This window comes from Lygodium microphyllum, unplaced genomic scaffold (genome assembly GCF_053477565.2).
Source record: "Lygodium microphyllum isolate KBCC unplaced genomic scaffold, Lygodium_microphyllum_v1.1.10 scaffold_43, whole genome shotgun sequence".
Taxonomy (NCBI): Eukaryota; Viridiplantae; Streptophyta; class Polypodiopsida; order Schizaeales; family Lygodiaceae; genus Lygodium; species Lygodium microphyllum.
In genome coordinates, this window is record NW_028229526.1 from 528,547 (window position 1) to 672,725 (window position 144,179).

Below are 144,179 nucleotides of genomic sequence, written 5' to 3' on the forward strand. Positions count from 1 at the left end.
GGGCAAGCTCAAAGAAGTGGATCCTAAAATGATGAATCATTGGCATCCACAAATGTTTCAATGCCAATCAGGATATTTCTCAAATAAAATATGCTATTACAAAGAGCCTTTAAGACCTAGATACAAGGATCCCAAGAGATTGTAGTAGTTTTAATATAACATTACAAGATCTCAACTCAAATACATAATTTATTGGTTTGGCACCTAGCAAGATTGTAGGAGCCTTAAGGGTGAATACTTTCTAGGAGTTGAGAAGCATGTTCTCCTCCAATTGTTTGCCTTAGGCAACATCACTAAAAGATGAATTAGAGCCATAGGTCTTGGGATAACGCATTATCAACTTTTTAGTACTCCAAGCATGGGTTAACCAACCAATAGAGAATGCATACTTTATCTGAAAGTGGCTCAATGGTTCAAAGTTAAAGCCCATTGAAATCCTTAAGGACTAGTTGATTAAGATTAAAGTGAAATTCTCAATCAACTTTGTGGTTATAAAAGCCATAGACTATGATCTCCTCTTATGAAAACTCTAGATGAGAAACCCAAGACTAATAGAGGGTTGGGGTAATGTGATGTTCTTTGAAACTTGCATGAATGCATTCCACATAGAGATGGAAACCTAGAAGACCTCCAAGGTTGATCTAGATGCCATCTTTGTGATTCTCAATGCTTTGTCAGTCATACACTACAAAATAAATACATCTTTTGCATGTCAAATGAAAGAGGTTGGATGTATGTACTTGCAACCATTGATGTATCAGTTTTCAAAATTTGACGAGTATGGGTAGGCAAGTGAGAGAATGATCTTCAAGTAGAGATTAACACTACATCCTTTATCCATGTAGAGAATGTGACTACAAATCAAGAATCAAATGGATTTTGCTACTAAAGCCTTAAAATTGGATGTCTTGTACACCACAACCATTTCTAACTAATACCTTGCAAATACAATCACTACAAGTGGTCAAGAAGAACAACCAAAGGTACAAAAAGCACCATAAGTTAAGCCAAAAATGGTAACCATGACTCACAAGACAAAAAAAATTATGGCTATTTAAAAGAATAAAATCATGGTTTCACTAGAAAAAAAAATTGGAGCTTCCTCCACTATTGTCATTCATACTACGAAAGCCATGTTTCTAAATACCAAACACCATACAATCAAACAAAATAGTAGCATATCTTGGCCATTGCTCAATCAATACCCTTGAATCTGAAAGCAAAAACAATCCAAGTGGAAGAAACTAAATAATAACATCCCTTGACCACTATAAACTCTACCACCAAGACTTAACAATCATCTAATTGTTCCAATCTAACTAAGAATCAAATGCTATAATCTTCCTCAAGTGCTACTATGACAATCTACCAACAACAATTGGGCTAATCCTTCTAATGACACTATAGAATCTGAGAAGTCACAACCCTCAACTACTACTTTCCCTCAACCAAAGGAAAAGCTAACAACACGAAGAACGTTGACAATACCAAAGATTTAGAGCACAACCTAGATGTAATCTATGCCTATCTATATCTGGTATGTGCTATTAAATGCAAATCTCTTGCTAGTCTAAAATTAGACTTAAAGAATAGATAAGTTACATAAGTGACAAGTAGCTAGCAAAGCACGTTGATCAATCAATGGCCATCTATTTGAACAAATAAATATATGATCAATTTACTAGCACATGTTTGTGACCTAATTGATATAGGAGCTCCACCTAAAGATCAAGTTGAAGCAATATATGCATTGCCAATGACATGGGAGAAACGTAACACATATTTAGTCATCACTATGAAGTGATCAATGAGATTAAACTAAAATCATTCAAACTATTAGATTCATATCATTGTCCCACACTAATCTCTATTAATCGATTTGTTGACAAAATCCAAGATTTATAGCAAAACGTCAAGGATACGATCTTCTTTTTAAGAAAGTGATATGCTATCAAATCCTCCATTGAGGACATCAAAAGTCAAATATTGACCAATGGCAAATAGCATAGGTGTTGGATTTATGTTTGCAAGAATAGACATGCACAAAGCTTGGAGAAGAAGAAGCTTGAGAACATACAAGCAAAGTTTGTTGAGAACTACCAAAGTGGAAGGTGTACAAGACTAAGGATGCCCTAGAGTAAATAGATATATACACAAGGCCAAGGGAAAAAGAATCTCCTAGTAAGGATCAGAAAAAGTGCCCACAATGGTCCTAAGTATGCTCACATGCATCACTACCTAAATATGGTAACAAATCCCCTATGATTGATGCAATGAACAAATGTTGGCACTCGCATACAGGAGTGCTAAGCTCAGACCCACAAAGGGGAGTAAGCCCAAAGCTTTGCAAAAACATTCAAGTGTTAAATGAGAATAAAATGGCCCTATAATCCATTTTCTTATCTTACTCTTATGTTAAAAAATGTACAAGATTATCCTGTATTGGCACATAGGCTAAATTAATATGGCATATAGAGAGTCTCTCCCTAATTTGATAATAAACTACCTCAATGTGCGTAGTATAAGGATGGAACAATAAGTTTCAAAGACAACTACCAATGCGTTCTGATTGTTGCTAAATATGATGTTGGTAGATGACTATCTAACGCCCAAATTAGCCAAGAGTTGTTTGAGCCAAACACAATCAATCGTAGTCATGAAACCTACTTGTACTCAACTTCACAAATAGAATTTGTTGGACACATTGGGTTGCTTCTTTCTCAACCACAATATGCATGAGTTTCCAAGCATAAAGTATAAATCACTTGTGGATACATGAGTGCCATAACAACTAGCCTAGTCAAAATTTAAAAAAACATGTACATCAAGTGTATTCATTGGGTCTATGAGACCAATTATTCAACATATGGATCCTTGGACAAGCACAAAGCTAGGTTTGTTACCAAGGGTTTCACCAAAAGTGGGCTTGTACTACTAATGTTTGGATGGTCCTACCCCTTGTGGTACATCATCATTAGGTAGTTTATCATATGGATGCCAAAAGAAACTTCCTCAACGATGTCTTAAAGGAGATCTTTGTGGGTCAACCATCAATTTCAATATGAAAGGCAAGGAGGATCATGTTTACCATTTGTGAAAGGCCCTAGAATGGCCTTAAGGAGGCCCCTAGGGCCTGGTATCGAAAGATAGATTGCTCCTTTCTTCAACACGACTTCAAGAGATTAGATCATGATCCCAATATCTACTTTTAGTTGGAGATTAGAAAATGTCTTCTCACCATTGTAGATATTGATTATTCGATTTTGGCAGGCAACTATGTAGCAAAGGTTGAGCAAATACAAGAGATACTCAACATAGAGTTTGATATGGTACATCTCAACCTTCTCTATTTCTTTCTTAAACTTGAGGTACATCGACTATCTGAGAGCATCTTTTATGTCATAGTAATGCTATATCTCCGAGATGCTTACTGCAATTAAGATGGCTATCTGTAAGTCCATCTCATGTCCCATGTATCCCAAGTCCAAACTCTCCTTGGGGGCAATAGAGAGTTGGCAGTGGCATGTCACTACTATAGTCATTGATGTGGCCCGTTCATACCCAACCAGACATCTCTCATGTTACTTCTTTCTTCATTCATGAAGAAGCCCCTTCTTTCCTATTGGCAAGCTGTCCTTTGGATCTTTCGGTACTTTAAGGTACCCATTCACATGAGATTGTGTATGGAGAGGGCTCACCCTTTCAAGTTCGTCTGATTCAAACTGAACAAGTGATACTGACTGACACTCACGAATCAACCACAAGAGATGCTCTCCAATGGATCTAGTGCTACTTTTCTGGGGCAGCAAGAAGCGGCCTACCATTGCTATTCTTCGACGAAGGCAGAGTACCATGCGATGTGCTCTTCTGATTGGGAGGCATTCTGACTTTGATGGATGCTTACCAACATTGATTTTGCACAGGCGGACCTACTCTTCTCAGAAGCGAGAACCAAAGTGCTCTTGCTATTGCAAAGAACCCATGATTCATGCTCACATGAAGGACATGAGATCCATTACCACTATGTTCAAGGGTGCGTTTTGGATGGAGAGTTGGGGCTGATCTTCCCAAAAATCCTTCGCATGTGTCTTCCTGGCCTTCAGCCACTCTTAGAAGAGGTGTTAGAAGTCAATGTGTATATGCTATCATCTCTTGGTTGTGAGCTCCATCAAAGTATTATGGAGACATAGGAGCTCTGACACTATGTCAGTTATTGCATTTGATAGGTCTCTCATTCACTACATTTTCAGCCCATTTCTCTCGTGATTTCTAGAATGGCTTAGGTGCATTTGGGGGGTATTTCTCTCCTCATCATCGCCTGGATTCTTCAGCATCAGCCTCTCATTTCAGCACCCTCACCGATGTGCAAAGCATCCATGTAGGGACTGCTTGTACTCAGCCATTGCTGCATTTTCTTCTCTCACACTCTTTCTGTTTGTGCTTATTTTCTTCCATATTGTGCACTCACAGACCTGTGACCACTCATCAATGTATGTGGGAATAACCTTGAAATGCTGTAAGTTCCAAACACAAGTGCTCAATCAGGTCACATAGGTGGAAGTGCGCACTTTGCTGTGTGACCACATATTGGCATTGTTGTATCTCAGCATGTTTTGATTCTAATAAAAGCAATTTCAATCAATTGATAAGTATGACTTTTCCAGAAAGGAAACAAGTTATTTTAGCTGACTTGGGACAATAAGACAAGTGTGCATCAGTGAGCAGTTTGCTTAATTATCTTGAAAAACCATCGTATGGAGCAAACACGACCATTGTTATTGAGCCATCCTAGAAAATGTTCTCTTTTGACATTTTCTGGAGCACCCAAATCGATCCAGCATTATTTAGCATGCCCAAAAAGGCAAACAAGAAAATTCAATAATTTAACTGCAGAAAGAAGCCCAGTAAAATTTGGTATAAAGGTAGGATCTTGGTATGAGCATAGAACTGGTCTTATCATATTAAAAATGTGGTTAAATTTCGATTGGTGGGACTTGTGGGCATTTTATTGATTTCCATCATATCTGATAATATACTACAAGGTTGTGGCCCTCCCATTGACAAGTAACTAGCAGCTGATATCATAAACTCAGCACAGGAGTAAGCAAGTTTATTCTTGCTCTTCAGGCATCGAATGTGAAACACTCTGCACACGGTATATGTTTTGAAACCTTGCCTTTTTTGGGGACCATCAGGATTAAGCGAGTTTATTACTGCTCGTCTGGTGTGGCAAATGAAACAATCTGTACACTATATAGTTGGGCATCATCTCTAGTTTAAAAATTCTGGTGGTAATCTCTTCGAATTCCACTCCACTTCGCACTTCATATTTGCAAAACCATGGCTCCTTACCATCCTTCTCAATCAAATTAACTTTTGCTTAGGAAAAGCAGCTGCAACCAAAGATAAACAGCTTAAATATCATGGCTTCCACCACTGACAGCAGTTTAAGGTCCCTAAAGCCTCAAGTGCTCTGTCATTTAAGCATAGGCATCATACTACCACTTCAAGTATACCCCACAAACGTAAGGAGCATGATAGGCCAGAAAGTCATAATGGGCGTGAGAAGAAACCAGGGCCAGAGAGTCTGTGCAAGAAAATATAGAAGCCGGGTAGTCTGAATGGGCATAAACATGCCCTTCCACAGTCATATTGCACACAAAAGCAGCTGTCTAAATGTGAGGAAGGCTCATATCATCAATCAGCTTGAAGGTAATTTTGTTGGGTAGTATACCTTTTGATTGCATCTCATCAAAAAGTTGCAAAGCTTGCTGATCATGTCCGTTTAGAACACAAGCTAGGATCTTTGTATTCCAAGAGCGAATCTCATGCTCAAACTTCCTGTCAAACACAGCCCTTGCATCATCTAACCTTCCACATCTGCCATACATGTTGATGAGTGCAACTTCAAGTATGAAGTCCAGCTCAGTGCCAGTGCTAACAATGTCAGCATGGAACTGTCGGCCAGTTACAAGGTCAGTCTGACGTGCACAGACATCAAGAAGTGTGGAAAACGTGAATTTGTTTGGACTGATAGACTCTGACTGCATCTGCTGAAACAAGTCCAGGGCCTCCATATTTCGACCAACAGCTTTGTATCCTGCAATAATGGTACTCCAAGTTACCTCATCCCGATTTTGCATCTTGCAGAAAATGGTCATGGCCTCCTCTATACTGTTGCACTTGCTGTACATATTAATCAGTGCATTGTCTACCATAATGTCCGAATCCAATCCGACGGAAACAATGGAGGCATGGAACTCCCGACCCTTGAAAAGCTGTGCAAGGTTGGCACACACATCGAGCATGCCCAAAAATGTTGGCCTTGTGGGCTGTATGCCTGTCTGCTTTATCCAGCCAAACACACTAAAAGCTTTTAAACTGCAGTTATTCTCAATGCATGCCTCAATCATGGCATTACAACAGACAATATCCAATTCCATTATCTGCTGGAAAATGATTGTTACTGTCTCAAGATCACCACACCTGCTGTACATGTACATGAGGCTAGTGCCAACAATGACATTTGTCGAATATCCACTGCCGATCACAGAGCAATGTATAAGTATACCTTCAATCAGAGCAGCAAGGTCAGCACAGGCATCAATAGCTGAAACAAAAGTTATTTTGTCAGGGCTCAAATTCTCATCCAGCATGTCGTTATAGTGCTCTAGAGCTTCATTGCCATGTCCATGTTGCGAGAATGCTGCAATGATAGCATTCCAAGATGCCACATTCCTCTTCGGCATCTTCTCAAACACAACCTTGGCCACATCCACCCTCCCATTCTTGGCACACGCATTGATAAATATATTCCACGAGTACACATTCTGTGTAGGAATTTTATGGAAGACAGCTTGTGCAGCCTCAAACCTCCAACAGCTTCCATACAAGAGGGTAAGGAAGTTGCCCAAGTATGTATCCGACCCGTAACCACGACTGATGATGTGGGCATGCACCTGTTCACCAGCAACCCGATCGGTTGCATCCCCACAGTCCCGCAAGCAGCAAGCCAGACTTGCCACATCCATATCTGCGTCTAGTCTTCGACACACCGAAAGTTTGTCATCCGAGTCCGCAACAGGGGCTTCTGTGGTGGGTGTTTCCTGAAGAACCCATGATCTCATGTCTTTCATTTTGATTGAGGGCATCAAAGGGCTGTATGGGACAGCTTCGTCACCTGTGGGGAGGTTAAAAGACCCAATTTTGGTGGCAAGATGAAGGTGCGGGACAAGGAAAGTTCGCCCTTCTGGCTGACTCTTGGTTGAAGCACCATAACAGAACTGGGGTACGAAGTGAAGGGCATCCATGGCTGTACACAGGAATGCGTCTCTTTGACCGCTCAATCGGGATGACACAGGTGAATTATTCAGCTGATGTGATGCATCCTCACTGTCTGCGGCAAGAATTGGACCTCTTTTGCACACCTGCTCCCTGATTTTGGAGCTGTACCCAACAGTGTAATTTCAATCCTGTATGCACAGAGAGTTTCAAACGGAGTAGCCATAGCCATTCTTCTGGCGGGGTATTCTAATAGCAGTTGAGGGCAAAACTCCATACTTGTGAGAAGTTGTGACTCCTTACCAGGCCACGGATCACAAAAGAATCCGCGGCTGGTGTCTTAGATTTTAAGTTACACAAATTTAAAGCATTTTAGCTTTTCAAAATAGCTAAACTTTCTTTTTCAAATTTTCTTTTTCCTTTATAATGCTCTCGTTCAAATAATGAAAAAAAGGCTGGTTCACACGACGGGGGCAAAAGACGATGGTCGGGTTGTGCATTTCCAAGTGGATGTGACGCAAAATCCCCACTACATGTCTCATGTTCACACACGATAGGCAGAAGAGGCCTTTCTCTATGTTCCCCCACCCTCATTTTCACACAATGGTGACAAAAGATTCAATATGTGAGATTTTCATTTGACGAAAGTGTGCTATTAGTGAAGAATTGGATAGCAAGCTTAAGTCACATGAGAACTTTCAAACCACAAAGATATGTAATGGATTGTACTCCTATCATTCATGAGTAAGGAAGAGAGGATACATCAACTAACAAGAATCATAGTAGAAAAACATATGGCATAATATACTTTCTTATAGGCAGAAGATGATGGTGCCTATATATTCGAAATGTTTTTACCAACTTGCACATTCTCTATACATTGATCGTCGATGAGTTTTGAAACCAATGTCATTTGGCATAACTCCTCCATCACCATCTTTGTCACCTCTTTGTGCTCACTCAATTGCATCTTCTACATGGATAGGTTGAACTTTTGGTTCTCTTCCATAGAGCTCCCAAGTTGAAGACTTACCTCAATCTCACAAACCCATTCCATGTCAACAAGTCCCATATCCAAAGATATTCAAAACTTGCATAGTGACTCTTTAATTCATTGCATTCTTTAAAAATAATTTTCATCCAATGTAGTAAATGTAACATTACAAGAGGCAATGATGCCATAGCGACAAATAATAGCAAGGCTTTTTTTTGGCATCGCTAGGGCCATCGATATTAGCATTTGTATTGCCATCACTATAACAACAGTAATACCAACACTATTTTTTATGTGCATTTCAATGCACATTCTAATGTGCATAACAAGGGAAATAGCAACGCCTCACTATGGAGGAAAAGAAGCACCAAGCATAGAGCATGACATTTTTATCATTGTAAACAAGCATGAAGAAAGAAAGAAAGAGGGATTGAGCATGAATGTAAGCAAGAAGGTTGAGAGAGAGAGAGAGAGAGAGAGAGAGAGAGAGATCTGTAAAGAAGGAGGAGAGGTCCACGAAGGAGAAGCAGAAGAAAAGGAAGAGGAAGGCCGCAAAGGAGAAGAAGAAGAAGAAGAAGACAATGAATGAGTGCTTCTTCGAGCTCTCTCTCTCTCTTCTTTCTTTGTTTTTCTTTATGCATTGAACTTAAGAGAGAGAGAGAGAATGAGAAAGAGAGAGAGGAAGGAGATGGACATGAAGAGAGAGAGGATTATGAATTTATTTTCTTCTTTCTTTGTTTTATTTGTGCATTGTGCTTGTGAGAGAGAGGGAGGGAAAGAGAAGAGGGAAAGAAGATGGAGATGGAGAGAGAAATAGAGAGAGAGGGGGAGATAGAGAGAGAAAGGGGGGAGAAATAGAGAGAGAGAGATAGAATTATTAAATTATTGAACATTAAAATGTGGACAAGGGAGAGAGAATAGAAGGTGAAGGAGAGAGAAAGAGAGATGGAAGAAACCAAGAGAGGGGAAATGAGTTAGAGATGGAGTGAGAAAATTATTAAATTTTTCTTAATCAGAAATAAATTTTCTTAATTAGAAAAGGAGAGAGAGAAGGGAAAGGAGATTGATATGAGGGGACAAATTCAAAGAGAGAGAAATAGAGGGAGAGAAAGAAACTAAAGGACGAAGGGAGAAAAAAACTAAAATAAGTTTTGGAAAAAAGAGAGGGAGAGTAGAGATGGAGAGAGAGAGAGTTGCTTGCTTTCAACTTTTGAGAATGCAAGAGGAGGAGTTGACTACTCATGCACAAGCTTCCGAGGGTGGAAGTGTGAAGCTAGGGAGTTGTCGACCAACAAGATTCATAATAGGCTGAAATTGGACTTAGATTAGAGATTTTGGTTTTCTTATAGTCCAAAAAATAAAAATACCAAGAATGGAAACATTTGCTTACCTATGAGTAAAAACACCCACTTGGCTATCATTAAATTCTACCGTTTTTGCTAAAAATCTATTGGATTTGCTAAATTCTATTTGGTTAAGGATAGGTTATATGGTCATTTAAATAATATATTACTTGTAGTATGGCAAAAATGACCAACAATGATGCCCATGAGAGGCATATCTCAATTAGTGTATCCCATGTCCTTGCACTTAGTGCAAGCTTGCAATTCGTCGAAAATAACATTTGTTTATAGACCATGTGTGTTATGAGCATGCAAGTGCTCTTCAAAAGCGAGGAGATTGCTCTCACGACTTACAAGAGAAGAACTTAAAAGAGAAATTGAGCTAGAACTTGATTGCGAGGTAACTTGATTACAAAAGAGCTTGATTACAGGAGAATGCTTACAAGAGTGTGGCTTGATTACAAGACCAAACTAGAACAAGACAAGAACTCGAAGAGGATTTACCTCGTAGAAGCCTCACAACTGGTGTTGGCAAGATTGAAGGGGCTTGTAACCCATTATCCCTATTTATACTATAGCCTAAGGTGGTCAAGGGGAACACATGTCATTACAAGAGGATGCCATATAGCATGACATACACGTCAACACATGGCATGACATGCATGTTGACACATGGCATGTTGATATCAACTATGATGCTAGTGTCAAGAAAGTGGGAGAGAAGGAATGAGTCTCACTTGTAGCTTTCTTGCTTGCACAATGGGGGAATACACACACAGGTGGAGGCTGAAAACAGTTTTCCTCTTCTTAGTTGTGTAAGCCAAAAAGAACTCTAGTACAAAGAAATAGAAGAACCCTATATATGGGTCTCAAAACCAAACTCAACTAACTAAGGTGGCATACTAACTGAGCCACGAACTAGAGTAGATAAGGATAGCTGTCATCTAGCTATTATTCATGGGCGATGTACCAACTGCATCTCCAACTGACAAGTCGGTGACATAAATGCACCGACTCGGCAGACAAAGGGGCGTCCCAAACGAAGTTGACCAATCAAATTTCAGCATCGACAAGTGAACGTTCACACACATGGTGGAAGCCCAAAAAAAGTAGGGGCTCTTTTTGACACGTCACGGTCAAGTGTTCGCTCTTCTCTTCCGGCCTGGCCAGCATGGATATATCTCCTTCGCGCCATGTCTTGTCTTTGGCGCCTTCCATCTTGCCTATGAAGCAAAAGCTTCAAGACTTCCATTGCAGTTCTTGAGCTCTCTCTCTCTCCGCTATATATATGTGCTTCTTCGATCACATCATCAAACTCTCGAGCTTCAATCTACAGGTACTCTCTCTCTCTTTTTTTTTTTTTTTCCGTAAACGTCCTCTCTCTCTCTCTCTCTGTGGCATAGAGATGTCTGGTGAATCTCTCCCTCTCTCCCCAGTGGCATGTAATCTTCATTGAAAATCGTGTTTGTCTCTTTTCTTTTCGTAATAGTTGGGTGCATCTCTGACTCTCTCTCTCTCTCCCCGCTATATATACGTGCTGCTTCGATCGCAAAACTCTCGAGCTTCAATCTACAGGTACTCTCTCTCTCTGTGGCACAATGATGTCGGGTGCATCTCTCCCTCTCTCCCCATGTGTCGGGTGCATCTCTCCCTCTCTCCCCAATGGAAATCGTATTCGTCTCTTTTTTTTTCCCTAATAGTTGGGTGCATATCTCTCTCTCTCTCTCTCTCTCTCTCTCTCTCAATGTGTGCACAATTTGACCAGAATTTGCTTGATTTCTCTCTCTCTCAATTAGGTGCATTATCTATCTGAATCGGTGCACCTCTCTCTCTCCACTCCCAAAGAGGCATGCAGTCTGCATTGAACTAAAAAATTGGGTGTATCTGTGTCTCTCTATGCATTGGATCAATAAATCAAGTCTAGACATTGGATTTGTGTTGAAATTGGCCTAATTTTCGTTTTTTGCTATCATGCGAGCTTTTATCAGGTCTCTATTACGTCGAATCACCTGCTCATCTCGCGTCACTTGGCATCATCCCTTAGCCAAAGGGATCACTCGGGTACGTTCAAAAGAAAAGAAATTTGTAAAAGTACTGCTTTTAGTACCGAGCCTTGGTTTGTAGACGGATATTAGAACTCAATTTTGTAGCAAAACATTATTTAATTTGCAGCATTCATTGGTGTACATCAGAACTCAATTTTCGTTTGTTGTAGCCTTCACACATGTGGTAGAAAGTGTGTGGAGCAGGATAAAATAAAAAAACAAAGTTAGGTACAATTTTGCTATTCTTTTCTCTATATATTTGTGAATGTCTGTCTGTAATCAAATGATTGTCTTATTTTGTAGGCTTGCAGCAATGGCTTTCCGCCAATATACGCAAGACTCTCAAGATGACATTGTCATGGAATCACAGCCACAAATCTCTTTGGATAGCCAAATCTCAAGTCCTTCAGGTTTGCTCCCAAACACATCGTATTATTTGCAGCATCTTCCACAAATGGGTATGCAATTCGGAATGCCTCCACATGGGTTTAGTGCTATGCTTAATGACAGCTCCTATTCTGAACACTTGCATTACACAACACCTCAAGCTACCAATATGCAAGGGGTTCAACCCTTCTCTACCCAAGGTCAGAATCTGGACCATCACGAGGCAAGTGTGCAATTACCTCAACGACCTCCAAACTCTCGAGGAACAAAGAAGCGTGTAGTGGCACCCAATAATGTGTCACTTACCCTTCCTCTCCCTAAGAAGAGCAAGACTAAGGGAAAGAAAGCCATGACCAATGACATAGACAATGAGGAGAATGGAGAAGAAAAAAAGAACAACTTTTGGAAGGATTTTTGGGTTGAGCAGCTAGTTCATGCTCGTGGTAGTATGAATGACCAGTTCAACAAGCCTCAAAAACAAGGTGTTGATCTTTGGGGAAAAATTGCCACACAGTTGGCTTCCATGTATTCTGATTTCGATAAGGACAGTGAGTCTTGCAGGAAGAAGTGGACCCGTGTGTATCAACAATACAAGCAAGATAAAGCACATAACACAATCTCGGGCAATGATAGGAAGATAACATGTAAGTGGTATGATGTAGTGGATGAGTACATGCATGGCCGAGCTCATGTCACATGCATCAGCCATGCTTCTTCCACCCAAGAAAACTTGAATGTAGAGGGAGAAGCATCCCCAGGGAATGTTGAAGGTAGTACATCTATAGAAAATGCACAAAAGATATTGGGATCTAATCGCACACGTCGCAAGCCTGCCGTTGATGACTATCTATCTGGAATGGTTAACACTGGACGAGAGCTGATCTCACAACTAACAGATTCATCTGAGCGACGAGATGCAATAGAATCCCGCAAACTTGATATATTTCAAGCCATGCATGGTAGCATGGTGGCATTTCTAGAGCTAGCTAAGAAGCCTACTTAGTGTAGTAATGTTGAGTTGTAATGGGAGTTTGAAGATTAATTTTAATCTCATGTTGGTGTTCCAATCTCAACACTGTAAAATGTCTCTATATGTGTCTTCAAAAATGCATATGTTGGTTTCAAAAGTATACTAACTTAAAATGTGTTTCAAATTTGTCTTTTAGGATTAGCATATGTGTATCTTCAAATTTGTCTTTTAGGATTAGCAAGTTTTGATTAGATTTTGTATATGCAGAGTCTATGGCATGTAGTAGAGAGATGGCTTTGTATTGTGCTTGGGTGATATCTGTTATGATGCTAGCCATGCTAGATTGTATATCGGAGGAAGTTGATGATATTGCAAAGGCATGGCTTTATGAGGCAAAAGTTGTTGCCAAGATGATGAAGGCAAAGACCCTAAATCATTGTCGAGGTCACCTTACTCGACGATGTTGGGCTTATCCACGCGCCCAAAATTTTTATCAAGCCACTTTAATGGGATCATACACAGCCCAAATGTTCAAGAAACGCCTTCGTGTTAGCAGGGATACATTCCACTATCTTTGTAACAAGTTGTCTGCTGTGTTTGGGAGGCAAAACACTCGCATGAGACAAGCCATACCACTTCAAACCCGTATTTGCATAGCTTTGCATAGGTTGGCAAGTGGAACTCCGCTCGAAGTTCTTGCAGATCTCTATGGATGTGGGAAAGGTACAGCATGTCACATAGTGCTACAATTTTGTGCAGCATTGGTAGCATCAGGATTGAAGGATACATATATACGTTGGCCAACACCGTTTCGAATGCAAAAGCTTTCCGAACAATTTGAAGCTATCAGAGGCATTCCCTTTGTGATTGGTGCCATTGATGGAACACATATCCCCATCATAGCACCTAAGGACAATGCAGCAGACTACTATAACAGAAAAGGTTTTCACTCTATTTTGTTACAATTGACAGTTGCACCTGATTGCACTGCTTGGGACTATGATGTAGGTTGGTGCGGGTCCATACATGACTCTGTGAACTTTGGCAACAGTGCACTTGGGATCCGATGCAACAAAGGTGACCTTGGCAAGTATTGCTTAGTAGGTGATTGTGCATACACAGCAAAACCATACATGCTAGTTCCTTTTAAAGGAAGCAAGGAAGGCTTGTCTAAGATGAAGTATTATTGGAATTTCATCCAGTCCAGTACACGGATGGCCGTTGAGAGGGCTTTTGGAATGCTGAAGGCAAGGTTTCGGATTCTCCTAAAACGCATAGACATGGATCTGCTTAATGTTCCTGACATTGTCACTGCATGTCTTGTGTTGCATAATATTTGCATACTACATGGTGACACCTTTGACATGGATTGGGTAAGGGATGCTGAAACAACCCTCAGGCAATCAGTAAACCTTGAGGTAGGGACCACAAGGACATCAACATCCACCTTATTTGAAGTTCGTGCAGTTCTACCAATGTCAGAAGCGGAGGTGGTCAATCGAGCACAAATTGAAGCGGATGATGTAGAGACCAACAATATGGGTAGAGGTACTGAACGCAGGGACAATTTGGCTCGAGTAATGTATAAGGAGCATTGTCGTAGAAACATCCAAATGGTTTTTGGTGATAGTGAAGATGAGCATCTAGGTGAAGACGAGTAATCTACAATATAAATCTACAGATTCAGATTCAACTTTGTACAAATCTGCTTAGCAATTTTTAAAAATATTCTCTGAAATTTATAATACTCTGTTACATGTTCATTTCTGTTCTTTTCTGTGTACTCTGTTATTCTGATCAAAATTAATGGTATATCAGTAGCAAATTTTGCAGTGTAGTAATGTCTTCCTTCTATTTTGAAGGGTATATAGTCCATAACACAATAACACTTTTGTTATATGGGACTCCTGCATTTGCTTGTGCTGCTATCAGCTTTGATGCTGTTTTAATTTGATAGCCAGAATATATGGTGATGTAGAATATATGGTGCTGTTTTAATTTGATAGCCACAATGATGCAGGAAATGCTTCTGCTATAGTTTTGAAGTCAAATATTTATGATGATGCTGGCATGTCTTGGTTTTAGATGACTTTAGTTTAGACGACTTTTAGTTTAGGGTGGTAGCTTTCTCTTAGCATTTTCATGGTTTTAGATGACTTTAAGTTTAGGGTGCTGCCATTCACTACAGGAATCCATGACAATTGGTAACAAGTCTACAATGTTAAATTCGTGGTGTGGCTGCCATGCCTCTCCTACCAAACTGATAAGGACACAAATTGGGGTTTGAATTTTCATTCTATTTATGGCATTCCTCATCTAGGCACAAAGGTCACCTCCAGTTTGAGGATAAGGACACTGGAGAATCTCTTTGGAACTGGTGTATAGCGTACAAGAGGAGAAAGTTCTACAAGAACTGGTATATAGTCTAGCTGCCTGTTCGTGCCCTCTTTGGTACTGCATCAGGTACTGCTGCATCACCTGTTCTTGGATCCGACAATGCGACTTTCACATCAGAGTTTGCCTCAGTGCAACTTCTGAAGCCAACTTTATGTGGTAAATCAAAGCTTAAGCATAGCATTCTCTGTTCATGTGCATACGAGTCATTAAAAATTGCCATCTGAAAGTATGAAATTATTTATCAGAATAATGGATACTAACTTGCCTTGTTGGGAGCAACATCCCTAACTTCCCAAACATCAGGATGCTCAATATGTCCATTTAACGCCTTTTCTGCACGCTGTAAAACATGAAATGTTGACATTCACGCCTATATGCTGCCACTTAATTAGACTTTCCTTTACAACCTGTTAACTGCTTCCTGACTGCAGTTGCATTATGCAAAATTTTGTATGCTGATTCTGCTACTCAGAATGTTTTGTTGATTTGTTTCTAACAGGATTTCTCAATTCAAGTGTTTCTAACAGGATCTCTCCATGCACTTTAGAAGTCCTTAGTGGTATGACTCCGTTCCTGAACAATATTTGCTGTAATTTGCAGCTTTAATAGTTGAGGTACTTGGGCACTTGCTTTTGTCTGCAAATGCCTGCAAGTAGCCATTTTGGAAAGGCAATACCTTTCAGAAACATGGCTAAGAGCATGATGTTTGTCAGCAGGATATCATCTCAGAATTGCTTAATGAACTCTTCAAGAGAGTAAGAATTTATGCCACTCCAGCCGGGCCTTTGTTGAGACTCAATAGAGAAGTTTATTGAGGTATAACTCTGAGATAATGGGTAAAAAGCAAACATTTCTGTTAAATGTAAGAAACGAACCTTGATAACGTCCTTCACAGTTTCATGAACTCGCATGAAGCAGTAACAGTGAATTCAAGGTAACGTTCCCTTCCATGTTCTTATGGAGAAAAGACCTTGAAATACATTTGGAGCAAGGCATTTCAACTTATAAACCATCAATCATCCAATTATTTTACACAAAAAACGACAAACTATATGTGGAGAAATATAAGGAAGAATGCCCACAACCTATGTCTCACAAAAAGACAAATCTGGTCTATACATGATCTACACTACAATCAATATGAAAAACCAAAATTTGAGACCTGAACAATGCATGAGTTTAAGAAGCCTGTAAAACATACAAATACTCTGCATTCTTCACTTTCTGTCCTCTCTAGCTGCCATTGAGGGGCCCTCTATCTGAATCTCTTTTTTTAAGAAAAGAAATTCGATCAATAGCACCTCGGAGGAAACCCCCTTCAGGCAAAGTACAAAGCACAAGGAACTCTGCAAAGAGTGGCTAAGTACATCACAAAAAGAATGGTTGTGTGAACAACCAATCTGGTGGGCTTTAATGCCAAACCATCTGAGGTGCAATATGGAAAAACATGCCCAAGTCCCAAGTCTGCAAGAGGGCCTTGCTCCTCATCCTCTCACAGTCACCTTGTTTCCTCTCCCATCTCCAGCCATAGTAGCCAGAAGTTTTGGAAACAGCAAGATCGGAAACGAGTTTCCTACAGTATTAATTTTAAGGAAACATCTAAAAATTTGTACAATATGAACATATAAACAATGCCAAATCTTCCAGAATATAGGTCATTTTAAAATCACATTACAATTCATTACTATTAACATCATCAAAACAATGGCAGTTGATACAATGTTTAAAAGGAACCTCATATCAAATATCAATCTAGAGCAAGGACATGTCACACATTCTAAAAGTGGCAAATATGAATAAAAGTGGCAGAAGTGTCAAATGAGTCTGAAGCTTGCCTCGTGAACCTTGCCAAATGTTCAATACATAAATGGAAACTATTAAAAGTAAATCATCAATCTCAATGAAGGCATGTCCTGGCTTCCTCCAGGCTTGTGTCTGTTTACGAAGCTGTTTTAATTTGTCCACTTCTTTCCACATGCCAGCATCAGCATAAATATTTGACATCAAAACTATAGCAGAAGCATTTCCTGCATCTCGTAAGCTGATAGCATCAAAGCAGCGTCTTCCTACTTCTACATTACCATATATTTTGCAGCTACCTAGCAAAGATCTCCAGCCTACCATATTCTCCTGGAATCTCATGCTTTGAAGCAGTTTTTCAGCTTCATGCAAGCGACCTGAACAACCAAGAAGGTCAATCATGCAATTATAATGCTCAAGGTTTGGCCTGAACCCAAACTCATTTTCCATTGAACAGAAGCACTGATAAGCTTCCTCAATCAAACCCAAATGGCTACACACAGAAAGTAGGGAGACAAGGACAACACTGTCTGGGTTCAAGCCTTCTTGTCTCATCTGCTTAAAGTACCGCAGCGCTAAAATGTAATTCTTATGAAACGAATATCCTGCAATCATTGCACTGCATGTGACAACATCATGCTTGAACAATGTTTCAAACACTCCATGAGCATCCTCCAAGCTTCCACATTCAGCATAAAGATTTATAAGGGCACTTCCAATCACTTGGTCAGTATGCAAGCCACTCTCAACAACACATGTGTGAATAAGCTTGCCCTGATGCAGAGCACCTGAGAGACAGCAAGCCTTTAAGATGCTAGCACACGTAACAGCATTAGGTGTCACTCTAGACTGCTGCATCTGCTCAAAAAGTGTCAAAGCCTCCTGGCCATTGAATCCATATTGCACATATCCATATTGATCAAATGCTCTTCTTGCTTCAATGAGACTCTCACACTTAGCAAGCATGTCAATAAGGGCATTCCCAATAAGAAGATCAAACCTGCAGTGGCTGCAAAGGATGCCAACATGCATCATTCTGCCCTGATATAGACAACATGCCTTGAGTACACCAGCAACAGTAATGTTGTCTAAACCCATTCCCTCCTGTTTCATGTCTTGGAAAAGCTGAAGTGCCTCTTGGCTATACCCATGTTGAGCATATGCAGCAATCATTACAGTCCATGTCACTGCATCCCGCCTCAGCAACCGGCCAAATAAACTGCCCGCATCTTTGAGAGACTTAGACTTTGTGTACATGTCTAATAGAGAGTTTGCAATTACAACATCAGACTCAAGAATAGTTTCAATAATGTAGGCATGAATCAGCCTACCAACATCTAGAGCTGCTAAACTGGCAACATCTTTCAAAGTGCAAATGCATGTCACTTTGTCTGGTGTTCTTCCTTCTTGGTGCATCCGTTGAAAAAGTTGAATGCACTCTACAGAAAGCCCTTGCTGAACATAACCTGCGATAACTGCATTCCATGTTACAACACTTCTCACTGGCAACTTTCCAAACAAATATTCAGTGTCCTTGAGTTCTCCACATTTTGTATACATATCAATGAGACTGTTGTTCAGGGAAAGATCTGACTCTAATGCAGCTTCAAGAATGTAAGCATTTAGTTGTCTTCCCGTATCTGAGGCTGATGTCCTAGAACATGCCTTGAGAATGCTAAAGAGGGTGACATTATCAGCCTTCAAATCCTCCTTTTGCATTGTGCCCAAAAGAACTAGAACCTCATGGAGATACCCCACATTTGCATATCCAGCAATCATGGCATTCCATGTCACTATGTCGCGAATCTGATGGTTATTGAACAAGGTGTGGGCATCCTCAAGATTCCCACACTTAGCGTACATGTCAATAAGGGTACTCCTGACATAGATGTCAGACTCGAGACAGTTATTAACAATGTCAGTGTGGATGAGTTTACCAGAAGTAAGGAGCCTTGCCTTGGCACATGCTTTGAGGGCAGCGACAAAGAGATAGTCGTCCGGCACGACATTGAACTGCTGCATTTGAGAATAGAGCTTGACGGCCTCGTGGTTGTGGTCCGAGTTAGTGTGGGCAGAGATAACAGCATGCCAGACAAATGTGTTCGCTTTGGGGGCTTTGGTGAAGACCTCACTAGCCTCAGGTAATCTTCCGCATGCGGCAAACATTCGGATGAGGCGGCTTGCCAGAGAATCAGAGAGCGCGACATCGTTTGTACAGATCGACCAATAGATTCGCCTACCTTTGTAGAGGTCTTTTGATTTGGCACAGGCCTGCAGAAGGCGGCAGCACGCATCGACTGAAGTGTAGGAACCATTCTTATTCATAAGCCGGGACGATTCATTGCCATGGCACAGGAAACCTGTCGAAGCTCAAGCCAGCTAACATGTGAGAAGGATTCATAGTCGTAGGCTGCACATGTGCCGAATTGTGATGCGAGAGTACTCAGAGATCAGAGATCACGAAGCCGATTACAGGTTTATGCAGATTTTGCTCCACTGAACGGAGCGAAACGCTCCACTGAACGGAGTGGTGGACAAGGAAACGAGCGTTTCGCTCCGTTCAGTGGAGCAAAATGCTCGTTTCGCTCCTTTCCTTGTCCACCACTCATGTGAATGAGAGGGCGGACAACTCTTTGGAAATCCTTGTGGCTGGGTGGAAAAGGGGATTTTTCACCCTTTTGTCCACCGGGCAAGTGTGAACCGGGCCTTAGATTTTAAGTTACACAAATTTAAAGCATTTTAGCTTTTCAAAATAGCTAAACTTTCTTTTTCAAATTTTCTTTTTCCTTTATAATGCTCTCGTTCAAATAATGAAAAAAAGGCTGGTTCACACGACGGGGGCAAAAGACGATGGTCGGGTTGTGCATTTCCAAGTGGATGTGACGCAAAATCCCCACTACATGTCTCATGTTCACACACGATAGGCAGAAGAGGCCTTTCTCTATGTTCCCCCACCCTCATTTTCACACAATGGTGACAAAAGATTCAATATGTGAGATTTTCATTTGACGAAAGTGTGCTATTAGTGAAGAATTGGATAGCAAGCTTAAGTCACATGAGAACTTTCAAACCACAAAGATATGTAATGGATTGTACTCCTATCATTCATGAGTAAGGAAGAGAGGATACATCAACTAACAAGAATCATAGTAGAAAAACATATGGCATAATATACTTTCTTATAGGCAGAAGATGATGGTGCCTATATATTCGAAATGTTTTTACCAACTTGCACATTCTCTATACATTGATCGTCGATGAGTTTTGAAACCAATGTCATTTGGCATAACTCCTCCATCACCATCTTTGTCACCTCTTTGTGCTCACTCAATTGCATCTTCTACATGGATAGGTTGAACTTTTGGTTCTCTTCCATAGAGCTCCCAAGTTGAAGACTTACCTCAATCTCACAAACCCATTCCATGTCAACAAGTCCCATATCCAAAGATATTCAAAACTTGCATAGTGACTCTTTAATTCATTGCATTCTTTAAAAATAATTTTCATCCAATGTAGTAAATGTAACATTACAAGAGGCAATGATGCCATAGCGACAAATAATAGCAAGGCTTTTTTTTGGCATCGCTAGGGCCATCGATATTAGCATTTGTATTGCCATCACTATAACAACAGTAATACCAACACTATTTTTTATGTGCATTTCAATGCACATTCTAATGTGCATAACAAGGGAAATAGCAACGCCTCACTATGGAGGAAAAGAAGCACCAAGCATAGAGCATGACATTTTTATCATTGTAAACAAGCATGAAGAAAGAAAGAAAGAGGGATTGAGCATGAATGTAAGCAAGAAGGTTGAGAGAGAGAGAGAGAGAGAGAGAGAGAGAGATCTGTAAAGAAGGAGGAGAGGTCCACGAAGGAGAAGCAGAAGAAAAGGAAGAGGAAGGCCGCAAAGGAGAAGAAGAAGAAGAAGAAGACAATGAATGAGTGCTTCTTCGAGCTCTCTCTCTCTCTTCTTTCTTTGTTTTTCTTTATGCATTGAACTTAAGAGAGAGAGAGAGAATGAGAAAGAGAGAGAGGAAGGAGATGGACATGAAGAGAGAGAGGATTATGAATTTATTTTCTTCTTTCTTTGTTTTATTTGTGCATTGTGCTTGTGAGAGAGAGGGAGGGAAAGAGAAGAGGGAAAGAAGATGGAGATGGAGAGAGAAATAGAGAGAGAGGGGGAGATAGAGAGAGAAAGGGGGGAGAAATAGAGAGAGAGAGATAGAATTATTAAATTATTGAACATTAAAATGTGGACAAGGGAGAGAGAATAGAAGGTGAAGGAGAGAGAAAGAGAGATGGAAGAAACCAAGAGAGGGGAAATGAGTTAGAGATGGAGTGAGAAAATTATTAAATTTTTCTTAATCAGAAATAAATTTTCTTAATTAGAAAAGGAGAGAGAGAAGGGAAAGGAGATTGATATGAGGGGACAAATTCAAAGAGAGAGAAATAGAGGGAGAGAAAGAAACTAAAGGACGAAGGGAGAAAAAAACTAAAATAAGTTTTGGAAAAAAAAAAGAGAGGGAGAGTAGAGATGGAGAGAGAGAGAGTTGCTTGCTTTCAACTTTTGAGAATGCAAGAGGAGGAGTTGACTACTCATGCACAAGCTTCCGAGGGTGGAAGTGTGAAGCTAGGGAGTTGTCGACCAACAAGATTCATAATAGGCTGAAATTGGACTTAGATTAGAGATTTTGGTTTTCTTATAGTCCAAAAAATAAAAATACCAAGAATGGAAACATTTGCTTACCTATGAGTAAAAACACCCACTTGGCTATCATTAAATTCTACCGTTTTTGCTAAAAATCTATTGGATTTGCTAAATTCTATTTGGTTAAGGATAGGTTATATGGTCATTTAAATAATATATTACTTGTAGTATGGCAAAAATGACCAACAATGATGCCCATGAGAGGCATATCTCAATTAGTGTATCCCATGTCCTTGCACTTAGTGCAAGCTTGCAATTCGTCGAAAATAACATTTGTTTATAGACCATGTGTGTTATGAGCATGCAAGTGCTCTTCAAAAGCGAGGAGATTGCTCTCACGACTTACAAGAGAAGAACTTAAAAGAGAAATTGAGCTAGAACTTGATTGCGAGGTAACTTGATTACAAAAGAGCTTGATTACAGGAGAATGCTTACAAGAGTGTGGCTTGATTACAAGACCAAACTAGAACAAGACAAGAACTCGAAGAGGATTTACCTCGTAGAAGCCTCACAACTGGTGTTGGCAAGATTGAAGGGGCTTGTAACCCATTATCCCTATTTATACTATAGCCTAAGGTGGTCAAGGGGAACACATGTCATTACAAGAGGATGCCATATAGCATGACATACACGTCAACACATGGCATGACATGCATGTTGACACATGGCATGTTGATATCAACTATGATGCTAGTGTCAAGAAAGTGGGAGAGAAGGAATGAGTCTCACTTGTAGCTTTCTTGCTTGCACAATGGGGGAATACACACACAGGTGGAGGCTGAAAACAGTTTTCCTCTTCTTAGTTGTGTAAGCCAAAAAGAACTCTAGTACAAAGAAATAGAAGAACCCTATATATGGGTCTCAAAACCAAACTCAACTAACTAAGGTGGCATACTAACTGAGCCACGAACTAGAGTAGATAAGGATAGCTGTCATCTAGCTATTATTCATGGGCGATGTACCAACTGCATCTCCAACTGACAAGTCGGTGACATAAATGCACAACGGTCACCCTGGCATATCACGAGTTGAGCTCGATATCTCAACACTCCCCCTCGAGCTCAATCCCAATTCCTGCACACCAAGCAGGTCTCTGAACTTGCGCAGCTTCTCTGTGCCCAATGCCTTCGTAAATATGTCAGCTACCTGATCCTCTGTGCTAACATAAACTAGATCAATAAGACCTAGTAAAACCCTCTCCCGCACATAGTGATAATGCACCTCAATGTGCTTTGTTCTAGCATGATAGACTGGGTTATTTGCCAAGTGTATACTACTCATATTGTCACAATAAATGACAACTGACCCATCTGTAGGCTGATGCATATCATAAAGTAGCTTATGCAACCAAGCTACCTTACATGCAGCCATTGCTGCACCCCTGCACTTAGCCTATGTGCTCGACAAGGCAACTGTAGGCTATTTCTTGCTGCTCCAAGTGACTGCAGCACTCCCAAAAGAGAACACATATCCACTGGTAGATCATCTATCAGAAATACTACCAGCCCAATCAGCATCAGTGTATCCATGCAACTGTATGTGAACCCCAGTCTCATAAAGTAGTCCATACTGCAATGTGGACTTCACATACCTGAGTATGCGTCTAGCCGCATCCAAATGCGGTTTCCTTGGAGCCTACATAAACTAACTTACCAATCCAACAACATAGCTCAAATCTGGCCTGGTAATAGTCATATAAACCAAACTTCCTACTATGCGTCTGTACATAGTAGGGTCTTTCAGAAGCTCACCTACATCTGCGCTCAGCTTCACATTCTGCTCCAAAGGAACTGAAATAGGCTTACAGCCTGTCATCCCATATTTGGACAACATGTCCAAACCATACTGCCTCTGCAAGAGCCGTATCCCACTTGGTGAACTAATAACCTCAATGTCCAAGAAATAACGCAGCTCTCCCAAATCCTTCATCTCAAACTTCTGCTTCAATAGCATTTTCACATGAAGGATATCTTCATCACTGTCACCCGTCCTAATCAAATCATCAACATAAATGACAAGTAGCATAATACCTTTCTCTGTTTTTCTCACATAAAGTGAGAAATCTGCCTTGGAAATCTAAAAGCCAATAGTGACAAGATACTGTCCTATCTTGTCAGACCATGCTCTAGGTGCTTGCTTCAAGCCATACAAGGCTTTCTTCAACCTGCAAACAAACTCAGGATAAACAGCATGCACATAACCTGGTGGCTGCTCCATATAGACCTCTTCTTGCAAATCACCATGCAAGAAGGCATTCTTTACATCCATCTTATGTAAAGACCATCCCTTTGATGCAGCCATAGCAATGACTGCTCTTACGGTTGCCATCCTTGCAACCGGACTGAATGTTTCTTCATAATCAATGCCATATGTTTGTGCATACCCCTTGACTACTAATCTTGCCTTGTATCTATTCACAGAACCATCTGCATTGTGTTTCACCTTATAAACCCACTTACAACCAATTGCATTCTTATCTTTAGGCAAAGATACCAATTCCCATGTAGCATTTGCTTCCAAGGTATCCATTTCTTCATCCATGGCTTTCTCCCATTTTTCTTTTCCCATGGCTTGCTCAAAAGAAGTGGGTTCTGGTTCCTGTATCACTTTGATCATATAGGCATAGTGAGTGGCTGTAAATCCATCATATTTCAGCCTATCCACAGGATACCTAGCTCTGGTAGACCTACGCAAAGTAGGTTCACTCCCAGGTGCTCTCAAAACATCCTTGGTCTTCTTTATTCCAAGTGTAACAATAGAAGGAATACCCAACTCATCATCAATGCTCTGTTCTGAGCCACTAGATTCACCATCCACATAAGAGTGACCTGCATTCACATCAAACATGGGCTGATCTACCTTCTCTTTTCCTTTTCGTGAAACCTGCATACCACTATTTGCATTGCTTTGAGGAGATTCTCCTGATCTCAATCTACCTGTCCATGGCGAAGAATATGAACCACTGCTAGAGGACACTCCAGGTCCACTAATATTTTGTGACTGCTGCTATGAATTCTGTGCAGCATTACCATTTTGTGCATCTACATCATCAATCACATTTACTGGTTTATACCAACTACTCATCTCATCAAAAACAACATCTCTGCTCACTGTAAACTTACGAGTAAAAGGGTTATAGCATCTATACCCTTTCTGCTATAGAGAGTAACCAATAAAGATGCACTTCTCAGCTTTTGGATCCAACTTGGATCTCAACTCATCTGGCACATGAACATAGGCAATGCAACCAAAAATTTTCAAATGAGAAATATCTGGTTTCCTACCAGTATACCTCTTCTCTAGAGTCATCCCATGTATTGTTGCAGTGGGAGTCCTGTTCATTATGTAAACTGCTGTAGCAACTGCCTCAACCCAGTAAAAATCTGGCACGTCTTTTTCATTGAGCATGGCACGAGATACCTCTCCAATATGCCTGTTTTATCTTTCTGCAATTCCATTTTGTTGTGGGGTATGACTACATGAATATTGCTGCTTTATGCCATGCTCCTGCAGGAACCTTGTAAACTCATTTGAGAGGTACTCTCCCCCTCCATCTGACCTTAGGCATTTTATTTGCAGGCCTGTTTCTTTTTCAACCATAGCTTTAAGAGTTTTAAAATGCCCTGACACTTCACTTTTTTTTTTCATAAAATACACCCAAACTTTTATGCTATAGTCATCAATAAAAGTTACAAAATAATGACAGCCTCCAATAGATGCAGCTTTAGTAGTCCAAACATCAGAGTGGATTGATTTCAATGGCTTCTTACTGTCTTGAACATGTCTAGGAAATGGTTTCCTTGCCTGTTTTCCAAATTGACAGGCTTCACATACCTTATGCATTTCTGCAACCTTGAATTTAGGCAATCCTGCAACAATATTTTGGGCTTGCATTGATGTACATTAACATGACCAATGTGTTTATGCCAGATATCAATATCTGCAACTACACCGATTCCATGTGCAAACATTGATGCACTCAATTCAGGCATGTCTGCTTCCAATGTAAACATTCTGTCCTTCTTCTTTCCTTTTGCTATCATGTGACCTTTATTTTTCATATCCTCAACAAAGCATCCATGAAAATTAAATCTGACCTGCAAGCCCTGCTCAACCATTTGACCAATAGAAACCAGGTTCTTGGTGATATTCGGGATATGAAATATATCCGACATGTATTTTTTTTTCCCATCCTGCATAGACAAATGAATTTTTTCAATCTGCACAATAGGATGTGCAGCATCATCACCAGTCTCCACAAATCCTAGTTTTTCCATTTTCCTTGCATCCTGCATCCATTCTGCATGACCTGTCATGTGGTTTGATGCACCTGAGTCAACATACTACACATCATTGCTTTCTTCTGCACTTGTCACAGAATTTTTCATGTGCTGCACCATAAACAAATGCTCATTTCTGTCATCACCCTGTCTACTAGAAGATGCATAATTCCCTTGTTGCAATTTTCCATTCATGATGTCATTCTACTTTTTATAGCAGTCTTTAGCCATATGACCCATTTTACCACAGTAGTAGCATTCAACATTGTTGTTTGCATTTTGGCCTCTTTGCCATCCACCACGACCTCTTTGGCTCCCCCTGCCTCTAGAGTTACCACGTCCTCCTCCATAGGATTGGTTTTCTTAAGTTTGGTGCATCTTCTGATTTCTACCATAGCCTCCAGATCGGCCTCCTCTACCTCTGCCTCTACCTCTTCCAACATTTGAGTAGAAGACAGTTTCTTTTGAAGTTCCTCTTGAAAAAGATGCACCACCATTTCTCTGCTCCTCAGAAATTAGAAGAGCAATCAACTCCTCAAAATCAGGAAATCTTTTACGGATGGAAATGGATGTTCGGAACTGTGCATAATCCTTTCCTAGACCATTCAAGGTCACAGAAACTAAATCATCATCTTCCATTGGCGACCCAATGGAAGCAAGTGCATCTGCAATCTTCTTCACCTTCATGTGGTAGTCATTGATGCTCATACTTTCTCTTTGCACATTGTGCAACTCTTGCTTGAGCTGCATTTTCCTCGCTTGCGTATTTGTGCTATACATTTTTGACAAAGTATCCCATGCCTCCTTTGGCGTACTTTCATCTTGAATATGCACAATCATAGAGTCTGAAATACTGATAGATAGCCAGTACATAACTTTTCTGGCTCTCTCATGCCATCCTTTAAATGCCTGCATTTGCTGTTGATTGGGAACATCAGGAAGAACTGGTTCTTCTTCATTTTCTGCAACGAATTCCCAATATCATTTTCCCATAACAAAATTCGTCATTCTAAACTTCCATGCTTGGAAGTTGTTCTTGTCAAGATTTTCAGTGACAATCTGTGAAAGAGAATCAGACGCCATTACAGAACACTGCAAAAAATTCTGTCACTGCAAAAAGCACAGCTTCGGCCTCACAAGGGCAAATTTGCAAAACTGACGAAAGTGGTATTTGACCACACAGTCACTTCCTAGTGATGATTTTGCATCAACAGGCAACAAGGATGATTCTGTAACTCCCAATGTCTGCGCACAGGCATACGATGCAACTTCTACAGTAACTTTTCACCGACCTGTAGAACAGTGGTCGCACGGGGCCTTTTCCTGAGTGCGTGCGGAAAACTTCCGCCTTCAAAACAGGCCCCGAAATGGCCTCAAATCAAAAAAACAAAGCAACCAAGGGCTAAAGCCTGGTCCCGCAGCATATACTGCCCTCTTGCTACACCGCGAAGGGTCTCTCAATCTGAGACAATGCACTCTTGCACTTTCCGGCTGTGCTACCTGTAGCAGAGACTTGCTCCCAAAACAGAAAAATGAAAGCAACACTGGTCCTCTTACTAGAACAGCGCGAACTTGGTTTGCTTTCTTGAGCTCCTTACCACGAACAAGGCTCTGATACCATGTCAAGATTGTGGGAGAGAAGGAAGGAGTCTCACTTGTAGCTTTCTTACTTGCACAATGGGGGAATACACACATAGGTGGAGACTGAAAACAGTTTTCCTCTTCTTAGTTGTGTAAGCCAAAAAGAACTCTAGTACAAAGAAATAGAAGAACCCTATATATGGGTCTCAAAACCAAACACAACTAACTAAGGTGGCATACTAACTGAACCACGAACTAGAGTAGATAAGGATAGCTATCATCTAGCTATTATTCATGGGTGGTGTACCAACCACATCTGCAGCTAACAAGTCGGTGACATAAATGCACAACGGTCACCCTGGCATATCATGAGTGGAGCTCGATATCTCAACAGCTAGAATGTTCTAAAATGTTATAGAATCTTCTAGAAACTTCATGGAACCAGCAACTATATCAGCTTGTATACAAACCAAGGGATGCCCTAGCTTGAGCATCCATTACATTAATCAACCCTCTAGCACTGAGTTCCATGAGGGGTAGTGGTGTGCTTTTGAATAGGCCTTGGCTTGGTTGGGTGTTAAAGATGAAATTTGTGAACCTTAATAGGAGCTCTTTAAAGATGTGAAGATAGTTCCCATGTTCATTCACTTGTGTCATAGCCCTTTCAATGGACAAGATACTGTAATCTACCTCTTGAAATTCTTGAATCTAGGATTTTGTCTACATCATATTCTTGGCAATCTTCAATTATGATTGGATGAATGGCTTTGGTATTCTTCTAGGGATATTGGATACATGATATGGTCCTAAGACTAAAACATGAAATACAAAATGGATTTTTGTGGGAGCTTTCGCTCAACCACCAAGACCCATGGACCGCTTATTGCTTCAAGCGTTCCAAGTGAGCTCTAATGGCTACCTCTCACATAATCGATGTGCCTTCAAACCTACGAATGTAGTGAGCTTACCTCAATGCCGAAATGAGTTGCCTCCTCCTTCACGCACACCGGTAGCTCCACGATCCTTGATGCTAGCTCAAGCTCCCTCGAGCCTCCTCCATCAAGCTCTATCCACCATGGCCGTGCTTGCACAAGCAAGGAGAAGAGAGGAGAAGAAGAGAAGTGGAGATGGTGAAGAGCTTCACCCTCTTGATCCCTCACTCCCACACACTCACTCCCTCACACTCTCACACTCCCTCCCTCAAGAGCACACACACAAGCCAAGAGAAAGGAAGAAAGGAAGAAAGGAAGAAGAAAGGTCTCCTGTTAGCCACACATCAAAGAATGAGCTTCCATTCACTTTTTGACCTTTATATATACAAGCCCTAAAATTCCATGGGCACCCATCCTTTTTACATGGCCGGCCGTAGCCTAGACCCTTTTTCCCATTGTCCTCCTATCTTCCTAGCTTCCCTCCTACCGCCCATCTACCTTTACAAATTGCACGGGTGAGAGCCCGACACTCTTAAAATAAAGCTTGGTGCTCTTTTACAAGAGTTTTTAGAGTTTTTTGAGGCGCCTTCTCTTTAAAATTGTGCTTTCGCCTCCGCTTAGTCTTTTAAGGGCCGCCTTTGTACCCTTGCTCTTTTTTTGTTCTTTTTCTGCTTTTTGCTTCATTTTTCTGTCATCTTGAGCTGAGGTTAACATTACCCCCTTCCGAGACAGGTGCCAATCCCATGGCATTGCTAGGTCTTTTTTGTGGAAGGGTGGATTCTGAGCTAGGGTTGGGGGGGCTCATGCGATTGGGAAGGTCCGAGATTGATTGGGGTGGAGAATTAAGGGGCATAGAGTGGATGATGGGGGCCCCCGAAGTTGATGGGTCACAACATCCTGTTGTACCTAGAAAGAGAAGGTGCTCGATCTAATGGGGGTGGCTACCTCACCATGCAGTGTTTGGTGCTCATGCTGGTGGAATAGGAAGTTGGGTCTAACCCTAGGTAATCTTGGGTGGTGTCCCACACTCGAGAACCCTGTTCGTGTAAGGGGAGGCGCGGTGTGTGTAGCTTAGGGTGACATGTCTAACTCGAGGCTGGTGTCAGCTCCTTAGGTATGTCCTACCCTTGGGGTGCCCTGAGCATGAAGTGGGGGGAAAAAAGGGCTAGGGGGTTAGGAACGGGGCTGGCCAACCGAGGTCACCAAATGCACCTAACTTAAGGACCCCTAGGTATAGGGACTATGAGCCATGTGCCACGACTTGCATGCAGATACGTTTTTCTTTCTTTCCTTTATTTCTTTTTCTTTTTTTTTTTTTTGGTGGGGTTCAGAAGTAGGGAATTGTTAGTCCTTGTCCTCAGAAGGGGGTGGTGAAGGAGATTTAATGGAATGGCTCAAAAATCTCCAGCTCTGCATGAAATTCTTAAGGTTCAAGCGGACCTGGGGGGAGTGGTGGAGAGGAATGGATGGCTGCAGCGAGTGAACTAGCTGTCGCTCATATCTTCAAGAATAGCGAGTGAACTAGCTGTCGCTCATATCTTCAAGAACAGCGAAGCAAAAAGAAGGGAGGAGGCTGGCTCGCATCATCAGGTGGGTCATCGAGCAGCTATTGATTATGTTAGGATCAAAAAAGAGTGGGGAAAGGCTGTGTTCGACCAGGGTGGGGTCCTGCCTAAGTAAGATTTTTAGGAGCCTAAGATAGTTGCAAGTGGTGATGAAAGCGGGATTCGAGCAGCAGGAGAAATCAGCGATAAAGCGCGTGATGGTGGCATCTAAGCTGTCGAAGGTGAAGGTGAGAGCCTGGGCTAAGGTGGTGATATAAGGTTTATATATGATAGGGAAGTCATAACGGCCATGGGTGTTTGCATTGAAGTCTACTCCTATTCTACGAGGGTACGCCATGTAGATAGGGTTGTTCCTCTCTGAAGGGAGAGTGTTACAGAAGGCCATCCATGCGAATACATTGTCGTCGCAAATGCGCCTCCGCCACAATGGTTGGCACTCGTATCCGAGCATGGACCGAGGCACTTCAAAAACTTTATTCTGCCACCAGTATTCCGCATCCTCAATGCCCTAGAGGGTGGGATTCTTCTCTCTTTCCTTTAGCCACTGTTGGCTTAGTCGACTTCTGATGTTGATCACCTTGTCCACTATTTTAGGGGGAAGGACACGACGCAGGGCATTGGGGATGAGGAAGCTGAAGTTGAAGGGCTATTTCTCCTTTTCTTGTCTCTCCCAGATTATGAGCTCCGCATGAAAATTGGAAGGCATGTCATTTGGGCATGGGGGGAGGGGTACAGACGACTGGGCCATAGGGTTAGCCCTCAATTTTTGTCTGGCTTCTTCCACCAATTTCCTCCTCTTCTCCCACACGGTGGTTTTCCTTTTTGCGGATGCTTCTGTTGGCTGCCCCTGCCCTTCAAGATGGGGTGAAGGGGGTTGTGTGACCACTTCTTCTTCGAATCTGCCTAGGCCAATGTGTAGTTCAGTCTCACTCCCTGGGCGCTCTTGCTATTGTACTTCTTCTACGAACCCCAAAGCATCAATTTCCTGGGGGGTTAAGCCGTCCAATAGCAGATACCTACATTGTACCTCCGGGCTTAGCCCAACTACAATGGGTGGGGAGGGCATATGTAGCCCTGCTCGCAAGGCTGTGCGCGCTATGCTCAGTTTCTTTTTTACCACCTCCAAGGACTCCCCTTCCTCCGTATGAGTGGCATCCATTAGGGTATTCATGAAGTTTCATTGTTGAATACTGAAGGCCACTTGGGCTGCCTCTGCTCTGCCTTCTGCTAGAATTTTCTCTTTTTCCACAAGAGCCAGGTGACGCACCAAGGTCTTCACTCTTTGCTCATTTTGGCCTGCCCACTCTTTGGCTCTCTTTTTCATTTCCTCCATGCCTTCTCCCTGTCTTTGCACCAAGGCAGTGAGCCTCCGCTCCTAATCTTACAATTCCCTGCTCATTCTCTCCTGCTCCTCTCTTTTGAGGCTCACCCTTTCGGTCATAGTTTCCATTTCTCGTCGGTGGTGTTGCTCCTCTTCTCGCTTCCTTCCTTCCTCCCCTGCAGTAAACTCTTTCATGTCCTATTCGATCCGACCTATTTTTGCTGCTAGATCCTCATGTTGCATGATCAGAAGCTTATACTCTCCTTGCATCTTCTCAAGCTCTTGATTTTCATCAATGAGCTATCACCGCCAACTTTGCTCCTTTTCTTCTTTGGTTTTTAGTTCCCGTTTCAAGTCAAGAATTTCCTTTTGTTGCGTAGCCTTTTGCCTTGTCTTTTCGAGCTGGAAGACCGCTACCACTTCCCTTTCCGCTTCCAACTCGACCATCTCTATCCTCCTTCCTCCCTTTCCCTCTCTAACTGAGAGAGCAATTCATCAACGTACTCATCATGATTTGTAGGTAGCGTCATAGTGGTGGGGATTGGGTGGTCGAGGCTTCCATTTTTTGGTGTTTCGGCTCTTGCCTACACTAGGCATCTGTAGTTGGCCTTTTCTTCCCGGTGGCTGTGGTCTCCCCACTCGTTCCTTGTGCTAGTTCCATATTGATAAAGTATTGCATCCACGCCATAAAACTGTTCACATCGGTGCTCGCCAGGATGCTTGGGGTGATGGTGGTTGCTTTGCTGGCGAGCACTAGGAGGGGCAGGATGGATGGATGGGGGCCTTACCCTCGCCTTCAATGACCATGGATGTCATGGTTTCGGGTACTTGAGCGCTTGAGTTGGGTCTATCTTCCCTAGGTGGACTTAAAGCCCCTAGGCCATCTAGTCGGCTCTGTTGTTCTATGGACTAGCAACTTGCTTCGGCCATGTCTTCCTCCTCCTGCCTCCTCAACTCTGCCTCCTCTTCCATAGCTCTTCTTTCTCTCTCTTCTTCTATTTTCCTTGCTTCCTCTGCCAACTTTTTAGGTTCTTCCTTCTCCTTCTTTTTCCACTCCACCGCCTCTCTTAGGGATTCCTTTTTGGCTCTTTCCAGATCTTCTTTTTCCTTTTTTCTGCCCACCTTCTGTTTCTTCTTCTGAGTTGCCTTCCCAGTGGACTCCTTTGTTTTTCTTCATCCGGGTTGAACCTCCTACTCCTTCTCTGTCTCGGTTTCTGTCATGTCGCTCGATTGCTCGTCCTTTTGATGGGTCAGCGACCTATCTGGGGTCTCATCTACTCCTTCGTTTCCTTGTTGGGCTTCTTTCACAGCCTCTTGGATGATGGCCATCAGTATGCTTCCATACTTGATGAAGGAGGCTTTCAAGGAAGGTTTCTTCCTCTCCGTATTCTTAGATGCTAGGGATTCTCCACCTGCATGTATGTTGCCAAGGGCTAGTGCTTTGGTTGCTTGGTCTATTGTCTTGCACACGTAGCCATTCCAATCCACCTCATCTAGGGTGCAGGCTGCCACATTCTCCGGCACATGTACACTGATCCGGTGCATGAGGGAATTATAGCATTGGCTGGAGAAAAGGGAGTGCACCAACTTTGCTTGCATGCGGATCTCAGCATCAGGGATATCCTGTATGTTGATGCCGTTGTTTGTCAAAACTTATTCCCTCTTCATCTTCAGCAAAGCATACACATCCCTCTTACGTTTTTTCTCCACCTTAGGTTCCATCCCTAGTGCCTTCTCCACGAAGGACCGGTTTAGTGGTACCTACACTTGTCGGGCATTGTCCCCCCTTCCCACCATCACCGTTCCGCATTCTTGGTCGGGGTTGTACGTTCTCAAAAATTCTACACACTGCGTGTGGTCAGATTCCTGTGCAAACTTCTCTAGGTACTTGTGGAGGTTGCACTATTCCACTATTCTCCTTGTGGCATGCTCCTTAGCCACCACCTTCTCAAGGTTGCGAATGGCACGGAATTTCAGCTAACTATAAGCCCGATTTTCCAGGCTGATGCCATACTACACTCTCTCTTCCTCTGTGAAAGAGAGTCGGTGGGCGAGATCTTACTGCGACATCTTTCGTTCCTATCATAAATCATCATTCCCATTAGTGCTTGCGAAAGAGTTACTTGTTGAAAAGAAATGCTTTGTGTTCATTGAATGAAAACATTTAAGCTCCAACATAAACTTTCCTTTCAGACTTTTTCGCACTTTAATTCAACTTTTTTGTGACATTTTTCCTCACCTGCAAACTAATATGTTCTTTTCTTCCCGTGTTTAAATGTTGACTATGGTTTTCATCGCGGTGTGGCTTTTCCTCACGTACTTATGTATCTGCTTGATTTTGATTGGTTTCTTTCCTTGCCTTACCTTACCTTACCCCCCTTCTCTTCTGGATCTGGGGAGAATCCTTCCTAGGATTGAAAGCTAGTAGGCCCCAGCTATTAGCTTACGGTCGAGTGTTTACCTTCGCATGAGCCAAGCGTATAAGTCTGGATTGTACTCTAGCTAAGCATCATGGTCCAGGTCAAAGGGTCGGGTACCTACATGTGTAATGTAAGTAAGGACATCTGTCAAGACGTCACTAGAATCAATGCAACTAGCAATATGTAACTCTTCCTCTGTCAAGAGGCGATCAAGGTAAGGGTGTCCTTTGATGTGCTCTTCTAGGGGTCAGTCACACGAATAGTGGTTAATACCCTATACGAGGTGGGAGCAACATAAGTTGGGTCATATTCCAACTTCTTGATGCCTCGGCGCTACTCAGCATTGGTCATTATTTGGCATCCCTTGAGTTCCCATTGCAGTCGAAGGGCATACCAGCTCCATAGGAATGGGGATTCGGTCTCAGCAAGCCTTTTTAACTCCTCTAATTCTTGATCAATGATGGCAGAAGAGGCTCGCTTATCATGTGACCTGATGAGCTGCTGTTTGATGGCTTTCTCTGTAGATATCTCAGTGCAGAGTAACTCTACAGCTGAGTGGGGTGCTTTGACGAATGCAAATTCCAATGTGTCCCATGAACAAGGCATTGTGTGAATTTCTGTTGCAAAGGGCTCTTGCAAGAGGTTCAAGTCCAAGCGGTCATAACTCAGAGCCAATGACATGAACATGGCATCTAAGCATCTGAGGCAAGTAATGACATCATCCCCCGTGTCCTTGGCTAGATCCGCAGCCAATGACAAGAATGATTTCCACTCATAGGAGGGTCTAAGGCCTGTGGGTGGCACTTGATTAGTGCTTTGGGCTGCTTTAGACTTAGGTATCCATATCCAGGCATTACCCTCATAATAATGTTGTGCCTGCAATAGGGTCTTAAGAACCCAGTGCGGCTTGACTACCCGTCGATGTGTGTAGCTTTGTTTTGGCCTCCTAGGTTTTGGGGTTGTGGTGTGAGCCTTGCGAAAGCATGGCCGATTGCATGTGGGTGGTAGGGTTTGATGTTTAGGCACCCACCTTAAGTGATGTTCATGGGCATCAACCATGGTTTCAGTCGATTGCTAGCATAGAGACCTAGAAGGGTACGACAAATCACAACACTTCTCCTTGGACTTGGCTGGTTGTGTATTTACCCGTGGCATTGCGAGTCTGGTGGGGGTTGCGCGGCCCTTGCTGCAGTCTGCCACTATGCGGACATTGCCAATGGCTAAGTGAATACTTTCCAACTCATATTCAACATTGTGGTAAGCTTGCTTTTTAAAGGTTCAACCCAGCAGAGATTTTGTGCTTGCATTTTCCATGTTTGGCAACACATAAAATGTCATTGGTATGCTCGCAGACTCGATAGTAATAGCGACCCTGCATTTCCCTAGAAGTGAGTATGAGGGCCCCCCATACAGGCTTAGTTCGGTGGTAGTGGGTTGTAGTTGTGGTTTGCCAATATGGGTCCAATGATCGTGGGTTAAGACATTGAAGTCTGCTCCATCATCAACTAAAGTGCTGACAATGCAGGTTTGCTTGGCAATGATTGTGATGCGGAGGTAGGCACGTTCTATGATTTTCTCATTTTCCTCGTTAATCTCCGTGATTGTGGCTACCTGTACTCAGACCGATGGTTCTGACATAAGCGGTTCATGCAAGGGGTGCGTGGGGGGATAATACTTCTTGATGTGACTGTCATTAAAGAAGCCTACACCCTCACCTTCCAAAGTCTCGAGTTCGACATTACCGATTCGGCTAATGACACGAACCTTGAAGGGCCTGAGACCTTTAAATTTCATTTTCTACTTATACCCCTTAATGGAGTACAAGAGCACTAAGTCACCTTGTTTGAAGTCGTGCTGCTTGACATGCTTGTCAAACCAACTTTTTTGTCGCGATTTCTCACATATGAGCACATGGGTAGCTAGGAGGCGTGTTTCCGAGAGGCATTCGAGTTCAATTAGACATTGCATCCAGAGAAAGGAAGAAAGGAAGAAGAAATGTCTCTTGTTAGCCACACACCAAAGAATGAGCTTCCATTCACTTTTTGAACTTTATATATACAAGCCCTAAAATTCCATGGGTGCCCATCCTTTTTACATGGCCGGTCATGGCCTAGGCCCTTTTTTCCATTGTCCTCCTATCTTCCTAGCTTCCTTCGTACCGCCCATCTACCTTTACAAATTTCACGGGTGAGAGCCTGACACTCTTAAAATAAATCTTGGCGCTCTTTTATAAGAGTTTTTTGAGTTTTTTGAGCCGCCTTCTCTTTAAAATTGTGCTTTTGCCTCCGCTTAGTCTTTTAAGGGCTGCCTTTGTGCCCTTGCTCTTTTTCTGTTCTTTTTCTGCTTTTTACTTCATTTTTCCGTTATCTTGAATTGAGGTTAACAATTTTCATTGGACTAGGGAAGCTGGAGACGATAGGTGAATGGATTTACCTTGGCCAAGAAACTTGAAGGCCCATGTCATTGATAATCTAGTTTTTGGGAGAGGAAAAAAGAACTTAGATAACATTTTTAAGAAGCCAAACTTGATCTCCAATTTTGTGATGGATGTTGCATATGTGAATCTTATTTGCATCTCTCTTATATTTCTCTTAAGCTTGTTTTGTATGTGCTTGCAACTCTTTATGAATATCAATGAGGTGTTGAACTAAGTCGATAGTAGCTGGATTCTTCTCATGTGATCTTACATGATTGTCTATCATTGGATGTTGACCATAATTTACAAATAATGGTGTTAATTGAGTGGAGACATGTGGGGAATTATTGTATATAAACCCAGCAAGGGGTAGTAGATCCACCCAATTGTCTTGATGATAGTTGATTATGCATATAAGGTATTACTCCAAGACTTGATTCACTCTTTCTGGTTTGATCATCACTCTGTGGATGATAGGTTGAAGAAGAATTTACTCATACTTCCAAAAGGTTAAAGAGACTTCTCCTAAACCCAGATATAAACTAGGGGCCATGATCATAGACAATATCATTAGACAACCCCTGATGTCGATACACCTATTCTAGGAAGAGCCTTGCTATCCGATCTCCATTGATACTCTTGTTATTGGGATACAGTGTACCATTTTTGTGATTCGATAAATCACCACCAACATGGAATGATACCCTCGGGAAGAAGGTAATTCATCAACGACAATGAAGTCCATGGATAAATATGACCATGGCTTACTTGGAACAGGTAATGGTTGAAGAAGGCCATGAGGTCAATGATGAGGCACTTTAACTTGATTGCATGTGTCACAAGAATGCACAAATTCCTTGACTAGTTTCCACATTTGTGACCACCAAAAATCCCTTGAAACTATGTCGATTGTCTTATTAACCCCAAAATGCCCTGCTAAGGGGAGATCTTGTCTCTTTTTTAGTATATCCACTTACAGAGGACTAGAAGGAATATAGATGAGTCCTTTATAATAGAGTAGTCCATCAATGTCCTAGAAATCCCTTTGAGTTGGTTCTTAGCCTTGATGTAATTGACTCCTTATGTCCTTGGCAAATGAGTCTTTCATAGTTTCCTTTTGGACCTTTGATAAGCATCCAAAGTCTTTTGGGGCTTTGTTGATAGCTTCCCTTAACTTTAGTTGCTCACGTTTTAAGCTTATTGGATTATATTGGTCATGGGCTTCATTACCTAGGTGGCTAATTCCATAGGTAATGACAAAGTCAAATCTACATAGGAAACCACCCCATCTTGCTTGGCGAGGATTCAAGGCATGAGAAATCATAAATTATTTCATATTATTGTGGTTTGTATAGATATTGATCTTATGAGGGACACCTTCAAGTAGGTATTTCTAGGTTTCCAAGGAGTCCATAATAGCTAGAAGTCCTTTACCATGAATTTCATAGTTAATTTCTATAGTAGAGAATTTTCTCGAGTGGAAAGCTATTGGATGAACTCAATGGCCATCACCAATCTAGGATGGAACAACTCCAAGTGCAAAATATAATGCATCTCCTCCATGATAAAGGGCTTCAATGGATCTGCATGGATGAGAATGGGTGTTAAGGTGAAGGTTTGCTTTAACCTTTGAAAGGCTTGTTCATCCTTTTGTTTCCATAAAAACTTCTCCTTTCCAATTACGTTGGTTAGAGGGGGCAGGAATTTCAGAGTAATCCTTGATAAAGATTCAATAAAAATTTGCAAATACCAAAAAGCATTGAACATCTGGACCCATAAATGAAGGAGTTTCCCATTCTAAAATAGTTTGTGCCTTCTTAAGGTTCATAGAAATTCCCTTCTCAAAAAATGATGTACTCCAAAAACTCAACTTCAATTTGATGGAAATAACACTTTTCTAGCTTTGCATATAAGCCTACTTCCTGTAATTTGTTTAAGAATATTTTGACATGATGCTCATGCTCATCTTGGTTCTTGGAAAAGATCAAGATGTCATCCAAATAGATCAGAATAAAGTCACCCACGTATTTTCAAACGATATCATTCATCATATGTTGGAAAACTGGTGGAGCATTCGTGAGGCCAAATGGCATGACAACATATTCAAAATGTCCATATCTTCTTCAAAAAGCTATCTTCCATTCATCATCTTCTTTTATTCTGACAAGATTGTAAGCGCCATGAAGATCTATCTCGGTGAAGACTTTAGATTTTCCAAGTCATTCAAGAAGTTCTAGAATCAAGGGAAGAGAGTAGCAATTCTTGATAGTAGTCTTATTGAACCCTCTATAATCCACACACATATGGGGGGGCTCACCTTTTTCTTGACAAATAAAATTAGAGCACCCGTTAGAGATTTTGAATGACATATAAATCCATTGGCAAGATTCTCATCAATGTATTTCACAAGCTTTGTTAACTCATTGTGGGACAGCTTATAAATGGGGCTAAAAAGAGGTTAAACTCCTTCTTGCAAATCTATTATACAATCATAAGGTTGATATTTTGATAGTATATCCATATTTTTCTTTTCAAACACATCCTTGAACTTTTCATACTAAGCTAGGAGGCTTTTGTCCTTTGGATTCTCCATTGGAATTTCATAAATAAAAAAGGATGGATTTGATACCAAGGCAGCCTATGAGGGGAACCTTGGTGGCCAAAATCTCAAAGCAAAAAATTCATTGGTCACAAGTTACTTCATCCTACCATTGAGGTCTCTCATGTCTTGCATGTGTTATTTCCTTTACGGTTCTTGTTATGTGTTTGGTTTGTTACCATACCTCCCCCTCATTGAATTGAGAAGAATCCTTCAGAGGATTAAGGGGTTAGAGGGTGACAGTTGTTCAACGCCTAATGTGAGAGTGTTACCTTCGCATGAGCCAAGCATAGAAATTCGGATTATACTTGAGATGAGCATAGCTATCAATGTCAAAAGGGCGAATACCTACATGAGTAATATAAGTGAGGACGTCAAGCAAGAAGTCTCCGAAGTCCGTTCGACTAGTGACATGCAACTCCTCCTCTGTGATGATGTGATCTACAAATGGATGTCCCTCAATGTGCTCTTCGAGGGGTCAGTTACAAATAGAAAACAACACCCTATAGGAAGTTGGAGCGACATAGGTTGGGTCATATTTAGATGCCTTGATTGCGCGTCGATGTTCAACATTGGTCATTATTTGGTGTCCCACTTGCTCCCATTGCAATCGTAGAGTGTACAATTTTTGTAAGAAGGAGTTATGGTCGACAAGTTGTTCCAACTCCGCAATTTCTTGATTTGTGGCCGGGGTTGTATTCTTGTTATATGACGTAATGAGACGTTGCTTGATGGCTTGTTCGTGGGATATCTTAGTTGCAATTAATTTCTGAGCTGCTTCAAAAGCCTTGATAAATACAAATTCTGCCTCTTCCCAAGAGCAAGGGAGTGTTCGTACTTCCGTTGCTATAGGTTCATCCAAGAGGCCTAAGTCTAGTCGTGCGTAGCTTTAGCCAGGGTCATGAAAGTAGCATCTAAGCATTGGAGGAAAGCAACCAAGTCGTCCCCCATATTTTCAGCTAAGTCTATGACCACAATTAGAATTGATCGTCGTTCATACGAGGGTTGAAGGCCAGGGGGTGGTCAAGGCTTCATAGGGCTAGATCATTTAGCTGGTAATGGTCATTGTGTGGTTTCCTCTTTAGGTTGAAGCTAGGTTTTCCATTTGATGGTTTTTGTGGTGGTTGTGGTTGTCGTGCCACTAGATGCATGTGAGATCTGAGTGGCATCATGTGCGCTAGAACTAGGTATTTTATTAGTGGCAGTTGGAAATTGTGGGCGATAGACTAGTTCAAGTCTTGCAGAGCTAGGCTTCAGAGGTTCTATGGGCTTAGCGGCCTGATTCACTAGTGGTTTGAGTGTTTCTAGCATGATATTGTGGGTGGTCAAGCTTGAGGGAGGTGCTTGCCAAGGGCCTTTGGTCACTCTGGTTTTAGGCACCCAAATCCAAGTGTTACCCTCATAGTAGCCTTGTGCATGCAATAAGGTTTTAGGAACCCATCGTGGCTTGACCGTGCATTGACACTTATGGTTTCACCTTGGCCTCCTAGGTTTTTGGTGCGGATTGTTAGCCTCGTGAGACCGTGGGTTTCTCTTCCTAGGTGGTGCTCCCTTTTTAGGTACCCAATTGAACTAGGGTTCATGGGCTTCAGTGGTGGTTCTAGTGGGTCATTGGCCTCGAGGCTGGATAGGTTGTGACAAGTCACAACCTTCCTTCTTAAGTGTGATTGCGGGTCGCTCTATCGATGGCTCTGCAAACTTGGAAAGGGTTACACCACCCTTGCTGAAAGCTGTGACAATGCGAACGGTGCCTATGGCTAGGTGGATACGCTGTGATTCAAAGTCGATAGTGCAATGAGTTTGCTTCTTGAAATTACGTCCTAACATTGATTCCATGCCCACATTCATAGTATTGGGAGACACATAGAAGATTATCAGCACGCTTTCAAACTCGATAGAAACTGCAACCTTGCATTTTCCTAACAGCATGTAGGGTTGGCCTCCTTAAGGGGTGAGGTTGGCATTAGTGGGCTACAACTGTGGTTTGTCGATTTGGATCCAATGGTCACGAGTCAAAATATTAAAATTAGCTCCCTCATCAATCAACGCATTGATGGTGCATGTGTATTTAGAGGTGATTGTCATGCGTAGGTAAGCCAATGGTACTAATTCCTCATTTTCACCATCTATTTCAGTTATAGTGGCTACTCGCACATGGACAAGGGGTGCTGTCATTGGGGGCTCATACAATGGGTGCGTGGGAGGGAAGTACTTCTTTATTCATCTACCATTGAAGAATCCTATGCCTTCACCCTCTAGGGTTTCGAGTTCTATGTTGCCTGTTCGACTGATGGTCCGAACCTTAAAAGGTCCGAGCCCCCAAAACTTCAACTTTTGCTTATGTGCTTTAACCAACTATAGCAGTACTAAGTCACCCTATTCAAAGCTGCCTTGCTTGGCATGCCTGTCAAATTAGCTTTTGTGTCTTGCCTTCTCACATATGAGTGCATGGGTGGCTAGAAGTCAAGTTTTAGTCAAGCATTCAAGTTCAATCAAGTGTTCCGTCCACACCCCTTTTCCATCCCATCTTTCTTGAAGGGTGATTCTGAGGCTTGGTACAAAGAATTCGAAGGGGAGGATTGCCACCATGCCATATGTCAATCTAAAGGGGGCATGTCCCATAGTTGCCTTGTAAGCCATGCAGTAGGCCCATAAGGCCGCCATTAACTTGTTATCCCAATCACTATGTGAAGCCGAGACGGCTTTAGTCACGACATTGATCAAGATTTTATTTGTTGATTCTACTTGACTGTTCGCTTATGGGTAGTAAGGCGAGGATTTTTGATGGATGATTAGGAAAGAGGACAGGAGGTGAGCTATCACTTCATTGATGAAGTGGGTGCCTTGGTCACTAACTAGTTCGATGGGGCAGGCGAATCGTGAGATCACTTGCTCCCATAGGAACTTAACAGTGGTTTGAGCGTCATTCTTTCTTGTAGCTCGTGCTTCTGTCCATTTTGTCAGGTAATCAGTGGTTAGAATAATGTATTTGTCTTGCGAATATTGTGATGCATGACTAATGGGTCCAATGAATTCAATCCCCCATTTCTCAAAGGGTTATCGTGCGATAATTGGGGTTAGCTCCATGTGATCCTTATGAATCGGGACTTTGGTCCTTTGGCACTCATCGCAGTGTTTCGCGAAGTGTGTAGCATCTCGGAAAAGGGTAGGCCACCATAGTTGGAACTGCAGTACTTTGTGAGCTATGGCTTCCCTGCAGAAATATCCTCTGGCGATTCTGCCATGTGCCTCTGTTAGCATGTCATGCATTTCATATTCACACACACATCTACGTAGTAATCTATTGGTTGCTTTGGCAGTCCGTACTCAAGCACTTGAACTATGTCATCTGCCCAATATGGCATCAGGTCAGCTCTAAACAAATCTTTTTCGCTGGATAAGCGAAATAGGTATGCGTCTAGCAATTCATCCACAATTCCTTGACTAGTCACTTCTCCTGTGGGGACACGAGATAGATGGTTAACCATGTAGTGCTACTTCCCCTTATGCACTACCACAGAGAAGTCAAATTCCAAAAGCAAAAGAAGCCATCTAGCAATGTGTCATGTAGCACATGGTTTATTAACCAGATACAGCAAGGCTTGATGGTCAACAAAGAAGGTAAAGGACATAGCCAAAAGATAGTGTTAAATTTTCTTTACAGCAAACACAATGGCAAAGCCTTCTCTCTCCATTGTCGAGTAATTCGTTTCAATCTCAGTGAGTTGTCTACTAGCAAAGCTCACTAGATAATCAAGGTTGTGCTCACCAGGTTGGCACAATACAGCTCCTACAACGAATTTCGAAGCATCAATGTGCACATGGAATGTGAGTATCCAATCTAGGGCTTGTAGTATCAGAGCAGTAGTCAGGGTCTTTTTTAATTTCTCATATGCTTGTTGGCACTCCACAATCCATTCGAATACAATCAACATCTTGCATAGAGATCTAGCAATCAATGCATAGTCTAACACAAAGTGTCGATAGTACCCAATGTGTCCTAAGAAGCATTGCACACCCTTGTAATCAGTTGGGGGTGGAAGGTCGACAATGACCTTGATCTTCAAGAAATTTATGGCAATGCCATTCTTTGACACCACGTGTCCTAAGATACATCCATGCTTCACCCAGAATTGGCATTTCAATGGGTTCAATGAGAGGGTATAGTAGACATCATTCAAAGACCTCTTAAAGCCTATTTAAATGTTCTTGCCAAGCAAAGTGAATGCACAAGTCGTCCACGAAGACTTCTAACTCCTTCCTCAGCATCTTTGAATCTTATACACATCAGTCGTTGGAAAGTGGCTGGTGCATTACTCAATCCAAAAGGCACGATGATGTAGACAAAGACTCCCCATTTAGTAGCAAATGTCGTCTTATGCTTATCATTCAGGTGCACTTGCACCTAATTGTACCCAGAGAACTTGTCCAAAAACCTATAGGCCTCCTGGCCAACTACTCTCTCAAGCATGTGCTCTGTGTATGGCAATGGGTAATTATATCTCTTCGTAGCTACGTTCACCTTCTTGTAATTGATACACACTCTAATCTTTCCACTCTTCTTTAATACAATGACTATGGGCGAAACCCAGTCTGTGTGTTCAATTTTGTAGATGAATCTTGTCCTCATTAGCTTATCGATTTCTTCCTTGATAGTATGAGTGTGCTTTTGATTCATGGGATATGGTTGTTGTTTGACTGATGTTGCATCAGGTGTCATGGGTATGTTGTGGATCACCATGCTATGATCCACCCCTTTAAGTTCTTCTAAGGACCAAGCAAACACGTCTATGTATTCTCACAAGAGATTAATGAGACTTGCATCATCCTACTCAGCCAAATCATTGGCTATAAAGATAGGTCGTGGGATTTTCCCTCCCTGGCTAAGTTGACCTCCTTGACCTTGGTGGGTCCCTCGATTGGTTCACTTACTTGCCCTTATCGTTTGGCTCCCAGCAAAATCACCACCCTATCTCCCCTCTTGAACTTTGGGAGGCCAATGTATTTTTGGGTCACTATCTAAGCTGACTTCTGATTCGGAATCAAACTCTCCATCTTCACTAGAAGAGGGGCTTTCCCCCAGCGGTTGTAGCTCAGAAGGTGAGTCTGTTCGCATAGTGGTGTATCATGTGGCGGAGCTAGGCCTACCAACTCATAGTCAATTGCACCTGTGTGCTCCAACCAAGTTCGATTGCAACTCCTTTTCCTGACTCCTTTCCCCTCTCCAAATGCACTCTCCTTGCATGGTCTAGGATCTACTTGTATTTGTTCAATAATATGCCCTCCAATGTCGTACTCTAGGGTATCAACTTCCTACTCTTGTCACTAAAGGAATAGCAGTCCTCATATTCATCATCCGAGCTATCTTTGTCCGATCGCTCATCATTTTCCTGGTCTTGGGAATTCCCTTCTTGTTGGTCGAGAAGTAATGCCATATTATACTTCATGTTCAAGTCGTGCACCTTGGACCATCACCATTCAGGCTCATCCAAGAGATCTTCGAGTGGCCTAAGGTTCATCACTGGATTGCCAATCAACTCATTGGTTAAGTATCCTAGAAGCTACTGGAGCTCTCATCTATTACTCAAGACTCGGGATGCATCCTAAGTGGGTCTCCCACATAGAGTCTTGGTCATCATGCAGACTAGCACTGGAGGCGTGTCCTTGAACCTGTCAACTGTCCTAACAGTCTATTCATACTCCTCAGTATATCTGAGAATGGTAGGTCAATGGTAGCAAGAATGTGCATCTAGTCTAGCTCGTCCTCAGGGCATGGGATATACTTGGTAAGACCCCCATAGGATACCTTAGTCTACTATCCATCGCCCTTCAGCATGGTGGAGATGGCATCTAGGTCGACGAGCATAGTCTTCTAAGTGTCCATCTCTACTCTTACAGCCTTTGTTCGATTGTGTAAGAAGATAAAATCGTTGCCCCAGTCTTCTATAGCTCTCGCGTTGCACATCCAAGGTTGGCCCGACAGGATGTCGTAGTCCACTTCCTTCATGACTATGAAGTCAACTGAGAATTAGATCCCATCAATATTCACTGGCCAATTTGTTAACACTCCAAATGGCTTCATCTTCATTCCATTCGCCAAATGTGACGTTAAATCTAACGGTCTCAATCGGTGGGTTGCCCCAAGTTTGGAGTACTGCATGGCTTAGCACACTCACTCCTGCCCCTGTGGCTACAATTGCCTTTCTTGTGACATCCCCTAGAGATAGGATTGGGAGGACTGCATGCATTTCTATGCCTTCCCAAAAAGCATTGACATGCAAGGATTTAGGCATGCGGTGTAGCGTAAGACTCGGTATTTGAGTTTTCGTATTGTGCTTAGGCAAGTCTGTCATTCTTTGACCCAACGTTTTAGCTCTAGCTGTAGCATAAGATGTTGCCTAACAGATCGCCCAAGCTTAGAGTCACAGGCGTGGTCATCAGTGTGTTGAGGAGGTTGCTAGTCACTTGACTATCTCCTATGTCTATAGTTCTTAGCCAGTGGCCTAGATTGGTTTGCTGGCCCAGAGCATTTAGGCTTTGTCTAGGCAGCCCTGCTTGAGGTGCTATCATTTCTCTTGATTTTGGTTGTGGGGGAGAGATTGGGGTGCCTATGCTTGAGAGATCATCGGTCTCATCTTCCAATCAGCATCCTCTAGGTGTTCTTAGGCCTCCTTCACCCACTCTTTCACCTTCTTGATGGCTTTGAGTTGGCGCTTCAGGTTGGGATACTCCCCAACCTTAGCACTTCCCTTTTCAGCCGTCCGGGGTGCCGTCTCTTCTTCTGCGTCAATGACTTTTCCTCAAACCGACGGTAGAGTCGTGGCACTTTTGGTTTTGAGGGTGACCTTAGCGTCTAATCTATTCCTCCTTCATCTCTGACACTTCTTCCCAACTGAGATTGCGTCAATGTTGTTGGGCCCTGGTAATGATATGCCGGCCTGCTTTGTTTACGCACAGGTCATGACATGCAACAGGATAGGTGTGGCCTCTCCATCGAGCGTCTCGACACCAAATAACCCCAATGGAACCGATGGCTCATTTGCCGAACTAGAGGGTGGTCTCCGCCTAGGGTAGTTGACAAAAATATGAGTTATTTCACACTCGGTGCATCTCAGGTTAGCATTATCTCTATTTGCTTGCTCTCTTGGGGTAGCGTGAAGAAATATGTCCTGGGTGACCGTAGGTCCAATAGTTCTTGGGCTTGACCTCCTAGGCCGCTGCCTCTCCCTCTTTGTCCTAAGTGCTTGAATCTGCTCTCTCACTCAGTGTTGAGACTCTCTCAAAGCTCTTGGCACTATGGACTCTTCTTGATTTGAGCCTCTGGAGCTTCTTTCCTTGAGCTGGTTATCCACTCTAATAGCTTCGTCAAAGACCCTCGCCAGCATGTCTCACTGTAAGCTTGAGTTGTCGGCCAAGGCTTTGTAGAGCTCCTCGCTTCGTATTCCATTGACAAATACAGTGGATACCACCCTTTCAGTTGGTCTCTCACCCATGGGGCTCCTCTTGAAGAGACTCCTCACATGGGTCACATAATCTCGAATATCCTCTTTCTCTTTCTGCTTGACGTTCATAAGCTGCACCAACAAGTTATCAAAGTATCCAGGTTCAAAAAAATTCTTAATGAATAGATTTTTCAAGTCATTGAAATTGGCATGCTCCGCAGCATCTAGACTTGTTTACCAGGTCTGCCGACCCTTGCCGCCTAAGCACAATTCGAAGGCTTGGGAGCATTGAGTAGGATCAGTGAGGCCATTGGCCTCACAGACTTGCTCGAACTATTCCACAAAGCTGTATGGGTCGTCGATAGCTTTGTATTTGTCTAGCTATTTTGCTACCACACGGATTTTTTATTGGCTCTTAGAGCCTTGGTTGACTCCTAACCCTATCAATAGCGATGTTGCCAATGCTACAATGCTTTGTTCAGTGGTCATGTTATCTAACAGCTGCTTTGTCAAGAGCTCGCTTAGTGTGAGATCTTCTTCTGGCACTCTCTCGCTCTCTGACCGATTCTTGCCTACTAGGGCTCTCACCCTTTGGATCTCTTGCATTTCTAAACTCTGGCGTAAGTTCCTGGATTGGTGATCCTGGTTATACATAGCTAGGCCTTGCAGAGCCCTATCGGCCAGTTTTCTTTCTTCCTCTAGGTCTACTATGATGTCCTCTATCGGCCTACCGTGGTGTTCTAGCCATGTTTGAGCATCGTATTGGCTCACTAAATGTTGGACAACCTTAGGGAAGTCCCCTAGGTTAAGCTCCTCATTGCTTCTACGGTTGAGTTGCCTCCTCCCATGTCTAGGGCTTCTTGTTCTGCCAACTTGTCGATCAAGTTGATAAGGCCAGGGAGATCCACTTTCTCAATATTGCCTGCCCTTGTTGCATTCGGATTTTAGGCTATGTCCTACTCTTAGGGATTCAATCTCCCTTCTATATCCTTGGGTCTTCTCTTACTAGTGGATTCCTTATTAGTTACAACCAATCCTCAATTTACCCTCACTCTGTGTGTGTGCGTGTGTGTGCTCTTTTATGTGCACGGTGCAAAATCAAGCTTTTATCTTTTCTCCTCGTGCTTTGTGGGCTGGAATTCAGAGTGAGTGAGAAGTCAAGTGCCTAAACGGCTCTATCGCTCTTGTCGTTAGTTTAGCCTAATAGGCTCATATGCCCTATTTTTTGCAGTCTCTGCTGATTTGTAGAGTTCTTTGCTACTCTCTCTGCCCCGCCATGATTCGATAGTATTCTAATACTCCACTCGGTGTCATCGTCGAATATAATCGCTAGATGGTCGACTCACATCACCTCTATGCTTGAGTCTCGCTGATACCTTTGTTCCTTGTGCCAGAAAGGCTTCTTTAGCATATGTATGGTCTTCGGATTTTCAGACAACTGGTGTTTAGGGGATTTGGTCCAATATTCAATAAATTTTGAAAAACTAGACTCGGCCCAACAAGTCCGAATTGCAAGGGCCAAATGTCTGATTCAGCCTGCCGTCCAAATGGTCGAGGGGCCAAGTGAAAATGTGCCGAATGCAATTGGTCCAAGTGTTGGATTCGGACAGTTCGAGTGCGGTTGTCCAAGGGCCAAGTCAGGTGGTTTGAGCACAAATTTGTCCGAATGGTTGACTCAGGCAGGCCAAGTGATGAGTGTCCGAGTTAGGTGGTCTGAGGGCCGATTATGGGACTCAACCTAGAGTTGTCATCACTCGGATGGTTGGGCCGAGTGCGATGCATTTTCACAGATCTCACACAAATTTTGCTATGCCGAGTGATCGAAGCCTTTGCACTGCTCGAGCACCTCTAGATCCTAACTACACATGTAGGAGAAGGTGTGGGAATACCTATAGTGGGCAATGAGCTCGTCAACGATGAGATTGAATCAAGTCCACGTAATGAAGCTCTCTCTCACTCCCTCTCTTAGGCAACCAGGGTTTCAAATGAGCTTCCCCTAGGTCTCCTGGCTGTTAAACCCCTCCTTCACCAAGTTCTTGCCACTCTTGTCCCCCTCGGTGGTCGGTCTCAGTTCCATTCAGCTCTCCTTCCTCCCATTTTTCACATATAAGTGCCCTATTTGGCCTATTTTACAGCAGCAAATCCTACACTTTTCCAACCGATTCTCCAACCTTAACCTACTCTAATTGCAACAAGAATCAAAAGCAAGGTACTGAACTAATTTCTCCTACTAAACTAACCATCAAAGATCAAAAATACTTACTTGTAGAATAGATTAAAGACCCAAAACCTCCTATCAACCTCAAGCTTCAGTTCGGGGATGAAACCTTTACTTCGATGCTCGATTCGAAGTGCACAAGCGCTCAAGCTTGAATATGTTGGTCCCAGCAATGGAACCAAAATGTTGACGCAATCTCAAGCTCTACCACCAAGACCCATAGACTGCTTATTGTTTCAAGCATTCCAAGCGAACACTAATGGCTACCTTTCACGTAGCCGACGTGCCTTGCCTCTCTATTGTTAGAATTCAAGCTCTACTTAGTTGTCTTTGGTGTGAATGGTCCTATTGTGACCTTAGGTTGTAGTAATCTTTTTGGTTATGATGACTGACCAATAATGAGAAGTGTGTTAGAGCTCTTTGCTCAACATTGTTGGTTCCAACTCTTCTTACACTTGCATCATGGTATTAGAACGTGGTTTTTAGCATAGAGTAAGTAGAACTGGGAGCTGAATCTGGACTGTTGTCAGCGGCAATCTCAAGTAAGTGGTATGTAGCTGAGATATCTTCTCATCAGTGCCAGTGAGGCATTCAAGGGAGCCCATGGTGTTGAGTGTTGAGTAGTTAAGCACCAACCAAAGAAAACACATGTACTTCTAGCATTCCTGACCAGCATGGAACAACGTGGATAGCAGTGTGAATCAACGTGGATAGTAGAGATTGTGCCTACTATCCTAGTTGATAACGTGGACTCAGAGATTGTGTTTTTCTCCCTTACTGACAGCATGGACAACATCTGAAGATTGCACTTATTTATCTTGGTTGATAGCATGGACAACAACTGAGCTATTATGATACTTGAATGCATCATTGCAAGGTGTCACTCTTGTGTTGAGGATTTCTGATGAAGAGGAGTTAATGGCTGAAGATAAAGCACTTGTGTATGCTTGTTGAAGTCAAGGCCAAGCAAGGGCAAATTTTTGGTTCTTGGGTTGACTTGACACCTCCAAGAATGCTTGAGTGGTATGTCACATGCATTGACCAAGGTTATGGACTGAAATATATATATTCTTCGAGCTGAATCTAACTAGAGTATGAATGGTACTATGCCTTGGGAGCATAAGGCACTAGTTCATGGAGTTCTTTGGCATGAGATTGAGAACCCATGTTTTTTAATGGAATGTTAAATCAGTGATCAGGTTGTGAGTTGTAACAACATGCTTGCTTGAAGTTTATGAATCATCCAAAGGGCTGAATACCTTCTGAGAATACACTATTTGCATCCTGGAGGTAGTACTTGTGTTGTCTCCAATGTATGGGCACAACACTATTGTCAATAATTCAAGCTTGTATTTGTCTACAATGGGTATACGTGTCAATAGTTGGTTGACATCATTGCAAGCATGTTAGATCTTAATGGCTACAATTCAAGAGAGTGACATGATCAGAATCTGAAAGGTCCATCCATATTCAGTAATTAATGCAAAAGGAATAGAACTTGGAAATTGAGCATAAATGTTGACATTGAACTTGTCATGCAACTTATGTGGTTGAATATTCGGGCAAACAAATTGAAGGAATGGTGCATGTCATATGTTGTAAGTTTGGATAGGTTTTTTTTTAATTTACTAAAAATAGCTCACTGCAGCATGCCTTGATACTCATACATGTGTGAATGCTACTATATGATTATGCCTTCCTATTTGAGTTGCTAAGAGCACAAACTATGAAATAAGGTTGTGCTGAATACCACAATTTTCTGCAATTTCAAATTGTTGAAAGTTTTTTTCTTACATGAATACGAGAAGCTTGTGTTACTATTATGATCACAATGCTTAAGTGTTGATGCTCAATTAAGAGTATACATGTTGAAACATGTTTGGACAAGTTTGGAAGCTTAGATAATGTGTATATTGCAATGAATTTACTACTGAACACAAGAGGACTGAAACTGTCCTAAACATATAGTGAATAGAATAATTGTTCTCAGAGCAAAGTGTTGTTGAAAACTGTCATTACATTGGAAGACTGAAATCGATCAGTAAAAAGGCCTTGGTTTGCAAGGAGTCAGGTAGAGTTTTCGATATGGCAAATGCAAATAGAATGGACAACATTACCCAGATTGTGGGGGAAAATCTCGACAGCAACAATTATGCCATATGGAAGTTCCATATGGAGAACTTATTGATAGGGAAAGGCTATTAGAAGCTAGTGACTGAAGATGAAGCTGAGCCTAAGCTGCCTACAGGTGATAGGCATCTGACACAAGACCAGTTGCGAGCTCATCGAGCATGGACGGAGAGAGCATGCAAGGTTTTGAACTAGCTATCCCTATGTATATCAGATGCCATGGTAATGCAGATAATGAATTGCAACTCTCCTAAGGATGTGTGGGACATTTTGATCAGGTACTATGGCACCACTACAAGTGCCAGGAAAATACAGTTAAAGCATAAATTTAACAACATGGAGAGAAAGGGCAGGTCCATATACAGGACTATGTGACAGAGATCAAGACCATTGTAAATCAGTTGGCATTTATTGGTACTCATGTTGAAGGTGAAGACATGGTTGCTGTGACATTGAATGGCTTGGGTCCAGAGTATAAGTATTTTGATACTTCTGTATCTGTGCGGGCTGAAATGCCAGATTTCAACAAGCTCCTTGCATTGCTTATCCATGAGGAGGTTAAATTTGGCTTGGGTACAAGCTCTAGTAGTACAAAAAGCAAGGATGTAGTCTTTTATTCCAATCAACGCGGCCGTGGCAGCTATGCTAAAGGCTATGGTTTTGGTAGAGGAGGCCAACAAAATGCATCCTATGGCAATAATAACCATCAGGGATCAAATGCAAGAGGAGGTGGAAACTTCAGAGGCAAGGGGATCATCTGACAATCCAAATAAGGATATAATTGTCATTACTGTAGAAAGTATAGTCATATTGCAAAGGATTGCTAGAAGAAGCAGGGCAATTAGAAGGGCAAACAAGATGGACACGTTGCTTTGTCTAGTCAAGTAGATGATGCTTCAGGAGATAAATTGTTTGCCATGCAACGTAATATGTGAAAGACAAGGATGCTGAAAAATCCATTGATGATGCACTATGGTACATTGATTCAGGGGCAGCGAATCACATGACCCCTCACAGTGATTGGTTCAGTGACATGGTGGCTGAGAGAAATGGCTATGTATGCACTGGTGATGACACGCAACATAGCATTGAGCATAAAGGCAAAGTGCCTCTTATGATTCATGATGGCAAGGAGAAGCACTTACATGATGTACTGCATGTCCCATCTATTACGAAGAACTTACTGTCTATGGGCCAGATGACCGAGTAGAACTTGCAGGCTAGGTTCAATAAGCATGGGTGCTTTATTGAAGAATTTAGCAATGGATGCAAGTTGATTGTTCGCAATCACAAGAATGGTAGGATGTTTACTCTTGATGCCACTTTGCCATGGCTGAATTTAGTTATGTTTGCCCATGGTTCTGGCACTGTTAGAGATTTGGAAATTTGGCATAAGAGACTGGGGCATGTTAACTTGCAGAGGCTGCAAATGATGTAGAAAAAATAGCTTGTTACAGGTCTACTACCCAAGTTTGCATATTCTGACATCGATCATGTCTACAATGCTTGCTAGTTTGGCAAACAGTCTAAGTTGCCATTTGTCAAGCATGTAAGGCAGAGCACACATCTGTTGCAGTTAGTGCACTCTGATGTCTAAGGGCCAGTCCATAATGCATCTATGGGAGGCTCCAGGTACTATGTGACATTTATTGATGATTACAGTCGCTATACTTGGGTGTATATAATGAAGGCAAAAGATGAAGTGCTGGTTGTTTTCAACAATTTAAGAAGCAGGTAGAGAAAGAGTTTGATTGCTCTATCTCTTGCTTGAGATCAAACAACGGTGGTGAGTATGTGTCAAATGTTTTTGATAGTTTTTTTGTTAAAAATGGCATTCCTAGGCAGCTTACCTGCAGCTATACTCCACAGCAGAATGGAGTGGTTGAACATAAGAACAAAGTGTTGATAGAAGCTGCTCATGTGATGATGAATGAGAAAAGTATGCCATTGTATTATTGGGCAGAGGCTATTATGACAGCCATGCATATTCTTAACAGGACTCCCACTGCAGGTGTTCATGATGTGACGTCTTTGAAGCTAGATCCTAAAGTGTGTCTTTCTTGGATATTCGCAGGAGAAGAAGGCATACAAATGCTATGATCCCTCTACTCGGGAGACACTAGTGAGCAGAGCCGTTATCTTTGATGAGATAGCATCTTGGTAAGCATCACCTATACTGCAGTGCCATCTGATATGCCTTCTACACAGGTGTCTACAATTGATTTGTAGCAAAGTGTTGCATTGTCAGGTCCTACGATGACAAATGGTTCTTTTCATGTGTCTCCTTGGATAGGTAGATTGAGGAGGACTGTAACACCATCCATTGACGGCATTATGTCAGTGGGGGGGACATGATGTATTGGATAGCAAAGGGAAGGAAAAAGTATTTGAGGATGCATCTGGTATGATGACACCTAGTATCATGACTTCAGGCTATGACTCTGCTGGCAGTTTAGATAGTGAGCTTAGCATTTTGATTGTCTATACGCCTGGCACAAGGCACAACAGGTGCATTCCGCCTCATGAGAGAGGGGAATTCAGCAATGCACCATAGCTTAAACGCTCGCAGAGAGTTAGGTATCCTGTTGACAAGTTGACTTACAGTGGTTATTCTGAGAAGCACTATGCTTATATGACAAAGGTAATGGAAATTAAAGAACTAGGTATATATTTTGAAGTAGTGGAAGATGAGCATTGGTGCACAGCTATGGATGAGGAAATTGATGCCTTGGCTGAAAATGCAACATGGGATCTTGTGCCACTACCTATAGGGAAAAAGACCATTGGCTGCAAATGGGTCAACAAGATCAAATGCAAGTCAAATGGCAGTGTTGAAAGGTACAAAGCAAGGATGGCTGCTAAGGGGTATGCTCAACAGTACGGACTTGATTATGAGGAAACATTCAATTCTGTTTTGCCAAGATGGCAACCATGCACACTGTGATTGCATTGGCTGCTGCTAAAGGCTAGAAATTACAGCACATGGACATTAAGAATGCCTTTCTTAATGGTGACTTGGCAGAGGATGTCTACATGGATCAGCTCAAAGGGTATGTTTACCCTGATTTTCAGCATTACGTGTGCAAGCTAAAAAAAACATTGTATGGGCTAAAGCAGGCTCCGAGAGCATGGCATGCAAGGATCAGTAACTACTTGCAGAGCTTGGGATTTACTATTGGCAAGGCTGATCACAACCTATTTACCAAAAAGGTTGACAGTGGCTTGGTAATGCTGGTCATATATGTTAATGATTTGATAATTATTGGGGATGATGACTTGGGCATACAACATGTTATAGAAATGCTGAAACCAAAATTTGACATGAAAGACCTAGGTGATTTGAAGTATTTCTTGGGCATTGAGGTGGTCAAAGCTAAAAAAGGTTTATGGCTGATGCAAAATCACTATGCCATGGAAATGCTAAAGAAGTATGGCATGGTTGAATGCAAACCATTGGATACACCTCTTGACCAGAATGTTAAGCTAGACATGAGCACTGGAGTTGAAATTGAGGATGTAACTATGTAGAGGCAGATGGTCGGAAGTCTGATCTACTTGACCATCACTAGGCTTAACTTGAGCTATGCTGTAGGGCTCATAACCCAGTTCATGTAGAAGCCCAGAGAAAGCTGCATGAGATATGTTACAAGTCCACTGTAGATTATGGGATGTTCTATGTGAGAGATAAGCCCTTGAAACTAGTTGAATACATGGATGCAGATTGGGCATGATGCTCGTATGATCGTAGATGTACAAGTGGCTATGCTTTTGGCTTGGGAAGCGGAATGATTAGCTGGAGTAGCAAGAAACAACCTACAGCTGCTTTGTCGCGTACTGAGGCTGAATATAGGGGTGCGGCATTGGCAGCATGTGAGATTGCATGGCTGCTCAAGCTTATGGCTGATTTGGACATACAGAAGGATGCTCAAGTGACTTTGCTATGGACAATCTTAATAGTGTACTCCTGGCTAAGAATCCAATATACCATGCCAAGATTAAACACATTGAGGTACACTACCACTTCATCAGAGAGATGGTTCTTGCAGGGAGAGTTGATCTCATGCATGTGAAGACTGATGAACAAGTTGCGGATATCTTTACCAAGTCTTTGGGTAAAGATAAGTTCAGCATTTTCAGACAACTGCTTGGTGTACAGATGTTGTCTTGAGCTTGAGGGGGAGTGTTAGAATTCAAGCTTTACTTAGCTATCTTTGGTGTGAATGGTTCTATTGTGACCTTAGGTTGTAGTACTCTTTTTGGTTATGTGACTGACCAATAATGAGAAGTGTGTTAGAGCTCTTTGCTCGGCACTGTTGGTTCCAACTCTTCTTACACTTGCATCATCTATGAATGTAGTGAGCTTACTTTGATTACCGATTGAGTTGCTTCCTCTCTCAAGCACACCGATAGCTCCACGAGTCATGATGCAAGCTCAAGTATCCTCAAGCCTCTTCCTCCAAGCTCCATCCGCCATAGCCACGTGCGAGACAAGGGAAGAGAAGAGAAGAGAAGAAGAAGAGAGGAGAAGGTGGAGAGCTTCACCTCCAAGATCCCTCACTCTCATAAGCTCACTCCCTCCCTCAAGCACTCACAAGCAAGCGAGAGAAGAGAATGAGAAAATAAGAAGAGTCCACTTTGCCACACACCAAAGAATGAGCTCTCATTCACTTTTTGAACTTGATATACAAAGCCCTAAATTCCATTTGGGCGGTCATCCCGTTTTTACATGGCCGGTCATAGCTTGGGCCATTTTTCCATTTTCCTCCTATCCTCCTAGTGGCTACCTCTCACGTAGCCACTCACCTTGCTTCTCTACGGATGTAGTAAGCTTACCTTGATAGCTTGGGCCATTTTTCCATTGTCCTCCTATCCTCCTAGTGGCTACCTCTCACGTAGACACGCGCCTTGCCTCTCTACGGATGTAGTCAGCTTACCTTGATGCCTGATTGAGTTGCTTCCTCTCTCAAGCATGCCGATAGCTCCTCAAGCCTCTTCCTCCAAGCTCCATCCACCATAGCCACGTGCGAGACAAGGGAAGAGAATAGAAGAAAAGAAGAATAAGAGAGGAGAAGGTGGAGAGCTTTACCTCCAAGATCCCTCACTCTCACAAGCTCACTCCCTCCCTCAAGCACTCACAAGCAAGCAAGAGAAGAGAAGGAGAAAAGAATAAGAGTCCACTTTGCCACATACCAAAGAATGAGCTTTCACTTTTTGAACTATATATACAAAACCCTAAATTCCATTTGGACTGTCATCCCTTTTTTACATGGTTGATCATAGCCTAGGCCCTTTTTCCATTGTCCTCCTATCCTCCTAATTTCCCTCCTACTACCCATCTACATTTACAATTTGTACGGGTCAAGGCCCGACGCTTTTAAAATAAATCACGGTGTGGCTTGTGCTCTTTTGCAGAAGCATTGACTTGTGCTTTTTCTTGAGCGCCTCTCCCTCATTTAGGACTTTTTCACACTTCTTGTGTTTCCCGATTTTTCTTGGTGTGCCTTCATTCTCCATTCCACTTTTACCTTGGCTTTGTCTTTTGCTTTAGATTTTTTGGGTTTTCCACCTTGTTCGTTTGAGGGTTAATAGCAAAATATGCCTAAACCTTGGCTCATGGGAAATATTAAAATCAAGCACCATGCAGTTCGGATTTATGTAGTTTCTTTACACATTTTTGAGATTCTTGATACTCATATTTCTCTTTGAATGGTAGCCCTAAGGTAGCCAATATATGCATCCAATGATGCTCATATTTTGGGCTTGGTATATACCAATTCAAATACTGTTGTGAAGGAGAACACTTTGTGTCTCCATGTAATATGCTAGTGATTGCATCAAAGTCCACCAGTGTGGTTTTTTTGCCATGTGGGTAAACTTGCATTAGCAATATAAATCAACCCAAGCCATGCCATTCTATTCAACATGTGCCTAGCTTGTTGTTCCCCTTCCCATGAAAATATATTAAAAATGACATGCAATTCAACTTGCAATGAATTGGCTTCCAAATGATCATCAATTGAATGTTAGAAAGAATGTCAAGAAGACTTCTCAAGCATCACATGCACGACAATAAAGAATCTTGCTATAGAAACCTAAGTTTGTTGACCAAGAAATGTAGCTTCAAATGATGACTATCACAAATTGTGACTATCAAAGTGCTATCATGCAAGTGTCCAAATTTGCTTTGCTTCCCATTCGTTTTGGTGTATAGATATGATTGTAAGATATCCAACAAATTGGAATGCATAGACTTTTTCCAAAACACGAAATTTATAGATTTTGTGAATTTTTGCAAATTGGCCTTCAACTAATTAAGTATTGTTAAGTAGTATGAAATCATGGGCAGCATCATTGTCTAAGAAACCTTAAGGCGCACATGAAAAGGCTATGCTCGTGATCTCCAAAATACAAATTTGTCAATAATACTTGTGGATATCCAATTGAGCAAATTCTTAGGCAATAAATTCATCCCACAGGATGATCTACATGCCTTGTAATATTGCCATTAATTATCACCTCCCTTTGCCAACCCAAAGCTAGCGAGTTTCATTTTATGCAATTGATGAGAGCAGGTTTGGTGGACTAACATGTATCCTTAGAGCCAATGTAAAAAGTCTCACATGGCCATGGCTTTGCAAATGTTGTCCTTATCAACTTTCAAGAATATAAATGTATCATCTACCAAGGCTTGACCAATAAGTTGTTGTGAAGGAAGAGATAAGCCTATCACATAATCATTTACTGCCAAGCATGACAACATTGTGAGAATAGGATATGTTGTTGCAAGAGCAAAAAATGGATGGCTTAGAGTGCAACCCTATTTGACAAACCTATAAAGAAGTAACACTAGCATTGAGAACAACTCTCAATGAAGAGCCCCTACTAATAGTGTAAAACAAATGAGATGTTCTAGACTTAAACCCAATCTTTTGAATGAGTTGGGTGATCATTCGAAATAGTCAAATGCTTTCTCCAAGTCCAATTAAATAATTAGTAATTCTTGATTTGTACATGGGGCATGATCAATTCTTGTCCCTACATTTAAGATAATATGTAGAATGTTTCTTCCCTTTATTCATTAGCACCATTTCCCCATTGACGCCTAGATAACCCCTAGTAGAATTGGAGAACTAAAGGATGATTGTGGTTGGAGCATCCATTAGTTAATTGGATATATCATTTGCTTATTGATGATCATGATTGGTTGTCACATAAGGGCAATTCCATTTGGGGTCTTCATGAAGGTAGAACTTGGTGGAAATCCAAGGTGATGGTGGGTTGGCTTAATTAAAACCCTTTCAAAGACAAAGTATTTATGTGGAGAATGTTGGTGGGTGGTCTTCCTCTTACTTTTGGAATCTCAAATTGCAATATTTCAATGGTTCTTACTTCTTCTTTTTTATGGGTGTAAAGACCTATCTTCATCAATTTATCTCTTGCTTAGTGCCAAGAAAGATATGGCCTCTTTTGTTTGAGGTTTGGCATATTGTAGTCAGAGCTCCTATGCATCCACAAGAGGAGGTCTTTGGAAATCCCACATTGATGGATTATGTGTGGTTGCACGTGAAGATCGTTTTCCACTTTTTGAGTTTTTTGGGTTGGTGGCACAACCGAACTATTTGGAATGCATTTTTTATTCTCATTTTGAAGTGCACAGTTGTATTGATCAATTGAAAGGTCTTCTTCATTGGTAGTTTAGCATCATAGAGTATGCATGCATATTTTCCGATGATAAATTTGTTTTCATAGCATGTTACGATTTCTTTAGTTTCTTTGCTAGTGATATAGTTCACAGAGAGAGAGAGAGAGAGAGAGAGAGAGAGAGAGAGAGAGAGAGAGAGAGAGAGAGAGAGAGAGAGAGAGAGAGAGAGAGAGAGAGAGAGAGAGAGGGAGGGAGGGAGGGAGGGAGGGAGGGAGGGAGGGAGGGAGGGAGGGAGGGAGGGAGGGAGAGAGGGAGAGAGAGAGAGAGAGAGGCTTTGTCATGCTAAACATGGCAAGGTTAGAGAAAATGTAAAAAATAAGAGCAAGATTTCAAACTCATAGTGGCCTTAGAGCAATGTTAATAAGTTTTTATCAAATTGAAGCTTGTAGTGAAAGCTACGTTGGATACATCTAGTAAATACATCTTGTAGAGAGAGAGGGAGGGAGGGAGGGAGGGAGGGAGGGAGGGAGGGAGGGAGGGAGGGAGGGAGGGAGGGAGGGAGAGAGAGAGAGAGAGAGAGAGAGAGAGAGAGAGAGAGAGAGAGAGAGAGAGAGAGAGAGAGAGAGGCTTTGTCATGCTAAACATGGCAAGGTTAGAGAAAATGTAAAAAATAAGAGTAAGATTTCAAACTCATAGTGGCCTTAGAGCAATGTTAATAAGTTTTTATCAAATTGAAGCTTGTAGTGAAAGCATACGTTGGATACATCTAGTAAATATATTCTTATTACACTTGTAAATGATGCTATATATGGCATAACGGTCGAACAATTTTAGTACTAAAGGATTGTGGTATATCAATTGATATCAAACTACAATAAATATCCGTTCTATTATTATTTCCCATCAAACATGATTGTTTTCTTTGTAGGCAACATATGACATTATTAAAAATTTCAATAAGATTAGGCCACAACATGCTTTACTACATGACATTGGGAGAATATATTACTCCCATATATATATATATATATATATATATATATATATATATATATATATATATATATATATATATATATATATATATATATATGTATATATATATATATATCATTTGTTGAAAACTATCCTAAACACCAATAATCATTGCTATTTTGACTCCATTAGAAAAAGGTTGTCAATACTTAACATGATCATCATTCTATTCATGTCCTTGTAGGCTATGGCATCTCATTGATCCATCTAACTTATCATCATAGCTAGATTTCTCCCCTAAGATATTAACATTAAATGTTATTACATCTATTGCAAAGCCATGGACATTAAGAACATGGTTTGTCCTCCGTAGCTAACATGAGAAGGATTTATCAATGGATGGAAAAGAGAGTTGATCCAAGGCTATTGAGGGGACCTATTATTGCATAAAATCAAATGCAAATATCATTATTCACTATTATGCTCTAGATGAAACAATTGTATGTAAGGAGATGGTTCTAACATTTTGGAAATGATTCACAACATGAGGCAAACATTCAAAGCCCAACACCACAATTTCTTATTTGCAATTTGAAGGAGAAGTTACCCACACATGGTACTTCATTGCTCAAACTTACCCCTTTGGGTCACTTCAACATTAAGGATTTATGTCCAAAGGTATGAAGAAAGCTAAATGACTTCAGCACAATTAATGTTGTGAGTTATTAATTAATCAATAATGCTCACCTAATTTGTATGTGACATCCATGACACCATAGATGACATATCTCTACGTACATTACTTATCACATCTCCATACCAACTTACAGGGTGGAAACTTAAGGAGAGTGTGTAAGGCCTCAAAATAAATGTGACTATGACCATCTAAAAAGGACCTCTAGGGCCACACAAAGGTTTGAATTCTAAGTACATGATGTTAACAAGGTTAATTGACTAGTAAATGAAAAAAGAAACTTGAGGCCACCCTAGAGTTAAGGAGTTGAAAAAAAGGGCTTATCCAAATGGCATAAAGCTAAAAGAAGGAAATGAGAAATGAATTTGGCATACATATTATTTACACCACCAATAGTGGAACAAGCAAATTCTCATTTTGCTCTAATTGGGTTGTGTGTTAATCAAATCACAAAAAAAGACATTATGCTAGGTGAATACCAAGTTTTAGGAAGTAGCCATATTATATAGGGTACAATACTTAATATTTGTAAATTTCAATGTATTTCGTCCACACAAATGGTTAAAGACTACAATGTTACATCTAAAACCTTGTAAATTTCAATGTATTTTGGTCACACAAATGGTTAAAAACTACAATATTACATCTAAAACCTTGTAAATTTTGAAGTAGAAGATTTTCGTATCAGCTTTTATGGGGACAATGTTTCATGAAGATTGTTTCAATCATTGTCCATAGAGACAAGCTTAATTGTTGTCACAACTAGCTAACTCACAAGAAGTACAAGTTGTTTTCCTAGTGTGAAACTCTATGCTACTCCCATTTTAAAATATCATGTCGCATCAAACGAATTTTTGAGCAAAGAATGGAAAGTATACAACAAATAAGAGCGGAATTGAAATTTCATTAATTGCAAACAATGTTATATGATAATAGCTCTATCTATATATGCACTTCTACACTCATGCTTAAACGGTGATCTAAATAGATCCAAGGTGAAGAACTTAGAGCTTGTTGAATGAAATTTGACTCAACAAATGGATAATCATGGTTTTGAGAGGTCCCCCTTTTTATAGCCCATGAAGGTGATTGGTTGGCTTGACGAATATACCATATTATGAACCTTTGCTAGCCAATTAGGAAGCATTCCCTCAAACCCAAAATAGCGGCCCTTGATAACTCCACACCTTGCAACTTGATGTTTTGTGCCTTGAGTTGCTATAAGTCTAGCTGCTCCATCTAACCTATAGGCTAGACCCACACATGTCACCTTTTTTACAATCTAGTCACATAGACCTCATCTAACACACAAGTCAAGGCTAGACTAATGTCTCGACTCACACATGGCATCTCCTTGTATGGGGGCCTTACAACTATTGCACTATAAACCATTGTTGGTTGCTCCTTACGAGGATGAGGCATTGAATATATCTAACATACGAGCTCATGTAAGAGAGCCACCTCATACCCTACCTATGCTAATGAGTGCTTGTGATCGCCATCCCCTCTCCAATAGGTTAAGGGCTCATGATTCGTTGTTGCAGAAGCTCACGATATAGTTAGAATTTGAGAATTAAGGATTCATAGGTGGATAAATATTTAAAACTAGCTTGTAGGAGTGGGGGATGAGACAACACTCAACTTCCCCTAGCCCCCATGTGGTTGGTGCAATCCCCATCCCCCATTGCAAGAGGAAAAGTAGATGACTCAAGAAGTTTTTGATAGTCTCTTATATTGGAAATGAGGCTCTTTCTCTTTGCAATTACGGGAAGGGGTTTACTTGCCCCTATGTCATGCTTCCCTTACATTTGTCAAAAACATTAGCAACCCCATATGGAGTGGCTCACTTGCAAAAACTCATGATGTTATTGTGATTCACAATGTGGGAATTTGTATGAAACTTATTGGGCGAGGGCTTACAAATGATGAACCCGGATTTTATTACACATTTCCCACAAATATTTCAGCCTTAATGGGCGGATCATTTTTGCACGTGCTTTACAAAATATCGAAGGAAGGGTTTTAGCTTTTGGAGGGGGACAGTTGGGGTTTTAGACTTTAGTTGCATCGAACAAAACAAGGCTCAGTCGAGCAAACAAAGCACAAAACGAATGAAAATTAGAGACTGGGAGACGGCGCCCGCCCCCTACTTCCGAGCAACAACGAGCTGTGCCTGTTGTTCGGGGCTAGGGTTTGCAGCCGTCATCGCCTGCTGCCCGGCACTAGGGTTTCTGCACAGCCATCGTCCTCTCAGTCTCAGAGCTTGCCGTTGATACTTCCCAGGTAAATTTCGGCCTTGCATCTCACCTTTCATGTTGTTGCCTATCATTTGCTCTTCATTTTTGTCTCTTCGCTTTACTTTCGGTGTTTTATCTCAGCGTTGTCTATGATGTTGAGCCTGTTCCATGTGCAGGACCTCGAGATTCCGTGACCTTGCTTAGGTTTTCCTCTTTAAGCGGTCCCGTCCCTCCTTTCGGTACCTGCCATTGTAACTACATTGCTTGTTCGCATAAATTATAAGCCCCTTTTGTGGTAATTCGCCTGAGTTTGGCCATCGTTTCCTTCAGCGAGGAATGATCTGAAGCTTCGTGGCCTCATCATTTGCGATTCACCAACATTATGGGAGGATCGGTCAGTCATGATGCAACACCGGCACCGGGACCAGCACCAGCACCAGTACCAGCACCAGCACCAGGACAAGCACCAGCACCGGCACCAGGACCGTCCCCTCCCCTCCCTACAAGTCCCCCAGTTCCTCCTCTTCAAGGGTCAGCATTGGACGTGGAGACAGAAAAGAAAGACAATGAGAAAGTGGATTGGTTGAATCTTCCCTGTCCGATAAGCTATGATGAAATTCAGCGAGAAGCAATCAGTAAGTTAGTTATGTAATTGTATTGGCTGCATTCTTGTTTCTAAAATGCTACTGGCTCGTTTCCTTTTTCACAATGTACTTTATGATGCAACATGTTATTCATATGCGATGCAACATGTTATTCATATGACATTCCATTATTTCATTACTGAATAAGCATTCCAAGCAGGAGTAAGCTCTTGCCTAGTTAAAAGAGTATTCTATAGTAATGATGCTGTAGGAAATGAGAGCTATGGAGGAGTGCCACTGAAGAACTTTCTTACTTGATTGATAAATACAAGAGACCTTAGAGGTGCAATGCTTATCAAGTGCCAACCACTAAACAAAAGTGACACAAACATGACATTCTCAAGTAGATGAGGTATGTAGATCATACAAATATACATTTATGCCATGCCACAAGGGGTGATTCTCTTGGTTTTTGTTGTAAGAATGTTCAATATGCTCGAATCATCTAGATCAAGACTCCAATAGATGGATGGTCATTCTTTGGGTGCACCTCCACTTTCAAACCATTGCTGTCAATAATTAAAGAGTTCCTCTTCTCTATGTTCTCAAGCTTGAGCATGAGCACTATTTCTTTGGTTGCCTCCTTTGTTGACACGCGAGGCATTGATAGTAGGTATGTTGGTCTCCATCTTCCTACATATAGCCGTTGCATTCTTTCTAATTGAAAAACGCTAGTTTGATGCATGTTACATCTGGTTACTGCTATAAATATACAATCATGATAATTAATCCATTACTTAACTTCACCCAATGAATGTGATGGGATTTGGTATATCACCAATATGTCATACATGGGAGCAAGGAAAGCTCTCATGTTTGATATGCCATAATGCAAGCTTCATACTCTCTCCTTTACAACTATTTTATGCGTGGATTGGGATGCTTTATCTAATATATACTTGGTGGTGTGTAACTAGGTAGTTTGATCTACTAGTTTTGATGCGTAAAGCTATGTAGTTATGAACAAGCCAAAACCTTTGAATAGGTGATGTTATTCTAGTGCTCCTTTGACTTTGTCTCCATGGAAAAGCTTGCATATCCTTTTCTTTTTGCAGCTGCCTTATTGGTTTATTTGCCTTAAATCTCAAGAGGTAAGATAAGGATTTGATTGGGCCAATCACCACTCTCTAAACTTAGCACAGGATACATGCACGCTATTGTAGCCTAAGCACCCTAAATTTGTCTATTGTAAGTTTGAGGAAATGGTCTCTCTAAGCAAATATCATGGTGGGTGGGGCAAGGGAAAGAGAGGAGAGGGAGATGGCCTATGAAACAAATGAACGAACATGGATTCTTAAGTTTTCAATACCACCTAGTCACTATCTCGTATGCATTGAGTGTAAAATCTTGATCTTATGGGTATGATAGGATGTAATATCCCATACCTTTTATATCTAAGGTGCTTTGTTGTAGCTTTTGTATTCTTATCTCTATGGCTTCATGATGATGTGATTGGCTTTAGCCTTTGAGCAATCTTTGTCTAGTATAAATAAGGAGGTTTGTGTCTCAGTATTCTTGATCTCTTGATGGTCCTAATAGTTGAGGCTCTCTTAATTATTGAGCCCTTTATGAGAGGATTCTCTTCTTACTCTCTCCATGGCAATGCTTGTATAGCTTTTCCTCCTTAGACATTGGTGCTAGATTGCTCGCCTTAGTCTCAAGGTATGTGATGATGTAATGTTTTGGCAAATAATAAAACTTAAAATGGAGGATATATGCTCATATGTATAACATGGTTTGATAACCTTTTTGAGCATTCAATTCCTCAAGTCTTTGCCACATTACTTATGCAGAATTCAGCTTCTCAATGTGAAAGAGTAAGTTGTTTGACATTGAGAGCTCAATGGTAGAGCATGTAAGGCTTAAGCTCGTCCAAATCATCCCACTTTTCTTGTTCCATACTCGCTGGTCTTATTCCCTTTGCTTTGATGGGCTTTACTTGTTTCTTTTGCACCAAGACATTGTAGCATTGTTTTTGCCATATTGCAAAATTGTGTGCATCCTCAAGCTTCTTGATGTGCAAAAGGTTGTTGTTGTCACTGTTTTCAGCCATGATTTGCAGCACTAAATTGACTCAAACGTCAGTAAATGCAAGCCCAAATGTTACACAGATGACCATGGTACATTGCAAGTACCAACCAGCATTGAAGATCAAGAAATTGCAGAAATTTCAGATCTGCAAATTGATTTCCAAAATTAGAGAATATCTGTTACAACACTCCACAAGTGTTGGGGGTAAAGGCGCCTCCGTCTAGCCGCCCGTGTATTACTACACTGACAATACCCGCCATTGCACACTGCAGGTGGCGGGCGCTCGTCACAGTCACTTATTCTTTATTCTTTTAGTGACAGTTTGAATAAAGGAAAGCTCGACCACACATTGTGGTTGTTGGGGTTTCCACTTTGAGTTTTACTCTCTCTCTTGCTCTTGCTCTCCATCCGCCATAGCTCTCACCGTCAAGCTTCTTTCTCCTGGGTTCCACTTCCCTTTCAAATGGTATCGGAGCAAAGGCATTGGAGCTTGCTTGTCATTCTCTTCAGCTCGGATTTGAAGGGCTTCAACTCGAGCTTCAATGGCAGCCATGACACCTTCATTTGCAGGTATGTTTTGATCTCCCGCCTCCTCCTCGAGCTTCAGGACTTCCATTGGCACCTTCCAAGGTTGCATCGAGGCCCCTCGATATTGCCAAGTGCTCTTGAGCACTGTTGAAGACCCCCTAGTCCCCAGGAACAGCTAGTGCAAAATGCGGCGTATTTTTAGGGGGTTGGACTGACCTGCTCCTGGCATTTACCGACTCTTCATCGGCTTCCCGACACTCTTGGCAACCTTCCCGATCATTGTTGGATTCCTCGGTATTAGTGCTTGGCTCTCGGTGATCGATTCGATTGCTTCTCCCTTCAGCCCTTACTGTATACACAATCCCAGGACTGTCAAAACAGGGGAGCACTTGCCATTTATTGTTTGGTGCTTCTTGGCATTGCCCGGTTGATGCCTATTGATACTCGGATGTTATGGGATGCTATGTCTATGCTTTGGGACTGATTTGGAGCAGGTTTGGACACCGATTGAGCTTCATTTAACAGTAAATATGCTTCTGTAATACAGTGGGCTGAAGCTCATTTACTTGGTGTATGTATTGGTTCTTGGATATGGGGTGCTCACTGGAGGTTTGAATGATCATACCGATGTATTTGGAGATTGTCAAATGCTTCTTCTTGGTTCCGGAATGCTTTTGAGCTTGGATTAGGCTCCGACTTGGTCGTCCTTCACTGGCATTTGGCTTCAGTTGGCATGTTTTGGACCGGTCTATGCCTATTGTCACTGCTTGACATTTAGGCTTCTTGCATTTATGCTTTGGTCGGATATGAATGCCATTTGGTTTGTCCATACTTGATAGTTACTTGGAGCTTCGTCTTTAGATGTATTTGAGCATTTTGGACCTGTTGGGCATTACATTTGGTTGACAGTTATATGCTCTTTGAATGCTTTTAGGCTTATGCTTTACGGGTCTGAGATAGCTTGGGATTTATGCTCTGGATGTATACTACTGGGATTTCTCATGTCTGATGCTATGCATTCGATGTATTAGAGCGTTGCTTGCTCTCTTTGCATCTGACTTTACTTTCAGCGGGAGTCTCTTGGTAGATTCGGATGTACACAGTCTTACTTACACTTCAGCTTGAGCTTGTGGAACAGTTACATGCATTTGCTCTCTCGAGAGCTTTATGCGTGCAGTTTGTCTGTAGTGGGCTGATTTGATACGCCTATTGGGACATGCACCTATCTTTGTCATAGGTTTGTTAGTTTTGTATGCATCTTGGATGGTTATGCATTGAGCTTCTTGCTCTATCAGTTGTGCTTGTGCTTGGTCTCTTCTCTTATCCTGAGACCCATTACATGCATGATTTCTAGACCTATGAGATGTCTCTTGCCTGACGTGTTATTGGTTTGACAATTCTTGGTACCTTTTTGCTCCTTGACACTTATTGTTGGATGTATCTTGCTACCTGGCAGTTGCAGTAATATATGTATTAGTGATTCCTTTATTTTGGGACAGTTTTACATATTGTTGTCATTTATTACAGCAAGCTGAAATCTGCAGATTTCGAGCACTTCTATTAGGATAATGCTTACTATTTGATGTTATCTTGGTCATATTTGGTGGACAGGTGCTTCTCTTGGTGATATCCACTTTTTCAGCTAGTTTTAGCAGTGGCTTCAGTGCATTTTTTGCTAATTACAACAACTTGCAATTTTGCCTTTTTGCTTTGATTTGGGACAGTATAGCTGGTCATTTAAAAGACACAGCTCTCTTTAACATTGCCAAGTTGGATGGTACCAACTATGGGTATTGGAAGTCTCGGATATGACAGGTTTTGATACAGAAATTGCAGATTAAACCCTTGCATTTCAAGGGTGTTAAACCCGAGTATACGGATGATGATGTTTGGATGGAAGTTGACAAGCTATGCAAGTCTACCATTATCTTGTCACTCTCAGAAGAGGTTCATCATAATGTTGTTGAAGATGAGAATCAAAGTAGATGTCTTACAGGCTTCTGAGATACATTCTATGTATGCGCAGTGTTGGCTTTTGGATTTGGTTGTGTTATTTCATGTGACACCCTATAGAGATTGGTTTCATACCTATTGTACTATCTCTGGTTCTGTGCATCTTGGTGATGACAGGTCTCTTGACATTGTGGGCATTCGAGATGCTAGGCTGTAGCTTCTTTCTGACAGTTTCTTTGTTTTGCATGATGTACACTATGTACCTGCGTTGACTCGCAGCCTTATGTTAGTTGGATAGCTTGATGATGCAAGGTATTTTGTGTCTTTTGGAGACTCTGCATGATTGATTACTCGTGGTAGGCTTGTGCTTGCAAAAGGTGCCAAGTTTGGCAGCCTCTATTCCTTGTATCTGGAGCTCATTGAATCATGTTTTGTCTGTGGGTTCTATCTTCCATGTATTCCTCTGGCATGCTCGTTTGGGGCATGTCTCTTAAAGGAATGAAAATACTCCGTGCTTTGCAGTATCTTTCGCCTTTTGACTCTTCGCATTTTGATTCTTGTGATCATTGTTTGTATGGCAGACAGACTAGAAATACGCATAAAAAGTTTGGTAAGAAACATATGGGTGAGCCCTTGGCTCTTGTACACTCAGATGTATGTGGGCCCATGCGCTGTCAGTCACTCGGTGGGGCAAAATACTTTGTTACTTTCATAGATGATTACTTATGTAAGGTTTGGGCTTATCCTATAAAGAGAAAATCCGATGTCTTAGATACATTTCAGCGTTGGCTTGCATTGGCAGAGAACAAGTTTGAGAAAAGGCTAAAATGCCTACGGTTAGATAATGCGGGTATGTATTACGTGCTTTTGAGCAATTTTGTGATGCGCGGGGTATTAAGCGTCAATTGATCGTCCCTTACACCCCTCCCCAGAATAGTATGGTTGAACGCATGAATAGGATCATTCAAGAAAGAATCAGTAGCATGCTTAGCCAGGCTAGCTTACCGCAGCACATTTAGGCTGAGACAGTTACTACTGCAGTGCATTTCATTAACAGGTCGCCTAGCAGTGGCATTGACTTTCAGGTTGCAAAGGAGGTATGGACAGGCAAGCCCCCTCTCTTATGATCATTTGCGTGTCTTTGGATGTGAGGCATTCTGCTATATGTCCAAGGAGAAACGCAATTAGCTGGATCCTAAAATTGTCAAGTGCATTTTCATTGGCTATGGAGATACATGAGAGATGGGCTATCGACTATGGAATCCATAGGCGCGGAAAGTGATCCGTAGCCATGATGTCATCTTTCATGAGGACAAAATGCATATGTAACCTGAGAAAGTGGTTGAGGTACGTATAGTTATCTTTCAGGAGGAGCAACTTGCTCTTGTTCAACCTGCTCCACGGCCAACTAGACAGCGTGTAGCATCACCTGATGCTCATGGCCCATATGTTAGACAGGATGTTGGTCAGGCTGCAGAGCCTGGGTTGAGAGGTTTTACTAGAGATAGACGACCTCCTAACCGTTTTACTCCCTCTATGGATTATGTACTGGTACAGATGCAGGAGAGTCTCTTACTTATGATGAGGCTATGCACAGGGGTGATTGTGACTCTTGGGAGAGGGCTATGTGTCTGAGCTTGATTCATTGCATAAGAATCAGACTTGGGATTTGGTTTCCTTACCTCAGGGTAAGAAGGCTTTGCCATGCAAGTGGGTGTACAAGCTGAAAAGTATCCCTGGACATCCCAAGCCAGCATACAAGGCTCGATTGGTTGCTAAGGGTTTTAAGCAGGAACATGGTGTTGATTTTGATGAAGTCTTTTCTCTTGTAGTCAAGATGACCATCCTACGCTTAGTCTTGGCCTTGGTTGCACAGCTTGAGCTGGACTTATACCAGATGGATGTCAAGACAACTTTTTTACATGGGAACTTGCATGATGAGATTTACATGGAGCAGCCTAAGGGCTTTGTAGACCCTGGCAGGAAACACCTAATGTGCAAGCTAAAGAAGAGTCTATATGGCTTGAAGCAAGCATCTAGGGAATGATACCATAAGTTTAATGCATTCATGCAGTCACAGGGCTACAGTCGCAGTGCTATGGATTCGTGCTTGTACACAAAGAAAGCCCATGACGATTCTTTACTAATTTTGGTACTCTATGTGGATGTCATGCTTTTAGCAGGGACAGCTTATGAGGAGCTAGATGCTCTTAAGGCTCAGCTCAAGAAGAGCTTTGAGATGAAAGATTTGGGACATGCCTCTCATATACTTGGTATGCGTATTACGGGCAATAGATCTCAGGGACTCCTCTATCTGTCATAGAGGGAGTACATTCATAAAGTCCTTGAGCACTTCCGCCTGCAGGATATTAAGCCTATTGGCTGTCCATTACCTTTTCACGTGAAGGTTTCACAGGCTGATTGTCCACAGATAGATGAGCAGAGGGCCAAGATGGCTAAGCTTCCCTATGCATCAGCCATGGGCAGTTTTATGTATGCCATGATAGCCACCTGTCTAGATATAGCTTTTGTAGTTGGGGTTGTGGCACGCTATATGGCTACTCCTGGCAAGAAACATTGGGATGCCATGAAGGGTATCATGAGGTACTTGAAGGGCACAACAGATATGCCTTTGCTATGGCAGCTAGGATACATGAGTCGTGGGTTACATTGACTTTGATTATGCAGGACATGCAGATAGTAGGAAGTCCACTTGTGGCTATGTGTTCAATGTTATGTTGACCTCGTTCAGTTTGGTGCCTGCTATGGTGCAGAAGTGTACAACTCTTTCTACTACAGAGACGGAGTACATTGCAACCACAGAGGCTTGCAAGGAGGCTATCTGGTTAGGCCGTTTGATTGCAGACCTTGGTATGACAGATTCTATGTCTATACTGCATTCGGATTCTATGAGTGCCATTCAGCTGGCCAAGAATCCTGTCTTCCATGCAAAGATGAAACATATTGAGGTGAGGCATCACTTCATTCGCGAGGTTATTGAGGACAGGTCTGTTGACCTTGTCAAGATTCCGATAGAGTAGAATCTTCAGACTTGCTCATGAAGAGCCTCACTACCAAGCGCTTTGCCTTCCTCCGGAGATTGATGGGCATTGGATGAGATGACGTCTTTTTCCTCATCATCTTGTACATGTGTACATGTTGTACTGTCTTTTCTTTTTTCTCTCTTACTGGGGCAGATTCACCTTTAAGTGGGAGGTTGTTGGGGGTAAAGGCACCTCCGTCTAGCATCCCGTGTATTACTACATTGACAGTACTCGCCACTGCACACTCTAGGTGGCGGGCGCCCATTATAGTCACTTATTCTTTATTCTTTTAGTGACAGTTTGACTAAAGGAAGGCTCGGCCACACATTTGTGGTTGTTGGAGTTCCCACTTTGAGTTTCACTCTCTCTCTTGCTCTTGCTCTCTATCCGCCATAGCTCTCACTGCCAAGCTTCTTTCTCCTGGGTTTCACTTCCCTTTCAACAAGCAATTACAGCCACATTCAGAGGCCAAGGCACCAATTGCATGTGAAATCCCTAATATTTTGCTGCAGTTTTTGTTTCAAATGTATTCTCGGGCATAATTTTCACGATTGCGGTTAAAAGCCCCAAATTTTCAAAGGCAAATCTGCCCAAATTGCATCAATGCATGTATCCAAGTGCATAAACTTGGCAATTCTTGCACAATTTGAAGAAATTTTGCAAAAGCCCCAATTTTCTCAAGTTCGCTCTGCCCAAATTTTAGTGTGTTTAATTCAGAAAACCTTTGAAATTTTGAAAAATAATGAAAAATTTGTCCCGTTACCTTGATTGGATTGCTGCTTGCAGTTTGAGTTGTTTGACGAATTGACACAGTTTGATGGACTGTCTGACGTAGCTTGACAAATTGTCTTGATGCAGTCTTGACACAACTCTGACGATTGTCCACACAGTTCCAACAACCTAAGCTCTGATACTAGTTTATTAGTGAAGTGCACGAGGATCGAGACACGATATTGTGGTTCGCACAACGAGTGAGTGCAGAGTGCACACACACACACACACACACACACACACACACAGACCTGGCTCCCCCTTGACCTAGCGACGTGCTTCTTGTCCTGTGCGCTGCGGGAGATCGCCTTCAGACCAGCGTAGGATTTGTCTTGCCCTTGACGTCGATGTCGAGCCCTCCCTTCGGTGTTTCGTTTTGTTAATCTACCTGTCGATGGTTTGTGCTCCTGTCTGCGTTGACTCCTAGACCTACGCCGTCGCCTGTTCGTTGCACCCCCATCGCCTGTTCACTGCACCCCCTTCGCCTGTTCGCTGCACCCCCGTTGATGTCTGGTTGTGTGCCCGACTGCTTTTGTCAGGCAGTCTCTTCGTCGCTGCTCACGTGCTGCACACCTGGCCGCTTTGACATGCTCCGCCAGCCATCGCCTGTTCACTGCACCCCCTTCACCTGTTCGCTGCACCCCCGTTGACGTTTGGTTGTGTGCCCGACTGCTTTTGTTAGGCAGTCTCTTCGTCGCTGCTCACGTGCTGCACACCTGGCCGCTTTGACATGCTCCGCCAGCTATCTAGTTAACCGGTACACCTCAGCTGTTGCCCCGTCAGCCATCCGTATTGCGTCTGTTGCCTGTGGGTGCCTGCAAAGTGCATGTTGCTATGCCGAGAGAGAGAGAGAGCGAGACATAATCAGGGAGCACGCGACTGCGACTTTGCATAGATCACAGAGCTGACCTGCCCCTGTACAAAGAGAGAGAGAGAGAGAGAGAGAGAGAGAGAGAGAGAGAGAGAAGAGAAGAGAAGCATGGCTGGTCTAGATATGGCTTTTATCGACCAAACGGTGGCAGCCCTTGGTCCGGATTCTGATACAGAGAAACCAGAGGATATGGTTCCTTGTACAGAGGAGATGCCTCCTGGTCCTGACTTCCAGTCTGTGGGCAAACACTCCAAGCATACTTCAGAAGAGACAATGGGTTGCCTCTGATTCTGTGGATTCTCAGGATGTTGACTGGGAGCATTTGCTGGAGTTTGCCAACACTCTGCTTGGTGATTATATCCAACATAATCATGAAGCTTTTTCTGACTCTGGAATTGAAGATGTTTTGGAAGCCACGGTGGACTCGAAGAATGTCTTGCGCTCATTTTCGGTGTTTTATGACCGTGCTGTTATACTCTTCTTCACTGGCAGGATCCCGGTGCTTTTCCATATTCGCCAGTGGTTGCACAATCTACTACAAGGGGAGTGTGTTGAGGAGATTTTTGTTGGGCCTCGAGGCTTCTATGAGGTGTTGTTGAAATCTGAGAAGCATCGTGTTGATCTCCTGTCTAAACTGCCATTGTTCTTTGATTGCTACTTGGTCCATGTTGTGCCATGGCGCTCTATGGGAGACTTTCAGCGCCTGCTTCAACGTGAATGCCCAGTGTGGGTTGAAGTGGAAAATTGCCCGACTGTCTATTGGCCACTATTAAAGGATGCCATGGCCGTTTTGGGAACTGTTCTGGTACCCCCGAGCTTAAGGGCCATGAATCGTAACCGTTTGTGTATGTTATGGGATAGTGCGAGAAAAAAGGCCTGCGTGGCTATGTCTTAATTGCTCTGGTATGCATCCTTTGCACTTTCGTTTAAAATGGGGCAACTTTGCAGGACATTGCTTTTCGTGTGGAAAATTGGGGCATTTTATGGCCGAATGCCCAGAGAAGCATCCGTCTTCAGATGATGAGCATGTTGTGCTGCCCATGGAAGATATGATGCTTGATGCTCTGTCACAGGATGCAACCCAGCCACCTAAAGTTTTGGATAAAGGTAAACATGTTTCGGGTTTGGATTCCCGTGGCAATGATTGGGTAGAGGCACGACCCAAAAAAGGTAAAAGGTTTGATGCTGGCTTGGCGGATACTGGGCCTAATGCTTCACAAGATTCCATGTGCACGTATATGTGCAGGAAAGAAATGTTGTCTTTAGAGCACACTGCTCATACTATGGTTTCTTCTGATCCCCGTAATCAGTCTACTAGGAAAGTATATACAGACGGTCCAAAGGGTCGACCTGCTAAGTTGGCTTTTGATACTAGAGGTAATGTGATTACCCCATGGGATCGTCGTTATCCCCATTCCATCCCCAAGACAGTGGATATTCCTTCTACTTGTAAAGCTGGCCGTTAGAACTCTTTTGCCGTATTAGCAGATTTTTTGGATGAGGGTGTCCTTGACATTCTAGCAGAAAAGGTTAAATCGAGGCAAGCTGTGCCTCGTTCGTGATTCTCTATTTGAATACACATGAAGATAGTCACGTGGAATGTGCGAGGCATTTGTTCTCGCCATAAGCAACATGCCATGTGGACTATATTGCATGAGAATCAGTGGGATGTCTTGTGTGCTGTTGAGCACAAGAGCCACGGTGAAGCAGGAAAAGTTGTGGATTGCCATGGGTTTCGCTTGTTTTATGCAGGGACACATGCCATGCATTATTCTGGTGTGCTTATGATTGTACATGAGAAATATCAGCCTGTTCTTATTAAAAATGATGTACATGGCCGCTTTGTGGTAATTGAAGTTTTATTTGAAGGAGAGATCTTATGGTTGTTGGGCCTCTATGCTCCGAATGACCCTGTATCCCGCCGGGATCTTTGGAATACTTTGCAGACCTCCTTGTCACTTGGTAGATGGGGTTTTTTGATGGGGGATTTTAATATGTGTGTTGATTTTTCACAGTCCACATCAGAGCATTCGGTCATAGACGCTTCGGAAAGTTGTGTGTGGAATGCGTTTGCTCTTGCTGTACTTAAGCAAGATCTCTGGTCTTGGCTACACCCTTCTTCTACAGGGTTTACTTTCCATTCGGCGCAATATGCAACTACATGGTCGCAGTTGGACCGCATGTACATCATGCAGGATGATGATTTTATTCCTGAGATGCTGGAAATGAAAGTGTTGCAGCAATATGCCTTGTTGGACCATTTCCCGCTACAGCTTGAGATACTTGCACAACCCATTGCACCTTTTATGCAATTGCTGGATAGACTTCCTTTACGTTTCAACTTGTCTTATTTGAAGCATTCAATTTTTCAGGGCTATATGCAGCAATTGATTGATAGATTTTTATTGGACTTTGCCTCTGAGGGCAATGCTTCTTTTGAACGATTGCTCTCTAATGTGCAGCGGGTTGCTCGGCAATATGGGATCCATCATGCCTCTCTTTGTCGGCGGCGTCGACAAGCAGCAGAGGACTTACTGGCATTGGTTCGTTATCTGCTGGTGGACACTCCAGATGATGTATTTCTGCCGTCACTGGCGATGCATTTGGCTGATCTTGTTAAAGAGTTTTAGTTGAAATATTATCACAGGCCAAATTGCAAAATGTGATTGAGAATTTGCGAGATAGTGCTTGTCAGACTCATAAGTTCTTTCGCACTCTACATGCATCTCCTGCTCGAGAAAATATGACTAGACTTCAAGATTCAGAAGGTCGAACTATTGTCAATATGTGCAGGAATTATTTTCTAGATTTTCTTGGTTCTTCTCCTTCACCTTCTGACCAGGTTACGCATGCATGCTCAGTCTTCTATGATCTGGTCCGCTATCAGGTTCCACTTGATATGCAAACTACTTTGGAGACAGATATTTGTGAGGAGGACGTTATGGATGTTTTGTTACACTTGCCCAACGATAAAAGTCCCGGTTGGGATGGTCTCACCAATGAATTCTTTGAGAGTTCTGCCACCCAATTGGTGAAACCATTGATGATTCTGTTTTAGCAGGTTTGGGAAACAGGGTTCATGCCTTTTTCATGGAAAGGTCTGATCAAACTGCTTCCAAAAGTTCCTTCGCCGTCAATGTTGCAGCATTGGAGATCAATTTCTTTGATGGGTTTGATGTATAAAATCTTTTCCAAAGTGTTGGCGAATCGGCTCCACAAGCATCTTCCGGCCATTGTGCATCCTTTTCAATATGGTTTCATTAAGGGCCAAAACATTCTGCATAATATCTTAAATGTGCAAATGGCTATTGACTATGCAAGGCACTCTAGTCAGGAAGTGGTATTGATTCAATTGGATTTGGAAAAGGCTTTTGATTATTTAGATTGGTCTTTCATTGCAGAACTTATGTCTACTATGGGCTTTGGTACTCGGATGTCTCGCTTGATCTATACCATTAGTGCTGCGGCTTCTTCGCGAGTTATGCTAAATGGTGGTGTTACAGAGCCGTTTGTCCTTGCACGCTCTGTGAGACAGGGTTGCCCTTTGAGTCCTCTCTTCTTTGCCCTTGCGACTCATCCGGTTCTTTCGATGTTATCTTCTATGGCAGCTTCTACTCAGTTGGCTGGATTGTCTCTTCCTTTTGGACAGCACTTCATTACTCAATCTTTGGCCTGATGACAGCTTTATGATTTTGCGTGCGGACAAGGACAATCTTCGCAAGGTATTAGATGTTTGGATGCTCTTTGGTCATGCTTCTGGTCTTCGTATCAATGCTTTCAAATCAGCCATTCTCAGTTGCACGGAGTTCGATTTATAGTCGTTGGGCTAGCAAGGATAGGTTGTTTCCCGTGGTTCCATTGTTAGGCATCTTGGGTACCCTTTGGGGGTTGATGTTCGGCCAAAGCAACTACTAGAGTGGATTTCACAGAAACTGGTAGCTAAGTTTTTGTATTGGAAGTCGCAAGCTTGGCCCTTCCATGTTCGCCTCAAAGTGGTTCACACAATTATGTTGTCATCAATGCTCATATATTTCTTGCCATTGCTGCCTTGGACTACTACTACTTTGAATGCTCTTACTCGGCCCATTCGTTTCATGTTATGGAAGAAGGATTCCTTGCATGCAGGCATTTCATGGATTTCTTGGTCGCATACATGTACCTCCAAACGCATGGGTGGTGGGGCTATTTCGGATGTTGAAACTCATATGCTGGCACTTCGTTGGTCTCTTTTTCGTGCCGTGTGCGTGGATCATCATCCATGGGCCGTTATAGCCTGTTATTTTCTTGAGGACTACGGGCTTCTGCATGGTAATACACAAATTCGGAGCTCCTGGTGGCATGTTCTTAATGCAGACTCTCGGTTTTCTAGTCCCTCCTCATCCTTGCTTGTTCATTTGGTCTGCTCCTGGAAATTGGTTCTCCAGAAGGCGTGTTGGCATCCAGCGGAGGACCACTTAGATACTAACTCTTTTCAACTGGAATTGTTGGCAGCCTCACGATTACTTTCGTGGGAAGGCAAACATGAGCTCAGACCAAAATTTAACCGCATGGCACGTTTGGGCTTGACTTCAGTTGCAGACGCTACCTTGCCAGTCGTAATGTCTTGATATCGTTTCGTACAGCCAGGAAGCTTTTCAGAATCCCTCGTGGATACCGTGATTTATGGGACCAGCTTTTGTTAGTGCTCCAAGGCAGGCAACCCTTTCCTGCCCTTGCTTTGTATCGTCCTTGGTAGGACCGGGATCTTGCAGGTCGGTTGAATTTGGAAAAAGCCTCAGCTAACCAGGTGTATCATCTTGTGATTAAAGATCATCAATGGCTGGTTACTAAAGCTAATACTATATGGGGATTGCGGAAATCTCAGTCATGGTGGAAGGCAACTGTGATGGAGGGTTGGTTGAACAAGACACCTTTCAAATGCAAGGTCTTTCTTTGGAGGGTGATGATTGGTGGTCTTCCTCTTGCCTCGGCCCTTTCCAAGCGTCGAATCTCTAACGGCAATTGTTTCTTCTGCATCACTACTGTGGAATCGGCCCGTCATCGATTTATTTCTTGCCCTCTCGCTAAGAATATCTGGTTGCTCTTGTCAGCGGTTTGGCGAGCTGTGGTTGGTTTCTCCCTAAGCCCTTTTGATTGGGTTTTTGTACGGCCAAAATACCCCACATCGGCACAGTTGCATATGAAGATCTTGTTCCACTTTCTTAGATACTAGGGATGCTGGCACAATTGGACCACTCGGAATGCCTTTCTTTTTGATTTGGCCTCTAATGTTCTGGGACATATTGCGAGGTTTAAAGGTCTCTTGCATTGGCAGATAGATCTTATTCGGCACTCTGACTTGCTCCCTCGGGAGGACTTACTTCCTTGGCATATGGCAATTTCCTCTGCGTCTTTGCAATGGCTTTTGTAACTCTTTTGTGGTTTCGTATTGAGATTTTACACACGATGGCTTAGAGCCATCGTGTATCTTGTAATCATGTAAACCTGTACCTTTTTTCCTAATTAATACAATTACCTTTTACGAAAAAAAAGAGAGAGAGAGAAAGAGCACAAGACTTAATGTGGGTATAATCTCCAAGTACCACTTTAGGTTTTTGATTTATATATATATAGTACATGTGTAAGGGTGTGTGCACACCCGAGCATTGTAAAAGGCATAGTGACCTTTCATTCCCAACACTTTCTTTTCTTGTGTGCCAAGATATGCTCAGGTACCAAAATCTCATCCAACTCCTCAACCTTAGACTGAATTTCAGCAGATATGTCCTTTGACACATCACCATGTAAAGGCCTTAACAAAGTGACATGAAAGGTATTGTGTATCCGCCAATATGGAGGTAATTTCAGCCTATATGCCACATTGTTGACCCTTTTCAACACTTGGAAGGGCCCATGGTATCTCATGCTTAACTTTCGATACAATCTCTCTTGTCTATTGTTATCTAGTCTGGTTAGGATACTAGCAAATACTCCTCCCACCGTGTCTCGTGGTTTGAAACATAGCACCTCAAAAGATCTAACATTGTGGAATTTTCTTCCTCAGTCTGACCATCTATTTATGGATGTAAGGTTTGATGAGAATTTCAGCGTGGTACCTATATTTTCAAACAACCCCTTTCAAAATAAATAGGTCATCTGAGGGTCTCCATCATTGACGATTGGCTCTGGCATACCATGATACTTAAAAATATGTTGTAGAAACAAGCATGCCATATGATCAGCCTTTGTTTTCTTCTTCATTGGAATGAAATGGCATGTTTACGAAACTTGCAAATGATAGTCTACATTATTCCCTGTTGGTGTCTTAGGAAATTCAAAATTAAAGTCTAGTGCAATGCTCTGCTAAGGCCCATCAAGAATGAGCAAGGGTTGCAACAAGCTTGGTATCTTTTTCCTATCATGCTTTACCTTTTGATATATGATGCATGTCTTGATAAACTACTCTACATCATGCCTCAGAGCTGGCCAATAAAAGAAATGCTCCACTCCCTTGACTGTGGCATCAATATCTCTATGTCTTGCATATGGAGGAGTATAACTTTTAATGATAAATCTAGGCCTCAATTTCTTCGTGACACCAATCCTCCATGCATCATAAAAAATCCATCTCTTAGCACAAAGTGCTCATGCCTTTGGCCATTGCACAATTGATCATAAACATTAGTAAAGTCCGAATCGACAACATATTGCTCTTTCATGGTATCCAACTCAGTGTGATAAACCATGCTAATAGCTGAAATTTGTGGCTTATGTGAGAGTGCATCGCCACAACATTCTTTTTATTATCAATATGTAGAATCTAAAAATGAAACATAGAGAGAAAATTCACCCATCTCGTATGCTTCTCTGACAACTTTGTTTGCGTCAGAAAGTACCTCCAAGTTCGATGAATGTCTGCATTGTAACATTACCCCCTAACAAATAATGTTTCCACGTAGCCAAGAGCTCTTTTTCATAGACCTGCAAATTCTTCTTTACCGAGTGGAGAGCTCGGCTCTCATAAGACTCAACACAACCATCTTGCATAAGAAGAACCCCAATGCTGTTACTACATGCATCACGCTAAATGACGAATGATTTCCTTAGATCGGGCAACACAAGCACATGATCTGAAGTGATCTTTTTCTTTAACTTTTCAAGTGCTAAAATTTTCATTGCTATCCATCTAAATGGCACATTCTTTTTCATGTAAAGCATGCAATAGAGATGTAATTTCAACAAATCCGCATACATACTTTTTGTAGTAAGAACACAAACTTAAAAAAGCAGTGAATCTCATGTATATTGCTTAAAGGTGGCCATGATCGCATTGTCTTAACCTTTGTAGGGTCCATGTGAATACCATCAACTGATACAGTATGTTCCAAAAAGTGGATTTCATACAAAAAGAATTTACTTTTCTTGTCATTGATAACCAACCTATGCTTATAGAGATCATTAAACACAATATCCAAGTGCTTTCTATACTTTATCTCATTCTTTGAGTAGACAAGTATGTCATCAAAGAGAGTGCCCACAAATCCTCTACATGGCTTGAAATGTGGTCCATCATTTGATTAAGTGGTAGGAGCATTCGTAAGTCCAAAAGGCATGACAAGAAACTCATATAATTCAAAAAATGTCCTAAAAGCTTTCTTTGGCACATCCTTCGGTGTCATGCGTATTGGATGATACCCACTTTTCAAATCTATGCGGATGAATATAGTTGCCTCGTGCAATCTATCCAAAATATCATTGATTTGAGGGATAAAAAATTGATTCTTTATTGTGATCTTATTCAGAGCACAGTAATCAATGCACATACATCATGAACCATCCTTTTTCAGCACCAAAAGGATTGGAGAATGAAAAGGAGACGAGTTGGGTTGAATCAATCCTTCTTCTAATAGCTATTCACTTGACTAATAATCTCCTTTTGTTGTGTTGCATTGACTCTATAGCGTGGCTTATTAGATGGGCTACTTCCAGGGATAAGTTCTATGCCATGATCTTTAGGTTGTTTAGGTGGTAGTTGCCCTCGAAGTGATTAAGAGAAGCAACGTGCATACATTTTCAGAAATGACATGCGATTCTCCTCTAACTTAGATATATTTTCAACATTCTCACTGTCATCTTTATCCTTAGTAAAATCAAGTTTGTTGAAAGATGATTTTTCATTAAATTAGAAATGGTAGTTGTAGATACAATAGGGATAGATTCCCCTTTCAACTTTATACCAAGTGTGAGTGTCTTTTCCTTATGTTGAATAGTGATCTCTTTTGCACGAGAATCAATCACTGCATGCATACGGTGACACCATGCCATTCCAAACAATACATCCCAACCCTCAAGTGGAGCAACGAAGAAGGATTCTTCGTTGTCCCAAATATCTTTGCATATGCAACCGAAGCTTTTCAATGAGTGGTGTTATATATGCTCTACATGGCCTTTACATGCCATTCCAACTTTCCCCATGGGTTCCATCTCATCCTCTCTAATGCCTAGATAGATTGCCATGTCAACAGAGATGAAGTTGGCTCGTACACCATTAGCAAAGAAAATCAATGTATATTGATCCCTAATTTTGGCGCATGCTTTGTATAACTCAGTAGCATCATGATTGGACTGATCATTAATAATATCAAACACCAATCCCACTGATGTTTTGGGCTTCTTTGCCTTAGGATCTCCTTGTTTTTTTGATTTTTTAGCTTGTTGCCTAATTGGGACAGTCCCTTGCAATGTGACTCTCTTGCTCACAAATAAGGCATTTATTTGCAGCCATCAATTCCTTGTGTTGTGCCAATGTTTTCGAGCCCTTTCTTTGCTGTTTTGACCTCTTTTCATGCTGATTTTCAGATTTGTCTCTTTTCTTAGCCTCAAAATAACTTTTTATTCGGCTTCTCCCCACTCTCTAGGAAGCCTGAATCCTTTCCATACAGCAAATTATTTGCTGTAGTAGCAATCTCTATGAGCTGAGACATGCTAGACACAGTGGATTCAATGCAAAAACCCTTGATTCCTTTGGGCAATTCACAAACATATTTTTCTTGCTCATGAAGGGGTACGAGGCAGTAAGTAGTGATGGGCAACAATGCATCTGAAAACTTTTTATTATGTTGCTCTAAATTCTTACATTCCTTAGCATTCAGTTTATTTCAAGTTGTCATGATGTCCACCTCAAAGATACTTGTCAACCAATTCGATGCAAACATTCACTTTAATTGTATCCATGTTGACAGTGCTCTACCTCGCATCAAACGAGTGGACCATCGTTGCAATGCATTCCCCTTGAAGAAAGTGGTTGCCTTTCGAATCTTTGAAGATTTGGTGAAGTTCCCCCTTGAATAGGCTACATCAAACTACTGAATGAAAGCCAAAGCTTTCAGCCTATCTTTCAGTTGTCATACATTGGCTGTTACAAAGAGGCATCATTCATTGAATTTACATCAAAACCAACACCAAATGGAGCATTTGCATAATCGATACTCATTCCTTGAATCCCATAAGCAGTCGAGGGTGTAGATGCATTACCAAACATGCTACTTTGTGCCCTAAGCATCAAGTCAATGCTGCTATACATGGGGTTTTGCATATTTGCAGCCATAATCGAATACACTGGGCCTTCCATACCATGCATTGGTTGCTGCATACCACAAGGATTTGTGCCATACACTCATATGTGGTGCCTATCCAACCATAGCATGAAAAATGGTGCTACTATCAAAGTATTCTAGTTGCCCAATCATAGCATGCATGCCCAGTTGTCCAAAATGCATTGGATTGGCACTTCCATGATGGCCTTGCATTTGCCTTTCTTGCCTCGTAGGTACTAATTGTTTTACTTCCATAGCATCTTTGGGAGCTTGCCCTTGTTGTTCTTCGGAGCATTCAAAAGTTGGGTGAACTGAGGATCCTTTGCTAATTTAGCAAAGAGATTTGTTACTGTCCTCTCATCCAATTCTTAGACTCGTCAACATATTTCTCTTTACTTTGCTAGTCATCGTCATTATGCCTTGTGTTAGCCTGCTCTTTATCATTCTCAGTCTGTCATCTCCTGGTTGTGAGCTCCTGTCAGAGTCTGACAGGAGACAGAGGAGCTCTGTCAGTCTTTTAGTGGCTGTTCTTGTCAGTCTGCAGCCTTTGGGAGTCACACAGCCCATACTGGGCTGTTATTGTGCAGTCGGCCCAGTTTACTGGGCAGGTCGGCCAGATCTGGCCAAAGTCGGCCAGATCTGGCTGGTCGGCAAATCTGGCCAGGCCGGCCAGATTTGGCAGGTCGGCCAGTTTACTGGCCTGGGGGCTATATAGCAGTCCCCCCAGTCATTCCAGCATTGTATTCTGCAGGTTCAGCACTGTCTCCGTCATCTCCGTCTCCGGCATTGGTGCTGCCATTGCTTCCAGTCTGTTCTGGTGCCCTCACTGACGCTCCGGGCTGCGTGCAGGGATTGCTGTGTCCATTTCAGTGTATTCAACATTCATCTCAGTCAGTGCAGACTTTCTTCCTTCATTCCCTGCTTTCTCTCTCCTCTCCTCTGTGTTCGTATTCTTCTTCCGTTCCGCACTCTCACATGGTATCATCGCCTAATTGAGAGCACGGAGGACATACCCTCAGGAGTGAGATACCTTACTGCTGCTGCCATCTGATCAACAACTGCCAGGCGACTTCTTCTGGAGGCTCTTCAGCCTGCGTTTTCTGTCCACGCTGTCTACAGAGGCTGCCACGTCATCCAGCGACGCAACAACCCTGCGTCTTCCACCAGGCTGTCCCTCCTTCTGCTGGGCGACTCATCTACAGGTTGCGTTTTGCTGTTCTGCTGGTCGCTTCCACTCCAGGCGGCACATTTCCTGCTGGCGACTCCTTTCCTGGCTGTTTCCTAGTGCTGGTGGTCTCTTTTCTGGTGATTGTCATCAGTTATCTTTGCGTTTTGCAGATCCAGGTGTATGTGGGCATTCTTAGCCTGCGTCTTGGTGGTTGGTGACCACATTGCTGGTCATATTTCGACATCGGCACAACTTTCTTTGGTATTTTGCAGATTGGAAGATGTCTTACCAGTTTTCAGGCTTTGATGACTCAGAGGATGAACTTCTTTCTCATCATTCCTCTGAGCGGAGGCGGGATTATCATGAGGTTCGACGTCGGGAAGAACCTCCTCGCACTCGTCCTTCTTCAGTCCATGCATCTCAGAGGGTTCCATCTACCGCGAAGGTCTCTTCCGTGAAGACTGCTTTAGATGTGCGGATGCCTTCCTTGATTCCCTCTATTCAGGTGCCGATTCTCCCTTCCTTTCCGAAGGAAGATAAGTTGGATGGTTCCAACTACTCCCTTTGGTCATGCAAGGTGGCCTGCATCCTCGATACATTTGTCCTTTGGGAGCTTGTTTCTTCACCCATCGACCGTCCCCCCGCGGATTCGTCCGATGGCATCTCTGTGGACTGTGTAGCCTTATGGGATAGGCTCAACTCTCGAGCCCGTTCCTTTCTTTTTATGAGTCTCCATGATTCCGTTCTTGTACATGTTCACAGGTTACAGACTGCGGCGGAAGTGTGGAAGAAGCTTGCATCTTTGTATCAGCACAAGAGATTTGCCCACAAGATTTCCTTGGAGAAGAAGTTGCGGATGCTCAGTCTTGATGATTCTCCTTCCATGAAGGAGCACATCACGAAGATGGAGGATATGCGAGGCGAGTTAGCCTCTCTTGGTCGTATGATATCGTCTGAGGATATGGCGATGATTCTGTTGACTCAGCTGCCATCACCCCGTTATGATATCTTCTATACCAGCCTCATCATCTCGAGGACCCGTGAGACACTCCTATGGGAGGATATTTCCCCGCTTGTCTTGGAGCATGACGAGCGACTCAAAGAGGTGGGAGCCAGTGGCTCCACCAAGGCACTCATCCCACCTCTTTGTGGGAAGGGCACTCATCCCGAGGAGAAGTGTTGGCAGAAGTATCCCCATTTGAAGCCTAAGGAGAAGGACTCGAAGGCGGCCCCAGCCACAACAGAATCTGCGTTTGTGCATGTCTTTGTTGTGGAGGATACAGCCCTAGCTTCTACCACACAGGAGAAGCCTTGGCTCGTCGACAGTGGAGCATCTTTACATATGACCTTCCGTCAGGATTGGCTTCAGGATCTTCGTTCCAGAGGGGGTACCGTCACCATTGGTGACAATTCTACAGTCCCTGTTCAAGGCGTGGGGACTTTACCTATGTTTTCTGACAGGCGGTCTTCCTGCGCCAAAGTTCTCTATGTTCTTGATTTGGGTTTTAACCTATTATCTATGCATGGCCTTACTCAGCTAGGTACCCGAGTCATTTTTACATAGGATGCAGTCACAGTGGAGGATGCTTCTACAGGTGATGCTCTTTGGACAGGTACACAGGAGGGTGGGCTTTATATGCTCACAGCCTTGGCTGCGCGGACTTCCCATGAGCTTGGGCTGCTTTGGCATGCTCGGTATGGTCATTTGAACCTCGATTCTCTTCGGCGGGCTTCTAGGAGGAAGATGATGGAGGGACTTCCTGATTTCCCTCCTCTTCACACTTTGTGCCCTAGCTGCTTGAGGGGCAAGCAGCACAGGCAGCCTCACCCTCAGGTTGCTTCTAGGAGGGCTACTTCTCCGCTCATTCACACCGACCTTTGCGGACCTATGGGCACGGCCTCCCTTGGGAAGGCCAGGTATTTGATGCTGATTGTGGACGACTTTAGTCGTTATGTGTGGCCTTATTTCTTGGAGTACAAGAGCGAGGCGTACTCCCGTCTCTGTGAGTGGCAGGTGTTTGTGGAGACCCAAACAACTTCCAAGGTTCGTGGCGTTCGAGCTGATCACGGTGGCGAGTTCACTTCTCACCTTTTCTCTCAGTTTTGCAGGGATCATGGTATTCGGGTGGAGTATTCCCATCCGAACACACCATCAGAGAATGGTGTGGTGGAGCGTGCGAATCGGACCATGGTGGAGATGGCCCGATCTATGCTGGAGCATAGGAGTCTTCCTCATTTCCTTTGGGGTGAGGCGGTGGCTACAGCGGTGCATATTCGCAACCGCTCTCTGACTTCGGCGTTACAGGACATGACTCCGTATGAGGCTTTCTTTGGGAAGAAGCCTTCCGTGTCCCATTTTCGCATCTTTGGGTGCGATGCTTTTGTCCATGTGGACAAGAAGAAGAGGAAGACGAAGTTCGACTCTAAGTCGAGAAAGCTTATCTTCGTTGGTTATAGCACGACCACGAAGGGATATCGGCTCTACGACCCGACGACGCGGAAGGTTGAGGTGAGCAGGGATGTGATTTTTGATGAGGCTTCGGCCTCTGAGGATCCGCTTGATGGTCCCATTTCATGTGTTTCTTCGTCATCGACGGAGACCCCCCCCCCCCCCCCTCCAAACCTTCTCTACCTTCACTTCCTTCCAGGATACCCCTTAGCACCCCCTCTATTCCTCCTCCTTCAGCTTCCCTTTCCCCTTTGGTGGATGTGACTCCGTTCTTCTACGAGCTCTTCCATCTCCACTTCGGGATCTTCACGGGATACACAGCCTCCTGGTTTTCTTGTGCAGGGGAAGGAGGATCATGTCTACAGGCTGCGGAAGGCTCTTTATGGCTTGAAGCAGGCTCCTCGTGCTTGGTACCAGCGGATTGACCGCTTCTTTCTACAGAGTGGCTTTGCGTGCTCCGCTTATGATCCCAACCTCTACTTATGTGGATGATCTTATCATTACAGGGAGTGACACTCAACAGGTGGAGCATACTCGGTCCATTCTTCAGCAGGAGTTTGACATGACGGATCTAGGGATCCTTCACTTCTTTCTAGGCCTGGAGATCTATCAGATGGCACAGGGCATTTTTATCTCGCAGCACAGGTACATCTCCGAGCTTCTTTCGGAGTTTGATATGGCTGCGTGTCGGCCTATCTCATACCCCATGGATCCAGAGTCCAAGCTTTTGACAGCTGGAGTTCCCCTTACAGATGCCACTCATTACAGGTGCCTTGTCGGCTCTCTTATCTGGCTGCTTCACACTAGGCCGGATATCTCTTTTGTGGTGGCTTTATTGTCTTCTTTTATGCAGACTCCTACCCAGGATCACTGGCAGGCAGCCTTGCGGGTTCTTCGCTATTTACAGGGGACTCGATCCTTCGGGATCATGTATGGAGATGGGATTACTCTTTCTAGATGGAGTGATTCTGATTGGGCAGGTGATGTGGATTTGAGACGATCCACTACAGGTTATGCTTTCACCCTTGCATCCGGTGCTGTCTCTTGGAGCAGCAAGAAGCAGCCTACTGTGGCCCTTTCTTTTACAGAGGCTGAGTATCGGGCCCTATGTTCGATCGCTATGGAGGCAGTTTGGCTCGGTCGCTTACTGGCGGAGATTGGCTTTTCCCAGACCGGACCTACGGAGCTGCGCGTGGATAACCAGAGTGCTCTTGATTTGGCCAAGAACCCGGTGTTTCATGCTCGCACGAAGCACATTGAGGTTCAGTATCACTATGTTCGAGAGCGGATCGTGGATTCGGAGCTAGTGGTGGTCTATTGTCCTACGGCGGCCAATGCAGCTGATCTCTTTACGAAGCCTTTGCCTCAGGCTTCTTTGCTTCATCACATGCGGTTCTTGGGTCTTCAGACCCTCCCAGGATGTGAGAGGGGGTGTTAGCCTGCTCTTTATCATTCTCAGTCTGTCATCTCCTGGTTGTGAGCTCCTGTCAGAGTCTGACAGGAGACAGAGGAGCTCTGTCAGTCTTTTAGTGGCTGTCCTTGTCAGTCTGCAGCCTTTGGGAGTCACACAGCCCATACTGGGCTGTTATTGTGTAGTCGGCCCAGTTTACTGGGCAGGTCGGCCAGATCTGGCCAAAGTCGGCCAGATCTGGCTGGTCGGCAAATCTGGCCAGGTCGGCCAGATTTGGCAGGTCGGCCAGTTTACTGGCATGGGGGCTATATATAGCAGTGCCCCCAGTCATTCCAGCATTGTATTCTGCAGGTTCAGCACTGTCTCCGTCATCTCCGTCTCCGGCATTGGTGCTGCCATTGCTTCCAGTCTGTTCTGGTGCCCTCACTGACGCTCCGGGCTGCGTGCAGGGACTGCGCTGTCCATTTCAGTGTATTCAGCATTCATCTCAGTCAGTGCAGACTTTCTTCCTTCATTCCCTGCTTTCTCTCTCCTCTCCTCTGTGTTCGTGTTCTTCTTCCGTTGCGCACTCTCACACCTTGAAGGCCCTACATCTTGGCCAATAGCAACACTTTAAGCTTTTTGTCCATGGTTTGAGCCTTGTTCAAGATCAACATTGCATTTCCTTCATTTCCATGTGAATGTTTGTATTGAGAGGTGTCATCACTGCTTGATTCCATCTCATTGTATGAAGACATTGTTGTAATTTCGTAGTTGAGAGCAAAAGCTGGCATTAGCACAAAGCTTTGTTTTGCAATCAGGTGGCTCGAGCCCTCCAAATCAAGGGATTGAGTGGTATTCCGGCAATGGAATCATGAAACCAACCTTCCTCTTCGGATAGGGTGATAAAACCTGATCAAGCATTTAATTACAATAATTAATAAATGTGCATTAATCGAAATGTACACATTAGCTTAATAATAGATACCTAGTTGGCCCTAAAACTGGCGCCCCTTTCGACATTTCTTTAACTTTGATTGCTAATGGACAATGTACAAGTTGAGATTCCAGAATCTCCTTTTTGATCCAAAAGCCCCTTGCTTTACATACAATCAACAAGCAATCTAGGCCAATTACCCCTTGATCTTCACCCAGAACTTGCACAATGGAACCATCAACCAGCCAAATGCTGCCACAATTTACAATGGATGGGTTGGCATCTAAAACCCTTGTCAATTCAATGATTTTCAAGTGTTGATTTCAGTGTATGATGCCTTCTCCTATTGGCATGGGTTCCACTGTGACTGACAAACCCTAATTTTTGCAGAAATATAAGGATTACAGGACAAATATTCTTGTTGTCCACCTAATGTGGCTCCACCTTACATGACCAAACCAAGTAGTTTGAATCATTAAGCAGGTCTTCTTTTGGGCAAAGAAGGGAGTACGAACACTCGTATAGAGGGTACCATGGATGGCATTTTGAGGCCAGCAGAACGGACCTTTTGGGAAACATGGAGAGAATGGGGAGGAGAGGTCTCCCGAACAAATTGGCTTGATGACTTGCGTTCACATTTTGCGCACTAATCTCGCCGTCATTCAGAGGAGTGTAAAGAATGCTTCTCATTTGTATCATCAAAGCCATGAAACAGTTTGTAAAACATCTTTGATATCTTGCAAGATACCCACAAGAAATTTGTGTTTGGTTGAAGACAGCCCCAAAATAGGAGGAAACGGCTTTAGGATCTCAAGGAAGTCGATGTAGAGGGTTTGCTTGGTGGAGTAATATTGTTGCCTATACAAAAGATGGTGCGTTTGTTGAGGAGAGCTGTTGCTTGACAAAGAAACATGTGTGCTTGCTGCAAATGACAAGACTGATTGAGTAAGCCTATTGTCTCCAATAGGAGAGGACTAAATATAAAGCTGCATTTTCAGCAAAATGCTGTTGTAGCAAGGCTGCTTGGTAGCCTGGAGTGGTCTTCTCTGCGAGAAATCAGCTATTTCTCTCTGAGGCTTTGATACCATTTTAAAGTGCGCAATGGAAAGGAAACATTAACATAGAGACAAAGGCATGGACATAGATTGCAAGAAAAGAATAAAGAAATCTGTATAGAACTAGGAACAAATGCTGAATACAAAAGGAGGATTGATCAATCCTTGCGCATAGTCTTCAACGTCAATGAGGGCACTAGATTAGGCCAATGATGATGGCAGCACTGAAGATACAAGAAAATGACAGAGTTGGAGTGTGGACTTGCCAAAGGGAAGATTGAAGGATGTTAAGGACTAGCCAGCCAATTGGGGGCTATGTATAGCCAAACCCCTAATAAATTGGCTGATCTGCATTTGGGGCCTAAAATATGGCAGACTAGCATTTAATTTTTTAAAAATTCTCAAATGGGCACAGAAAAATTCTGGCACATGTGGATAATATCCAGCAAGTGAAGGCAGACCGATGTATGCTTTAATTGCAGAAGAAATGCGCAAAAATGTCAACGGGAGGAGAAAATGCATTCAAAGGGGGTGGAACGGCGTTCCCTTTCTACTATGCATGGTATATCTTGGCAAAAAGCATTGGCAAGTAGTGAAGGGTATCATGAGATACCTTGAGGGCACTAAGGATTTGTATATCTACTTTGGTAAGCAGAAGTCATCTGTTGTTGGCTTCATGGATGCAGACTGTGCTGGTCATCTTGATTGCAAGAAGTCCACTGCAAGATATGTGTTCATGTTCAAAGGGGGAGCAGTCTCTTGGATATCCAGGTTACAAAAGTGTGTTGCATTGTCTACTACAGAGGCAGAGTATGTGGCTGCCAATTGAGGCATGCAAAGAGGCTTTATGGCTTTCACGTTCGGTGAGAGAGCTTGGCATTACAAAGATTCCTATCCTCCATTGTGATAGTTAGAGTGCTATCATTCTAGCACGGAATCTTGTCTTTCATGCAAAGACGAAGCACATACAAGTGAAGTATCATTTTATCAGGGATGTACTTGACAGCAAGAGCATTAAGCTTGTCAAGGTATATACAAATGATAATCTTGCAGACCTTCTCACGAAGGGTCTTCCAACAAAGCGATTTGCTCATTGCCGCTAGATGATGGGGGTTGGATAGTATATGTGTATTTCAGCTTTGTACATACATAGACTTAGTTGATTACTTTTCTCTACATTTAGGCATGTTTCCTTTAGGTGGGAGGTTGTTGGAAATAAAGGCTCACCATGCCTTTTACGGTGTTCAGGTGTGCACACACCCTTACACTTGTACTATATATATAACCCAAAGTGGTACGCGGCATTGTACCCACACATTGAGTGTCGTGCTCTCTCTTTTTGCTCACTCTCTCTATTGTGAACTTTGCACTAAACCTGATCTGCACTCTATCTCGATCCTTGCACAACTACCATCAGGCATGTCAATAGCCTCTCGGACTCTGTTTTCTATAAAGAAGGTAGTGGTCTTTGGGCTAGACTTTGGTGGATCATGGAGAGGAGGCGGACTTGCTATTGTGTGGAGACTAGCTGTGTATAGCTCCCATATACTTGGTTATGTGATGGGTGTGATTGGACAATGCCCTCTAAAAAGCCACCAAGCCTCTTTAGAGCTCTAACTCAAGAATAGCTGGTATAAGTCTCTCTCCAATTGGGCTAGGATCTCTTCTTTTGTTGTACAAGACATTTGATGATCTGTTGTGCTTGCTTGTGGGGTTCAGACCATTAGCTTCATACACAGAGTATGTGACATGTATCCACATAGAGTTCCTAGGAAACCCTTCAAGGCCTTTTTGACATGTAGCTCAGGTAGGACATGAGAATTCATGGTATGCATATATCTAGCAATGGCTCATAGGATATGGGATTGACATGAACCACCTGCCCCTTTTTAGTATGATCCCGACTCCCCCTCCATACACCTCTCCCACACCAAGAGGAATTTGGTCATGTGATAGGAACTTTACCAGCTGTACATGTAGCACACATGGATGTCACCTGAGCAGCCTCTTCCATCAAAGATGTACTATAGGGATCACTTAATGAGGACTATAGGGGATGGCTTCATTGTGAGACTTGGATACCTAAATGTATACATGCCACATGAGATGCGCGTATATATTGGCCAACTCAGAGTATCCTCTCATTAGCTTGAGATTGAGATTGGGAGGGCAGCCCACATCCTTAGAGCTGAGTGGATCTGCAGACTATGCCATGACAAGGTGGAGAGCAAGGAGCACCATATCTGCAGATGCAGAGCCTATAGTACAGTTTGAGCTAGATACCCCATGCTATCTTGATGAGACACCCCCCTCAAACTAGTCATGGAGTCCGGAGATGAGTGGTGCCTAGGCCAGTTCTTAGTTGAGATTCAAATACTCCGCACATCATTATTATAGGCAGGCACCATACAGAGAGGGGGATGTTAGTCACTGCCTACCGATTTCTAGATACTGACTTGACACACAACAGCCACAGGGAGAGGGGGACAGACCAAAGAGCCAAGGAGATCAGAGCAGCATGCCAACTACAGATGTAGGGATACGCCACATAGATGCTATGCAAGAGAGATGAGGCAGATCTGTCCGCGACATGAGCAGCACATGACAGATAAGGAATCAGTCCAGATGCTACCCCTGTACCATTTCATCAGGGATGTATGACATACTATACCCACGGATCTTGATTGGGTGGAACTAGATATCTGTATATCATTCAGCCATAGAGCTAGACATGTACTGCTTGCTCCTCCTAGTGTATCCCTACATGGGCATTATTTTGTCTTGTACATCACATTAGCTTCTTTTCACAACATAGCATTGGCCACCTTTTAGCACGTCACACTTGGATGTCTAGTGATGATCAACATTGTACATGGTTTTGCCTTATAGGTTGATGTTGGCCTCAAAGACGTCAATGTATCTTTCATTCATTCTTTCTTCACACACATGGAGCTCCATGTGCCATAGCCAGCTGGTTCTCACTTCCTTGGAAGGCCATTCTAGGCTTGTGTGTCCAAACCATACAGCAAAGTCTAAAGTCAACTTTGAATGCCTATCCTATCATTGCATTCATTGGATTTGGCATTATAACTATTTGGAATACCCTTGTTGCATGGCATTAGCAAGGGATATTTGTACCTTCTCATGGAATTGTCTTGAAGCAATCTGGAATCTCATCGCGGACTAACTATTATCAAGAAGACTGTATATTTGCATTTTCTTTTGGCAAGGGCCCTTTGCAAAGGTAAAACCATTCCAAAGGTAAAACTATTGCAAAAAGGGACCTTTTACTAGAGAATATGTTTAAGTGGAACCTTTGTAATATTGTTATATTGGCATTGAAAGCCTCTTTTTGCAAGAGACACATGGTAACCATCGTGTCTACTGATTGAATTTTTGTTTTCCTGGTAATTGCAGTGTCATTGAAGCCAGAGCTATTTGAAGGGTTACGTTTTGATTTTACGAAGCCGTTGAATCAACGCTTTTCGCTGAGCCATAGGCAAGTGAGCACTCCCATCCCATCATTTGCATCGAGTGTTTCTCCCTTGTGTAAAGTTCTCTAACTTGCTCATGTTTTGCAACAGTGTCTTCATGGGAGCACTTGAAATGCCCTCACAATCCCCAGAGACATTTAAAGTTCCTGCTGCACATTATGAGTTCGGTGCCAACTTTCTAGATCCTAAGGTAGAGCTGCACATGTTGGGAGATTGATTTCAATACTCATTGCTTACTGGACTAAATGTTTTCTTTTTGGAATTTTGCAGTTCATGCTTATTGGAAGAATATTAACAGATGGTCGGATGAGTGCAAGGGTGAAATATGATGCTACTGATAATCTCACAATCAAGATAAATGCTCAGGTCATCTATTTTTGTCTGTTCTGTTGCACAATTTAATCATAACAAGCACAGTAAAAGTTGGCAATTGCAGTGGGTTACCATTTGAGCATTAAATGTAAATTTTAGTTTCAGTAGGTTCTGCTGCTATGGCATGGTTGCTTGTCCTTCCACTGGTTGAAGGAAGAGCCCCCCTGTCCCGGAAATCCTGCAATATCTCTTTGCAACACCACAAGGAGTGCAACTGCATACTAGGCTGAAAGTTAGGGGAGGGTTTCTGATGGATATTATTATGTTTTCCCTGCAGTTCTGTTTGCCTCTGTGGATCCCTTGTTAGCATTTCAATTTCATTTTCCATCTACTTGTTGTTGTGCTGTACATGGGGCATGTGCTGATGCCATGATGATTTGAAGGCTTGCTTGTTTGTGGGTTTTTTCTTCTTTTGTTGCATTACAGTTTCAATTGCTTGTGCATCATGCCTTGTTTTGATGTAACAACTGTTTATTTGTAGAATGAAAGTGAAAGTTCTTGTGTTGTGCTTGGCAGCTCACCAATGAGCCTCATTTCTCTCAAGGAATGTTCAATTTTGATTATAAGGTCTGTCCTATACTGTATCAATTTCACTTTATTGACCCTGCTTATTTTTTGATGTTTTCCTTCCTTGATTATACATGCTTATGCTTGCAACTGCTGTTTTGACAGGGCAGAGATTTCCGCACTCAGTTACAACTTGGCAATAATGCTTTTTATGGTGCCAATTATATTCAGGTAGTATCCTTTACCTTCTTTCACTTTGCCATCTGTGTCTCCTTTATCAGTTCGCTGTTTTCTCTGTGTGCTTGTCGAAATTGGGACTACCTAAATTCGGACGTGGATGGTCATTGCTGTCGCACAGAGCACTGATCCTATAGACCAGTAATGGTTAATCAGTTTAACTTCAAAGTGCTAGGGTGAATTGAGAGAATAGGTGTACGGGTTAGTAATGTTAAATAGGTTAGAATATGGGAGTAAGTTCAGTTAAACATATGTTGGAGATCTCTAAAAGTTGTAAAAGGTCACTCCTATTTACAGTATTTGCTTTTTGTAGTGTGGTGAGCAAGCACTTAAATTATCTGTTAAGGTTTTTAGAGGTTGTCAGAAGGAAATCCTTTTTATAGTGTTTGCTTGTTTGGGTGGGTTTGCAAATTTTTAAAGATCAATCAATCAAGCAAGGTTTGGTGATCAAATGCCAAGCTCTATCAAATTGTAAGAAAACCTTTTCATTTCTATCAAGCTAACATGCAAATAAGTTTTTTATATTACTTCAGATGGTAAGTGGTTTATGTCATTTGGTGTTTTGATATTCAGTGGTGATATGGTGACAGATATATTCTTGAAATTGTGCCCTGTACAGACTTGTTCCCTACACTGTAATCCATCATGCATTTTGCAAAACTAGCTTATACTTGCAATAAATTTGAAGAAAGATAAAGCACAGTTGTTTGTCTTAGCTGCCAAGAGGTTGTACATCTTGGTATATGCTTGAAATTTATTCTAGTATATCTTGGTACACCATTTAAAGTTACATTTTTCTATCTTCAAGCTTACAAACTAGATTTTGCACTATGCATTTATGAAGCGGATCAAACCTTGCACATTGTTGTTTCAACAGAGTGTATCTCCACATCTGGCACTCGGTGGTGAAGTATTTTGGCTGGGTCATCAGAGAAAGTCTGGTGTTGGTTTCGCTGCACGATACAACACAGATAAAACGGTGATCTCCTACCTTTTGGCTGGATCATTAGAGAAAATCTGGTGTTGGTTCTGCTGCACGATACATTACTAGTAGTAACATAAATTTTGAGCCTGGACCTGTCTTTGCAGATTATGACTGGCCAAGTGGCAAGTACAGGGCTTGTTGCTATGAGCTATGTCCAAAGAGTGTCTGAGAAGGTGATTTTAATCAGTGCAGTACCAAGGAACTTTTAGATAGTGATGCAGCAGGACATTGTATCTAATTGATTTATACATGAGTGTGGTCTAAGTCTTGTTGTTCCTACAGGTATCCCTGGCATCTGAATTTGTATACAATGTCTCTACCAAAGAGGCCACAACAACAATGGGGTATGACTATTTGCTGCGCCAGGTATACACTCGAAAACATATTAAACTCCACTTGTATGCTTTCTGGGTAAAAACTTGTATCACTGTCAAGTTGCTGTCTTTGACCGAATTGTGTTTTGAATAAGGTAGTGTCAATAGAAACAAATTACATATGGTCATACTTATTTTGATGGAACAAAATGGCATCTTTATTGTTTTGTACAGGGATCATTAAAGCAAGGAAAAGTCTGAATTTTTGCAACAGTCTGTACCAGAATCCAATGTTGAACAACATTCTTAGCTAGTCCAATCTAATTATGTGGATGTAAACTGCATTGATGACTTTGCTGCATGTTATGCATGGGATTCAAATGTACAATCTGAATTATAGGAATAGTCTAAAGAGTGTTGCACAAATTTTGTAGTGACTGAAATATTTGAAGCAAAAGGTTGCTGTTTACTGCAATCAGATACCAGAAATTAAAAGTGTTTTCTAAGATGAAAGGTTTGTTTGTCGCAAGTGGAGAGGAACTAACTATTCTTTAATGTGCTGTACAAGTTGTGAAATAAACTATAGCACATTAGAGATGAATACTGTAAAGAACTCAGAACTACATGCAATTAGAAGTTCTAATATTTTAGACTTGGAACCACTTTCAAGCTTTGATACCTTAGTGAAACAACTGTGTTTTGTATGTGCTTCTTAAATAATATTACAATGCAGGGAGCTTTTATCGAGACCTGAAACCCTTGAATTAATTTTAAGTACTATCTTAGCCTCTTGGCCAAGGTAACCGTGAAATGTTTCACACCCAAAAGGTTGCGTTTCAGTGTGAAATGTCTGACCCTTGGGTAGGTCCTTAGTGAAGCGCCACATGAAATGGCAAAATAACACATTTCAATTACATATGTTCAGCAAGTTTTTAATCAGAAATTACTTTTTCACCTTGGAGTGAAACAGTTTTGCAAAACGTTGCATACTGAAGTGTTTCGTTAGTGAAATGTCAGGCCTGAAATGTGTTTCATGGTTACACAGTTTTGCAAACTGTTGCATACTGAAGTGTTTCATTAGTGAAATGTCAGGGCAGAAATGTGTTTCATGGTTACCGTGCAGTTGGCTGTACAATATCTTAGCAGAGCTAGTTCAAGGTTTGTTAAAGAACAGTTTTGGGTGGTGATATTTTGGCCAAAAGGTTGTTGCAACAAATCAATTATTCCTAGCTGGATAAAATAGCTGCTCATTGATGTGTATAGAGAGATTCCATTTTGCCAGTTGAGATTCAACTTCTACAAAAATGGTAAGTTTTCGTCAGCTGTTAGAGAAAGGAATGGTTTCTGTCAGCCATTCGCCTGCTCTTCCTTGTAACTGACAAAATGGAAAGGCTACATCATGTGTAAGGGCTAACAGCTATCAAGCTTTGAATGCTTGGATAAATGGACTGGAAATGGATGGCTTCTTGAGAAGATGTCCATGTGTCCTTTTAAGGATGGGGTGTTGTGTATTTGCAAATTCTCTAGGCCGAAAACAAATGTGTATATGAATTGCAGGCTTTGTTCATAGCGATGTGTGTTAGCTGATGCAAACGCAAGCATTGGGAGGTCATCTGTTATTTTTGACAGTCGATGATGATTTTTAGAAACTGGGGGTATGCCTAGGTGTATCCTTCAAAGGTAAAGTTTGATGTCTTGCGAATTTTCAACATTTTGTTTCTAATGAGTCGGATAACAAGTTGCAGACTCCCAGATCAGGCTTTTTTTGGGAGGGTTTCATGGAGAACAAACGGCCATACAACAGTATGCTTTATTGAAACTGTCCTTGGCATGACCCTTTTGTGATTAAACACATTAAATTCTTAACAAATGTGTGCACACCTGTCACGTTTACTTGGCTCTAGCCCTTGTTCAAATGCACGAATTGGTATGGGCCCTTGGCCATGCATGCCTTACATGTGCTAGTAGTTATGCTCCCGTAAACCTTGTACGTGTTATCTTACATGTATTGGTAGTTGTGCCCCCTAAACTCATACCTGTATCTTGTATAGTACAGGCATGATCACAGCTCCTAATGATGTTTCTGGATAAGTCGTGTTAATTAATTATCCCATTGGTTTACATGATAGTTTACCAGGGCATTATACTCCACGCTCAGCAGAATACAGCAGTTGAAAGGGGAAATAGAAGGCTCATGGTGATGACATTGTGCACATGTGCTTAAGTGGCCAACGTTTGTTATCTGTACAATCCTACATCGTGGATTGTCAACAAGTATGCAATATCTAATGAGAATTCAGTGCAGCCCATGGTTGAATTTAAAACACAGCACCATACACTCCTTGCGAAATGGAGTGGATGAAAGGAAAAATAGAAGTCTTGGAGATGGCACAGTGCATGTTGAAAGACAAAGGGCTGCCTCTTATATTATCGTTACAAGTTATCATTTGTACTTGGATGTGCAATCATCAATGTTTGTTTGCTTGGCCTATGCTCATATACCATAGGAGCTGTGTGGCAATCTTGATGATTATGCAGTGAGCTATAGAAAAGAGAGAAAGGGCTATCATTTGTACACTACTATGATATGGAGGATTCTTGTAAGTGAGGATGTAATATTTAATGAGCATTTAGTGCAGCCTTTGGTATCACAAGTGGATGCAACAATGGAAGCATAGAAGAATGCTGAAATAAACTGCTGAATACAAGAAAAAAAGAGAGAGAAAAGAGAACACAAGAGCATTGTAAAGGAGAACTTAGAGATATGCTTGGGGAATGGAATCCATAGGCCTCGAGACAATCACATAGAATAGTAAGTCACTGGCTGCATGGGCATTGGCAGTGTCTTCCTCTCTCCAAATGGATCTGCACTGGAATTTGCAAGTGGTGAATGATAGTTGATGGAGGAGGGAGGTTGAATATAAAGGCCAAAAATATGCCAATAAAGTGATCAGGTTGGCCAACAATAAGTGCCCAAATTACCATCATAATGACAAATAAAAAATTACGTAAATAGCACTAAAATGCCTAGTCTAGTGGAACACATATGCCTAGACTCACTCATAAGCTAACTAGATTGCTAACTGTCAGAGTGCAACGAATGCAGAAGCGTACGGATAGGACTCAAAGACAATGAGCATGAGAGAATAGGAGAGAGAACAGAGGTAGAAGAACATAGAAATATGCAGTCAATGAATGCTGAGATGAAGAGGGCAGATGTACAAGGGCTATCAGTGTATCTTCTTGAGCCCGATCTTTCCCACCAACCTGCAATGACAATTGAGGAAGGGCAGGCTGAAATGGGCTATATATAGCCAACAAAAGAGAGGAGAAATGTGGCAGGTTGGCCATCCAAATTTACCTAACTGTCGCCAAATTTGGTCGACCTGTTAAATCTAGCTAAATGCTACAATAACGGGCCGATTGAGCAGCTGCAATAAATGTGAAAAATACTAGCTTGCCTACATGGCCTTGTCTTGCCTACGAAACCTGCTTGGATAATACTGGTGATGGCTAGAAACACACACACAATGGATTATCGCACAATGCAACCATCCTCTCCCATGGATGATGGGTCACCATTCAAATTTAAGAATTTGAAATCTCTCTCTGTCTCTGTCTCTCTCTCTCTCTCAAGGGTAAACCCTAAATCCCAAAGCACTCTTCCTTTCTATAAAATCTCCCCTTTTCCACCATCTCATTCATCCTTTCAAGTTCTCCACCCCTCCTACTTCTTTCAAGCTCTCCATCCCTATAGCCTCTCTCTACTCCCTCAAGCTCTCTACTCCTTCAAGCTCTCTACTCTTTCCACTCCTTTTTTCAATCATGTCACCCTCCACCCATGACCCTCTACCTCTAGGCTCTCTCTATACATCATCAATGGCACCCCCTCTCCATGAGGCCTTTTGCTTGCATTGTGCCTACTTCGAACGAGTGAAGGAGAAATCCAACACTTCCAAGTGTCTATGCAAGTATTGCCCAAAGCTCCAAATCTCATTCATCACTCGCTTTCTCATCTATCTTTGCAAATTAGGAGGGGAGACCACACCATGCCCCAGTATTCTCGATGATGTCTATGAAGATTGGCGTTAGAAATACTTGTCGTTGAAGCGACGCAAAGGTCTTTCAAGGGCAAGTGAGGAGGTGATCTCTCTCGATTATTATGTCTTAGATGCGAAAGACGATCCCTCTTCAACTATCTCGATCTCCTCCGTTGGAGGAGCCTCTTCTATCCCATCTAGAAAAAGCCATTTGAGTGGTGCATCTATGTCCAAGAGACATGTTGGGTGTAAAGTTCCTTCGTCTTCGAATATATAGTCATACGGGTGTGAACACACCCTTATTGTACCCTAACATATAAATACATTCTTTTATTCTTTGTGTACCATCAGGATCTGGTACATCCATTTCTGCGTTCACTCTCTCTAACTCTCACCTCTTCAACTCGCGCCTTGATCTCGATCTCCATTGTGCACTCTCTTCTTTTCAAACTGGTATTAGAGCATAGGTTTTGGACGCTTCCTGAGACCAAGGTGCAGTCAATTGACAGGTGACAGGGCTAACGTCCAGCAAGCCCAAGCGGAAGCTGTAACTAGCTGATGACCAATGACAAATCCAGTGGGCGATAGGAGATGAGTAGCGAGCAGCTCAGCAGGTGCCAGTAGCAGGTGCACGTGATAGTCCAATGGGCAGCAGTAGGCGTGCAATGGGCGCGACCACCAACGGGGAGTAGGCGCAACGGGCAGTGGACAACAGGTGTAGTGTGTAATGGGGACTGCGCAGCGTGCAACGGGGACCAGCGGACGGGTGTGTGACAAGGCACGTGTGGAACAGACGCCAGCGGGTAGTCAGTCATCCTACCCGCCTGACAGGTCAACGAACCTCGGTTACTCTGTTTTTCCTTAAATCAAAAATCTTTTTCTTCAAAATCTCCTTTGAATTTCCTCTTGTCTTGACGGGGGGGTTCACGCGTGCAAGCACAGTGCTCAGATTTGTGCAGATTTATGCCGAGAAAACTAGGGCTTTTTAGTTGTAGTGTTGTTCATGCATAATTGAGGCATCTGCGTTAAAAATTGCAGACATTGTGTGCGTTTAAATTGGGGATTTCACCAAATTTAATGAAATTTTGCTCATTTGAGTAAAATTTCTCAACATTGGACCCATAAAATTTGGGACTTTCACTGTATTGGTGAAATTTTGTTCAGCTGAATCAGATTGGCTGACATTTTTGCACACTTGAACCTGGAAGTTTTGGGGCTTTTGCACAATTTTGTGAAATTTTGCTAAATTTGCCCGTTTTATGCTCTCAGAACATGTATTTATGCAAATGGGGCAGATTGGTCAGTGAAATTTTGGGGCTTTTGCCGAAATTTGTGGATTTTGGCAAAGTTGATGTGTGAAATGCACTTTGGGAATATTGCTGAAGCAATCTTGTTGCCATAAGCAAAGTGATTTGAGCATTTTTATCTCCCGCTTGTGCGAGTTTGGAGAAATTGCAGAGATTTGTTGGTGTTTTGTGTATTAGAAGTTGATACGAGCACATATGTATGCAGTACAGATGTTGGACAGCTCCCATTGAGTTGATGTATTGCTGATTATTCATGTTGCAGCAATCTTAGTGATCATTTGCATATCTGAGATTGTTGTAGATGTATTTTTGGTGATATTGTTGAAGTGGGAGTTACCTGGCAGTGATGTATGCATTTAATGTATGCTGAAATTGCAATCATACTGCTGAAAGTCATTCATTCTACTGTTGTACGTGTACTTGGACTGAATCTTGCGATTATTTACTGAAAATTTGGGCTGAAATAAGCTGAATATTCAGCTCATTTTTGCTATCATAAATTGCTGCATTGAATTTCTGGTGTATTGCTGAAAAATGACTGCAAATGCTTCTAGAAGTAGTGACACTAAATCCCTCTTTGAAATCAAGAGGTTTGATAGCATTGGCTTTGACTTGTGGAAGGATAGGATGCAAGGTATTTTGTTTCTCAAGGACTTTGAAGATGCTCTCTTGGAGACTAAGCTTGCAGCTATGATAGATGTGGATTGGGCTATACTTAACAAGAAGGCCATTGCATACATTAAGATGGCAGTGTTTGATGATGTACTTATAGACATCAAGCGTCTCGATACAGGTTATGCTATATGGAAAAAGCTTAAGGACACTTAATGAAAATACAACTCTTGGGAATCAAGTGCATCTTATGCGTAAACTTGTGAACATGGAGTTGGATGAGTCTAAGCTAGCATCTGAGCATTTGAGTGCTTTCACAGGGGTTTTGAGTCAGTTGTAGGACTCTGGTTTGGCTGCTTTTGATGATAAATTGAAAGCTATTTTCTTATTGATGACTTTCCATGACAGGTGGGAATCCTTGGTTGTGTTACTTAGCAACAACCCCGCTTTGACTTTTAATGGTGTTAGAGGTTCAATCCTTGATGAAGAAATCAGAAGAAAGTCTAGTGGTGAAAGCAGTGGCTTAGCTTACCATGTAAGAGGTAGGTTTGAAAAGAGAGGTACTGGAGCCAGTAAAGGTAAAAGCAGAAGCAAAAGCAAGGGTAAACAGTAGGATGTCACATGCTATCAGTGTGGGTGTAAAGGGCATAAAAAGCCCGATTGCCGGTACTTCAAGAAATGGCAAGAAAGAAAGAAACAATAGGGTAAGAAAAAGAAGGATGATAAGAAAGATGATGACAACTCTTCCTTAAAAGAAGTTGCGAAGGTAAATATTGTATCTGGTGTGGTCATTGAAGAGCTTCTTGACACTGAAGAGATACTTGTTGTAGCCTCATGTAATGATGCAGATATTCATGGCAGCAGCTGGTGATATGCACATCACCAAAAAGGAGGTCATTGATGCCTTACTTTTAGCTCACGATGGGCTGTTACAATTATGGATAGTGGACAGCAGTGCCACTTTTCATGTTACCCCCTCTTTGGATTCATTTTTTGAATACACTGCAGGTTGCCTAGGCAAGGTTTACTTGGGTAATAACTATGCATGTGAGATAGAGGGTGTTGGCACCATTCACTTGGCCCTTGAAAATGACAAAGAGCTGATTTTGCAGGATGTTAGATTTGTACCTAGGATAAAGAAAAGTCTACTATCAGTTGGGCAGCTTGATGCTAGAAGGTATTTTACTACCTTTTGTGGTGGATCTTGGAAGGTCCATAAGGGCTCTATGCTGATTGTTAAAGGAAGCAAAAGGGGGACTTTATATTACTTGCCTTGTAAAGCATTACCTATGCAAGTAAAGCATTACCTAGCAAGTTCTTGGCTGTGGTTGAAGTCCATTCACAGACGGAGCTTTGGCACAAAAGTCTTGGTCATATGAGCCAGAAAGGCCTTCAGGTTCTCTCCTCTTTAGGGAGATTTGATGTAGAAGGCTCTGGTCTCGAATTTTGTAATGATTGCTTATATGGAAAACATGTGAAGTCTCCTTATTACTCTGGTGTCGTTAAGAAGTCTAATGCTCTTGACTTAGTACACTCTGATGTGTGCACTATGCTTGTTAATTTGTATGGGGGTGCACAGCACTTTGTTACTTTCATTGATGATTTCAGTAGAAAGTCATGGATGTATGTACTTAAGAGCAAAAAGGAAGTATTGGATGCTTTTAAAAAAATTTCATGCTTTTGTTATCACACAGAAAGGGCTTTAGTTGAAAGCCATAAGAACAGATGATGGGGGTGAGTATGTCTCAAATGAATTTAACAAGTTTTGTGAGATGCATGGCATTAAGAGGGAGTTAACAACCCCTTATAATATTGCATCAAATGACATGGCTGAAAGATATAATCACACACTTTGTGAGAGAGTCAGATGCATGCTGTCCACAACTAATCTCCTGCAATAATTTTGGGGAGAGGCTCTTAAAATTGTAGTTCATGCTCTTAAAACTGTAGTTCATGTATGCAATCGCTCTCCCAATCATGCATTGGAAAATGGCATTCTTGAAGAGGTTTGGTCTGGCAAAACTGATTCATATGACCATTTGTGTGTCTTTGGTTGTGATGCCTTTGTACATGTACATGTGGAAAAAAGGACCAAACTAGACATGGAATTCATCAAGGGCATCTTCTTGGGATATGGAGATGAGGGAGAGATGGGTTATAGAGTTTGGCTTCCTTAGGGCAGGAAGATAGTATGCAGCCGAGACATAGTATTTAATGAGGCAAAGTTGCTGAAAAATGCTACACATGGTGATCTTGATAAAAAGAAGGTTAAATTTCAGCATGAACAGCCAGCCATTCAGCAGCCATTAGCTGAAAGTTTTGTCTCTTTTCATACTGAAAATGAGCAGCAACCTATTGTGCTACAACCAGAAGATCATGGACAGCAAATAGATGCACAAGATGAAATAGGACAGCAAGAAGAACATGCTGAAAACAGATTACAGCAGCAAGAAAATGCTGAAAATCAGCCACTTGGTGATGGTGTGCACATTCCTCAGGATGTAGGTTCACTGGTTGATAATACAGATCATTGGGTAAGAAGGTCTACGTGTGTCAAAAGGCAGCCACAGAGGTTTCAGCCATCTTTGGATATCATTTTGTTGACTAATGAGGGTGAGCCTCAGACATTTAAAGAGGCACAATCATGTGAAAACAAGAGAAAGTGGGACCTTGCTATGTAGGAAGAGATGAAGTCTCTATATGCAAATAACACATGGGAGCTTTGCCCAAGGATAGGAAAGCTATTCCAAATAAATGGGTTTACAAAGTTAAACGTATTGATGGAAAGCCCAAGTACAAGGCACTGTTGGTTGCTAAGGGCTATACATAGAAGGAAGGCATAGACTTCTAGGAGGTCTTTTCACCAGTGGTGAAGATGACTATGCTCCATGTTTTGTTTGCTCTCACTGCATCCTTGGATTTAGAGTTGGATCAGATGGACGTGAAGATTGCTTTTCTTCACGGTGACTTGGATGAAGAGTTGTATATGAAGCAGCCAAAAGGATTTGCTATTTCAGGAAAAGAGCATTTGGTTTGCAAGCTGAAACACAGTTTATATGGGCTGAAATAAGCCCCTAGACAATAGTACAAAAAATTTGATAGCTTTATACTTAGCCATTGGTTTTAAACGCAATCATGCAGATCACTTATACACTAAAAAGGTTGATGATGGAAACCTTATTGAGTTGGTTTTATATGTGGATGACATGCTCATTACATGACAGCATAAGAGTACTTTGAATGCTCTTAAAAGGCAGTTGAGTTTAGCCTTCTCCATGAAAGATTTGGGGGCAGCTGAATACATTTTTGGCATGCGCCTTAAAAGAGATAGAGAGCAACGTTTGTTGTTTCTCTCATAGGACAAGTACATTAACAAAGTACTTGACATGTTTAATATGGCTGATGCTAAGCCTCTTGGTATGTCTTTACCGCCACACACAAAGCTTAGCAAAGATGATTGTCCTAAGGATGATGCAGTTACTAGTGCCATGAAGGGTATACCTTATGCATCAGCTTGTGGATCTTTGATGTATTCCATGGTTGCAACTCGCCCTAACATTGCTTATGTAATGGGAGTTGTTAGTAGATTCATGTCTAACCGTGGCAAGCCACGTGGGGAAGCTGTGAAATGTATCTTCAGATACTTGAAAGGTATACAAGAAAAGTGCATATGCTATGGAAAGGGTATACTAGAGTTGCAAGGATTTTGTGATTCGAACATGGTAGGAGATCTTAACACTAGAAAATCTACCAGTGGGCATGTTTTTACTTTGGTTGGTAGGGCTATTTGTTGGTGTTCAAGATTGCAAAAAATTGTGGTATTGAGTACTACAGAAGCTGAATATATTTCAGCCAAAGAAGCTTCTAAGGAAGCTATTTGGCTTGGCCGTTTGGTCAAGGATTTTGGTCTTTCTTCACGTATCCCAGTGCTTGGTTGTGATAGCTAGAGTGTAGTATGTTTGGCTAAGAATGCCATGTTTCATGCACGTACCAAACACATAGATGTTCGGTATCACTTCATTCGGGTCTTGTCACATTGACTAAGGTCAAAACCTAAGATTACCTTGTAGATGTTCTCACTAAGTGTCTTGCAAAGGCTCAGCATGAGCATTGCATTCGTTTAGTGGGAGTTGGTTAGCTTAAAGGTATCACTTCACACCCTTATTGTATCCTAACATATAAATACATTCTTTTATTCTTTGTGTACCATTACGATTTGGTACACCTATCTTTGTGTTCACTCTCTCTAACTCTTAGCTCTACAACTTGTGTCTCCATCTCGCACTTCATTGCGCACTCCTCTCTCCTTCAAGATAAGCCACTCTTGCCTAAGCAATAGGGCAAGTTTTCGATCCCCTCTTCTTTATCAAGGAGAGGCAAAGGCAAGCGAAAATAGAGATTGCATGTAGAGTGCGATCTCTCTTTCTGTATTCTCAAAGTGGATTAATGGAATCGGATGGTGAAAGCCATTGCTGCCGTTGGTTCATGTGAGGGATGGTACGGTGTCACGTACAATAACGTGCGACCAAGAAACGCTATGAGGAGAGAGAGAGAGGTTTGATAAGTCCCTTGAGCCCGTGCGTGTCGGTTGGGTAAAGTATGGATGCTCTATTTTATCCAATGGATGGAGTGACGGCAAAAAAAGGGGGATCATCAACATTCTCGTCTCTTGCCCACTTGGCATATACTTTCTACGAGCAGTGGATACGGACACAGGGGGAAGAAGAACCATAGGCTTGTTCATGTATTGGCACATACGACAAGCCATCATTGAGGTAATGCTTTTAAGTCCATTATTTTGTAATTTCTCTTTTCTTTTAACCTTCCAAATTTATTCTTATTTCATCGTGTATAATCTTGTAGGTTGGGTTGTAAAATGTGGTACAAGTTGTCACGGACAACGCCTCGAATTGTGCATCTATGGGGCGAAAACTTGAGGCCGAGTTTTCGTTCGTAGTATGTACACCATGCGTTACACATTGTCTAAATCTTCTTATGAAAGATATAGGAAAGTTGGAGTGGATAGTGAGGATTGTCAACGATGCTTACATAGTCATTGGCTTTGTCAATTCCAAGGTCCAAGTTCTTGTGATTTATCGCTCATACTTAGACTTGGAGTTGAAGAAACCCTCGAAGACTCGGTTTACGGTCATGTGGCTTTTCCTTGAGCGTCTCTATGACGTTTGCAATAAGCTACAAAAAACAGTTGTATCAAATGAGTTTAAGAAATGGCTTGAACGAGAGTCCACATCATGCCAAGTGAAAGCAAAGTCCGTTCAAAGGCTTTGCTTAAAGGAGGAATTTTGGATGGATGTGAGGGGCATTATCATTGCCCGCACTCCTATCTACAAGGTGCTTCCCATGATAGACATGGAGGGGGATTTGCCTCCTCTATTATCTTATGGCGGATACGGTGGAGGAGATATAATTATCGACCATCTTGGATGAGGTCTTTTCTTTATGGTATTGTTTTTGTTTCTTTTTAGACATGGAGGAGGCTACTATTGACCTCCTCTATCATCTTATGGTGGATACAATGGAGGAGATACAATTATTGATCATCTTGGATGGGGAGGTCTCTGTTTTATGGTATTGTTTTTGTTTCTTAAGAAAAACGATTCATGTTTTATTTTTGTTTTAGAATCTACATTTCATATTGTCTCATACTTTTTCTTTTCAAATTTCACCTCTAAATCTTTCTCTAAATCTCTACTATCTTATACTTATTGTAGTGATATCTTGGATACCACCCGTAAAAGAGATGATATTCTCTTTTTGACAAAGAAAAGATGGGAGTGGATGAAGCGACCCATGTATGGGTTTGCGGGACTCTTGTATCCCGCCTTCAAAAAACCCTCTCTCTTCATGGATACCAATGCCCTTCCCAATCATGATCCTTTTTTTTCAAAGGCTTTGACCTAAGAGCATCGTGGTGTCTTCCTCCAAGAGCTTATTAATTATAGTGATCAAAGGGATACCGCTTTCGCATCTATCATTTGTTGGAAGCGAGAATCGTTGGGAAGCTGCTTTTTTGGTGGGAGTCATTTGGCTACCAATTACCTCACCTCGAAAGAGTGGCCTTACGCATTCTTGCACATGTTTGAAAATCTTTTCTCATTTTTAATTTAATTCTAGTTAAAACTTATAACTTGCAAGTTTAAAGTTTAAATTTACTTTTTTTGCACATGGTTTAGGATTGTTCGTGGGGTGTATGTGAGAGGAATGGGTCCGCCTATTTCCTCATGCATACCAAAATTCGTAATAAGCTTAGCATACGACAATTGGAGCGACTAATTTATTGTTGCTTCAATTTAGGCATGCTACGTAATTAACATGAGATGCATATAGCAAGACATGTATCGTATATTCAATTTTTATACTTTTTAGTTTATAACTTTATTTATAGATTATGAAATATATTTAAAGAAGTTTCATTTGTTTAATCTAAGTTCTTTATTCTTTAAATGTATAGATAAATGTGAATTCACTCAAGCTCTTCGCTAGTACACTTAAAAGTGTGACTTGTGAGAAAGACTTAGAGGAGGAGCAAATCTTTAGGGAGCTTTACTTGGAGCTCGAGGAGATAGAGTGGCGGGTCTCTCGCACTCGAGCACAGTGTGCCCGTGTTGTTATTTGCCCTTGCATCGGTAGCGATGGAGCTTTCACTTCGGTATCCACATTGGTTGCCTGTGATGCTTGTGGGACCCTTAGATGCTACACGAGGCGTGGGAGTGGTTCGAGAAGTACTCCTAGTTTGTCCTAGGAGGACATACCTATCATTGCTTCTTACCTAGAGTTTAGAGAGCTTGAGTATGATGACGAGGGCAATGTCATTATTGAGGGTGATTTTGTTGAGGAGGGTGATAGCTCCTCAAGCGGCGATGAGGATGCTTCCACCTTCGATGCCGAGAGTGATATGAGCACCTAGAGTAATCATGTATCTTGATTCGGATTGAGCCATAGATAATGGCTTTTATCTCAATTCATTTTTGTATACTTTCTGTATGAGATTGCACATCTGGCTCATAATAAAGTTGTTGGTTTCATTATTCATGCTACATAGTACACTCTCAAGTCTTGTTCCAACTCTTTTTTGCGCTTTTGACTTGAATCTCCAAGTTTATGTTTTAACTTTTAAGTCCAAACATTAAGCATAGACTTAAAAATATATGTATTTTTTCTTTCGTCGGACGTAACATTGGACGTAGGTCGAAGATTTATTAGTCCGATTAGTATCATACTAGTATCGGACTGTACTAATTGGATGCCATCGGACGTGACAACCCTGATACAGCCAGCAAAGGAGATGAGAAATATGCAGATCAGACAGCCAAATCTGGCCGATTGCTGTCAAATTTGGCCGACCTGCCAAATGCTGCTATAACTGGCCGATTGAGCAGCTGCAATAAGTGTGAAAAATACCAGCCTGCCTGCATAGCACTGTTTTGCCCATGAAACCTGCTTGGATACTGGTGACAGCTGGAAATAATACCCAAACTGATAGGAAAAATGCCAAGTGCCCTTGGAGAGTACCTCTGAGAGAATTGACTTCTCCAATAGTAGTGTGAGAAATGCTAGTCCCGGGGATGACTAATCTCTAACACTAACATATGGCTGACTTTAAAACACAGCAATCAATTGAAAATTATGACATGTTCGAGGGATTTTGAGGTGTTACTATCGACGAAGTTTTTGACTCAAAATCAGATTTGCAGCAATAGGTTAGTGTGCTAAATGCTCAGTTCAGTGAGTCTGTTGATACAAGGATGTGGATCATGCAGTCGATGAAAACTTTAAGATTTATGGGAAGGACCTCTAATGCCCTGCTGGGCGATCACAACTTTTTAGGCCGATCACAACTTTTCAAGGTCACATCAGATGGTGGAATTGGCAGTAGTTTGTGTTGAGACAGAGGCATAACACTATGTAAAGTCAGCCGGATGATGAGGAAGAGGCCACATCCAGGAAGACTGCCATTCAAAATGTGATTGCTATGGCTGCATGTGTACGAGCAAGATAGAATGACTCCACTCTTGAATGGTGACATTCCTGAAGAGGTGTGCTTGGTTCATCCTCTAGGTTTTGAGATTACAAAGGATGGCTATTCATAGATCTGCCCCATCCTACTCATGCAAAACGCAAAGGTCATGCTTACATAACAATCTAAATATTTGCAAGGACTGTTAGAGCAGTTTTGGTTGCAGGTTGCAAACCTATCGCGAATGGTAATAAATTGTTTGATGCCTCCACTTACAGCCTGGCTACAGGATGCCTTATCTTTTTTTGCAATGCGAGGCTTGGTATTCAGTTTGCAGTATGACAGGTGAGTAGGCACATGCACAACCCAAGGATGTAGTAGTGCCAAGTTGCTAAACATGTCTTTGGTTACTTGCAAGGCTCTAAGAATTTTGGTTTGAATCCATATCGAATGCCTCTTGAGCTAGGATGTGACTCTGCCATTTAGGGTCAAGTTAGTATTTCAGGTTATTTAAAGTTGACAAACCTCACTGACAAAAGCTGCACTCTTGTATTGATTCTCCATTTATTCACAGCCCTTAGTCTTGTCATTTATTCACAGCCCTTAGTCTTGTCATGGATTTGCTTTGTAGTGATTGTAAGAAAAATAAATTTGGTAACACACACTTGGGCTCAATTTACAACAGAGGGAGAATTAAAGATGCATCATGGAATGCAAAGAAACTGAATAGAACTAGGGCATATGGTAGGCAATTATGGAATGCCACTCTATTGTGTCAACATGCACTATCTTGTAAATTAGTGTATGGAAAGGGAATTTGTACTAGTGTTATTTCCTTTGGTGGTGATTATCACTGAAATGCTATTTATTAGGATTTCCTCTTTTTTTTTGGGGGGGTGGGGTGTGTGTGTGTGTGTGTAAAAAGTGAGGTGTCCATGACAAAACATGTGTGCACCCAACATGGAGCTGGGCTCTATCTAAACCTACATGTTCTTTGCTATCCCATTTCCAACTATCACATCTCCTTTAGTTTATCATTGTCCTTTTGCATCCATAGTATGCTACTATGTGAATCTACCATTGATCGCCACTTCAAAATATGTACCAATGTCTCTACTGACACTAGGCAACCTTTGGCCATCTTGCTCTCTAGATGAGTCCATTGTTGTACAAGGTCTTTTAGGGTTTTCATGAAGTGCTCTAGAAAAACATCTATCAGATATGGATTGGTCCTGTAATCTTCACTTCATCCACAAGATATATTAGGATGTGAGTTTATATCATGAGCATGCTTATGGGTAACTACTTCTCAAAGAGATAGACTATCTCCACTGCTGCTTACAGACTCAATTGAGGATGTCATTGTCTCCTCTTGGTGATGGAAGGAGAGCTGGATTGAGGCCAATCTTTTATGAATGTTTGATCTCCCAGTTTATTTATGATCCTCAAGCTCAGTCATCCCTGAGTTATCCCCTAGCCTATTTAGAATTCATTCATACCCCAGGAACTAGGGGATATGGTCTATTCTGATTTCAAGTGATACAGTCTTCCAATGTGAGGTCTGATAGCTGGCATGCACACTCATTTCTGATTTGTAGACATCTTTTTCAAAGTTCAGACACATCCTCATAGGGATGTGTTCACATAATCCATTATTGGTAACAGAAATGTGTTCACTTGGGGGCTGACAGCAGACTTAGTTTTCTCCATGGACAAACTCAAGCTGCCCAACCATCCAGTAGAATTGGCTCCTGAGTATCAAGTCAATTTTCGGAAGTTCGAACTCAAGGACATGAAATCGAATAGGGGGGTTTAGAAAATAGTCATTGATAGTCCTGTGCTGCCTGGGCATACTGTTTTGTATGGATTGGTAAATATTTTGAAATTATGGTGGATCATCCTCTTATTTAAGTGCCTTGTTTGTTTGTTTTTTTGGTGGGGGTCTTTTAGTGCTGCTTGAGAGGTCAGAATAGATTATTTTTTAGCTTGTGTCATGATATATTCATACTAGTGAGACAGTTATATCTTTGGAATTGTTTGTTGTTTGTCTTTACAGTGCCGCTTGAGGGGTCAGATTGATTCAAATGGTCGTGTGGCAGCTTATTTGGAAGAGAGACTAAACTTAGGGGTCAACCTTCTCTTGTCAGCTGAGGTGGGCACACTGCTAATGTGTAAAGGCTTATACTTTCATGTATTTCCTTATTACCTTAAATGCGGTTTACTTTTCTCATACACAGATTGATCATTGGAAGAAAGATCACAAGTTTGGATTTGGTCTGAGTGTCGGAGAGTTTTAGTTGTTGCAGTGTAAGCGACTGCTATCATACTCTCTAAATCACACCGCATCTCAGCTGTCTTTCAGAATAAATGCCGTGTTGTATGGATCTCCTAAACTTGTCTGCTTCAGGCTTTTGCAGATAATTTATGTTGCAGATCATTTGATTTTTTGGCTCCTTGAGGTTGGTTACTGCCAGCTTTTTTAGCGTAGAACTTATGGCAATTACTCATGACAATATTATCTTCTCTTCTGGGAATTTTCTTCCAATTTGCCATACCAATTTCTTACAATCTGCAAGTGGCTGAGTGTATTATTCAACAGGCAATGTGCTGTTAGAATTTTCTGTTGATGTTGCACCATGTGCAAATAAAACGACTGGAATTAACTTGAGGAGCAGCAGCAGTAAATTTTGTAATGTCAGCAGTAGTCCATGTATATACATCCATCAACTAGATGTATCTAAGTTGATGCTGCAATTTATATTCTAGTGAGTGGATGTTTAGAGTGAAGACCTATGCTCTTTGGCTATGTTAGCTTTTCCCTTTGTATTGGCTTTCTTGAAGTGCTATAGATTAGTCTCTGACAACGGTTGGCAGTGCCATGTGATGGTTCAGAATTGTATTTGTTTCTTGCATGCTCGGAGTGGGAGGTGTGAACCATAAAATAATCAGGATACTATGAGAAGTCCCGTGAAATTGTGTCATAGAACTTATATGCAATGTGCTGACGAAACAAATGGTTGGGCTATTGCACCTGAACTTTGTTTCTGGCAGTATAGCCATGCTACATAAATTGGGTTGAGGTGGTTAGGCCTGATTCCAGATTGTTCATTGTTCTATCAACTGATGTACTGTGCCTTCTGTTTCCTGCCTAGCTCAATGTTATAGCTATAACAGGGTGACTTCTTTCTACCACATGCCAGTATACAACAATCATCAATGAAAAGAGGATTTTATTTAAGATAATTTAATATGGATGTAAGCAAACAGGCACTTCTAAATACTCATCCTTTATGTATTTACCACCCGATTGAGTCTATGTAAAACTGCCAGCAGTTGATTTATAATTGAAGTTGCTCCTCTTACATACTCACTAGTGTGTATAAGTTGGGGGAAGGGGGCGTGTGTGTAGGGGGTGAGGAAAAAAAAAGATATATTAATGTCTATTGAGGGCGAAAGTGGCTTGGGTGAAGGAAGTGTGTAAAATGGGTAGTATTCACTGCTTATCAGTATGTTGTGCGAGGAAAAGTCTGCGATATTTAATGCAAAGCAAAGTGCCACGTGATATGCAATACAACATCCACATAGGGATACAAAGTGGGGGTTGGTGGACGGGGCACAACTTGACTATGTGATTGGACATCAAAGTGTGTCATACGAAGTGTAATATGTGATACACAATTCAAATCAAAGTGACAAGATGGAAGAGTTTTTTATCCATGCTTACTTTCTTTCTTACTGTATTGCCTTCATTTCAACCTTCAATTGAGCTGAGTGTAACAATTGGATGCTTTGATTACACACACACACACACACACACACACACACACACACACACACACACACACACACCCCAAAAAAAAATTCATTTCACACAGAAATTAGTTTGCAAGGTGATGAAATATGAATATTAAAGTACTACCTAAAGTGTATAGTGAGGGATCTACTTATGCAATGGAGACTTCAGTACATGATGTTGGGATGCTCTATTGAGTACATAACGTTCAAATGAAATGAAATCCCCCATCCCCAATTTTTTTTTCCCACAAAAATTGGTCTTCAAGATGATGAAACTTAAATATGAAAAGTACTAAAGTGTATAGTGAGGGATCTACATACATTTTGTGCCAATTGGGCAAAGGGGGGTTAGTAGAATATCCAATTAGTTCCATTGTCTCAATGTGATCGGAGGATGATGTCCATTGCATTGGAGCAAATGGGTTGGAAACATTAGTGCTCTAGATCTCGTCCACTTTCTCTTGCAAGAAGAATCTATCCTAGTCTAGAGTATTGTATAATATCATTTAATAAGTCTACAGAAGGTGACTCTCTCTCTCTCTCTCTCTCTCTCTCTCTCTCTCTCTCTCTCGTTCGTGAGATCTTCAATCTAACCCACATATATCAAGCTTCAAGATCACGTGTAATGATACATGTTTGGTCTTGTGATTATCTCCATTTTTCCTAGATGTAGTAAGCCATTAAAGCTTGATATTGCACTCATATGCTCGGAGTCTCGTAAATCGCGAGTCACTATATGATTGCCTTATTATCAATGATGCACATCCAATCGTATACCTCTTGTTTGATCAATATAGCTAGTCTTTAACTTGATGTCTTATGTTGCATACATAGGTGGACTCCGAAGTGTGTCACAAACTTTAGGTGGGTCCCTCTCATAGCTTTGGTGTGTTTGTGTAACAATGATCATGTCTTGATTCTCAATTGCCTCCATTCTCCCTAGATGTGTCTAGAGGTATCTATTGCAAAATATTAGTTATAACCATGAGGGGGCACCAAAAATCCAAGGACACACAACTCAAAGGATCAAAATAGATATAGATAATGAGCATAACAAGAATTGCCTACTACTAGGTTTATTTACCTCTTCATACCAGGAGACTTAAGTAGAGCATTGAAATTGGGGATAGAACTTAGTATATAAAGGCAAGTTTGTTTACAAATGATTATATCGCCAAAAGAAAGCTCACACCTCTAACACCATGATTGAAATACATCAGATAACAAAGACTATTAGGCATCAAATGCACCAAGACCCATCTCGTTATTAGACATGAGAGCACCCTTGAACTTTGATTCTTGACACATAAATTAACAATTTACCACCCATGGTTCACACAACCAAGAGGAGCATTTACAAAGCATTGGACAAAAGGAAATCTAAGAGTCCGATAAGACAACAAACACTCGTACCAGGATACCACCAAAAGATGGGAAGTAGACTTCTCGAAGCTTCGTAGAAGTCAAAAATCCCTTGTCACCATGAACACACGAACTCGTCTGTTTTGGACTCTTGGCCAGTGAGCTTGATGAAGATGAAATGAAGTCCTTGTGATTCAGATAGATAAATGGACAGGATGGTCTTCTTCTCTTTGTCTTCACACGCTCTTGATGTCTCCAAAAGAGAGTAGCCCCTTCTCTACTGCTAAAACAACCCCAAATAACACTTTATCTCCAACAAGAATAACCCCCCTCCTCTCCTCTATCATACACAAGAGGAGCAAGAGTTTTCTATCATGAAAGTCCCCGCTCTTGGGCTTCAAAGCAGCTCCTGTGGTCTGCTCAACACACTAATACTTCTCTCCTTACACTCCCCAAGTTGTGGGACGCTCTCACATGCTTCCATATCCAACACCGTTGCCTCTTTATACCCAGTTCTAGAGTTGTCTTGCCCATTTCTCGCATCTTGTGAAGATACTTAGATCACGATTTGCTGATTTCCGTATCGATGATCAGTCCTGTGAGTGGTGTTGTCATCATCACGGTCATTTTGGGCTGGTCGTTGAGAAGAAAGCATCATGATGTTGGCGCCAAGGTTGGTAGCCAGTTTTGGTATCACGCTTTGTTAAGTCGTCACTTTTTTTGTGACTAATCTCCCTGAATAAATTCACTCGTAATGCTCTTCTTTTAGAGCCACTTAAGGGCTGATTCACATATCCCTCTTATCTCACTTACGGGGTCACCAGTATCATGATGTAAAAGAGGGTTTTCAAGGGCATGAGGATTTATATTATTATCACCGCATGAATTTATGATCATACATCTTCGTACATATATACAAAGGCAAGATATTTCATTACTTGTGATGGGCCATGTAAGGCTTCTTGAAGCTTTTGAGAGACTTTAAATAGCTCAAAAGAATCCTCACATAGTTACACCTCCATATGGTCTTTGGTATTTCTAGAGGATATTGCTCATAGGTGATCGCTCATGGCCCAACTATCCCTATACATTAGTTTTGCCTTATTTTCTTGCTTAATGGATTCTAATCATGTTGGCGCATCGATGCTCCACTTGGATTTAGTAAGATAATTGTCTATATAGATAGGATCCCTTGGGAGTCCTTGTAGGATAACCTTCTTCCTCATGAAGGCCACTCTCTCCAGCTCATCCTTGAATGGTGATGAGAGAGAGAGAGAGAGAGAGAGAGAGAGAGAGAGAGAGAGAGAGAGAGAGAGAGAGAGATTCTCCTTTAGTGGTGGTTTAGCACCATTGAGCATGTGGGTTTTCTTACCAAGGTTAATTTGGTTCATTGGCATGTTGGCATCTCCTTTGCCACATTGTGTGATGCTTAGTAATCATGCGACTTATAAATTCTATGTAATTAATGTAGTTATGCATAACAAAAAAAGAGCCCATCAAAATATATATCTTTGCACGTCACCTAGGAAAAGTTATATATTATCCTTGCTTAGAAATACATTCTAGGTGATGTTCTTTTAGTGCTTTATCTTTTTAATTTTCTTAAAGGTATACACATGTGCAAATTCAATAGGAGGCCTTTTTAGTGCTATTCAATTTCAATTCTTCTCCTCATCTACTTCAACACAATTTGTAAGGGGGCCCCTTTAGTGTTGTCTAATTTTAACTCCCCTCCTTATCTCCTTCCCAAATTAAAAGAAATCAAAGCCCTAGTCTTAATATATAACAACTCATTTGAAATGTAATAATAGAGGAAAGAATGTAGCCATGTCAAGGTGAAAAAGCTAATATGCACACAGAAATAGTTAAAGATAGAGAAAGACAAAGAAGATGAGGCATGGAACAAGGGACGTAAGTAGAAGAATATGAAAGGAGAGTGTCAAAGAAGAAATGAAAATTAAGAACAAATTTTCATGCGCTGTCATTTGCACTCGAGAGAAGGCCAAAGAATGCTACAACTTAAAGGTCTCTAATGAGCCTTGCACAAGAGAGGGAAATTGTGAGAGTTCATAGCATTGAAGATCTCGACATTTTTTCCATTATAGATGGTTGGTATAGACTTTTAGTGTTGGAGAGGTGTACATTGATAAAGGTATCCAAATGCATTTAATCGTATAGTCTTGTACAAAGTGGTTAACTTTCAATAGTCTAGTCTTTTGGGTTCCAAAATCCATTTGACTAATTGGGCAAAAGTTTGTGTTTGGGGATCATTTGAGGGTTAGAGGGAAAAGCATTTGGAGTTTTTATAAAAGTAATTTGTCATGTAATGCATGCAAAGCTTGGTGCTTTATCTCTTTTACAAGCTATTGGAGTTGTATAAGAATGGGGTATTTTCACTCTTCACAACAAGAAAGGTTGAAGAAAGAAATTCAACATGGCAACTAGGAATGATGGAGTAGAAGAAGGTGATTTTGTAGAAGATAAATTGTCAAACTCTGGTTGTGTATTCGATCTTTATATATCTACCCCTTTCCTTGAAGACGTGGTTTCTGAAGCCTATATCGCCCAAGTAATTGAATAATGGGATCTAATAAGCAGAGTTAAGGAAAGAAAATTGATGGAATTGAAGTTGTAAAGGGGTGCAAAGGAGTTGATGGAATAGATGCTAAGTTCGCATCTTACAAATGCCGAGAGTAGTGCCTACGAAATTAGGATTGGCAAGTTCCCTAATGTGTTCATTACATCTTATGAAGAAGTATATGGTTAGAAGGGAGAAAATATCACATCATTTCGAAAGGAGCCAAGCCAATCTATAAAAGGTTGAGGTTTTTGTTGAAGGAACAAGCTATGGTATTGACAAGCTATTAAAGGCTAGGACATTTACTCTCACCAGAGTTTTCATAGTGGATTATCCTTGTGGTGTTTCAAACAAAGAATACTAGTGGTTGGAAGACTTGTGTATATTGCAAGCCCCTCAATGTTGCACTACAAAGAGATCATTATATGTTTCCATTCCTTGATTGGAAATTGATCCATCTATTATATTTTGGATGAGGTTGCAGAGTATAAGAGATATAGCCTCTATGACCATTTTGGTTATTTCAACTTTGGATTTTGCTAGAAGACAAAAACAAGATCTTATTCCTCTGGTTTCTAAGTCTTATATCCCTTGTTATTGCTATATTGCCATATGCATGAATGCAAATATGTAGTTTTTAGAATGAAAGGAAAGGGCGGGAACATAAATAGTTTGCAACCACTAGATTGGGAGTAAGTTTATCATACTGATAGATCAAGATGCGAAATTGCTATTACACTTGTCCTTTCATAAAGAGAAAATATTCTCAATACATGAAAGGAATATTGCAATAGAGTTAGGATTCCAATGGAACTCATAATAGATCATGATTTTTTTCCATATATAAGAATCAAAACCTATCTACTTTCCAAACGTGTTTCCTTTTTGGCTAACTATTCCCTTTTCCATCAACTTCTCAATAATAGAAGACTTTCATGGAGATTAATCAAGTGGATAATTGAGTTTGAGGAACTTCAATTTCATTTTTTGGTAAAGAAATATTTTTGATAAGATAATCAAAGAGAATATTACGAAGAAGTATGCATTTAAAGCTCCAACCCTAAGAATGCAAAAGAAGAAGAGGAGGAGGAGGAGGGGGGAAATTAAGAATAATAATGGTGGACTCCTCTCTAACTCACTCTTTGATGCTTTTTACCTCACTCACTCATGCTCTGTCAAGCTCTCGTTCTCTCAACCTATGGAGTTGTGAAGGAGAAGAAGAGTTCTACAATTTTGCATAGCCAAGAATGAGCTATCCATTAATCTTTGCAAACTACATACACAGGGTATCCTTTTTGGGTGGGCACCGTTGACCATTTAGTCCCTTTCTTGTTTGGCCTTTAGATGAGGTTGACATAGCTTGCACATGTGGGATTTAATATGCATGCGTGGTATTATTCTATTAAGCATACATGATATTCAAACACACATAAGCTTGTAAGACAATTTAGTTTCACCCATAGGCTTACCAATTTGCATAGGAGTAGGCTCGACACTTGAATTTTATAATATGCAGTCTTTGTGTAAACTCTAAAATGCAATGAGATAATTATGGGATGAAAGTATGAATAGAAATGAAATTTTAAGAGACTACAATAGCCTGAAACATGCCAAAAAGTTATTATCTTATTTGGTTAGCTTTTGTCTTGGTCTCTTCTTGCTACTTGTAGCTACTAGTTACCACTTACTATTTTTAACAACTTTTGAAGATGATGCTTGTGGTAACTCCTCATGCCTTTGATGGCTTCTTTGAGCTATTGGGTTTAAATAATATCTATTTTTGATAATTACTATTTGTAAGAGTTCTATTTTTAGCAATCATGGAATGAATATTTGTACCCTCCTAGGTAAATGCTAGTCCCTTAGCATGCTTTATCAGAGGTATTGTGTAGAAGCGCACATAGTCAATGGGGAAAGCTAGGACATGAATGGTAAGATGAAGAAGATATGGTGTTTATTGATGTTATAATAGTTTGGATAGCAAGCATACAACAATGAACTTCATGCTTTGAATGCCTATTGTGCCTACATGGTATTTCAAGTATGCTACATGTCTCTATGGTGATATCTAGCATTGATGTATAAACCAAGGTATGGTTATGACATGCTTTGATTATTGGATTTGAGCTACATTTGATGTACTTGGAATTTAGTCAAATTCTTTGAGCTTTTATGCTTACTTACAAATATTGAAGCTTCATTTGACACTTATGCTCCTAGATGTATTTGTGATGCGCTTGGGCTTCTCGGATGCTTTGATATATATGTCTTGAGCTTTGCTTGCTCACTTTGCATTATGGATTTGCTTCTAGTGGGTGATGCTTGTACTTGGCAGAGGTTGATCTCTTATATTCTATTGGACACAATACCTACACTTGTGGGCTGATTTGATTTCGTATGCTTTAAAATCGACACTTACCTCTATCACCAGTTTGTCAGTGATGTATATGATTATGGGATGTATGGCTTACTAACAATTTGAGTTTGTGACAATCTTTGATATTGGTGGTCTATGCTTAGTCACTGTTAGTTTTATTCTTTGTATCTTGGTTGCTACTCGGATATCCCTGGCAATGGGAGCTTACTTTCTTGGCTATTTTCCCATAGTTGGATTGACATATACAACTATATTTATTTCAACATTACTACAATTACAATTTTCAACATTGTCTTAGAGAGTAGACATTGTACTTTGGTAGTCTATTGCTTGTGGTTCGTGGACGGCTCTATACTTTGGTATTTCCTCCTGTTTCACATTTGTTTTGGCTGAGTTTTGGGGGATGATTTGCAATCATTTATAGTAGCCCATTCTCTTGGATTTTACATTGGTATATTGTCATTATGGCTGGTTTTTCAAACGACAATGCTATTTTTAATATTGAAAAGCTTAACGGATCAAACTTCACCTATTGGAAGACACATATATGGTAGGTACTAGTTCAAAAGAAGCAGGTTAGGCCTTTGAAAACCAAAATTGTAAAGTCCAAAGGCATTAATCATGATACTTTGAATGAGTTGGATGAGCTATGTAAATCTAGTATTATATTATGATTTTCAAACCATGTTTATTTCAATGTTGTGGCACATGAAGATAATGCTTGGCACTCATGGGAAAAGTCATGTAATCTTTATGATAAGAAAAGTCTTGTTTCATAGATGTATTGGTTGAAACAACTCAAGACCTTTGCATGAAGGAAGGGACTAATGTGTCTGCACATTTGAAGGATGAGTCTCACTCGATTTTCAGACAATCGACTTTGCAAGGCATTGAGTTTAAGGATACTCTTCTTCCCTTGTTCTTTCTTGTAACCCTTTCTAAGTCATGGGACACTTTTCATATTTCCATGTGTAGTACTAATATTCTTAAGGATGGTTTGAAACTCCAGGATGTTAAGGGTGCCTTACTCAGAGAGGAGATAAACAGAAAGAATGTGGATGCAACATATACTTCTCATACATTGACTATTAGGGGGAGACATGATGGTAAGAGTGGTAATTACCACCATGGTAGAGACGCACAAAGGTCTCAATCTCCCAGGCAGTCTTGCAATAAGTCTTGTGGTTGTAAGGTCTCTCTTACATGTCATTATTATGGAAAGTAGGGTCATATTAGGCTATAGTGCTATAAAATGTATGATGATAACTGCAAGGAGAAAGGCAAGGGCAAAGTTCATGATAAGTCTCATGATTGCAGCATTGTTCCTAGTAAGTCCAATGTGAAAGTTGAGGAGATAAATTCCTCGGAGCCTGAGTCTAATGATGATTACATCTTGGTAGCTTCTTCTCTTGATGCCAGTTAGTTGGCTAATGCCTCATCCACTTTTACTTAGTGTTGGATCCTTGATTTGGGGGCTTCTTTTCATGTTACCCTGCATAAGGACTGGTTTCATTCCTATTACATCATGATAGGTTCTGTGAGACTAGCAAATGACTTGATATTGGATATTATTGGCATTAATGATGTTAGACTACAGTTTGCTTCAAGAAACACTTTTGTTTTGCATGATGTACACCATGTTTTAACTTTGACCAGAGGGCTACTCTATGTTGAACAATTGGATGATGCATGGCTTTATGTATATATCTTTTGGTGATTCCACATGGAAGATTACCCGCTGTGGGAATCTTGTATTTGCTCGAGGTGCCAAGGTTGATAGCCTTTGTTCCTTGCTTGTATCTGGATCTATTGACCATGTTTTAGCTATGGTTGACATACCACATGTATCTTTATGGCATTGTTGCCTTGGAAAAATGTCCTTAAAATGAATGAAAATTCTTTCTCATTTGCATTATCATCCACCCCTTGACTACAAATGTTTTGACTCATGTGATCATTGCCTTTATGATAGGCAGACATGCAATTCTCATAAGAAGTCTAGCATTAGATGCATGGGTAATCCTTTGGCTCTTGTTCATTCTAATGTATGTGGTCCCATGCATTTTCTATCTCTAGGTGGTGTGAAGTACCTTGTGACTTTCATCGATGATTATTCGCACAAGGTCTAGGCATATCCCATAAAGTAGAAATAAGATGTGCTGGCTACCTTTTAGCATTAGCTTGCTCTTGTTGAGAATTAGTCTAGGTATACAATGAAATGCCGAAGGTTAGATAATGCGGGTGAATATATCTCTTACGTATTGAGCAATTTTGCGATGAGTGGGGTATTAAGCGTTAGTTGACTGCCCCTTACACCCACCCAAGAATGGTGTTGTAGAGCACATGAATAGTATGATTCAAGAGAGAGTCCATAGTATACTTAGCCAGGTTGACTTGGCACAACATTTTTGGGCTAAGCCAATTACTACTGTTGTACACTTGCTAAATAGATCCATATATACTACTATTGGTTGCCAAGTTGTAGAGGAGGTATGGTCTAGAAAACCTCCATCATATACTCATTTGTGCATCTTTGGATGTGAGGCTTTTTGCCATATTCCCAAGGACTACATAATAAGATGGATCCTAAATTAGTGAAATGAATCTTTCTTGGTTTTAGGGGATGCATCTACTATCTATGGGATCCACAGGTTAGAAAGGTGATCCATAGCCATGATATTGTTTCCATGAAGAGAAGATGCATAAGCAACATGAACAAGTAATTGAGATACACAGGTTAGAAAGGTGATCCGTAGCCATGATATTGTTTCCATGAAGAGAAGATGCATAAGCAACATGAACAAGTAATTGAGATACACAGAGTGATATTTCAAGAGGAGTATTCTATTACCGTACAAATAACTAGAGAGCTTGTAGCTGATGTTCCAGTTGCCCATGATGATGTTGGACAAGATTTACATGTCCATAGTTTGCGGTCTACTAGATATAGATGCCATCAAATCAATTGACTCAGCCTGTTCAAACGATCGACTCAGCCCACTAATGTGACTCGTCCCTCGGCCCCTGCAATAAGTAAGGAACTCACTCAGATAAAGGAGCATGAAGGAATCCACCAATAGGAGAAGGTCCCAAGACATAGACGGGCAATCACAGCCCACATAGCGACAACGACGTGGATCTACCCAACCTGCTTAACCTTATCGATAGCTTGGTGGAGCACAAGAATGCAACCATGTCTGAAGAGAGCTCAAACCATAGGCAGAACGAGGAACTCGACTTGGGAGTTTTCCTAGAAGTGATCCAGTAGTTGGTGAACATCTATGATTCTCACACTCGGTATGAACACGCAGTAGAACAACAGATGCCATCATAGCTGACCTAGAGGAGGAAAGGAAGCTAGTCAACAAAGCATTGCAAGGCATAGTGGAATACAATTGAGACCAGTAGACTAGGAGCCTAAGGAACCAAGGTGTCAATGGCCCAGGGTGCATGACCTAAACCTCGATCAAAGACACTAGACATACCAAGACCTAGGAGACGATGAGCGGTCAGACGAAAGTGTTTCTGATGACGAATACGAAGACTGCCGCTTCTTCAGTGATGAGAGTAAGGGTGAGATGGATAACATAGAATACAACATTGAAGGACGAGAGATAGAATAGATACGAGCAGACTCTAAGCCACACAGAGAAAGAACTTCTTCAGGATGGAGCGAGGGGTGAGGTGCATGGATTGTGACTATGCATGGTTGGAACATATAGGAGCCATAGACTTTGAACAAGCAAGCCTTATCCAACCAGGCACCACACCAGTGCTTAGAACAGAGTCACCCTCTAAGCTACAACCACTGGGAGAGACTACCTCTTCTAGCGAAGAAGGGGAGTTTGATTCTGAGTTGGAAGTGAGTTTGGAGAGTGACCCAAAAATACCTGAGCCTTCCAAGACTAGACATACCTAAGCCTTCCACTTGAGGCATAGACGGTTAAAGGAAGTAAGGGCAGAACATCTTGAGGATGCACGAGCAGACAAACTCCCTAAGAGATTTACAAAGTTCAAGAAGGGTGATAGGGTAGTAATCCTCTTGGGTGCTAAACGTCAAGGGCAAGCAAGTGAACCCATCGAGGGACCTGCCAAAGTCAAGGAGGTGAACCTAGCCTAGGAGGGGGAGATACCCCGACCTGTCTTTATTGCCAATGACTTGATGAAGGAAGAGGAGACAAGTCTCGTTGCTCTCTTGCGAGAGTATATAGACGTATTTTCTTGGTCCTTAGAAGAGCTTAAGGGGGTAGATCTAAGTATAGTGACTCATAACATACCCATGTGATGCTAAACACAACACCGGTCAAGCAATGACTGTACCCTATGAATCCCAAACATGCTCATGCAGTCAAGGAAGAGATTGACAAGTTGATGAGAGTGGGATTCATCTATGAAATTGAGCACACTGACTGGGTGTCACCCATAGTCATTGTAATGAAGAAAAACAGAAAGATTAGAGTGTGTGTCAATTACAAGAAGGTGAATGTTGCCACTACGAGGGATAACTATCCATTGCTGTACATCGAGCACATGCTCGAGAGAGTGGCAGGCAAAGAGGCCTACAATTTCCTAGACGACTTCTCTGGATACAATTAGGTGCGGGCATATCTTGATGATCGGCATAAGACTGCATTCCCCACTGAGTGGGGGGTCTTTGCCTACATAGTCATGCCCTTTGGGTTGACTAACACTCCAGCCACCTTTCAACACCTTATGTGCAATATATTTAAAGACATGCTCAGGAAAGAGTTAGAAGTCTTCATGGAGGGCATGTGTGTTCACTCCACCTGGAGAAAACACTTAGACAAACTTCGAGCAATCTTTGAACGATGTCGTCTATATCATCTCTCTCTGAATCCCTTAAAGTGCCAGTTCTGGGTAAAGCACGGATGCATCCTAGGGCACGTGGTGTCGAAGAATGGCATTGCAACATACTTTTCAAAAGTCAGGGTCATCATTGATCTTCCACCCCCAACCAACTATAAGGGAGTTCAATGCTTCTTAGGTCATATGGGGTATTATCGGCGGTTCATGCTACAAGGAACTGAAAAAGGCTCTGACCACATCACCGATTCTACAAGCCCCAGATTGGACCATCACCTTTCATGTGCATATTGATGCTTCGAAATTCACTGTGGGGGTAGTGTTGTGCCAAATTGGCGAGCACAATCTCAACTACCCAATGAGCTTTGCTAGCAGACAACTCACCAAGACCGAAATGAACTACTTGATGATAGAAAGAGAAGGCGTGGCCATGGTGTTTGTTGTGAAATTTTTTTAGCATTATTTATTAGCCATGTCTTTCACTTTCTTTGTGGACCATCAAGCCTTCCTATATTTAGTAAACAAACCTTGTGCCATAGGATGCATAGCTCGATGGCTCCTTCTACTTTTAGAATTTGACTTTTGCATGGTTGTACGAAAAGGGAAGCAGCACTACATGGCCGACCACATGTCATCCATCCTCACGGGGGAGGCCGCTGGACAAGGCATTGCCGATGAGTTGCCAAACACACACCTATTTAGCCTATCCATCAAGAGAGATTTATTCTGAGCTGACTTGATGCCATATTGGGCAAACCACATAGTCCAAGTGCTTGAGCATGGCCTACCAGAACGGTCGATAGAGAAAGCCTGACTTAGGTGACTTACCCTCAAGCTCCAACCCTATGAGTTGATAGTAGGTCAGCTATATAGGCTAGGGCAAGACACATTGTTGCGTAGGTGCGTATGCAAGAATGAGATGCACGATGCACTCTTAGAGATGCACAACGGGATCACCGGAGGTCACTTTAGTGGAGATACAATAGCTCGCAAGGCGTTGTGGTCTCAACTGTGGTAGACCACACTTTTTTGCGACGCGGCATGATTCGTTAAGCACTATGACGAGTGTTAGTGGATGAAGGTCTCGATTCTCAAGGATCAAATGGAGCTAACCCCAATACTTGCATGATAGCCCTTTGAAAAATGGGAAATTGACTTCATAGGACCCATTAGTCCTTTGGCACAATACTCGCAAGCCAAGTACATCATTGTCACCCCACTGACTATCTAACGAAGTGGGCAGAAGCAAGAGCTACAATAAAGAATCACGCTAGGACGATTGCCAAGTTCCTATGGGAGCAGGTAATCTCACGATTCGGCTACCCCATCGACCTGGTTAGCGACCAGGGCACACACTTCATTACTAAAGTGATTGTGCATCTTCTATCTACCTTTCTAATTATCCATTGAAAATCCTCGCCATACTACCCTCAGCCAAGCAGAATCCACAAATAAGATCCTAGTAAATGTCCTGACCAAGGTAGTCTTTGCTTTGCGTAGTGATTGGGACAACAAGTTGATGGTAGCCTTGTGGGCTTACCACATAGCCTATAAAACGATTGTAGGCCAGTTGCCTTTTAGGTTGACCTATGGAACTGAAGCAATTCTACCTATAGAGTTCTTCATTCCTAGCCTGAGGATCGCACTCCATGAACGATGGAAAGGGAAGGAGGCATGGATGGAACATCTAGTTGAACTTGAATGCCTCTCAGAAACTCGACTTCTAGCTACCCATGCGCTCATATACGAGAAAGCATGACACAAAAGCTGTTTTGATAAGCATGTCGAGGAGCACCACTTTGAATAGGGAGACTTAGTGCTCTTGTACTCCATTAAAGGGCATAAACAGAAAATGAAGTTCAAAGGCCTAGGGCCTTTCAAGGTTTGTGCCATAAGCCAAACTGGTAATGGTGAACTCATGACTCTGGAAGGCGAGGGCATAGGCTTCTTCAATGGCAGTTGCATCAAGAAGTATTACCCAACCACGCATCCTTTGCATGAACCATCGATGTTCAAATCTCCTGTTAAGGTATGAGTGGCCACCATCACGAAGATTAATGATGAAGATGAGGAAGCCATAGCACGTGCTTACCTCCGCATCATGGTCACTGCCAAGCAGACATGCACTTTCAACGTCTTGATTGATGAGGGAGCAAACTTCAATGTCCTAACCCACGATCATTACCGCCAAACTAAGCCCATATGGGGGCCGATCATATGCACTCCTAGGGAAATACATGGCCGCAGTTTCTATATCGAGTCTGAGAGCATACCAATGATCTTTTATGTGTTACCAAACACTAAAGATACAGGCATAGAGTTGCTGCTAGGTCAAAACTTTAAAAAGCAAGCTTGCTGCAATGTAGATTATGAGTCGTAGTGTATCCACCTAGCAATTGGCAATGTTCATACAGTAACAGCTTTTAGCAAGGGCTGCGCCACTCCTATGGGATCCATAAAGTCACCGATAGAAACGCCTGTAGCCAAGTCTAAGGAGGGGGTTGTGACTTGTTACAACCCGCCAAGCCTCTATGCTGCCAACCTGCTACTAAGGCCAAAGTTGATGGCCATGAACCCTAGTTTAGATGGATGCCAAAACATCAGAACCGGCCATGGAGGGACATTCGGCCACGCCATCGCAAAGCTAAAAATGCAACCTCAAAACCTAGGAGACCAAGACATAGCTACAGACATCAATGTATGTTAAAGCTGCGCTGGGTGCCTAAGACCCTATTGCAAGCACAAGGCTATTATGAGGGTAATGCCTGGATATCTAAAACAGCCAAAGGCACCAATCAAACGCCGCTCTCGCACTTAACCATGCCCCGCTATCCCACGTGCCAAGGCCTCAAGCTGCATAAGCCTGGAGACACTAAGCCTGGGGAGTTGCAATTGGTTATGCCCATGAAGACCAGCCAAGTCTATCGGGCCAAATCTCAGCTTGCTACTCCCAAACTAGTACCACATGACTCTACCAAGACTCAAGAAGCCACATCTGCAAGTAGCAGTACCCCATTAGGAGCCAGTCCCAGCCCGTGGTGCAAAGAACCCAACCACAATCTTAGGAACAACCAAACCCATAACCATATGCTGCCAAACTTTCTAATTCTTCACACCCCAACCACCCACAGGCCTTAGTCCCTCCTATGAGCGGAAATCATTCTTGACACTGACCGCAGATCTAGTAGAAGACATAGGAGATGATATGATTACTTACCTTCGATGCGTAGATGCCACATTCATGTCGCTGGCTCTGAGCTATGACCGCTTGGACTTGGACCTGTTGCAAGAGCCCTTTGCAACCGAAGTTCATACAATGCCTTGTTCATGGGACGCATTTGAATTCGTATTCGTCAAAGCACCCCAATCAGCCAGAGTTGCTCAGTATTGAGATAACTAAAGAGCAAGCCATCAAACAACGCCTCATCACGTCATACGATAAGCAAGTTACTTGTACTATCTCTGACCAGAAATCGAGGAGTTGAAACAGCTTGTTGAGACCGGATCCCTGTTCTTACAGAACTGGTATGCTCTTCGATTGCAATGGGAACTCAAAGGATGCCAAATAATGACCAATGTTGACCAGCGATGCACAATCAAGATGTCCAGAGTATGACCCGAATTATGTTTCTCCAACTTCCTATAGGGTGTTAACAACTATTTGTGGCTGAACCATGGAAGAGCACATCAAAGGATACCCTTACCTTGATTGCCTCCTGATCAAGGAAGAGCTACATATTGCTAGCCGTATCAATTTCAGCGACTTTCTAATAGATGTCCTGACTTACATCACACATGTAGGCAGCTGACCCTTCAATATGGACCATGAAGCTCGATTGGAGTACAGTCTAGATTTCAATGCTTGGCTCATGTGAAAATAAACAGTCGATCCACACATTGAATGCCCTTGGCTCGAAATCCTAAGAAGGATTCTTCTCAAACATAGAAGGTGAGTTAAATCAAATAAGGTGAGAGTAAAGCAATAAGGGAGTTAAATCAAAACCAGTCAGAATCAAGCAAACACATGAACACATGAGAAGAAACACATTGCAGTGAAAACCTTAGTCTACACTTAAACGCAAAAAGGAAATAAACATGTTAACTTGCGATTGAGAAAAAATGTCACATAAATTTTGAAATAAAGGGTGGCAAGTCTGAAAGGAAAGTTTATGTTGGAGCTTAAATGTTTTCATTCAACAAACATGAAGTCTTCCTTTTCAGCAAATAACTATTTTGGAAGCACTAATGGGAATGATGGTTCATGACAGGAATGAAAGATGTCATAGGATCAAGAATAAGTATTCAATTCCAAGGATCGATGAACTACTTGATTGACTACAAGGAGCGAAGATTTTCTCCAAGATTGATCTCAGATCAGGGTATTACCAAATCAGAATCGAGCAAGAAGATATCCCAAAAACTGCATTTAGCACAAGGTATGGTCATTATTGTAATGCCATTTGGATTAACAAATGCCCCTACTAGCTTCGACAGATTAATGCAAGATATATTCAAACCTTATCTTGATGATTTCATCCTTGTATTCTTTGACGACATCTTAACATATTCCAAGGATGAAGGAAGTCACGAGTCACAACTGCAGATAGTTCTTGAGACAATGTGGACTCACAAGCTGTATGCTAAGAAGAAGAAGTGTATGTTATTCAAGAAGCAAATCGAGTATTTAGGGTTTATAGTTTCAGTAGAGGGAATATCAGTAGATTTGCCAACCAAGGTAAATGATGTACAAGATTGGCCATCTCCAACTACTATAAACGAAGTTCGTAGCTTTTTGGGTTTAACAGAATGGTATCATGTCTTTATCATGAATTATGCCTTGATTGTTTGCTACACCCCTCACCAACCTACTCAAGAAGCAAGTTAGCATTAAATGGACCCAAGTTGAACAATTTAGCTTTGACATGCTCAAGCTAACTTTAGTCATAGTCCCAATCCTCAAACTACCCGATCTTAGCAAAGAATTTGAAGTGGTGACCAATGCGAGCTCTCTTGCTTTGGGATGTGTACTCATGCAGGAAGGACATCGAGTACCATATTCCTCCAGAAAATCAAAGACTCACGAGAGAAATTAAGCTACTCATGACCTGGAATTACTTGTAATTATCCACGCTCTTAAGTTATGGAGACATTATCTACTCGGGAAGAAATTCTCACTTGTAACCAACCATAAAAGTCTTAAATAGATCTTCACTCAACCAGATCTAAATATGCGGCAACGTTGGTGGATCGAAGTCTTGCAAGAGTATGATTTTGAGATCAAATATAGGCCGGAAAAAGAGAATGTAATTGCATATGCTTTAAGCTGAAAATCATTTCTCAATGCACTTATCTTAGAAGAACCTCTTAGAGCTCAAACACTAGCTACAATGATATCAATGCTTAGCAATCCCATCATTGAGCTAGCCAAGGAGAAGGTGAATAATGATCCCAAATATCAGCAAATGTTGAAGGAAATTCAAAATAAAGAGCAAAATCACAAGCTTAAGACAAAGTATCTTAGCTTCTTTGTTGATGAAGGGCTTGTCTACTTCAGGACAAGCTTATGTATTAATTCAAGTCAAGAACTTAAGAAGAAGATACTATGGGAAGCTCATGATTCCCCATTTTCAGGACATCCTGACTATGCCAAAACTCTCAATGTAGTTAGGAAAAGCTATCATTGGGAAAAGCTCAAAAGTGATGTACTTAAATACGTACCGAATGCTTGAGTTTCCAACAAATAAAAGCCGAACGAGTTAAGCTGCTAGGAAAGCTACAACCACTTGATATTCCTAAGATGAAATGGAAATTCATTAGTATGGATTTTGTAGTTGGATTACCCTTACTTCAAGGAGGATACAACTCAATCATGGTAATTGTGGACATGTTGACTAAGGTTACCCACCTTATCGTGGACATGTTGACTAAGCCTTAGATATTGCTAGGTTAATTGTCAAAGAAATCTTTAGACTTCATGGATTTTCCAAAAGAATTATTAGTGATCGTGATTCTCTATTCACTTTGCATTTTTGGAAGGGATTATTTGAAGCTCTTGGTACACAGCTTTGTTTTAATACAGCTTATCGCCCTCAAACTGATGGGCAAACATAGCATGTAAATCAGATCATTGAAGACATACTTAGGGTACATTGTTGCAAAGAACCTAGAGGGTGGATATGATATCTACATTTGGTGGAATTTGCTTACAATGAATCCTATAATGAGAGCATTCATATGACCCCATTTTAAGATCTATACTGGCAAGAATGCCTAACTCCGCTAAACTTCTTTGACCCTACCTTGAAGGTTGAAGCTTCTAAGAAGATGCTTGAAGAGATGGAGGAACAAGTCAAAACCATCAAGCAAAATATACAAGATGTGAAGGATCCGCAGAAAGCCTATGCTAACCTAGGGAGAAAAGAGCGAATCTTCCAAGAAGGGGAGAAGGTTTTTATCAGTGTACGCCCAAAGAAGAGTTCTTTATCCTTGGGGAAATTCAAGAAGCTAAGCCCAAGATATTGTGGACCTTACAAAGTCATAAAGGCTCTTTGACCTAATGCTTATCAGCCTGATTGAAGACAATCTGCATGATTGTGCTTTATATGAGAACATAATGGATAGCCAATAGGCTTTCCACCTTGCATATGGAACCTCTCAAGGCCTTTATAAATGTACTCCTTATGTGATAGGTAGAGGATTCCTTTAGAGTAATTACACGTAATGCATATACCAAGTATGTGAGAGACATATCCCATGTCCTTCATCTTAGAGCTCTTCTTGAGCTAAGTCTTCAAAGCATCTGGCTCATAGTACTCTTAGTAAATAGCATGCCATCAATATATAGTACCAAAATGATAATGCTACCATCACATGTCTTTGTTGTGTAAATATATGAATCCATATCACTACGGGAGTAACCCTATGAATGCATAAAGGCATTAAGCTTATGATACCATTCCCTAGGTGCTAGTTAAGTCCATAAAGACTCTTTTACACTAAGTGTTCCCTACTCTTTTTCTCAAAGCCCTTAGGTTGCTACATATACATATCCTCATGCAAGTCCCAATGAAGAAAATTTATTATCATATCCATCTAGTATAAGTCCAAATCCACATGCATAACTAAGGCCAATACCAAGCATAGGGTAGTTATCTTGACCACACGAGAGAATATCTCATCAAAATCAACACCCTTCTCCTACTTAAAACACTTAGCAACCAATCTAGCCTTATTACTAGCTTAGGATGACCATGAATACTCTTCAACTTGTACATCCACTTGCGTGGTGATACATTTTTTCCATTGGGCTAAGGAAAAACATCCATATATAATTTTTCTATAGTGAACCATACTTAGACTGCATGGATCTCTCCCAAGAGTGACTAGCATCTCTATGCATAGCTTCATCATAAGTGAGAGACTCACCAATATCATCTGTCCCCTAACATAATGCATAGAGGACTCAAAATGATTAGGAGAATGTGAAGCTCTAGTGGAGCATATCGAGATTGGCTATGGGACTTGTATGGCCTATCTTCTTTATCTAACATCATGATACTATATAAGAGGTGAATCCTAGGCCAGTACATCATTAACAACTACAACAAGTTGTCTAATTGGGGCTACTTGGACTATAATAGGAAGCTCATCTTGGAAGATCACCCTCCATATCTCAACTAATTGCTTTGTTCTTATATGCATATTTTCCTAATAGAATATGACATCAAAGTTGCAAACGAGCCTATGGATCCCAAAGGCATTAATCCATCACATATGTATCACCATATCTAAAAAAGATACATTTGATAGACTGCAAATCCATCTTATTTTATTTATCTTTGGGAATATGGTAGAAAGTCTCACATCGAAAGACAAAAAGTACATGCATATGAGGGAGGTTTACCAAACCATGCCTCCTTTGCAACTCTACTACCAAGAGCAATATATAGGGATCTATTAAATAGGTGATCTAACAATAGTAACTACCTCATTGCAAAAGTACTGTGGTAAGCCTACTTGACTAAGCATACAGTGGACTCTTTCGTGAATAGTCCTATTCATGTGCTCTGAAATGCCATTTTAGGGTGGGGTGTACAGGGTGATCAACTAATGTTTAGTATCCCTCTCATCACAAAACTACTCAAATGCCTTAGGGACATATTCACTCCCATTGTCAAATCATAGGCATTTTAGCCTATACTCATACCAGTTCTTAACCATAGCAAGAAAGCATTGAAATGCAGCTAACACCTCTAATTTTTGCTTAATAGGATAGGGGTTAAACTTTATGCAAATAAACATCAATGAATGCTACAAAGTACTCAGCACCACCTAATGATTGATAGGGCATGAAACCACAAATACTCCACAAACATTTAAAAGAACAAGAGTCAAAGGCTCACCCACACATATAGAGCCCAAAAAATTTTAATGATTGATAGGGCATGAAACCACAAATACTCCACAAACATTTAAAAGAACAAGAGTCAAAGGCTCACCCACACATATAGAGCCCAAAAAATTTTACGAGAGTAACGTGTTTGCCCTTATAAATAACAATCCTAAAATTTAAAACATGAGTAGTTAAGTGGTGACAAATACTACAAACAAGTGATTAATTTCATTCCTTTAAGAGACACACCCAACTCCCAATTTCACTACCACGGTCACCATGCAACACTGCACAGTGAGGTAGACACACCCCCAAGTAGTGCACTTCCTTTTTCTTTTTTCAGGTATACTCAACAATGGCGATCAACCACCACCAACATTGAAGGCCCCCACTACCCGATCAAATCTAATCTCAGCCTCTACAATCTAATCTCGGTGGCAATGAGCTCAATTATGTTACATCATGTTGTCAAAAGCACAAATAATGTCTCAAGAAGCATTTGAGTGCACTTCTCCTCAACATCGAATTTTTTTTCCACCCCATTGAACCCTCGTTTCATCCACATATTGCTACGAGAAACATGACCAACAAACTTCTAACTACATACTATCTAAGTATGCACGTGCACTCACATAATATCTGCACCACAATCTATACACAACTTGGGTCCTCAAGTGTAGGACAATACTCTCAGCTTACTTAGAGTTTGACATGTCTCCCAAACTCATCAAACTACATCTTGTGCATATAAGGAGAGACCATGTGAGAGGTTTTCAATTGTATGTATTGAAGACTCCAACGAAAGTATAGTCAGCTCTTCATCAACACTCAACTTTGTGAACTCTTGTCCTTATCATCATGCAAGCCCACCAAAGAACCATCACACGCAGAATCCCCAAAAACCAATGTATGTGCCGGCCATGAGTGTAATTCCCAACAAAGAGCAGCCCTATCACTAACTCCAACAACCCTGTCACCAGCCAAGTAGGCCAACAACATGCCCCCAACCAACGACCTTCATTTGTACCACCACCAAAACTCCTCCAAGGAAAACCACTACAATCCTTTCCACCCACGTCTTCCATGCATACCTAAGCCTGCTACTTGCGATGGTAAGTGCCATGGGATTGGCACTCGTCTAGGAGGGGCGTAATGTTGATCCTCAAACAAAGAAGGTAAAAAATTTGGAAAATCTAAAGCAGAAGATAAGCCCAAGGCAAAAAATAAACGGAAGACGAAGGCATGCCAAGAAAAATCTGGAAACATAAGAAGTGTAAAAAAGTCCTAAATCAAGGAGAGAGCCGTACAAGAAAAGTGCAAGTCAATACTTTTGTAAAAAAGCGCAAGGCGCACTATGATTTATTTTAAGAGCACCGGGATCTCACCCATGCAAATTGTAAGGGTAGATAGGCAATAGAAAGGAAGTTAGGAAGATAAGAGGACAATGGGAAAAAGGGCTGGCCGACTATGTAAAAAAGGGGATCCGCCCAGAAGGGATTTAGGGTTTTGTATATAAAGTTGAAAAGTGAATGAGAAGCTCATTCATGTGTGTGACCAAAAGTAGCTCTCTTCTTCTTCTTCTTCTTCTTCTTCTTCTTCTTTCTTGCTTGCTAGAGAGGGAGTCTGAGAGTGTGAGAGAGTGAGTGTGTGAGGGTGAGGGACCATGGTGGAGAAGCTCTCCATCTTCTCCTCTCTTCTTCTCTTCTCTTCTCTTCTCTTGTCTTACTCGTGAAAATGGAGCTTGTAGCGTGGAGCTTGAGGATCAAGTTTGCTTGAAGCTTGCACTTGGATCTTGGAGCTACCAAAGTGCTCGAGAAAGAAGGCAACTCGATTAGACATGGAGGTAAGCTCAATATACTCGTAGAGAGATAGCGTGTGAGCTATGTGAGAGGTAGCCATTAGTGCTCATCTTGAAATGCTTGAAACAATAAGCAATCCGTGGGTCTTGGCAGTTAAGCTTGAGCTCTCACCTCTACATTTTGGTTCCATTGCCAGGACATGAACCCAGGTCGCTCGTGTGAGAGCCAAGTATCTATGATATGCTTTTGGCTCTATATGATCTCTAGGTCGGTTTTAGGGCTTAAATGTGTCAAATATATATTCTATTCACTTGTCTGATTTTGATAGTTTTTTGTCTGATTCTCAAAGATCCGATTCTTAGGAGTCCAAATATCAGAATTGGATGTCTGATTCTGGGTTGGTCCGATTTCTATGCGTCCGATTTTGGGAGTCTGATTCTAGGAGTTAGACGTCCGATTTGACACATGTTCAATTTGAAGTGTTCAATTCTGGATGGTCCTGATTTTTGTAGGTTTGATTCTGGGAGACGTATGTCCAATTTGACAGGTATCTGATTTTGAGAGTCCGAATCTGGATGGTCTAATTTTTGTGTCTAATTATGGGATGTCCAATTTTTGAAATTGGATAGGGTATGTCTGATCGGACATGATGGGTTGGTCTGAAAATCGGACTGTCCAATTCTGGCAATTGTTGATTCTAGGAATCGAACTTTGGTAACAGTGTCCGATTCTTGAGGACGAGTTTCTAGGAATGACAAAAATCACTAGATTATAACGCTTTTAGTTATGAGGGGGATCACACAAACTTCCAAAATGTAAGAATAGACCCTAATGAAGGATTATGTATACCTAGAATAGCAAATAAAATCCAAAATACAAATTGACAAACAAATCAAACCCTATTGCCTTGTTATGACAACAGAAACCCTAATACATATTTTCCTTTTTTTTGTTTTTTCCTACCTTAATGTATCCAAATCACAAAGCAAACACCTATACTATTCCAACTTACCTTTCCAAATCCAAGAAACCAAAAACTTACTTGCTAAGGAGATCGAATACCTCTTCAAACTCCCTCACTTGCTACCTATCTACCTCAAGCAACAGTTTGGAGAAAACCCTACTTCTATGCTCGATTCGAAGCGCACAAGCACTCAAGGCTTGAATCTGTTGGTCCTGGCAACAAAACCAAAATGTAGAGGCAAAACCGCCAAGACCCAGGGATCGCTTATTGTTTCAAGCGTTTCAAGTTGAGCACTAATGGCTATCTCTCACATAGCCGACGTGCTATCTCTCTACAAGTGTAGTGAGCTTACCTCCATGTATGATCGAGTTGCATACTCTCTCGAGCACTTCGATAGCTCCACGATCCAAGTGCAAGCTTCAAGTGAGATCAATCCTTAAGCTCCATGCTCCAAGCTCCATTTTTGCAAGCATGGAGAGCTACTCCACCACGGTCTCTCACCCTCACACACTCACTCCCTCACATTCTCACACTCCCTCTCTCAAGCACAAGCTCAAGCAAGAAGAAGAAGAAGAAGAAGAAGAAGAAGAAGAAGAAGAAGAAGAAGAGAGTTACTTTTGGCCACACATAAGAATGAGCTGCTCATTCACTTTTCAACTTTATATACAAAACCCTAAATCCCTTTTGGGTGGTCATCCCCTTATCCCCTTTTTACATGGCTGCCTATCACCTCTAGGCCCTTTTCCTCATTGTCCTCCTATCTTCCTAGCTTTCTTCCTACTACCCATCTACCCTTACAATTTGTCTATTACTCTTAAAATAAATAATAGTGCACCTTGTGCTTTTTTGCGAAAATATTAACTTGCACTTTTTCTTGTGTGTCTCTCTCCTTGATTTAGGACTTTTTTGCACTTCTTTTGTTTCTAGATTTTTCTTCACACGCCTTCATCTTTTGTTTCTTTTTTGCCTTGGCCTTGTCTTCTACTTTAGATTTTCCAGATTTTCCACCTTGTTCATCTCCTAGATGAGTGCCAGTCCACTGTCGTAGATAGCAGGCTTTGGCATGCACCAAAAACGTGGGTGGAAGGAACTGTTGTGGTTTGCCTTGGAAGAGTTTTGGTGGGGGTGCAGATGAAGGCCATTGGTTGGGGGCACGTTGTTGGCTTGGTTGGCTGGTGATAGGGTTGTTCTTTGTTGGGAATTGCACTCATGACTTGCACAGGCATTGGTTTTTGGGGATTCTGCATGTGACGATTCTTTGGTGGGCTTGCATGATGATAAATGATAAGAGTTCAAAGTTGACTGTTGTACTTTTGTTGGAGTCTTCAATACCTACAGTTAAAAACCTCTCACATGGTCTCTCCCTAGGGGATAGTGCTAGACTTCATATCAAGCACAAGACATAGTTTGATGAGTTTGGGAGACATGTCAAACTCTAAGTAAGCTAAAAGTATCTTCCTACACTTGAGGACCCAAGCTGTGTATAGATTGTGGTGCAGATATTATGTGAGTGCACATGCATACTTAGATAGTATGTAGTTAGAAGTTTGCTGGTCAGGTTCCTCGTAGCAATATGTGGATGAAACGAGGGTTCAATAGGGTGGAAAAAATTATCGATGTTGAGGAGAAGTACACTGAAAGCCTTCCTGAGACATTATTTGTGCTTTTGACAACATGATGTAGCACAATTTAGCTCATTGACACCGAGATTAGATTTTGGAGGCCAAGATTAGATTTGATCAGGTAGTGACTATACCTAAAAAAATGAAAAGGAAGTGCACTACCTGGGAGTGCATCTACCTCACTTTGCAGTGTTGCATGGTGTCCGTGCTAGTGAAACGGGGAGTTGGGTTAGGGAAGCCTATGGTGTTATCCCACACTTGAGGACCCAATTTGTGTACAGGGGAGGTACTATGGGTGTCACTTAGGGAGACAGATCTAACCATAAGTGAGCACAAAATCCCTAGGTGTGTCCTACCCTTGATGTGCCCTAAGTGTGAAGTGGGGGGACAGGAAGAGCTAGGAGGTTGGCTGACCAAGACCACCGAACATGCCTAACCTGAGGACCCCTAGGTGCAGTGTTTGTGGCACTCTAATATACATGGAAAAGCTCATTGTTTCTTTTCTTTTTCTTTGTGTGAGTCTTTTTTTTTTGCTCTTTCTTTTTTTTCTCTCTTTTTTTGTTTTGGAGATGCATTGGGAGGGGGCACACTAGACATCATCCTAATGCTCTATAGTAGTTACATTCTGAGGGGGCCTAAGAGATTTATCGGGGAATGCATGGCTTGGCATGGAGCCCTTTTCTCTTCTGAGACTGTACTTGTTGTGGCCCCGTGGAGGGGGCTTGGTTTTTGCACTCGTTATTTCTTTCCTTGATCTAATTTAGAGTCATACCCTTGTTTATGGACCACACCTCTAGTGGCTCCTATTGAGGCAGCTGCATTTGCTATTTTGGCTCCCCAAGCCCTAGCAAGGAGAGTTCTTGTGAGATTCAACTAGTTGAGATTGGGGGAGCACGTTGCTCCTCTACTCCTAAGCTAGTGTTAGACTTAGGTATCGTAGCATGGAGTTCATGTTGCAGCAATGTGCCAACTTGTAGCTAAATCTTTGATTCCATCTTCATTAGAGTAATCTCCTCCTCCCTTTTGCCTTAGTCCTCTTCTAGCATTTGCTTGCACTTTTCTTCTAATCTCTTTGATTCCTCCTCCACCCTTTACAACTATCTGTTTTCTTTGGATGTGGATCAAGTTCTTCTTATGGGGATTTTGAGGATGTGATCTTTCCTTTCCACTTGTCTTGACAATTTTTTAGCCTTATTGCTCACGGATTGTCCTCTCTCTCTCTTGTTGTTGAGATGGTTGGTCATTCTCCTTTTTATTAGTAACTCTCTCCATGTTGTCGTAATGTTCCTTGTGGACTTTGTCTCCTTCTTGTTATTAGATTGGTGACGGCTCACCCCCAGCATGTTATACACATCCCTCCTTGGGTGTTTCTTAGTCATGGTGCTAGGCTAAACCCAGGGCCTTCTCCACCATCACAGGGCTCAATTCCACCTCTACTTGGCGAGCTTCTTCTCCTCTTCTTACCATGACCATGCCATAGTTTCTTTTTCCATCAAAGCTCCTCGAAAATTTTGTGCACTTGCTGTAATTGATAGCCTGCCCAATTTTCTCTACATACTTTTGTAGACTGCACTAGTCTAGGAGTTGTTTTACGGCTAGCTCCTCCATGATGGCATCTTCTAGGTTTAGGGTAAAGCTTGAACATGGACTCATTGAAACCCCTCATTGAACCCCCTCATTGATGGCATCTTCTAGGTTTAGGGTAAAGCTTGAACATGAACTCATTGAAACCCCTCATTTCTACCATCAAGCCGTACTTTTCTTGCTCTTTTGTCATGAATGGGAGCTTGCCATTTTAATCTTGCCTTGTCATTCTAGGTTCCTCTTTGAACATGTTAGATATTAGGACAATTGAAGTAGCAACTAGAATGAGTTGTGCATGGACAAGGGACATAGCATCTGGAAAATTGAATCCTGGTTGATGAAGATATGTTTGTCACTCGGATGTAGAGTTTGGCCAAGAAAGAGAGAGTAGCCAATGACTATGCTTTTGGCCATGCTCAAATGCAATGTGTGCTTTTTGTAGGGGTGATTTTCTCTTTCAGCAAAGTGGGGCTTCCATCATGGCTCTTTGTTCTTGGTATTTCGGTTTCTTTATTTGTAATGGCTCTTTGTGCGGTTGGTGGTCTTGTGGTGACTTGGACATTGAACGCTTTCGTACGTAGACCTGTGTTGTCTTATATTCACTTGGCAACTCGTGAGAGTACATGCAAGTCATATGCTTCAATCATAATGAATAGGTTCAGCTCAAAAAGACATCACTTATCTGAATCCCATAGTGTTGACCTTGATGCATATCACCTGTGCTTGATTATCATTGCTTGTGTGTGTGCTGGCTTTGCTTCTTTTAGTATTATCTATATACAATCACAAAATACATTGTTTATTTATGTACATGTCACGTGCCTACCTAACAGTTCCCTAGAAGCACGTTTTAGTGGTCCATCGGGAAACTATCCTAGATGGCTTCGCCCGGCACTTGCGAGAACGTATAGGGTCTATCGTCTAGGTTTTCTAGAGTCCACCCCCTAACGGAAGGTACCGGCCATCCCTATGAGGATCAACCTGCAAGCTCGGGGTCCTAATTTGACAACTGAGGTCTTGATATATCAGCTAGCTCCATCGGAGGTGTCCCACAAGGGCTTCTTGTCCAATTGGAGCGATCGTAGTTACCCTTGGTTCATGGAGTGCAACATTTTTTTCCAGCAAACTAGTTAGGATTCAGGGAATCTTAACAGAGTTCTAGCACAGCCGTTGTACCTTTCCCCTAAGATAATTATTGATCAAGGTTTTAAGACCCGACCCTAAGTAAGTCAATGCTCAGCTCTACCTAATTTCTCCTAGTTAATGTTTCATTCAATCTCTTGAAAGAAGCTCCCAGCTTACCATGACCACCCATCCGTAGGACGAATCTATCAGGGATCTCACCCACCCACTTCCCACAAATGGTTTTCTTTAGTTTTCTAATTACCTATCACATTAAGTTATGACATATAAAAGCAGCTTTATTAATTAACCCATTATCATAGGTTCCTTTATGTAATTTTACGACACAACACAAAGACAAAGAAAAATAATCTTTTGGCAAAACATATTTATTTATTATTTTGTAAAAGTTATTTACAATGCTTTTCCCCTTTTGCCTATGCAGAAGATACAACCTCTGTTCATTGAAAAATACATTCTGTCTATGCAGAAGAAAGCAAACCCTCCAAGATTTTCGTCCCTTCACTAGTACCCAGGGACTCTAGGATCCCATCCTGATTCGCGTGAGGGTCAGGCAGTCTCTAGGAGTGATTGAGAGATTTACCGCCAGAGCCCCCTGGCACTCCCGTCTCCTCCTGCCTAATGGATTCCTTACCAAGTGACCTCTCACCATCGGGACCACGGTCCAAAGCTCCTCATAGCGGTACAAAACAACCCCCCTTGGAGTAGGGTTCTGCGCCTAGCCATGGGGGAGGCATAGTGCAACCTTTCCTCTTATTATGATGATTATATATTTACAATCAAATCTAACTGCTACAAGCACAATTAATCATTCTTCTGCAACCATTAATACATGCACAAATAAAAAAAAGAAACGACAGTAAGTGTTTTTAGCATAGGAAGGAGTCCCACCCAATTCTAGGGTTTCTCTTTTAAGCTCCCACCTTATTCTTAAGGTTTCACTTCCTACTTGCAACTCTTTTTTCCGGAGCCGCAAGTTATTTCGCGAATCTGAAGTCTATTTTATCCTTATGAAAACTGAATATTTTTTTCCTAAAAGATAATATGGGCATTTATACCTATGGCAGGCAATTCATGTGCTGCCCTGCCCTAACCCACACTTAACAGGATTTTAAATGTTTTGCCAAGTCTGTTTAGACATTAGAATTTGTATCGACAAATTCTTATCAATGTCCAATAAGTCTTACAGACTTTCGATATTTATTTAATTTCTTGATACTGATAGTTCAAAGGTTGTTGAGTATTTCATAGTTGTTTTTGCTTCAACATCCTCAATATTTTAGGTAAGGTTTTCTCATTGATTCATATGTGGGTCGACTCATGATATTGACACTCTCGCTAATATAACCATTAATATTAACATTGTGTGTTTTCAGTAAAAAAATAATTTTTATTTTATTGTGCTCGTATTCTATCGTTTAATCGACGATGTCTAATCATTTGTCGAACTTTCAACATTATCTAGGAAGATCAATTTTCATTTAGCTATATCATAAATGCAATGCTAATTGTTTTTTTGAAAACTTTATTCTAAGCAATGTAAAAATCATAAGTCTAATTTGTATTTCATCTTTCAGACATCGAATTATATCACTATGAACCTAATTTATGTGCGTCTAGTATATATTTTTCTATACAATTTTTTATCTTTTTACTGAATAGTTTATTATTATATTACTTAGGCCATTTTCCTAAGCGACAATTCATATGCATTTTCTTTAAAATGTGTTTATAATCATTTAAAGCCAAATATAGCGATAAGCTTATAAAATATTATTTTTTTCCAAACCAACGAGATGTTGCCTCTAATAGATTTGTAGTAATGGGGGTTTCACCAATTCCTATCGCGTCATTTTCTCCATCGATTATGTTTCTTGCTTCTTTTGTTTCAAATGGGCTTCTTGAATTTTTGCGACCTCGTGGAGCCATGGATGTCAGGCGAAATTAGCATGGTAGCTCAAGGAGAGTTGGTGGTCGTCTAGAAAAATTTCACCAGTGTTTTGCTTAGCGATATGACTATATGGAAGAAAGGCGTAACAGGGGGTAGAGAAAATGGAAATGAGGTAGGAGAGGGGTATTTTCCTTCTTCAAGGCTCAAGCTAGAATGGAAAAGAGATGTAGAGAAATTTATCCATCATCAGGAGGTCTTCCTTCTTGCTTTTTTTGTGAAGGAGAGGGGTTGTATTTATAGCCATGAGGGGAACACATGCAGTCACTCATTCTTTTGGCTACTTGTTAAGAGCTAAGTAAGCTTAAAAAAAAAGCTTTTTGATTGCCTTCCTGTTGGATGGTGGCATGGGGATGATTTTAAAATGCTTTCTCTCCCTCCAAGTGTCAAAAATGTCATGATTTTTTGCCTATTTTTTCAAAAACGTCTTTTTTTTCATAAAAACGACTTCATCTGGTAGTTTTTGGCCAAGTTATCTCATGACTTATCTAGTTCATAAAGTCATGCCATGCTCTTTGATACTTAACTTACTCAATATCATGCTTGTTCTTACGTGTTATTTGTCTACCGATTAAGGCTTTTGCGATTTGTCTTGCTGTTGCAAAATCAATGCGATCTTTGATGCATTAAATGGAATCGGGAATGCTAAATCAAATATAATGTGGGAAATATTATGATCAAGCCATCGTAATATTATTTACGAGGCGTATTTGCTTTTTTGTTGGCTAGGTTCATTGAGACGTCTTCTCATGTTGGATTGCAGAATTGATTTAATGCAAGATTTGATATTACATGCGGTCACTTATGTGATAACTCAACGAGTGATTTTTAAAACATTTCAAGCCTGAATTTGTTTTTATGAAGTGTTATGGTGGGAATATTACATCCTCTCCGCCTTAGATGAATGGAGATGTCCTCATCTCGAAAAGAACTGGGGAAACTGTTTTTGTAGAGTTGTCTCTTCTATCCAAGCAACATCCTCCTCAGGATAGTCTTTCCATTGGATAAGATAATCTCTAATGGTTCTGTTTCTAAGAGGTTTCTCTTTTACATCTAGGATCTTATGAGGTTGGAGTTCAAGGGCTCCTTGAATAGGCATTACAACTTGTTGGTCATCAATAATATGATATTGATTTACCACATAAGCTTTCATAAGGCTAACGTGAAATACATTGTGGACTTTCACATGATCAGGAAGTTGCACTTTGTAGGCATTAGCTCCTAGGCATTTGAGAACCTTGTATGGTTCACAATACCTTGGACTCAACTTTTTGAACTTTCTCGATGACAGAGAACTCTTCTTTGGGCGTACATGGATGAAAACCATGTCTCCCTCTTGAAAGATACGCTCTTGCCATCCTAGATTAGCATAAGCTTTTTTGGCAATCTTTGGCAGCTTGGATGTCTTGTCTGATAGTTTTGACTTGATCATCCATGTCTTCTAGCATTTTCTTAGAAGCCTCAACCTTTAGGGTTGGATCAGAGAAATTCAATGGCGTCAAACAATCTTGTCCATACAATACTTGAAATGGAGTCATTTTGAATACTCTGGTGATATGATGCATTGTAGGAAAATTCTACTAAGGGCAAACACTGTATCCACTTTGTCGGTTCTCTGGAACAGTAAGCTCTCATCATCTTGATTAACTCGCTCTGTTTGACCATCAGCTTGGGGATGGTAAGTTGTGTTAAAGCAAAGTTGGGTTCCAATTGCTTCAAATAGGCTTTTCCAGAAATGTGACGTAAACAGAGAGTCACAGTCAGTAACGATCCGTTTATGAAATCCATGAAGCCTAAAGATCTCTTTCACAAACAATCGTGCAATATCTGAAGCTTTGTAGTTGGTCTTGATTGGGATAAGATGAGTGACCTTTGTTAGTATATCCACGATAACCATGATTGAATTATACCCTCCTTGAACAGAAGGTAAGCTAACTACAAAATCCATACTGATGAACTACCATTTCATCTATGGAATGTTAAGTGGCTAGAGCTTACTTGGCATTTTGACACGCTCAGCTTTCACCCGCTAGCAACTTAGGCATTCAGTAACATATCTAAGTACATCATGCTTCAGTCTTTCCCAGTAGTAACTTTTCCTAACTGCATTAAGAGTTTTTGCATAGCTAGGGTGTCCTGAGAACAGGGAGTCATGGGCTTCCCATAATATCTTCTTTTTCAGCACTTGACTGAGGGGAATGCAGAGCCTTGTCTTGGAATAGACAAGTCCATCACCCACAATGAAATTTTGGTATTTGACTTTGAGCTTAGGATCAGTGTCCTTAACTAGGATTTCTCTAAGCATTAACTGATATTTAGGATCCTTGTTTGCTTCTTCTTTGGCTAGCTCAATGACTTGATTGCTAGGCATCGATATTATGGTAGCTAAAGTCTCTTCTTTAGATGGATCTTCCATGATAAGTGCATTAAAAAAAGCTTTATGACTTAATGCATCAGCAATCACATTCTCTTTCCCAGGTCTGGACTTGATTTCAAAATCTAATTCTTACAAGACTTCAATCCACTGACGCTGCGTCATGTTGAGGTCTGGTTGAGTAAAGATCCATTTGAGACTTTTGTGGTCAGTGACCAAAGTAAACTTGCTTCCAAGGAGAGTGTCACCACAATTTGAGAGCATGGATCACAGCTAACAGCTCGAGATCATGGGTGACATAATTCCTCTCATGGATTTTGAGTTTCCTTGAGGAATAGGCTATTGGATGACCTTGATGCATAAGCACACAACCTAGTGCAAGAGAACTTGCATCTATTACGACTTCAAACTCTTGACTTAGGTCAGGTAGCTTTAAGATGGGTGCTGTTACCAAACTTTTCTTGAGTTGCTCAAAACTAGTTTGCTCAATGGGCATCCACACAATAGCAGTTTACTTTTTCAACAAATCAGTGAGAGGTGGAGCTATTAGGGCATAATTTTTTATGAAAAATCTATACCATCCAGTCAATCCTAAGAAGCTTCTCACTTCCTTAACTGTCGTTGGAGGTTGCCACTCTTGAACATCTCTAACTTTGGCTGAATCTACAGAGATTCCTTCAGCAGATACTATGAATCTGAGATATTCCATCTATCTTTTGAAAAAGACACACTTCTTTTTCTTCGCATAGAGCTTGTGCATCCTCATGATGTC

The 144,179-nt window shown here is 41.6% G+C and overlaps 3 protein-coding genes across 5 annotated transcripts; 2 read left to right on the top strand and 1 right to left on the bottom strand.

Moving 5' to 3' along the window:
- Positions 1-4,880: 4,880 nt before the first annotated feature.
- On the bottom strand, positions 4,881-19,871 carry LOC148008945 (uncharacterized). The gene is made up of 5 exons (XM_087673869.1): positions 17,177-19,871; positions 16,840-16,990; positions 15,683-15,757; positions 15,476-15,601; positions 4,881-7,463 (listed from the first exon to the last, which is right to left on the bottom strand). The coding sequence occupies exons 1-5, from the start codon at positions 19,540-19,542 to the stop codon at positions 5,673-5,675; spliced, it is 4,509 nt and encodes a 1,502-aa protein (XP_087529995.1). The 5' UTR covers positions 19,543-19,871; the 3' UTR covers positions 4,881-5,672.
- Positions 11,611-13,074, top strand: LOC148008946 (uncharacterized). The gene is made up of 2 exons (XM_087673864.1): positions 11,611-11,679; positions 11,967-13,074. Exon 2 carries the CDS (start codon positions 11,977-11,979, stop codon positions 13,051-13,053), a length of 1,077 nt encoding a protein of 358 aa, XP_087529990.1. The 5' UTR covers positions 11,611-11,679; positions 11,967-11,976; the 3' UTR covers positions 13,054-13,074.
- Positions 19,872-62,195: 42,324 nt separating the features above from the next.
- Positions 62,196-111,416, top strand: LOC148008947 (mitochondrial import receptor subunit TOM40-1-like). 3 transcript variants are annotated; one of them, XM_087673867.1, is made up of 14 exons: positions 62,196-62,429; positions 62,560-62,634; positions 62,714-63,018; positions 92,217-92,298; positions 92,384-92,483; positions 92,564-92,659; positions 93,182-93,232; positions 93,338-93,403; positions 94,287-94,388; positions 94,499-94,567; positions 94,677-94,760; positions 110,702-110,797; positions 110,883-110,952; positions 111,053-111,416. In XM_087673867.1, exons 3-13 carry the CDS (start codon positions 62,766-62,768, stop codon positions 110,940-110,942), a joined length of 1,059 nt encoding a protein of 352 aa, XP_087529993.1. In that variant the 5' UTR covers positions 62,196-62,429; positions 62,560-62,634; positions 62,714-62,765; the 3' UTR covers positions 110,943-110,952; positions 111,053-111,416. The 3 variants fall into 3 exon arrangements, with proteins under 3 accessions (XP_087529993.1, XP_087529991.1, XP_087529992.1); XM_087673865.1 differs by having other exon boundaries at positions 62,560-62,622; XM_087673866.1 differs by having other exon boundaries at positions 62,560-62,622; positions 111,063-111,416.
- The last annotated feature ends 32,763 nt before the right edge of the window (positions 111,417-144,179 follow it).

Bases quoted from the DNA above. Each gene is read 5' to 3' on its own strand.
- LOC148008946 (XM_087673864.1), top strand. From the start codon at position 11,977: ATGGCTTTCCGCCAATATACGCAAGACTCTCAAGATGACATTGTCATG.
- LOC148008945 (XM_087673869.1), bottom strand. From the start codon at position 19,542: ATGAATAAGAATGGTTCCTACACTTCAGTCGATGCGTGCTGCCGCCTT. The intron at 16,991-17,176 runs GCTCTAGATTGA...TTAATACTGTAG, and splicing joins AGAATGTGTGACATGTCCTT to GAAACTCGTTTCCGATCTTG. The intron at 7,464-15,475 runs GTACCAAAGAGG...CAGGATTGAAAT, and splicing joins ATGCAGCAGTACCTGATGCA to TACACTGTTGGGTACAGCTC.
- LOC148008947 (XM_087673867.1), top strand. From the start codon at position 62,766: ATGGGAGGATCGGTCAGTCATGATGCAACACCGGCACCGGGACCAGCA. The intron at 92,299-92,383 runs GCAAGTGAGCAC...GTTTTGCAACAG, and splicing joins CGCTTTTCGCTGAGCCATAG to TGTCTTCATGGGAGCACTTG. The intron at 92,660-93,181 runs GTCATCTATTTT...TGTGCTTGGCAG, and splicing joins CAATCAAGATAAATGCTCAG to CTCACCAATGAGCCTCATTT.